The sequence below is a fragment of the Carcharhinus amblyrhynchos genome, chromosome 4 (genome assembly GCF_965287045.1).
Source record: "Carcharhinus amblyrhynchos chromosome 4, sCarAmb.v2.hapA, whole genome shotgun sequence".
NCBI lineage: Eukaryota > Metazoa > Chordata > Chondrichthyes > Carcharhiniformes > Carcharhinidae > Carcharhinus > Carcharhinus amblyrhynchos.
In genome coordinates, this window is record NC_137327.1 from 57,113,446 (window position 1) to 57,252,625 (window position 139,180).

The 139,180-nt window shown below is 43.8% G+C and overlaps 2 protein-coding genes across 2 annotated transcripts; both read left to right on the forward strand.

The window, feature by feature from the left end:
• The first annotated feature begins 9,722 nt into the window (after positions 1–9,722).
• On the forward strand, positions 9,723–83,313 carry exoc3l1 (exocyst complex component 3-like 1). Its single transcript, XM_080188146.1, has 12 exons — positions 9,723–9,878; positions 21,798–22,017; positions 32,596–33,268; positions 48,432–48,552; positions 56,932–57,057; positions 59,854–59,954; positions 67,678–67,785; positions 69,915–70,065; positions 71,430–71,552; positions 74,238–74,393; positions 76,448–76,572; positions 82,948–83,313. The coding sequence occupies exons 1-12, from the start codon at positions 9,723–9,725 to the stop codon at positions 83,132–83,134; spliced, it is 2,247 nt and encodes a 748-aa protein (XP_080044272.1). The 3' UTR covers positions 83,135–83,313.
• Positions 83,314–104,780: 21,467 nt separating this feature from the next.
• On the forward strand, positions 104,781–113,425 carry tmem208 (transmembrane protein 208). Its single transcript, XM_080188147.1, has 6 exons — positions 104,781–104,878; positions 106,145–106,243; positions 106,483–106,542; positions 109,124–109,260; positions 111,545–111,629; positions 112,955–113,425. Exons 1-6 carry the CDS (start codon positions 104,873–104,875, stop codon positions 113,090–113,092), a joined length of 525 nt encoding a protein of 174 aa, XP_080044273.1. The 5' UTR covers positions 104,781–104,872; the 3' UTR covers positions 113,093–113,425.
• The last annotated feature ends 25,755 nt before the right edge of the window (positions 113,426–139,180 follow it).

A 139,180-nucleotide genomic window follows, 5' to 3' on the forward strand; every position in this document is an offset into this window, starting at 1 on the left:
CGGGTTGCAGTAGGTGGGGCTCTGTTTGGAGGTGCAAGCTATTGTTTATGATTGTTAACAGTTGTAACCCATGCTGTTGCTGACTTGGGATTCACTTGATGCTGACATTAACTTCCCGACATAGGCTGTTGCAACATATTAAAATAATATTGAAGTGGAACAAGGGTGAGAGAATGGGGGAGCTGGCAATGGGTTGCAAAGAGAATTCATATCATCTATTTATTCTTGGTGGTTATGCTTAGAGTACTAAGTAATGACTTTGGTGCGTGTACCTCAAACTGAATGTGTTTGCTTTATCTTACGTTGTATGAATAATGGAGCTTGCTGATAAGTGACAGCACTGAGTTCTCAGAAGATTGATGAGGTGCCTCTGATTGTAAGGTAATGTGAGCATGTTTGCTTCAGAGCCTCCATCTTCTATAAATATATTTCAGGATGTCGCTGTTACAGAGCTTCCAGACTGAAAGTAGCCTGTGGTGCTCTTACCCTCTATGCTTCAGCTCCTGTCATTGAGTATGTTAAATTACCACCCAGACCTGAGTTACAATATGTAGAATATATTTTCAGCATCAAATACTCATTTGAAGTGAATCAGCTAAATCAAAACTCAGTTCTAAGGTCAAGGAAGGAAAGGGGGAAATATTTAGAAAAACAAAATATGAACAATGCTGGAAATCTGAAATAAATCAAACATTCTGCTGAAAATACTCAGGAGGTCAGACAGCCTCTGTGGAAAGAGAAACAGAAATGTTTTAAGTCTATGAGCTTTTGACAAAATTGAAAATACTTCAATATGTAGGCAGTGCAGGTAAAGGAGGAAGGAACTAAAGGGAAGGTCTATGATAGAGTGAAAGGGAGGACAAATTAAATGACAAAAGGGGTGATGGTGCAAGGCAAAAGGTTTTAATGGAACACGTAAATCAAAAGAGGAAGCATGAAGGGGAATAGCAAAATAATTTGGTGGGGGAAGTGGTGACACAGTGGTATTGACACTGAACCTAGTAATCCAGAGACCCAGAGTAATGCTCAGGGTTCTGGATTCAAATCCCACCACAGCAGCTAGTGGAACTTGAGTTCAGTAAAAATCTGGAATTCAAAGTCTAATGACAACAATGATTGCCGTAAAAACACATTTCATTTATGAATAATTCTTAAATATCCTCTGAAATGCCCTAGATGAAGCCAATCAGTTGTATCCAACTGCTACAAAGACAACAAAAGAGAATGAAATTGGACTGAGTACCCAGCATCAACCTAGCAACGGAAATGACAACAGCAAACCCAGCCCTGTGGTCCCTGCAAAGTCCTCCTTACTAATACCTCGGGACTTGTGCCAAAATTTGAAGAGCTGTCTCACAGATTAGTTAAGCAACGGCCTCACATAGATAATTTCCCTAACACCACCATCACCATTCCTGGATATGTCCTATATCACCAGCAGGACAGAGCCAGCAGAGGTGGCGGCACAATGTTATACGGTCGGAAGGGAATTACCCTGGGAGTTCTCAACATTGACTCTGGACCCCATGAAATCTTATGGCACCAGGTCAAGCATGGGCAAGGAAACCTCCTGCAGATTGCCATATAACATCCCACTCGGCTGATGAATCAGTATTCCTCCACGTAAAACATCACTTGAGAAAGCATTGAAGGTGGCAAGAGTACAGAACGTACTCCGGCTGGAAGCTTCAATGTACATTGTACCACGTTGTGGACTGAGCTGGCGAGGTCCTAAAGGATAAAGCTGCTCTACTGGGACTGCAGCAGGTGCTAAGGGCACCACAAGAGGAAAAAGAATACTTGACCTCATCCTTCCCAATATCCCTGCCTCAGACGCATCTGCCCATGATAGCATCAGTAGGAGTGACAAACGCAGATTCCTTGTGAGGCCAAATCCCATCTTCACATTGAGGATACCCTCCATCGTACTTTGTGGCACTACCACTATGCCAAATGGAACAGATTCAGCAACTTAAGACTGAGCATCCATGTGGCGCTGTGGCCATCAGCAGCAATAGAATTGTACTCTGTCACAATCTGCAAACTCATGGCCTGGCCTATCCCCTACTCTCCCATTACCAGCAAACCAGGGTATCAACACTGGTTAAATGTAGAGTGCAGGAGGACATGCCAGGAGCAGCAACAGGTGACAGCCTGGTCAAAATGAGGTGTCAACCTGGTGAAGTTACAACACGGGATTATTTGCATGCCAAGCAGCATACGCAGAAAGTGCTAAAGCAGACACAGCTGAAAGATTCTTTACTTGGTAGTCCTGCAACATCCAGTCATGAATGGTGGTGGACAATTAAACAACCCATTGGAGGAGGAAGCTCCACAAGTATCCCCATCTTCAATGATGGAGGAGGCCAAAGATAAGGCTGACACATTCGCAACAATCTTCAGCAAGAAAGACAGAGTGAATGATCCATCTCAGCCTCTTCCAGAGGTTCCTAGCAACTCAGATGTCAGTCTTCAATCGATTTGAGGCACCCACATAATATCAGGAAATGGTTGAATCCTACTGTGGAGGCTATGAGCAATATTCCAGCAATAGTGCTGAAGACTTGTGTCCCAGAGATTTCCATACCCCTGACCAAGTTGTTCCTGCATAGCTCCAACACTGGCTTTTACCTGGCAATGCGGAAAATTGCCCGGGTATGTCCTGTACACAAGAAACAGAATAAATTAGACCCAGCCAATTACTGCCCCATCTTCCGTCTCGATCATCAGTAAAGTGATGGAAGGGGCCATCAACGGTGTTATCAAGTGGTAACTTGATAGTCAGCAACAACATGCTTATTGAAGCTCAGTTTGGGTTCCGCCAGGATCATTTAGTTCCTGACTTCATTGCAGCAATGATTCAAACATGGACAAAAGAGCTGAACTCCAGGGTGAGGTAATAGTGACTACCCTTGACATCAAGGCAGCATTTGACCGAATATGGCATCAAGAGCCCTAACGAAACTGGAGCCCATGGGAATCAGGTGAAAACACTCTGCTGGTTGGAGTCATACCTAGCACAAAGGAAAATGGTTATGGTTGTGGTGAGTGGAGGTCACTCATCTCAGTTCCGGGACATTCCCGCAGGATTCCTCAGGGGAGTGTCCTGGGCCCAACCATCTTTAGCTGTTTCATCAACAACCTTCATTCCATCATAAGGTCAGAGGTGGGAATGTTCACTGATGGTTGCACAATGTTCAGTATCATTTGCGTCTCCTCAGATATTGAAGCAATGCAGGTCCAAATGCAGCAAGATCTTGACAATATCCAGGTTAGGACTGACAAGTGGCAAGTAACATTCATGCCACACAAGTGCCATGCAATGACCATCTCCTCTTGACAAGAAATAATCTAACCATTGCCCCTAGACATTCAAATCCATCACTATTGCGGAATACCTCACTATCTATATCCTGGAAGTTATGATTGACTAGAAATTGAAACTGGGCTAGCCATATAAATACAGTGGCTACAAGAGCACATCAGAGGCTGGGAATCTTGAGGTGAGTAACTCACCTCCTGACCCCAAAGCCTGTCAGCCACCTACAAGGCACAAGTCAAGAGTGTGATGAAATACTCTCCACTTGCCTGGATGAGTGCAGCTGTAACAACACTCAAGAAGCTCAACACCATCCAGCACAAAGCAACTTGTTTCATTGCTACCCATTCCACAAACATTCACTCCCTCCACCACTGATGCACAGTGGCAGCCATGTGTATCATTTACAAGATGCACTGCAAGAACTCATCAAGGCTCCTTGAGGAGTACCTTCCAAACCCATGATCTCTGCCATCTAGAAGATCAAGGGCAGCAGACACATGGGAACACCACCACTTGGAATCTTCAGAGACTTCATCACATGACAAGACTCTGGTCTCTAATTACCCCACTCCAGTCAAAAAACTTATTCTTATCTCCAATATTTTTCATAACTGTGAGCTGAAAGTTTTTTAAACATCATTTTGTCTTCCGGAGTTACCAGCAGCAGATTTATCCTAATTCTTGAAGCTCCAGGACAACCCTTGTACCAAAACAAAACCCAGGAGTACTTTGAGGCCAAGTGGCATTCCTGATTTGCAGAGTTCGACTGGAATGGGAATATCAAACCAGGCCCTCCAACTCCAGCTAAGTAAGACTATTGTTTTTCCTGAGATTCCTTCTGAATTTTTAATAATAGGCTCTCCCCTTCTTCAGGCAAGAGCAGCAGACACATGCGAATACCACCATTTGGAATTCTGGTATAGAAAACCGATGTGGGGTCAGTGTTATGGAGAGCAATATCTCCAGCTGCACATTGCCGATGATTTCTCATGCATTAGAGAACAGGACTGGGAACATCCTAAGTTATTGAATGAGGACAGAGTCAGCCATTTCTACTTGGCTTCCTTTGGAATCAAACCATGAATGAACGAACCACATTCAATATTCTTCCTATTTTATAGAGATTGAGGACAGACAGTTCCATATACTGTCTCATTTTACACCAGATTCAATATAAGGATGAAAATCTACTCCCCACCTGTCTGAATGAACACAATTCCAAAGACACTCATGAAGCTCGACATCATGCAGGGTAAAGCAGCCTGCTTGATCAGCACTCCATACATCAGCTTAAACATTCACTCCCTCCACTACTGATACACAGTGGAGGCCATGTGCCATCAATAAGATGCACTGTTGCAACTCACCAAGGCTCCATCAACAGCACTTTCCAAACCCATGAGCTCTGCCACCTATGTGGACAAGGGCAGCAGATACATTGGAACACCACTATCTGCAAGTTCCCTTCCATGCCACTCAGCATCCAAGCTTCGAACTATTTTGTTTTTCCTCCTTCGTCACTGCATCAAAATTCTGGAACTCTCTCCTTAACAACACTGTGCTTGTACCTACACCACATAAGACCATATTGTTGGCTGGCATGATGGCACAGTGGTTAGCACTGCTGCCTCACAGCACCAGGGACCCAGATTCAATTCCGGTCTTGGGTCACTGTCTATGTGGAGTTTGCATGTTCTCCCCATGTCTGTGAGGATTTTCTCCAGGTGGTCTGGTTTCCTCCCACACTCCAAACATGTGTGAGTTAGGATGATTGGCTATGCTTAATTGCCCCAGAGTGTCAAAAGGTCTAGCAGGGTAAATACATAGGGTTACAGGGATAGGGCCTGGGTGGGATTGTTGTCGGTGCAGGCTCGATGGGCTGACTGGCCTCCTTCTGCACTGTAGGGATTCTATGATTCTATGAAGACGATAAAATATAGAAGTAGAATTAGGCCATTTGGCTTATCAAGTCTGATCCACCATTCAATCATTGCTGATAATTTTCCCAACCCCATTCTCCCACCTTTTCCCCTTAACCCTTGACCCCCATGCCAATCAAGAATCTATCTATCTCTGTCTTAAATAGACTCAATGACCTGGCCTCCATGGCCTTCTGTGGCAATGAATTCCATAGATTCATCACATTCTGGCTGATAAAATGGCTTGCAGTGGTTCAAGAAGGCAGCTCAGCACCATTTTCTCAAGATACTGCTCCTTATATCTCTTGGCCTCCATATTTGGGCAATGGGATATTGCTAGAGCTGAGATCTCAGCCAAAGCAATTCATGAAAATTATTTGCTGACTCGTGTTGAAAGCACTGCCATGCAAGTACCTGAATCGAATTGAGTGGAGTGGAGGAATGGGCTTGTCTACGATGCACCCTATCATCAGTCGGCCTACTGACATCCATTTGCTAAACTCATTTGGAAAGAATGGTCATTTAGCTGTAGTGCGGAGATTGGCTAGCGCTTTGAAACCCATTCCTGACCCTCTCACAGGAGGATCAGCACCTTCCAAGTATGAGTGAGATTCAGTGAAATAGAATCTCACCTGACAGAGTGTTCTTCCAGTTTGTGGCCTATTGGTTTTTTAGAGACAGGAAGCCCTCCCACTTCTTGCACTGACCTCCGCGGCTGTGCTTGGTAGTAACATTGTTTCCTGGTGTGTCTCTCTATCAAGTTCTCCTATTGTTGAATGGAGCTTGTTCATTCTTCTCCAGTGCCCTCCTCCTAACTCACCCACCCGCCTCTCCTCAGCTGATCTATCGTATGGCTGTCATTGTTTCAGCTTCAGTCAGATTACAGACCAACAGGAAACAAGGCTGAATGCTTTGATTATGTGCCAACAGCCCTGTGTCAACTGTGGGCTTGGATGTGAGAAATGGGCACCAGACAGTCTGTGATGTGAGGTTCCCATCCCCCTCGCTCAATGACACTGGCAGTCAGTGGAGCTGCTGAACCACACAGGCAGAAACACTTTGATGCTTTTATTTACGCTGAGCCTTGGCTCGTGCCCTGGGGCAGGGGAGGGAGGGGACAATAATGAACCTTATTACTCTGGGTATGTGAGGGGGAAACTCATCCAGGATTCCTGCAACTGATATCTCGGCAATGAACCCCATTGGTAAGTGCACATCAGGCTCTATTGTGGTGCCCTCTATGGCCAAATAGTCTGCAACACAGTTGAGCTAGCACATTATAAATGGGCATCAGTTTTCCTACAATTTTGAAATTCAAACTTTGTGTCACCTGGCCACCTCTTCTAAATTGGTCTCATTCCCTCTCCCATCCCTTTCAAACTTGCCTGCTTCATCCTACAGTAAAGGCCTTGACCCTTCACACTGATTCGATGCATGGGAAAATGAGTCAGTGCCTTCAGGAAGGGAGGAAACTAGAGAGAAATAATCATATGGAAATTAAAAGAAACATGTCCAGATGCGAACACATAAGAAAAGGAAAAATGAGAGGATGTTAGTTATTCAGAATTATTTTTAAATTAGGTTTTGAAAGACCCAACACGATTTCCTGTCTGTTGAGGTAACTGTGGATGGTAAACTATTGTTCCTATAGCTTTAGAGGTTTTTGTTTGCTAGTTTAAATCTTCAGATGTTTTTGTGTTTTGGACCTAGGCCTCCGAAAGCTGTTAAAATGCTTGTATTAATCACATTTTAACTCTTAGCCTGTTTATCAGACCAAAGGACAATGCTTTCTCTAGGGATTTGCTTGGTGGAGATCGCAACAACTCAGCTTGTTTATTTTGGGCTTCCATCTCTGGAATATTGGAGCATTAAGATCAGGTTTGAGTACCTGATTTACACCTAGTGAGGGATTTCTGCCTTGCCAGAAGGATCCATCATTCCGACAAGGTGTTAAATCACAATCCTGTCTGCCTACTTGGGTGAATGGTAAAGATCACAGAACACAGAAGATATGTAGAGCTATTATAGCACAGAAGGAGCTCATTCTGCCCTTCGATATCGTGCCAGCTCTCTGTCACACAATCCAGTTAATCCCATTCCCTCACTGTGTAATGGTGAGGTTATTTCCCACAACTGCCTGCCCAGTTTCCTTTTGAAATCATTGATTGCCTTCACCTCCACAGACACACTGGTAGTCAGTGATTCAAGGTTATGTCCACTCACTGCATATAAATACAACCCCCTTATATCTCCCTCACATCTCACGTCCAAAAGCTTAAATCTGGGTTCCCGAGTACTTCTATGATCAGCCATTGGGAACAGTTTTTCCTTGCCAACTTTATCCAAACCTGTCATAATTTTGTATGCCTTCCTCTATCGCATCATCCCTGAATCTGCCCAGTCACAGTTCCTAGCTTCTTACCATTGGAAAATACACTGACCTGTCTTTCCTTGACATCAGTTGTGTCTCAGTGGCTAGCAGTCTCAGCTCTGGGTCAGAAGGTTATGCGTTCGAGTCCCACTCCGGAAATGTAGAACCATAGAATCCCTACAGCGCAAAAAGAGGCCATTTTGACCATTGAATCTGCACCTACTCTCAGAAAGCATCCCACTCAGGCCTTCCCTCTGTCCTATCCCCATAACCCCATGCACTGCCCATGGCCAATCCACCTAACCTGCACATCTTTGAACTGTGGGTGGAAACTGGAGCACCACGCACACACCGGGCGAGTGTGCAAACTCCACACAGACATTCACCCAAGGCCAGAATCAAACCCAGGTCCCTGGCACTGTGAGGATGCGCTAACTTGTTTGAAAAAAAGCAGACTGGCACGTCAATACTGAGGGATTACCACAAAGTCCAAGAGTCAGTACTGAAGGAGCACATCTTTGTCAGAGAGTCGGTACTGATGAACAAAAGAACAAAGAACAACCCAGCACGGGAAACAGGCCCTTCGGCCCAACGAGCCCGTGCCGCCGCATCACCCTACACCTATTTTACCCTGCATGTCTACGAATGGGACCCTACTCAGTCAGATTCAGGGAAGAAATCGTGTCAATTTGGTGGAAACCGATTAGCCTAAGAGCACATCTTTGGGGTGTGGGAGGAAACCGGAGCGCCCGGAGGAAACCCACGCAACCACAGGGAGAATGCGCAAACTCCCAGCATGCAATGAAGCATTGCATTGTTTGAGTGTCAGTCCTGAGGGGGCACTGCACATTCGGAAGGTCATAACTAAGGGAGTGTCACACAGTTGGAGGGTCAGTCCTGAGGAAGCACTACATTGCTGGAGAGTAAGTATTGAGGGAGTGCTGCACTGTCGAGGGGTCAGTTCTGAGGGAACAATACACTGTTGGAGGGTCAGTCCTGTGGGAGCATCAAAGAGTCAGAGTCAGTACTGAGGGAGCACTGTATTGTCGGACAGTCAGTACTGAGGGAGCACTGTATTGTCGGAGAGTCAGTACTGAGGGAGCACTGTATTGTCGGAGAGTCAGTACTGAGGGAGCACTGCATTATCGGACAGTCAGTACTAAGGGAGCACTGCATTATTGGAGAGTTAGTACTGAGGGAGCACTGTATTGTTGAAGAACCAATACTGAGGGGGTGTTGCAGTGTTAGTGTGACAGCAGTGAAAGTGCGCTACTCTGTCATTGGGTCAGTACTGAGAGACTGCTACACTCAGGGGAGTGTGAAGGGAGAGACATTGCCTATAATCCAGAGTTACATCGAAACTTGTAACTGTCTAAAAGAGAGACATTAAAAATGCAAAGCACTGAATATTAAAATGATGGCTGCCAGAGACAGACAAACTCAAAACCTCTTGGAAATAAAAAATGGGTGAAATATTTCAAGACAAGGCTGCCCAGCCACTTCAGAGAGATTGCAAGAGACATAGGTGGTGTCAAGGAAGTTTTCTGCAGAGGGAACAGGCTGAAGGTTGCTCTCTCTCTTTTGGAATAAGCGTGTTGCCCAAGACGCCAACACTACCAGAAACATACTAACAAACTGAGACCTCGTAACAATTACAATACCCTGTACATTAGACTGCTTCCAAAAATAAGCTAACAGATAGTAGGTGAATAGGTGTCACTTTTGATAAGTGTTGGATACATATTAAGCAAAATATCAAAACAAAAGCTGTTCGTGGAACTCAAGGGTCTCAAGCTGCACAGGGGTTTAAGGAAAATTGCACAATTGTCCTTTGGTTACTTTACATTGTTATATTTTTGGTGCATGAGGTTCTGGGCACTTGGTACAATGGAATGATGACTGAATGTTGCAGTACGGCTTGGCTTGTGATGACCTTGAAGAGTGATGATATATTTGTTCTGCTTTTGCAAGAAAGAAAGACTTGCTCTATCTGCTCGCTCTGGCTAATCAGAATAATCATTCAAGTATTTCAAATGTAAAAGAGATCCTTCTATTTTTAGAAAGGAGGAATATTTTTGAAACCATTGTCCACTCTGATTTTTCAGATGCCATGTGGCCAGAGTTCGAGAAAGCGGAAAAGTTGGCCCGTGGAGCTGCATTAAAATGGGCCTCAGGAATCTTTTACCACCCAGATCAACTGGAGAGACTGGGCCAGTATCGCAAGAGGGAGACGCAAAGGACATCCTCTGTTCAGTCCAGATTAAAGGCAAGTATCTAACAGAACTGAAAGAGAGTGTGGAGTTAGCTGATATCCAACCCATTCCAACCTGGGCTCCAGAACTCAGTTGAGCTTCTGAAAAGTCATTCCCTTTTTCAGACCTGGGGAATTGGGCCCATTCTGACTCCTTCAAAGAATCAGTGTTTGCTGACTGCGCTGACAGTGAAATCTATGTTGCTGAGTATGTGAATGTGAGAGTGAGTATGAGAATGAGTATGTTTGTTAAAGTGAGTGAATGTGATAGTGAAAGTAAATGACAGTGAGAGTGAAACAGTGAGTGTGAGTGAATGTAGGAATGAGAGAGAGTGCAAATGTGTATGAGAGTGAAAGTAAGTGAGTGTGAGAGTGTAAGAGTGTGAGAGCGAGTGAGAGAGTCTGAATGCAAGAGTGAATGTGAGAGTGTGTTTGAGGCTGAGTATGTATGTGAGTGTAAGAATGAGTATGTGTGTGAGTTTAAGAGTAAATGAGTGTGAGAGTGTGTGAGACAGTCATTGACCGTATCTTTGAGAATGAATGTGTGAATGTAAGAGTGAGTCTGAGAGTGTTTGTGAGAGTGAGTGAATGTGAGACTGAAAGTCTGTGTGTGAGCGAGTCTGTGAGTGAATGTTTATGTGAGAGAGTCTGCGAGTAACTGTGTGTCATTGCTTGTGTGTGTGAGAGAGAGTGTTGGTGAAATCTTACCAAAGAGTGGCAAGGTGTTGTTACTGGCAAGAAAACTGATACTTTCTCTTCAGCAAACTAGTCAGCTTTCTCTCCAAATTCTGCCACTCTGTCAAAAAAGCAAGGGGGTGTGAATCACTCTGACATAGAGGTGGTCAGGACTTAAACATGCCAGCTGCTTAGAAATCAGGGCACCATCTTTAAAGGGTGCCCCAAAAATCCAATAAACCTTCCCCCAACCACCAACCTCCCATCTTCACACACACAATCACCAGCATCTGGCAGTCCAATATGCTTGTCAGACTCTTCCCGGCCCACAAGCATAGAAGCAGTAAATCCGCCTCCATGAGGCTCCCACTGGGACACACCCCTTGGCACAGGTTGGCACTGCCAGGGTGGTACTGCCTGCCCTGTCCCTCTCCCTGAAGATGATACTTACCTTTATGCCCCAGGGAGACCCTGCACTGACATGGTGTCACAGTGTGGTGTCAATATATGGTGGGGGGTCAAGATATGGCAGGGGGAGATGGGTTAATAGCATTGAAATGCATGCTAATACATGCAAAGGATGTTCATGACCGCTATGGGGCAAGGGGCGGGGAATATCCAAAGTCACGTTCTCACCAGCGAGAACAGCGACTTCTGAATCTTGAGCTCCCACTGGCAAACTAGCAGACAGCAAGTGGGAACCCAAGATTTCCTTCATTGTGTATGAGTGTGTGATTATGTATAGGAGAGAGAGTGTGAGAGAGTGTGTGTGTGTGTGTGTGTGTGTGTGTGTATGCATACATGTGTGTGAATGGGATTATGAGAGAGTCTGTGAGTGACTGAGTGTATCTGTGTTTGTATAAGTGAGAGAGTGTACACGTGTGAGTGTATTAGTGAAAGCATGATTTTGTGTGTGAGAGTGTTTGTGAATCTGTATGTGAGTGAGTTTATGTAAGAGTGTGTGTGAGTGTGTGAGTGCATGCATGTGTAAGAGTAAGTGTATGGGAAAATGTATATGTGAGTGTGTAAATATATGTGAGTGTGGTTGTTTGTGTATGTGAGAGACAGTGTGGGCCTGATTTTACCATTGCGACGGGCGCAAAAAAGTGGTAAAGTTGGGCGTGAGCCATTAACGCAATCTGTGCCTGCGTCTGCGCAGATGCCCATTTTACCAAGATCCGAAAATAGTCACAATCCGATTTGCACCCGAAATGGCGCAACGACAATTTAAATGCATTTGCATGATGTTCTCTGCACTGAAAGTGAAACAGCAGTGCCTGCAAACACCCTAATGACACCACTATCAGGAGATTAGCTCTTAAAGCAACCATGCAACTTCTTAAATATATAACATCCCTCCCCCTTTATTTCTGTGGTCATAATGACAAATCACTATGTTGTTATATAATCAGATTAATAATCTTCCAGACACGGTACTATGCATCATTAATCATTATACACAGTCAATAAGAAAGTCAATCAGGAAGACGTGTATTCCTCTTTGGTTGTATATGATGTTTGGGAATTAGGCTGTCCTTGACCCTAGAAGGATAATTTGGAACTTCAGTAGACACCTCTTGGAACTAATTCTGCATCATTCTCACATGGTATAATAGCATAGAAACAACCACCAGGCAATTCAGATTCAAGTAAGTCTTCTGCACTAATATTCACAATACTAGGGACCAAAGAAGTGGGACTTCTGGAAATGATTCTAAGAAATCATTTGAAGGTGACAATTGCTCAGCGTGATGTTGCCAAACTAGTTCATCTTTGGTTTAATTGGACCTGTGTTTGTTAAAACAATGGCTGGTCCCCATTTCTCATTCATGGCATGTTAACATTCAATCTCCTTATTGAAATGAGCATTATTTTGCTCTTCTCATCTAGCAACTTAAGATTGTTGTTGACGCTGTACTGTCTCTGAAGTATCTGAGGTAATAATAAATCAAGAATCGTAATGCAAGTGAGTTTTGGATTTAAGATGCCATAAAGCGATTCACATAACATGATAATGAACCTTGCTCTCTTGAAGCTTTTAAAGAACGTTTCATGGATTGTATGAATATTTACGCTAATCCATTGGTTGACGAATGATGGGGGAAGATTTTACAAGCTGCATACCATTTACTTTGAGATAATCCTGAAGCTCTTGTGAAGTTAATTATGAACCATTATTGCTAACAATCTGTTGCAGTTTAGCAAATGTTGCAAAAATTTCATCAAGTTTTCAATGGTTTGTTCAGATTTAGTAAATCTTATATAGCAACTTCTGGCCACTTTGAGTGTACATCATTTATAACTATGAATGTGTAACCCTTAAATAGACCAGCAAAATCAACAGGGAATCGTTGCCATGGCATTTTAGGTCACTCCTAAGGGTAAAAAGGAAATAATAGTGGTACTTATTATCGATACACAGAATTGACATGTTCCACTTTTTCTTCAGACCTAACCATCAAAATGAACTACATACTAATTCCTTCATCCGGACTATACCTGAGTGTTCTTCATATACTTGTTCAAGCACTCTTCCACATAGACTAGGAGAAATGATCACTCCAATTCCCCAAATAGATCTCCACTTGGATGATCAACTCAAGCTTTCTTGACGTATATGTTTTCATATCAGAATGGGCATGAAGCATTCAAGCTATCGTTCCTTTCAATACCATATTTCTCACCTTCCCCATCATGGGATCATTTCTGGTATGTCTGTGAACTTGAGAAGATGTCACAGGCAAATAATCTACTGACGAAAAATAAAGAATAGTAGCAAAACTAGGTGGTGGTATCTGCTCAGTAGGTCAATTTAAGCATGATAATGCATCAGCATTAGCATGGCAGTCTGATTGATGATTCTTTATATCATAGGAGTTTGCAGATAAGATCAGTGATCATCGTTGGAATCACCTACAATGATACAGACCAAAAATAGTAGTTAAGGGTTGATGATCAGTCGATAATGTGAAGTGACAGTCAAGTAAATAATGAAACCTTTGTATGCCAAAAATTATACTTAATGCTCCTTTTTCTAGCTGAGATAGACGTTAGATCCAGCACTAGCCAGAGTTATGATACATGAAACCATAAGGTAAAGCGTCACCAGTAAATAGTGATGGTAGCTTTGGATTAAAATGAACCAATATTTAGACTTTTGCAAAGCATCTTTAACATCATTGTATGCTTTCTCACAATCTGTTGTCCAATCCCATGACTGTTTCACACATAGTAAATTACGCAATGGTTTCAATAATATAGCTAAGTTAAAAACAAACTTACCATAATTGTCTAGGAACAACTTCAATTAACGGTTGCAATGCTTATAAAATAATTTTTTTTTGGTGTTTTATATAGGCCTTTACTATCAATGGACTGATGTTTGGGAGGTCACATTTTTCTTTCTTGATATGAAGGCCATGTGCTTGAAGAGTTCCAATGGTGTTCACTGAACCTTGTAATTAAAATATCACTGAGATAACTGGACATCGATCTTTGGAATTAGGGCTGGTACAGATGTTATTCCAAAAGGCAACCTGTTATAACAAAAAAGACCTTTTATGTGTAACAATAGTAATTAATGGTTGTGATTCAGCAGACACATTTATCTGTAAATACACTTGCAAAAGATCAAGTTTGCTGAATTTCTGCCCACCTGATAACCGAGCAAACAAAATCTTCAATTAAAGGAAGGCAATATTGACCAACACATAACACCGGATTTATGGTTGTTTTAAAATCACCACAAATATGAACCGAACAATCTGATTTCATGATAGGTAGCCCGGTCACTCATTGTAACTCTTTCTAACACACCAATGTTAACAAGTTGTACTAATTTTTTTTTTGACCTTAGCACAAATTTGAAATGGCACCGGTCTTGCTTTGAAACTTTTTGGTTGACTTCTCTTGAACTCTCTTCATCAGCCAAGTGTTGACCAATCTGTTGACAGCACTCCAGTTAAGCTTTATTTTCTCCAATTATAATCTCCATAATGGAGCTGGAAAATTACCGCAGATGTGATGGAAAGGCAACTCTACTATCTGCCCACTGAGCTCTACGTTGACCATGATGTAACCTTTAAATGATACGATCACTTCTGTGTATCTCCTTAAAATCACATCAGCTTGTTTTAAGAGATTTTGTTTCAGCTTTTGCTAGTCTGCAGTCTTAGGAATTAAAGATACAGCAGCACCAGTATCAATCTCCATCCTAATAGATTGTCCACATAACTTCAGAATCACCCAGAATCTATGTGATTCACCATGTATGGATAAGTACTTCAGCCGGAGTTCTTCATCATATTTCTGGACATTTTCTTCTTTATGGTTCTTTTCTTCCATGTTGTATGTTTTTTTACTTTTTTTTATAGAAAGCAATTTGTTCTTCTTCTTGAATATATCCAAATTCCTCTTCTGAGTATTATTCTCAAGGGAAGCTGTCTTGCCCAACAAGTTTTTGCAATGTGAGCCATTTTGCCACAATTGTTAAATTGACTACCCTTGCTCCATCATTCATTCAGTGTTTAAACCATTTTGACATACCTGGTTGTTCTTTTGAGTCCTTACGGGCAGTTACCAACTTGTGGATCTGCATTCCTGCACCAAATTGTAAAGGCTCTTTACTAGCCAGTTTCATCAACACTGCAATTTCTACTGCTGTCTTTAAAGCCAAGGCATGTTCAGTAAGCAATTTTCTTTGGATAGCCTCATTGTGGCATCTATCTGAAGAAAATCTTTTAATGACCAATGACCAAACTCACATTGTGGCAGCCTTTTTAATTTGTCAAAAACTCAGCAATACTTTTGCTTTCCAATTGATTCCTTTGGTGGAACCTGAGCCGTTGCGCAATAATTGATGGCTTTGGAGAGTGATGCCCTTCAAGGATCTTTGTCAAGTCATCAAAGGCGTTGGTTCCTGGCTTTGCTGGATGAATCATATTCTGTAGCAAATTGAAGGTTTTACTCTCTATTGTACTGAGAAAAACTGGTAACAGCAACCTATTTGCAGTTTTATTCACTAGTACATGAAGTCAGAAGAGATAAGTAAGGCATTGAATGACTACTTTTCTTCAGTGTTCACTAAGGAGAGGGGCCATGTTTTTGAGGATGAGTGTGTGATACAGGCTGATAGGATGGAGGAGGTAGATGTTCGAAGGGAAGATGTATTAGCAATTTTGAAAAACCTGAGGGTTGATAAGGCCCCTGGGCCAGATGGGATACATCCTAGGATACTGTGGGAGGCAAACGATGAGATTGTGGAGCCTTTAGCTTTGATCTTTCGGTCCTCACTATCCACGGGGATTGTGCCAGAGGACTGAAGAGTGGCAAATGTTGTTCCTGTCTTCAAGAAAGGAAATAGGAATGACCCTGGTAATTTTAGGTCACTTAGTCTTACTCTAGTGGTCAGTAAGTTAATGGAAAGTGTCCTGAGAGATAAGATTTATGACCATTTGGAAAGATGCAGTTTAATCCAGGATAGTCAGCATGGTTTCATGAGGGGTAAGTCCTGCCTTACAAATTTGATTGAATTCTTTGAGGAGGTAATTAAGTGTGTAGACGAAGGTAGACCAGTTGTATACATGGATTTTAATAAGGCATTTGATAAGATTCCCCATAGAACATAGAACACTACAGCGCAGAACAGGCCCTTCGGCCCACGATGTTGTGCCGACCAGTTAAAAAACAATGACCCACTAACCTAATCCAATCCTTTTTCGTCCGTAAACCTATCCACGGATCTCTTAAACGCCCCCAAACTAGGCGCATTTACAACTGCAACAGGCAGGGCATTCCAATCCCTCTGGGTAAAGAACCAAACCCTGACATCTGTCCTATAACTACCCCCCCTTAATTTAAAGCCATGCCCCCTCGTGCTAGCTTTCTCCATCTGAGGAAAAAGGCTATCGCTATCCACCCTATCTAAACCTCTAATCATCTTATATGTTTCAATAAGATCCCCTCTTAGCCGCCTTCTTTCTAGCGAAAACAACCCCAAATCCCTCAGTCTCTCCTCATAGGACCTCCCTTCCATACCAGGCAACATCCTGGTAAACCTCCTCTGCACCCTCTCCAAAGCCTCCACATCCTTCCTGTAATGTGGGGACCAGAACTGCACACAGTACTCCAAGTGCGGCCGCACCAGAGTTGTGTACAGTTGCAACATGATGCTGCGACTCCTAAATTCAATCCCCCTACCAATAAACGTCAAGACACCGTATGCCTTCTTAACAACCCTATCTACTTGATTCCCAACTTTCAGGGATCTATGTACACATACACCTAGATCCCTCTTCATCCACATTATTCAAAGTCCTCCCGTTAGCCCTATACTCGACACATCTGTTATTCCTACCAAAGTGAATTACCTCACACTTCTCCACATTAAACTCCATCCGCCACCTCTCGGCCCAGCTCTGCAACCTGTCCAAGTCTCCCTGCAAACTATGACACCCTTCCTCACAATCTACCACACCTCCGACTTTGGTGTCATCAGCAAATTTACTAATCCACCCAACTATACCCTCATCCAGATCATTAATAAAAATTACAAACAGCAGTGGCCCCAGAACAGATCCCTGAGGCACACCACTCGTAACCGAACTCCATGACGAATATTTACCATCAACCACCACCCTCTGTCTCCTATCTGCTAGCCAATTCCTGATCCAATTTCCTAGATTACCCTCAATCCCATACATCTGCATTTTCTGCAGAAGCCTACCATGGTGAACCTTATCAAACGCCTTACTAAAATTCATATATACGTCAACAGCCTTACCCCCATCCACCTCTTTGGTCACTTTCTCAAAAAACTCAGCAAGGTTAGTAAGGCACGACCTACCCGCTACAAAACCATGCTGACTATCTCCAATCAATTCATTACTCTCCAAATAACTATAAATCCTATCCCTAATAATTTTTTCTAAAACCTTGCCCACAACAGAAGTAAGACTCACCGGTCTATAATTCCCGGGGAAGTCTCTGTTCCCCTTCTTAAACAATGGGACAACATTCGCTATCCTCCAATCTTCCGGTACTATACCAGAGACCAACGACTCATGAAGAAAGTAAGGAGGTTTGGGATGGAGGGAAATCTGGCCAATTGGATAAGTAACTGGCTGTTTCACAGAAAGACAGAGGGTGGTGGTGGAGGGAAAATTTTCAGACTGGAGGCCAGTTACCAGCGGTGTACCACAGGGGTCAGTGCTGGGTCCTCTGCTATTGGTGATCTTTATCAATGACTTGGAAGAGGGAACTGAAGGGTGGATTAGTAAATTTGCTGATGACACCAAGATTGGTGGAATAGTGGATGAGGTGGAGGGCTCTTGCAGGCTGCAAAGAGACATTGATAGGATGCAGAGCTGGGCCAAAAAGTGGCAGATGGAGTTTAACCCTGATAAGTGCGAGGTGATTCATTTTGGGAGGACAAACTTGAATACGGATTATAGGGTCAATGGCAGGGTTCTGAGGAATGTGGAGGAGCAGAGAGATCTTGGGGTCATATCCACAGATTCCTGAAGGTTGCCACTCAAATGGATAGAGCCGTGAAGAAGACTAATAGTGTGTTAGCATATATTAACACGGGGTTTAAGTTTAAGAGCCTTCTGGTTATGCTGCAACTATACCGGATCTTGGTGAGACCGCATTTGGAATATTGTGTGCAGTTCTGGTTACCTCACTATAAGAAGGATATGGAAGCATTGGAGAGAGTGCAGAAGAGATTTACCAGGATGCTGCCTGGTTTGGAGGGTAGGTCTTATGAGGTAAGGTTGAGGGAGCTGGGGCTTTTCTCTTTAGAGCGGAGGAGGATGAGAGGCGACTTAATAGAGGTTTAGGAGATGATGAGGGAGATAGATAGAGTGGACGTGCAGAGACTATTTCCTCGGGTGGATGCAGCTGTTATTATGGGGCATAACTATAAGATTCATGGTGGGAGGTAGAGGAAGGATGTCCGAGGCAGATTCTTTATTCATAGAGTGGTTGGGGTGTGGAATGCACTGTCTGCTGTGATAGTGGAGTCGGACACTTTAGGAACTTTCAAGTGGTTATTTGATAGGCACATGGAGCACACCAGAATGACAGGGAGTGGGATAGCTTGACCTTGGGTTTGGACGTAGCTCGGCATAACATTGAGGGCCGAAGGGCCTGTACTGTGCTGTACTGTTCTATGTTCTATGCACAAAGCACTGAAACAGCTCTGCATAGGGACACCATGATTCAACTACTTTACTGGAAGGGCCCGTGGATCTTAATTGACCCTTTATTTCTTTTGCAGGCACTAGTGACTCAAGACTGCTCAGTATATATTTTTATTTACTGTCTTCCCAGTCTTCCCTTTTTATCTTGGAAACCATTGTTTTGACCTTTTTCAAATGACTCCAGCTATACAGCAAAGCATCCACTTTGCAGATATGGCAGATACTGCCTGGAATCTCACCCCTTTCTGATCGGAGAAACCCCCTCTTTAAAACCACACAGAGCCATTTTTTCTACTTGTCTTCCAGCACTGGCACTTCAGTCTTTAATCCTGTTGTTGCTTTTCCCTAGCATTCTAATATTCAAAGTGTTTTTTTCCTTCTACTTAGGATTCTGAATGTTCTTGTTGAAACAAAATCCCAACTCACCTCCAATTTTCTTTCTGTAATGTCTTAACTGTGTTAGGAGTTGTGGGCTTTACACAGAGAGAAAAGACTTTGTTTGCACATGTAGATTCAAACTAACAGATAAGATTTTATTGAAAAAGATGTTCCCTGCACTGCATAGAGTACAAAATTGAAAGTGAAACAGCAGCCTCTGCAAACACCCTAATGACATCAAATTCGGATCACATGAACCGTTCTTAAAGCAACCATGCAACCCTTTAAGTATATAGCCGTGTGTGCATTTAGATGTGTTTGTGAGTTTGTGAGTGCGTGTATGGAAATGAACTGAACCAGGACTGGGCTCTGATGCTCCAATGAACAAATCGACCAAGAATACTCCCAGTACCTAAGCTCACTCATGAAGAATTGCTCACTGGTGGAAAACAATGAGAACAGTTAAAACAAATATTTCATAGTGAACAACAAGCCAAGTACTCCTGTTACTTTCAGTACCAAGTATAAGGGGTGCTCATCATCAGAAAGCTTCCGAGTGTAAACTTGATCATCTTTCTCGACCCGTTCAAACAGAGCGAATTTGCGGGGATTATCCACCCACCATGAATTTGTTGAGGAGTGTTTTGATCATGAGGAATAACATACTCAAGCAGCCTGAGATTGGTGGAACATTGCAGTTCAGGGAGGTCTCAAGCTCAATCATTCTCTGTATCCAACTAATTGCTTTCATCCAACATGATGATGGGGCTTAATGAGCATTGGGTCAGGGACAAGAAAGACAGGGCAAGAATTCATATCCCACTTCTGGCCCTGATGGGAAGTATAGCCATCAAGCCAGAGAGTCAGTTATTGCCTAGAAGGAGCCCTTTTGATGCATCGCGTCTATGCAGGATTTTGTGAAGCAGTCCTGTCAGTCCTATTCCCCATTCTCTCCCCATAGCTCTGTAAGTTTATTTCCTTCAAGTGCCCACCCAGTTTCCTTTTGAAATCATTCATCATTCCTGCTTCTATCACCCTCATATCCAGCGAGTTACAAGTTATTGTTACACTCACCAATCACTAATGGGAACAGGTTTTCCTTTGCCAGGATTCAGTAGCCCCACCCAGGCATGACCGCACATCCCACCAAACCACCACCACCCCTCCCTCCCCCACTGACTTCCCGTTTAAGGGAAACAACCTAATCTATCTAACCTAAACTTGTAACTAAACTCACAGTCCCACCATCAGTGGAGACATGTTGGTAAAACTCTTGAACCCTTTCAAGAACAGAAATGGTATTGCTTTAATTAATAAGCATGCAAATTGGGTCAACTACTCAGTGAGGCATCCATCAGTGCCTTTGGGAAAAAGGAAGATAATTGCTTTAAAAAGGTGTTAATACTCCAATTAAGAGCAAAAGCAGTTACTGTATCATTGCTTTAGTCCCTTTGGTATCATTGAGTGGAAGAAGCTGGTCTGAAAACTCTGTAGCCATGGAGATGTTCAGACTGTCACAGTACTGAGAGGTCAGCTTAAGAAATGCTTGGCCTGCCCCCTCGCACTGTGATCTCTGACCTTTGACCTGGTTTGCTGCCGACCGTACAGCTTGAATCCAGGGATCAGGAATGTGAGTTTTCAAGTCTCATATTAATAAGGTAAATCTATTCTGCAAAAAAAAGTATTTTAAATATTTCCACAGGAAGGATGTCTCAGCAAACAACATCCCGACACCTCCTGGCTATTAATGGAAAAATGAATCCAAATCTCTCCAATGTCAAGATACGAACATACTTATGAGTTAGGAATAGGAGTAGGCCATTCAGCCCCTTGAGCCTGCTCTGAAACTAATCACTAATTATAAGATATGTTTATAAAGCAGGAATCCAGACAGTTGCTATATTTAGACGTCCTTGGACTATTCTCATTGATGTCAATTCAACCTCCATGAACAAGACTCTTAAGACTTCATTGCTTTCGGAAGGATGTCAAGGCCTTGGAGAGGAAGGCAGAGAAGATTTACTAGAATGGAATGAGGAGTTTCAGTTATGCAGAGAGATTGGAGAAAGTGTGATTATTTTCCTTAAAGCAGAGAAAGTTGAGGAAAAACAGTGGTGCTCAACATTATAAGTGATTTAGGTAGAGAAGATAATGAGAAACTGTTTCCATTGACAGGAGGGTGAGTAACCACAGGATGCAAACTTAGGATCAATGGCAAAAGTGGAGAGAAGTTTTTTTTAACACAAGTTGTTATGACCTGGGATACACTGCAAAAGATTCAATGGTAACTTTCAAAAGAGAATTGTAAATGTATATGCTTGAAAAAAAAACATTTTCTGTATTATAGGGAAGGATCAGGGGAGTAGGACTAATTGCACAGCTATTTTAAAGAGCCACAATAGACATGATGGGCAGAATGGTTTCCTTGTGTGTTGTAAGAATCAGTGACGTTGGAGAGGGGTTTGATGTGTGAATGCCACATAGCCTGAGAGAGCCTGTAGTTTAGACTGCCATTATTTCCTATATTTCCATATTTAATTGTTCTCTATTTGGTCACTTGGTAGTTCAGCTAGTTGAGTACAGTAGGATTGGGCACTGAGGTCAAAAGAGGAATCTTTCAGCCTTTCCATCTTAAGGTCTAAGTGAAGACTGAGATAAATGTTTTTTTCTCTCTCCACAGTCTGCTGTTCAGTCTTATCTGGAAGGGGTTGGAACAGGCCTTGGACAGCTAAGGGCGTCTCTTGATGATGTTAGAAGTGTACGGCACACATTGGTTGATGTCTGTGAAGACTGGCAGACTAAAGTCAATGGATTTGAAGGCTTGGAGCAGCTCAGCAGCCTAGTTTCTGATCATGTCCAGTTGGCCACTGCGGTACATAATCTGCGACAAGTGTTCTCAGGTAAGGAGTACTGTTATCTGAACTGTTTACAATGTCCGTGTTACTGTCTAATTAATTCTCCTGTATCAGGGAATACCACACATACATTTTCCGATGGGGGTGAATTCCAATGAGAAGGCCCACTGTCTGAGGCTGAGGAGGAGGTCAGAGACTGGGACTTCTGTGGCTAGTAACTCACCTCCTGATTCCCCAAAGCTGTCCATCATCTACAAGGCAGACATCAGGAGTGTGATGGAATACCCTCCATTTGTCTGAATAGGTGCAGCTTGCACAACACTCAGGAAACTCAAAACTATCCAGAATAAAGTAGCACACTTGATTGGTACCCCTTCCACAAACATTTATTCCCTGCATCACTGATGAGCAATGGCAGCCATGTGTACCATCTACAAGACGCACTGCAGCAACTCACCAAAGTTCCTCGGATAGCACCTTCCAAACTCATGGCTGCTACCCTTGAGAATGACAAGGGCAGCAGATACCTTAAAACACCACTGCCTGCAAATTTCTGTCCAAGTCACTCACTTGGAGGTTGGATGCAGGGGAGTTGGAGAATAAAAGTGAAGGCCAGGTTTAGGGTGGAGAGCATGAGAGTAAATGACAAAGGAGATAATCGATGCCAGCCTTTCATCATGTAAGACAATGGTTTGCACTGGGTTGTCAAACCTGCGTTAAACATTACCTGCCCGCTCTAATCTAGCAATCTCTGCTGTACCTGCTGCAGAGGAAGACAATGGATTGAGAAGGTGCACAATTCACTGGCTTTTTTTCTCTCAGTCCTCTCCTGCTCACCTCTTCCAAAGATCTTGTGAACAGCCAACATCTAGAGATCATGGCCATTAAAGAGTGTCTCTTGGTGGTCAGTATCAATGATACATCTCAATATCGCACTAGCAGGTGTCCTTGTAGCAAAGGTATGGATGTCCATATTATCATGAGCCAGTGGCCCGTTCAATATAGATATGGATATACAACCATCATCCATCCGATGAACTAAGCACGGACACTATTGGCTTAGCAATGAGTGTGTGCTTATGAAATTAGCACATTCCAGGACCTCTGTGTTAGTGACCTTGTCCTGTCAAGAGATACTGGAATATGCCTGAGATACTGAAGATGAAAACTTAAATCTCTAGTCCTTCTGACTATATGTTGCCCAAGTTTCAATACTGCAGAATAGAATGCAGGCTTGGTAAACTCACAGTTTGGCATTCTGAGTCAGGCTGCTACTGTTCCACAATTTCTTATTCAACTTTTAAGTTTATTTATTAGAGTCACAAGTAGGCTTACACTGCAATGAAGTTAATGTGAAAACCCCCTAGTCGCCACCCTCTGGTGCCTGCTCAGGTACACTGGGGGAGAATTTAACATGGCCAATGTACCTAACCAGCACATTTTTTGGATTGTGAGAGGAAACTGGAGCACCTGGAGTAAACCATGCAGACACAAGGAGAAGGTGCAGACTCCACACAGTCTGTGACCTGAGCCAGGAATCCTGGCACTATGAGGCAGTAGTGCAAACCGAAGTCCCACCATGCTGCCCAACTGGGGACATAACATCTACAGCTTTTGTGATGTGTTTGTTTATTTCAGCATCAAGTGAGAGATTGCCGGTGATGGTGGGGCCTAGATATGTGAAAAAATCAGCAGTCTCCACTGTCACATTGTCAATGCTGAGAGATGGTGATATGGTAGCATCCTGGACCATGACATCTGTTTTCCTGATGCTGAAGGTCAAACCAAACATTTACAGATGTGAGAGAGAGTCTATCCATTTGCTACTGAAGATATTCCTCTGTATGGAATGTGCAGTATTGTTAGTGTAGAGCAAATCACTGATGAGGATTCAGTGCAATATTGTCTTGGATCCCAGCTTGACAATGTTGAACTGCTTTCTATCAGTTCCCTCTGTGAATGGCTGAAGGCTTATGACAGCAGCAAAGAGAGGAATATGCCAAGGAGTGTCAGCTCAAGAACACAACCCTGTTTGTCCCCACTGGGGATCTCAAGGGGATCCAATGTTGTTCTGTCATTGCTGACCTTACCCACCATGTTGTTCTGGAAAGAGGAGATCACACTGAACAGCTTCAATGGCAGCCAATGTTCTCCAGAAGCTTAGATAGGCCGCCTCAGCTCACACCTTCAAATGCCTCAGTGAGATCGATGAGGTAAATATATAGTTGTCTCTTTTGTAAACGGAATTCCTTTTGCATCTTCTGGACTGAGGTGATCATGCCAATTGTAGACCTTCCAGCTCTGAAACTGAGATCTGGGGTAAATGTGTTCAGCCAGGATCTGCAGTCCAATAAGGGCAACATGGGCAAACACTTTCCCATGATGCTCAGCAGGGAGATGTCTCAATAGTTGTTGCAATCACTGTGCTCGCCCTTGTTTTTGTACAGGGTCACAATCCTTGCATCACACACACCCTGGAGCACCGCCCCTCCCTCCTGCAAAGATAGAGATGTTTGCTTTGTAGATGCTACAGGAGTGCTGGCTTCCTGTGTTTGATGAGTTCAAACAGTGTGGAATCAGCATCTGGAGTTTTGCCCATGGCAAGTGAGTCATTAGCTTTGGTCAACTCCTCCACCGTGGGTTCAGTGTCCATCTCTGCCATGACAGGAAGGCTTTCTCTGGTGTCTGGAACATCTTCAGTGACAGTGTTCTCCTTGGAGTACAAGTTAAGTTAGTGTCTCACCCATTTCTCCAACTGTTTATTGCAGTCACGGTGATGACCTTTCCTGCCTTTGTTTTCAATGGAACTGTTTTCTTTGCTGATGGATCTGTTGTCTTTTCGATCCCTTCATACATGCCCCGAGCATTTCCTGTGTTGAAGGATGTCTGGATATTCTCAGAGCTGTAACCAGTGATCATTGGCACAATGTTGAGCAATTTGTTGGATTTTACTTTGAGCAGCTCTTAGTGCATTCAGAGCTTTCTTGCTCGGATATCTCTTGTAGTTAACAAGAGCAGACCATTGGGCCCCAATAACAGGTTCAATCACAGTTATGTTAGCCTCGAACCAGTTGCACTTTTCTGCTCTTGTTTCCCATATATTGAAAGTGCAGCATTGTAAATGGTGCCTCTAAGTATTTTCCATTTCATTTCTGCTCTCTGTGGGAATGCCAGAAAACACCTGTTCAGTTGAGTCACAGAACTGTTGGTTTTATTTGGGTTGGCCAAATGGCTGGTGTTGATGCAGACGGCATTACTGCTTTGAATGAAAAATACTTTTAAGAGTTGCATCCTCACCCAGTGCACACCATGGAGTAATCTGTATCACAATCAGTGCTATACTAGCCGCGTGTGTTGTAAATGCTGTTCAGAGAGTCATACCTCATGATGATCCAACCCAACTGATGCCAATGCCCTGATCTGGAGTGTTCTGAAAGAAGTTGTTAGTTACACAAAGCTCATGAGAGCTGCAATGTTTAAGTTGTCTCTGTCTGTTATCGTTTATCTTTCCTTGGCTATGACGTCCGACGCAGGAAGGCCATGCTTCATGGTCTGCTCTGTTAATGAAATGCCACAGTAGGTAAAGATGTTCTGGCTCAGGGATTCTGCTGATGTAGTGTCAAGGCTGCTGATAGACCTGGTTGTTTGCCTCTGTAATGGAGCAGAGTGTTGGAGCACAAATATCCGGGAGTGAACTGACCCTGTTTAAGCTGAGAGGCAAATGAACCACTTGTGGAGTGTCTATTGTTGAGAGTGGTGAGTTCCATACAGTGAAGCCTACACCTTATGTGTTTTGGCTGAACTCTCCTCCTGCCAGATGAAGGTGTCACATTTTTCTGTCAGTGGCCCACTCCTGGTCAGTCTGGTCTATCATACAGATGCGAGGCAATACTCAGCCTATCAGGTTCTATGTTGATCACACTGTCTTGCGCCATTATCGACCAGTTGCAAGTCATCCGACAGTCCCATGGACTGATGTTTCAATTTGCCAATCAACGAACTAGCATCTTTTTTTTGTTTTGTTTGCTTGTCAGGTGCAATGGATGCACTTGCTGAGCAGACACTCTGATCTCCAAGCAGCCATTGAAGCAGGTGGATTGTAGTATGTCAGCACTTTGCAAGTTGGGGGGCTGCCCAACCTGAAGTGGGCAATGACTGACCAGGGAGACAAGTTGGTCTCTCCCACTTTTGGAGAGTGTTGATGCTAGTGGATTAGAGGTGGTAATGGGACAAAGAAACAAGGTGGGTCCAGATGAACTGTAAATGAGGATCCAGGACCATTATCAAATATCCATCTACTATTGATACATCCCTACCTCTGTAACTGTTTAATAACTTCTTCCAGTTCCGATAAAAGGTTATGAATCTGAAACGTTAGGTGGAATTCTTCCATTTTGATACTGAGTGTGATGACAGGTAGCTCTAGTAACGTCCGTCCTGCTGACCAGAATATGAGGATCCGTGCCAATTTCTGCACTTGGAAGCTCACAATTGGCGAGCTGGAACATCAGGACCATGTGCAATGAAGCCAATACCCCTCCAATTCTCCTGGCAGCTGATTGGTTTGCCCATCCTCAGCTGACAGGTTTGAAGGTCCTGGCAGCATATTTAATTACCAGTTCATCACACTCAAATCATTCCCTCCAACCTATCTGTCTTCACCAGACCATGCAGAATCTCAGATACCAGAAGGAACAGGTTAGCAGCCCCAATGGGAAGTCTGTTCCACAATTCAATGACCTTCACCACGAACCCATCACACGCAAGGTGCCCATGCCCATAAGGATCTCTATCCACCACATTTGGAGTCTTAATCCTTCCCTTCCAGTAAATGACCCACCAGTAACATGCCACCGGGAGAAAGTGATGGGATTTAATGTCGGCAGATTTCTGACTTTTTGACTCACACCGGATTCACCACACTCACCTGCCATCAAATCTGCTGGTCGGAATTCCAACTGTTAACTTTGTTTTGCTCCCCACAGATGCTGCCTGACCTCCTGAGTACTTTTGGCATTTTCTGTTTTTGTGTGGGATTCTAAATTCTTTTACAATTGTTTCTTCCCATGTCTGGGCCTATCTGATTCATTGCCGCAAGTTCATCTGTTGCCATTGTGACAGCGCTTCCTTTCCTTTTCCTGTTTAAAATAAAGAAACAAATATTTTCCTGGAGCAGATTTTCCTTGTTGGAAGATAGACCATTGTGTGTGAGAGAAACTTGGGACCATTATTAAATTACTTTTGTCCTTCTACAAAGGCATGAACATTAAATACTGCAAATATAGAGCAGAACGTACAACCGGAAATATATCTGTACATTTATCTCCCAGTAAGTGAAGATATAAGATGTCATCTGAATCACATAAGTATCACACTAAGTCAGCGAAGCTCACTTGTCAGACTAGCATTTCTTGAAACTTTCTATTCCCGAAGAGAGTGTCTCCACTATAAATTTCACTTTTTCTTTAGTTGAACATAAACTTGACTTGTGACGCTTCCCCAGTTCCCCTGTGCCCAGGGATTGGCAAGTTGAGTTACCAATTAAACTTGCTACTGCTCTCTCAGGTGTGAGATAGCTGCTGCAGCTATTCCATTGAAGAATGACACCCCAATGATGATGACAATGAGCTGTGCAAGTCACCGGGACATTTTAACAGCCTTGACTGAAATGGAAAAACTTGGGGCTGACATTTAAACAGGATATAATTTACATTTCCAGAAGCAAGTCAGGTTGTGTGGAGCGCAATCCAACTCAGTAGCCTTGTCTTAATGTAAATTGGTCAGCAATCCCAATAGACAAACTTTCCAAAACTTGGCAATCAGTTACTGCTGATGCAACTCATCCTTTCATACATGTAATATCCTTTACCTCAGTTCACTCCCTACTTGAAAGGCGATGGAGGTAATGATATGTTTTTGTGGAGGGATGGCTCTGGTGCTTTCAAGTTCATTGATAGACAGTTCAGTAACTGACAGCTACGATTCTGCAGTATAAAATGGTCAGTAGTTAGTCCAACTCAAATTATCATGATACAGGCAAATACCTAGTCGTTGAGTGTTTGAAACCTAATTAAGACTTCAGAGACTTGAACACATAACCTAGGCTGACATTCTAGTCCAGTGCTTAAGGGATACTACACTGTTGGAAGTGGAGGAGACATTGAACTGAGGCCATGCCTTCCTCCTGAAACAAAGAGAAGAAGATTTGATACACAATCCTGAAAAGAGCAGGAGATGGAGGTTTAATCCAGTACTCTGGCAAACACTTATCACAGTAAGAAGTCTCACATCAGGTTAAAGTCCAACAGGTTTATTTGGTAGCACAAGCCACAAGTTTTCAGAGTGCTGATTGATAGGTTTATGGATGGAAAGGGTTTGGTTTAGGTTAGAGGGTCATTGCTTTTTAATTGGTCGGCGCAACATCGTGGGCCAAAGGGCCTGTTCTGCGCTGTAATGTTCTATGTTCTATGTTCTATGCTGCTTCTTCATCAGAGGGAGTTCTGTTCGCAAACAGGGCATGTAAAGTCACAAACTCAATTTACAAAATAATGGTTGGAATGCGAGTCTTTACAGTAATCAAGTCTCAAGGTACAGACAATGTGAATGGAGAGAGCACAGGTTAAAGAGATGTGTATTGTCTCCAGCCAGGAGAGTTAGTGAGATTTTGCAAGCTCAGGCAAGTCTTGGGGGTTACAGATAGTGTGACATGAACCCAAGATCCCAGTTGAAGCCATCCTCATGTGTGCAGAACTTGGCTATCAGTTTTTGCTCAGTGATTCTGCGTTGTCGTGTGGTGTGAAGGCCGCCTTGGAGAATGCTTACCCGAAAATCAGAGGCTGAATGCCCATGACTGCTGAAGTGTTCCCCAACAGAAAGAGCCTGGTGATTGTCGAGCGGTGTTCATTCATCCGTTGTCATGGTGTCTGCATGGTCTCCCCAATGTGCCATGCCTCAAGACATCCTTTCCTGTAGCGTATCAGATAGACAACGTTGGCTGAGTTTCAAGGGTATCTACCGTGTACCTGGTGGATGATTTTCTACCTGAGATGATGGCATGCATGTCGATGATCCAGTACATCTTGCAGAGCTTGCTGTGGCAAGGTTGTGTGGTGTCGTGGTCACTATTCTGATCCTGTGTATACAGAGGGCTTGTCTCTGCTCAGATGAGGGAGATTGCAACAGACACCTCCAGATGCTAAAAGATGCCCTCATAAGAACAGGATATGGTGCTGGACTCATTGATCGACAGTTCCGACGCGCCATAGCGACAAACTGCACTGATCTCCTCAGAAGACAAAAACAGGACATGGTGGACAGAATACCCTTCGTCGTTCAGTACTACCCTGGAGCGGAGAAGCTACGACACCTTCTCTGGAGCCTTCAACATGTCGTCAATGAAGCCGAACATCTCACCAAGGCCATCCCCACACCCCCACTTCTTGCCTTCAAACAACCGCACAACCTCAAACAGACCATTGTCCGCAGCAAACTACCTAGTCTTCAGGAGAACAGTGACCATGACACCACACAACCCTGCCACAGTAGCCTCTGCAAGACGTGCTGGATTATCAACACGGGTGCCATCATCTCACATCAGAACATCATCCACCAGGTACACGGTACATAGTCTCGCAACTCAGCCAACGTTGTCTACCTGATATGTTGCAGGAAAGGATGTCCCAAGATTCAGTACACTGGGGAGACCATGCAGACGCTATGACAACGGATGAATGAACACCAGTCGACAATCACCAAGCAAGATCCTTTTCCTCTCTTCCTGTTAGGGAACACTTCAGCAGTCATGGGCATTCAGCCTCTGATCTTCAGATAAGCATTCTCCAAGGCGGTCTTGGAGGTCAAGGCGATCTCACTAACTGTCCTGGTTGGAGACAATACTCATCTTTTAAGCTTGTGCTTAACTCTCTCTCCACTCACATTATCTGTACCTTTAAGACTTGATTACCTGTAAAGACTTGCTTTCCAACCATTATTTTGTAAATTGAGTTTGTGTCTTTATATGCCCTGTTTGTGAACAGAACTCCAACTTACCTGATGAAGGAGCAGTGCTCTGAAAGCTTGTGGCTCATGCTGCCAAATAAACCTGTTGGACTTTAACCTGGTGTTGTGAGACTTCTTACTATGCTTACCTCAGTCCAGCACTGGCATCTCCTCAAACATTGATCACTCAGTCAGGAGAAAAAATTGGTAATCTGTTTATTTATTTCATCAAATTTTGTGGGACTTTGTTGTGGATAAATGGCTGCTGTGTTTCCTACATTACAAAAACTACACTTCAAAACTAATTAATTGGTCATGGTGTCCAGACATTGTGAAAGGCTCTAAGTAAAAATAAGTCTTTGTTTTCTCTTTCAATAAGTTTATAGTTATGGACATTTTCCAAGTTTAATGTTGCTAAGTAGTGTAGGAATGTGGGTTCACCTTGCCCATCTGCCTCGTTGTTTGTGAAGTCAGCAGATGATGCAAGCACCGTTAAAGAAAGGTCACTCATTCATGTCTTTAGAGTTGGTTTTGTCACTGTTTATAGTAATAAGGTGATTGAGGAACATGAGTGGACCACATTACCATGGTATTTGAATTATTGGGAGAGATTGAGATGACCATAAATGTACCTTTTCAGCAACATGTTATCTGAAATCTTCACTGTGTCTTTTGATGTATTTTAATTTAGAGTTAGTATTCATGGAATGTGGAGATCGTAGGTAGAGATGGTACAAGAGTTTTGGGTAAACCACTACTGTAGTCATGCTGGAATTATGAAGAGTGATAACTTGAGTTCTTACAATGAATCTGAGCTCAACAATAATCATATAATACTGAACTGTGTTGTATGATTTTAAGTGATTATCCATGTGGGATTGTGTAACACAAATTTATTAAAGACAAAGTGCTGATTCTGCAGTTTACAATGGATAACTGTGCTGCTTAAAGTAATTAAATAGAACAGGAAACCAGTCCAACAATTGGGTGATGAGGGGTCTTGTTATTTTTATTTGAGGAGGTACAAGTTACAAATTGTGTCCTTTGAATTGTGTGGGCTGACACCAGATTTCTTATCATAGCTTTGGCATAATGCTGAGTAGAAAGCCAGTGAAACTGCACACACAGCCACTTTCAGCCACTCAGCTTACCTGCTAAAGTTATATCAAGAAGCTAGTAAAGTAAAAATAATGTAAAGTTTATGTATTAGTCACAAGTAGACTTACATTAACACTGCAATGAAGTTACTGTGAAATTGATCACCTGGCAGAATTCCTGTTTCAACATCCTGCTGTTGCTGCTGCTGTTTAATCTTTGTTTTCAGTAAAACTTGCTTCATTGTTTGCAGCCTAGATCTCCTGGTCTGAGCCAGTGCCTATTGTTCCATCATTCAAAGACCATGAGAAAATACAGGAACTTGTGTCAATTCAATGAACTAAGATCAATAATGAATTTTTGTTCAAACCATGGGCAACACTACATTAAAAAGAGAATTTATATTTATATCGTGCCTGATCAAGCCCTCGGGATCACTCCCTGGCTATTGATTGTTTTTGAAATGTAGTCACTGTTGTAAAGTGGGGAAAGCAGCAGCCAATTTGCACACAGCAAGATCCTACAAGCAGCAAATGAGATGAATGACCAATGATTCTGCTTTAGTGATGCTCTTGAGGGAGTGCTGTTGAGCAGGACATTGGGAAGAACTCCTTGCTCTTCTTTGAATAGTGCCTTGGCCTCTTTTACTTCCATTCAAGTGGATGGGATCTTGAATTAACAGCCCATCTGAAAATGGCACTTGTGGCAATGCAGCACTTCCCTGGTACTACACAAGCATGATTAGGAGTGCCAATTTGGATTTATGGACTTTCAGATTATTGTAGGGCTATGGGGAAAAAGCAAGGAAATGGGACGAATTGGAGAGCCTTTTGTGGAGCAGGTACATGGAGGCCAAATGGCCGCCTTCTCTGCCGTAAGATTCCTCGCAATGCTGAAATGGAGCTGGATCCAGAATCACCTGACTTGAAAGCAAGGGTGATACCAGCTAAATTAAATGACAGTACCAAATGATCAGATGTTGTGCGTACAAACTCACACTCCAGTTGTTAGTGAGCAAGAACTACTATAGAGAAATGAATTATCAACTCCATCTCTATAAATGTAATGTCTGTGGCTTTGTTCTGTGAGGAGGTGGCCACATACACATTCAGGTTGAGTGTGGCCTGTAAAGATAGTTGTTCTGTTTGCCTCTCATCTGTCTGACTGGCTATGAGGAAGGAGCATGGGGTGTCTGCCAGTACACTAATATCAGAGTGACAACATTGTTTAAGTTACAAGAGTCCTTTGAATCTTATTTCTACCAAAGTTCTTGATTATTTGTGCCTCTAAAAAGGGGGAATTTTTGTCTGAATTTTGGTTGATTACACTGGGAGGTTTAATTGGTTATTTTAGGAAAGGCTTTAATTTAGTCCTTCAGGGAGGAAGTGGAGAATCGATGGAAAGGGATGGGACAGGTTTCAAAGATTTGTACCTCTGATTAAACTTAGATTAAGTAAAAATCAAAACTCACTGTTTAGAATGCAAAGTGACAATGAACTGACTGACCAAGCCTGACCTATTTCATTGCAGTCCGTGAGATTGTGACTGAGACACGGCAATTGATTGAGGACAGGAAGCTGCTGGAGGCCCACAGCAAGCTGATGGCAATGGAGTGCTGGCGCGATGACATTCTCCTCCAACTGTACCGAGCTGGGAGACAGAACACAGAAGGGGAGCAGATTGTCTTGTCGTACTTTAGTGCTGTCGGTCAGCTTAACGAAGACCTTGCCAAGGAGCTCTGGGATGTTGTAAGCTGCAGCCTAACCCTGGTTAAACAGGACCCATCGCTGTTTGTCTCAGCAGTTCGTATAATCGAGCGAGAAGAGAAGATTGACCAAATGGCTATGGACAGCCAAAACCAACATATGTTTCTCCCCCCTGGACGGCCCAAAAATCTGCGACAGATGTTTTTTAAAGTTATTGAGCAGTCGACTGCAGCACAGTTTAGAGCAAGGCAAACTGACACAAAAGGACCAGGACTGGCCAATCATCTAGCAGCTTTGCAGAACAATATTCAGAATGATTTGAAAGTAGTAAAACACTTAATGGTGCAGTGCTGCCCTCCCCACTATAATATTCTTCAGACCTACGTGTTGCTACACCATAGTTGTCTTTCAGGACATCTACAGGATATCATTTCTTGGGACCTGGAGAAGAGTGAGATCTACACAGTGCTGAACTGGATACGCCACATCTACCACAGGTAGGGTACTGGGGGTGGGTGGCATACCTGCACAGCAGTCCGATCTGAATTGGAGTGGCATTTGGAAGTGTTTCAGAAGGGTTAGTTTGGTAAACAATGTTGTAATGTTAGATGCAGGAAGTTAAGATCTCGGAATGGTTTTGGTAAGATCTACCTGATGTGTTAAACTGACAAGGTGGTGAATAAATTTTTTTTATAGAGGTTATTTTTTGAGACACAGCTTTGACTCCGCACCATGGGATCTGAGAGATTTGGGTAAAAGGACCTCACTTGTTTCATCCTCAATCTGACAATGTTGACTGGCACATAATGTGCCAGTCTATGTGCCTGGAGTGAAGGGCATTGTTCCTGTAATCTCATATTCCAACTTGCCCTCATAAGGTTGTATGAGAGGATATATATTCAAACAGGCATCTGGATTGTGAGGCAAGTTTGGAGGCGGGATGGGGGTTGGGGTATTTAAGCCAGTGGGAGGCTGACAGATTGGGACCATGCAGCCTTCCTGCCTCTGCCCCAGTTAAGTCTGGAGTGGAAGGCTGGAGTTGAGGCCCATAAGTGAGCAATGGATGCCACATCCTGCCATCACTGGGTTTGCTTCTGGGCTCCCTTGATATCAGGAACTCAGACCCTCACCAACAGATCCAGGTTTGGGACTGGAGACCTGCTAGAGTCGAGCTGCTGCCCTGTTGGTGACCTTCTCCCCATCTTCTACAGGATTCCCAGCCCATGGCCAACAATCCACATTTGGCCCAGGGTCCTTCAGTGATCCTGTACCTCTGTTGGGTGTAGTACCTTAAGAAGTCTCAGAACACCAGGTTAAGGTCAAATAGAATTATTTGGTAGCACAAGCCACTAGCTTTTGGAGCACTGCCCCTTTATCAGGTGAGTGGGAGTTCTGTTCACAAACAGGGCATATAAAGACACAAACTCAATTTACAACATAATGGTTGGAATGTGAGTCTTTACAGGTAATCAAGTCTTAAAGATACAGACAATGTGATTGGAGAGAAAGTTAAGCACAGGTTAAAGAGAATATGTATGCCCTGTTTGTGGACAGAGCTCACACTTACCTGATGAAGGGGCAGCACTCCGAAAGCTAGTGGCTTATACTACCAAATAAACCTGTTGCACTTTAACCTGGTGTTGTGAGACTTCTTACTGTGTTTACCCCAGTCTAATACTGGCATCTCCACATCAGGCTTTAGTGCCAACAGCAGCCACTGCTCCCATTGGTGCTGTCTAGTGGACAGGATTTCCATGTGTGTCCTTGATCCCAGGGAAGGTCCATTGTTTTCCGCTGAAGTGCTTTATACACATTTAATGTGGGGGTGTAGAAAGCGACATGTGGCTCTCACTGGCTCTCCAGCTGGTGGGAAAAATCCCTATTGTCTCCATAGATACCACCCATAGAAAACAGCTTTGTGATTCTTCTCAGCATCATCTTCAGTGCTTTGCTCCTTCACATCTTAATGACATAAACTGGATGCAATACTCAAGACATGACCTAATGAAAGCACTGTGCAATCTGATAATGAATTTCTCTAACTTATATTCCATTATTTCCAATGTATCAAACATCCTATTGCCTTGCTGACTGCTGCTCTGTATTGTTTATATACGTTGAGTGTTAAGGTGACTAGGTCTCCTTCAAGTTCCTATTCATGGTGAACAGTGTGATCTGTGTCTCTGACCTTCATTTGCACGGTTCACGTTACATTACATCTGTTACTCTTCTGCCCCTTTCACTTTTTGTTCAACTCCTGCTGTTTCCTTTAACTTTGAAATCAGTATTAGGACTACTGCATTTCTTTGAATATTATAATGATCTAGACTTGGGCGCACAGGGCACAATTTCAAAATTTGCAGATTTAAGGTGCAAGGGGCAAGGTTTAAAGGAGATGTACGAGGCAGATTTTTTTACACAGAGGGTGGTGGGTGCTTGGAACTCACTGCTGGGGGAGGTAGTAGAAGCGGAAAGGGTCATGGCTTTTAAAGGGCATCTTGACAAATACATGAATAGGATGGGAATAGAGGGATATTGCCCCTGGAAGGGAAAGGGTTTTTAGTCCAGTGGGGCAGTATGGTCAGTGCAGGCTTGGAGGGCAGAAGGGCCTGTTCCTGTGCTGTAATTTTCTTTGTTCTTTATGACACAAAACTTGAAACTATTGCGAGTCTCCAGCACCATCAGCTCCAGCCAGAAATCAGAGTGGAGCTGAAGAAATTATGCGAATGTTCATTACCATCTATTTTACGTTTCATTATTTGGCTGGAGATTGAAATCTCCCAGCCCACTAGTGACTCCCCCACCCCCTGCAGGAGATTGGGGCTGCCAGTGGTGGGGGGAGGTAGTCAGGAGATTGTGGGGTGGAGGGAGATCCCACGATCCCATGTGACCAGGGTGGGCCTGCACACATCCAAGGGGTCCACGATCAGGCCATTGCGGGGGGGGGGGGGGGTGGGGGGGGGGTCACCTGGCCAGTAATGCAGGTGTCATGGGGCTGGCCAACAATTGAGCTGGCCAGTGATCGGGAGGTCAGCAGTACGGGGCTACTGTGCATGTGCTGATCTTGGCGCTGACAGCTCGGCACGTGCGCAGTGGCCCACTCAGTGCTATGCTGTCAGCCTCTCCAGTGGGAATAGGCCCCACCCACTGATTTTTGGACTGATCTATGCTGCGGCACTCTGCAGTGCACAGGGTGTGGGAGATTCATTTTGAAAATCCCGCTGAAAAAGAAGTGTAATTTACTCCAGTTTTTATGCAAATTTGACACTTAGTTTTTCTTGGGAGAATTGCCCCCATTTGTATCTCACCAACTGCTGGCTTTTCCCACAATATTTTGTGTCCCACAGCATTCTGCTCAGACCCTGTTCCTCCAGCAACCATGGTTTTCAAGAAATTGGGGTACCATTTTAAAAGGGACCGACAATCAAAACAAAAATGGATCCCCCCCAACTACTCCCCGACCCAGTTCCAGTAAATTCCCTCCCCCACAGACACAGGAACCATCCTCAATGGAAACCCCCTTGCCTGGCAGTGTCCAGGCAATGGTTAGCCTTCCCAAGTGTGTTACGACATACTTTTTTGGGTTGAATTCCGTTTGCCACTGTTCTGCCTACCAAATCAATCCATTGATATCCTCCTGCAGTCTATGGCTGTCCTCCTCACTAGTTACCATTCTACCAATTTTTGTGTCATCTGCGAACTTTTTGATTATACCCTTATATTTAGGTCCAAATCATCAATGTACACCACAAATAACCAGGGCCTCACCACCAAGCCCTATGGAGCCCCACTGGAAACAAACTTCCAGTCAGATAAACATCCCTCTATCATCACCCTCTGTTTCCTGTCTCTCAGCCACTTTTGGATACAATGTGTTGTTTTGCCTGGATCCCATGGGCCCTTACTTCCTTGACCAACCCACCATAACGGACCTTATCAAAAATCTTGTTAAAGTCCATATAAACATATAGACATCCAAATGCAATACCCTCATCAACATTCCTGGTTACCTTCTCAAAAACTTTGATTAAAGTTGTCAAACCCAACCTTCCTTTAACAAATTGGGTTGACTATCCCAGGTTAATCCATGCCTATCCAAGTGCACATATATTCCATCCCTCAGAATTCTCTATAGTAACTTCCTCACCACCAAGGTTAAGCTGACTAACCTATAATTTCCTGGTTTTTCTCTACCTCCCTTTTTAATAATGGGACAATGTTAGCATTTTCCAGTCCTCTGGTAACTCACCCCCACAGCTTGAGTGGACTTGCAAAATCTCACTCACTTTCCTGTCTGGAAACAATATGCATCCTTTTAACCTGTGCTTAATGCTCTCTCCACTCACATTGTCTGTACATTTAAGACTTGATTAGCTATAAAGATTCACATTCCAATCATTATTCATGTAAATTGAGTTTGTGTCTTTGTGCCCTGCTTGTGATCGGATAGGCTGATAGGATAGAGGAGGTAGATGTTCTAAGAGAAGATGTATTAGCACTTTTGAAAAACCTGAGGATCGATAAGTCCCCTGGGCCAGATGGAATACACCCTAGGATACTTTGGGAGGCAAGGAATGAGATTGTGGAGCCTTTAGCTTTGATCTTTGGGTCCTCACTGTCCACGGGGATTATGCCAAAGGACTGGAGAGTGGCGAATGTTGTTCCTCTTTTCAAGAAAGGAAATAGGAATGACCCTGGTAATTATGGGCCAGTTAGTCTTACTTCAGTGGTCAGTAAGTTAATGGAAGGGGTCCTGAGAGATGGAATTTATGACCTATATTTGGAAAGAATCAGTTTAATCCGGGATAGTCAGCACAGTTTTATGAGGGGTAAGTCCTGCCTCAAAAATTTGATTGAATTCTTCGAGGAGGTAATTAAGTGTGTAGACAAAGGCAGAGCAGTTGATGTTGTATATATGGATTTTAGTAAGGCATTTGATAAGATTCCCCATGGTAGGCTCATGAAGAAAGTAAGGAGGTGTGGGATAGAAGGAAATTTGGCCGATTGGATTAATAACTGGCTGTCTCATAGAAGACAGAGGGTGGTGGTGGAGGGAAAATTTTCAGACTGGAGGCCAGTTACCAGTGATGTACCACAGGGATCAGTGCTGAGTCCTCTGCTATTTGTGATTTTTATCAATGACTTGGAAGAGGGGACTGAAGGGTGGGTTAGTAAATTTGCTGATGACGCCAAGATTGGTGGAGTAGTGGATGAGGTGGAGGGCTCTTTCAGGCTGCAAAGAGACATTGATCAGATGCAGAGCTGGGCAGAAAAGTGGTAGATGGAGTTTAACCCTGATAAGTGTGAGGTGATTCATTTTGGTAGGACAAACTTGAATGCGGATTATAGGGTCAATGGCAGGGCTCTGAGGAATGTGGAGGAACAGCGAGATCTTGGGGGTCATATCCACAGATCTCTGAAGGTTGCCAGTCAAGTGGATAGAGCTGTGAAGAAGGCTTATAGTGTGTTTGCATTTACTAACAGGGGGTTTGAGTTTAAGAGCCATGGGGTTATGCTGCAACTGTATACGAACTTGGTGAGACCACATATGGACCATTGTGTGCAGTTCTGGTCACCTCACTATAAGAAGGATATGAAAATATTGGAGAGAGTGCAGAGGAGATTTACCAAGATGCTGCCTGGTTTGGAGGGTAGGTCTTATGAGGAAAGGTTGAGGGAGCTGGGGCTTTTCTCTTCAGAATGTAGGAGGATGAGAGGCAACTTAATAGCGGTTTATAAGATGTTGAGGAGAATAGATAGCATGGACATGCAGAGACTATTTCCTCGGGTGGATGTGGCTGTTACTAGGAGGAATAACTATAAGGTTCATGGTGGGAGATATAGGAGGGATATCCAAGATAGGTTCTTTACTCGGAGAGTGGTTGGGGTGTGGAATGGACTGCCTGCTGTAACAGTGGCGTCGGACACTTTAGGAACTTTCAAGCGGTTATTGGATAGGCACATGGAGCATACCAGAATGATAGAGTGGAATAGCTTGATCTTGGGTTTGGACATAGCTTGGCACAACATCAAGGGCTGAAGGGTTTGTATTGTGCTGTACTGTTCTATGTCTGTGTCTAACGCCCACCCACCTGACGAAGGGATGCCTGTTCTGAAAACTTGTGGCGTTTGCTACAAATAAACCTGTTGGCCTTTAAGCTGGTGTTGTGAGACTTCTTTCTGTTTTTACCAGTCCAAAGCTGGCATCTCCTCATCATGACCTCATCTGTGGCCAGAGAGGATTTGCAAAGTACTACAAGTGCTCTTGATACTTCCTGCTTTGCCTCCATCAACAGCTGAGATACATCTCATCTGGCCTGTGAATTTGTCCACTTTTAAGGCTGATGAACTTGTTAATAACTCCTCTCTATGTTAATTTCCTCTAATATTTCACAGTCTTCTACCCTGTATTGTCCTTTTCCATTATGAGGAACAACATAAAGAATTCATTGAGGATTTGTACCAACATCTTCCGGATCTACACGCAAATTACCTACATGGTCCCTAATTGTCTTTGCTCTTTCCTGATTATTCTCTTGGCCTTTGTGCATTTAAAAAGCTTCTTCGGGTTTTCCTTTGTTCAAAGGCTTTTTCATGCAATCTCTTGGCTTTCCTAATTTTCTTTTTAAGTTTCCCCCTGCATTTTCTGTGCTCCTCTAGGGACTCTGCATGTTGAGCCCTCAATATCTATCATAAGCTTCTTCCATTTTTTCTTAATCCTGACCGTCGTGTCCCTTGACATATAGGTTTCTCTGATCTTGGTCCCACCACCCTTTGCCTTTACAGGAATGTATTTGCCCTGTACTTCTGCTATCTACTCCTTGACACTGCTCTGACACATATTTTATAATAGCAGATGCGTTAGTTGTAATTTATCAAAATTCGCTGGAGGTGTCAGCTGATTGGCAAACAGCTAATGTGATGCCACTGTTCAAAAAAAGAGGTAGACAAAAGGCAGGTAACTACAGGCCAGTTAGCTGAACGCCCGTAGTTGGGAAAATGCTGGAATCCATCATTAAAGAAGAAATAGCAGGACACCTGGAAAAGAATGGTTTGATCAAGCAGACGCAGCATGGATTCATGAAGGGGAAGTCTTGTTTGACAAATTTACTGGATTTTTATGAAGATGTAATGAGTGTGGTTGATAGAGGGGAACTGGTGGGTGTGGTGTTTTTAGATTTCTAGAAGGCGTTCGATAAGGTGCCTCACAAAAGGTTGCTGCATAAGATTATGGTACACGGAGTTGGGGGTAAAGTGTTAGCGTAGATTGAGGATTGGCTATCTAACAGGAGGCAGGGAGTTGGAATAAATGGGTGCTTTTTCAGTTGGCAGTTGGTGACTAGTGGCGTGCCGCATGGATCGGTGCTGGGGCCTCAACTGTTTACCGTATACATAGACAATCTAGAGGAGGCAACTGAGTGTAGGGTATCAAAGTTTGCAGATGACACAAAGATGAGTGGGAAAGCGAATTGCGTGGAGGACACGGAAAGTCTGCAGAGAGATTTGGATAGGCTAAGTGAGTGGGCGAGGATCTGGCAGATGGAGTATAACGTTGGCAAGTGTGAGGTTATCCACTTTGGAAGGAATAATAGTAAAATGGACTATTATTTAAATAGTGAAAAATTACAATATGCTACTGTGCAGAGGGACCTGGGAGTCCTTGTGCATGAATCGCAAAAACTCAATTTGCAGGTGCAGCAGGTGATCAAGAAGGCGAATGGAATGTTGGCCTTTATCATGAGGGGGATGGTGTATAAAAGCAGGGAGGTCTTGCTGCAATTGTGCAAGGTACTGGTGAGGCCGCAACTAGAGTACTGTGTGCAATTTTGGTCCCTTTATTTGCAAAAGGATATATTGGCCTTAGAGGGAGTACAGAGAAGGTTCACCAGGTTGATTCCGGAGATGAGGGAGTTAGCTTATGAGGAGAGATTGAGTAGATTGGGCCTGTACTCAGTGGAGTTTAGAAGGCTGAGGGGATAGTTTATAGAGCCATATAAGATAATGAAGGGGCTAGAAAGGGGAGAGGCAGAAAGATTATTTCCACTTAGAAAGGAAACAAGAACTAGAGGGCACAGCCTCAAAATAAGGGGGAGTCAATTTAGAATAGAGTTGAGGAGGAACTTCTTCTCCCAGAGGGTAGTGAATCTCTGGAATTCGCTGCCCATTGAAGCAGTGGAGGCTACCTTGTTAAGTGTGTTTAAGTCACAGGTAGATAGATTCCTGACCAATAAAGGAATTAAGGGTTATGGGGAGCAGGCGGGTTGGTGGAACTGAACCACTATCAGATCAGCCATGATCTTATTGAATGGCGGATCAGGCTCGAGGAGCTTGATAGCCTACTCCTGCTCCTATTTCTTATGTTTTTATTATGTTCTTATCTGCAAGTAGCTTTGACCCACTTGGGTCAATGTGGTCCCTGTCTTAGTAAAATTAGTCTTGGCCCAGTTAAGAACTTTTATTCCTGACCCATCCTCATCTTTTCCATACCAATCCTAACTCTAACTGAATTATGATCATTATCTCCAATACAGTTGCCCACTAATACACCTTCCACCTGTCTGGGCTCATTTCTGAATATTAGATCAAGAATTAATCCCTCCCTTGTTGGGCTTTCTACTGGCTAAAAATATTCTGATAGATGCAATTTAAGAATTTTGCTCCCTCCCTACTTTGCACTCTAAAACTATCTCAGTTAATACTTGGGTGATTAAAATCCATTACTATTATTGCCTTATGTATTAGGGAATATTCACAATCTAGTTAGGATGTCACTTTCTCAAGGAAATTGTGGAAACTTGGGGAGATGGGAACTTTCCTTTCTCAATCCATGCTCACTACTGCAAAGCAGGTTACTTTCAAGATAATGCCCAAATTTACTCCTGATAATATTCATTATGGACCTGATATTGAAGCAGGATTAATTGGGTCAAAATCCTGAAACTGTCTCCCAAACTGCACTGTGGATGTACCTACACTGCCATGACTGCAGCGGTTCAAGAAGGCAGCTCGTCACTACCTTTGCAAGGGCAATTAGAGATGGGCATTAAACATTCACCTAGCCAGAGACACTCACATCCCATGATGAAATAATGAAAAAAAATTCTGCTTATTTTATGACCCTTTTGAAAAGGTGTCCCACATTAACCTGTTTACAATCCACTGGATCTCCAGGTGCGTTCACTATTTCCTTTCACAAGTTTGTGCCTCACAAACATTTCCCATGTCTCTCTTAATAATTTGGGGTCAATATCATCTATCTCAAGGGCATCTTTTTGCTTTAACCCCATTTATCTTGTCTAAAGATTTCCACCCCAATTTGTATTAAAGTCAATTTCTTTTGAACATTGTTTATTCCAGTACACTGTATCCATGAACATACTCTGCCATGTCCCTCCTACATTGTATCTTACCACTGCCATTTCAAGAATCTTATCTATAGTACTTCCAGTTTTCATCTTCCTTTAGATTTGGCCCTTTATTGGCTTTGAGTGGCCGTGTTTCCTGGTATTTAGTTCCTGTTTGTCTCACAGAATTAGTCTGCCTTTAACACAATCAAATGTGACAGAAAGAAATCAGATATCAAGCCTAGAGTTGTTAATTCAACGTGATAGCTAATCGAAGACGACTGACATTTTAATCAGGTAAAACTTCACCATACACCTTTTAGTACCAGCTCTCTAATGGTACCCCAATTGGATGCTATGTCCATGAAATGAATCTAATAAAGACTCTCATGTCAGGCACATCAGGGAGAGATAATGGGCCTATAGTGGGTGGTGGTGCTTCTCATTTTGTCCAGTTTGAATACACCTCTGATGTAGCGATTCCATGGTGTTTTATTCAGAAGGCAAAGAGCTTCCCCATAGGCAAGAGCTACAGCTGAGTGTCAAACAGTGAGTGGTAACTAATCTTCAGAAGGGGAAGGTACTGAAGAAGTGACTGAAAATAAATACAGCCAAGTCGCTGTGATCAGATGGTTTCTATCCCAAAATCTTGGAAGGAAGCTAAGGAAACAATGACATTGGTTCTTAGCTATTATTTTCCAAAATGTCCTCTGAAAGGAAATTTGTGCCAGAGGAGTGGAGGATATGAACCCTTCCCATGTTCACTCCAATTCCTTCAAAGAGGGAGACAGGAACAGGACATTAAAAATCTTCTGCTGTCAGATGCATTATACAGTCTACAATATTGAACACAATTTAAAAGACTTGAGGAAACATTAATCTGGAGAAGCCAATGTCGATTTCTCAAAGCCAGCTCCTGAACAATGGAATGCTGAACATGTCCAACATCTTCTTTGAAGTGTCATGGGCAGTTAGGACCATCCATTACACGAATAACATGGATGCATTCTCTAAGTCATGGATGAAGAGTTATCATTGGGAAGAGTGGCTTGAGAATTGAGATAACTTTTCATTACAGTTGAGGATGTTAAGAAGTCCCCTGATGGAGAGTACACTGATAATGGTGAGTTATAAATAGTACGAATTCCCAATTCTCTTCCTGCACATAGTGGTGCACTAAAATAGACTTTCATCCGTTTTCATAGATAGTATTTCATGCAGCAGGTCAGTAGTTTGTCTCCAGGGGTTTATAACTTAAGGGACACTACTCCACAACAAGTGCAGCTGACCAGGAATCTCACCTGCTCTTACTCCTAGCTGTAGTTATGTAGGAAGGTTTTGCAGGTTGTCTCAACCTGTTGGCTCGTATTATGAAAGCCATTAAGTCCTGGGGTGGGATTCAAACCCAGAGTTTCTGGCTCAGAGGCAGGGATGCTACCTACTGCCCCACAAAACCTTTGTTATGAGTAGTGCAACAAAAGTACACAAAATTAAGATGATTATGATTAAGGGTATGTATGGTAACATGGTTGTTATGTTATTGGACTAGCAACCCAGAGGTCTGAACTAATGACCCAGGGATATTAGTTCAAATCCCTCCAAGGCAGCTAGGAAATTTAAATTCTGTGCAATAAACTAATATGGAATACAAGTTAATTCTGGTTCACAAGTGCCCTTTATGGAAGGAAATCTGATATCCTTAACCAATCTAGATCATATGTAACTCCAGGCCCACTATGTGACCCCAAAATGACCCTTAACTGCCCCTATAAAGTAGTTTAGAAAGTACACTCAGTTGTATCAAACAGCTGGAAGAAAACCACATAGACCACTTGATTCCCACCTAGGCAACAGACATGACAAAGACACTTCCAGCCTAATTGATCCTGCAAAGACTTCCTCACTAAAATATTGGGAGAGCCGTCCCACAGACTAGTCATGCTCATAGAATCATACCATTCAAATGTTTCAGATTCTTTCTCCACTTTTCCTGAAACAGAGCAGACTTATCAAAATGGCAGCACAGGACGTACAATCTTCTGGAGGTAGTGGCCCTGGGTGTCTTCAAGCTTCCAGAACCATGAATTCTCGTGACATTGGGTCAAACATGGCCAAGTGATTTTTTGCAAATTGATGAATCTGTACTCCTCGATGTTGAACACCTTTTGAAAGAAGTGCAAGGCACTGAGTGTATTCTGGGTAGGGGACGTCAATGTCCATCACCAGAAGTAGCACCAGAAGCACCACTATTGGCTGAGCTGGCCAAGCCCTGAATGACGTGACCACTAAACTGGGTCTTTGGCAGATGGCAAGGGAAACAACAAGAGGGAAAATCCTATTTGAGCTTGCCCTCACAAATCTAACTGTTGCCGATGCAACTGTCCATGACAGCATAGGTAAAAGTAACCACCACACAGATTTTATATAGTCAACATCCTCTTTTCATACTGAGGATAATCCCCATTGTGTTGGCTGGCACTGCCACCTGTGCTAAGTAGGATAGATTTTTGGCAGATCTACCAGCTCAAAACTGGGCCCCATACAGCACTGAGAGTCATTAACAACTGTAAGATTATACTCAGTTACAAGCTATAACCTCATGATCTAGCATAGTCTTCACTCTACCATTACCATCAAGCAGGAGTTTAACCCTGGTTCAATGAGGAGTGCAGGAGGGCATGCCTGGTGCTGCATCAGGCACTCTAAAAATGGGATGCCAACCTATAATGCATGCATGCATGCTACTAACCAGAAGTAGCATGTGATGGACAGAGCTAAGTGATCCCACAACCAACAGATCAGGTCAAAGCTCTTTAGTCCTGCCACATCCATTTATGTTTTGCGGCGGATATTTAAGTAACTAACTGGAGCATGAAGCACCACAATACTCCCACTCTCAGTGATGGAGTAGCCCAATGCATCAGCATGAAAGACAAGGCTGAAGCATTTACAGCCATCTTCAGCTGGAATTGCCAAGTGGATGATGCATGTATGTCTGCTCCTGAGGGCTCAGTATCACAAATGCCAGACTTCAGCCAGTTCAATTTACTTCATATGGTATCAAGAAATGCTTGATGCTCTTGCAGCAAAAGCTACGGGCCCTGATAATATTCCAGCAATAGTACTGAAGACTTGTGTCTTTTACAATTTCAGAGAGGTTACATTACATGATGAGTAATCCGGAGAAGATTAGATATATTCCACCATGCCAGTTTGAGAATCTTCATTCTGTTCTTTGGAAAAAAGATAATTTCGATGAAAATAAAGTGACTGCACTGCCACTGGGTTGTTGTGAAATTCTACTCTTTGATTGCACCAAATGTGACTCCAGCCCCACTCCAATCGGCCCTCTGAATGGCTGGTTTTGTCAATATCCAACACTTGTGTTGATGGGAATATTAGAACAATAGAATGGGTCAGCACCAAAGGTGACCATTTTTTGAATGGATCAGTTTGATAAGCCAATGCCAACTCCTCTCCACCACACTCCCTCCCACCCCCTGCATCTATTCTTGTGTACTTTCCGATTGGAGATCCCTGGGTAATGAGGGGGATGGCCCATGTGAAATGAGCACTGTCTGGCCCAGTAGTTGAGCAATAATATCACTAGACCATCGCTCACCATCACCTTCTCAAGAGCAATTAGGGGTGGCCAATAAACATTGACAGTGAATTAATTAATTAAAGAAAGCTTAGCTTCTACATTCTCCGGCAGTCATGCACTTCATCATAGCCAAAAGGCCGAGATGGCTTTGAAAAATTGCATCAGGTAATGCCTCAGTTTAACCTCATAGGCTATCCTGATCCTTTTTCTCTACCCTAGCTTAAGAAATTACCATCACAGGCATCAGCACTTCCCAAGTACAGTGGGCTAGCCAGCCCTGTCCCCTACTAGATCATGGTTTCATCCCTATTTAAGGCGGCTCATCATCATCTTCTCAAGGGCAATTAAGGGTGGCCAATACACATTGGCAGCAAATTAATTAATTAAATAAAGCTTAGCTACTACATTCTCCTGCAGTCATGCACTTCAAGAATGTCGATGTTATGTATGTATTTAAAGAGGAAGAGAATAGTTAAAGTAAATGCTGGTCCTTCAGAGGATGATACTGGTGAGGCATTAATGGGGAACACAGAGATGGCAGAGGTACTAAGCTAATATTTTACCCCTGTCTTGATGGTAGAAAATAACGAAGATTTTCCAATAACTGTAGTTAATGCGAAACAACTTGGTGCAATAACCATCACTAGGGAGAAGGTATTGAATAATCTAATGGGATTAAAGGCAGATAAGTCTCCGGGACCTGGTGGCCTGCACCCTAGGGTATTAAAGGGGGTGACAACAAGATGGTGGATGCATTGGTATTGATATTTCAAAATTCTTTGGATTCTGGTAAGGCCTGGTGGATATAAAAGATGCTAATGTGACACCCCGATTCAAAAAGGGAGAGAGGCAAAAAGTAAGAAACTACACACCGGTTAGCTTGGCCTCCGTGGTGAGGAAGTTGCTGGAATCTATCATTAAGGAGATGATGGAACATTTGGAAGGACAAAGTTCAATCCACCATTGTCAGCATGGTTTTATGAAGGGTAAATCATGCTTGGTAAATTTGCTTGAGTTGATTGAGGGCATAACCATCAAGTTGGATAGTGGGGAACTTGTTGATGTGGTATATCTAGACTTCTAGAAGGAATTTGGCAAGGTACCACATAAGAGACTGATTTAGAAGGTGCGATCGTAGGGGATTGGGGGTAGACTACTACTAAATTGGATTGAGGATTGGCTGATTAACAGAAAGCAGAGGGTTGAGATAAATAGATCCTTCTCTGGCTGGTGAAATGTAACTAGCGGGGTGCTGCAGGGGTCAGTCCTTGGACCACAAGTGTTCACAATCTGGATAAAAGATCTGTGAGCAGGGACAGAGTGTAAAACAGCAAAATTTGCAGATGATACTCAAATAGGTGGAAAGCAGGCAGCGAAGAGGATATAAAGATTTTACAGATGGATATAGATAGGCCAGGAGAATGGGCCAAAATTTGACAGATTGAATTTAATGTGGAGAAGTGTGAGGTTATCCATTTTGGCAGAAAAAATAGAAAAGCAAAGTGTTACCTAAATGGAAAGTAGATTCAAAATGTGTCTGGGCAGAGGGATCTGGGTGTTTTTGTTCATGAGTGGTGAAAAGTTGGTTTGCAGTTGCAGCTTGTAATACAAGAGGTAAATGGGATGTTGGCATTTATTGCAAAAGGACTGGAGAGAAGTGTTGTTGCAATTGCATAGCAGGTGTTGGTGAGACCATATCTAGAGTATTATGTCCAGTTTTGGTCTCCTTATTTGAGGAAAGATGTGGTGGCATTGGAGACAGTTCAGAGGAAGTTCACCAGATTGATTCTGGGGATGAAGGGCTGACAAAAGAGGAGGGATTAAACAGTTTGAACTTGTACTCACTGGAGTCTAAAAGGAAAAGAGGAGATCTGATCAGATTGATTGATTGATAAAGTAAACGTAGACCAAATGTTTCCTCTTGTGTGGCAATCTAGAGCAAGACGTCACAGGTACAGGGTGCAAGATTTAAAACTGAGCTGAGGAGGAACTGCTTCTCGCAGAGGGCGTGAATTTGTGGAACTTGCTACTCCATTGTGTGGGGGAGTCTGAATCATTAAATAGTTTCAAGAAGGAGATAGATACACTTCTAATAAAAAAAAAGGATAAGGGGATATGGGGAACAGGTTGGGAGGTGAAGAGAAAGTAAAGATCTGCCGTGATCTGATTGAATGGCGGAGCAGGCTCAAAGGGCGGAATTTGCCTACTTGTGCTCCTAATTCCTATGTTCCTATTACTTTTTAAAGGCAAGAATTATTTTCAAGCTGTTCCATTGGTACTCCTGACCAAGATCGTCACATTTTCTGCCCTGCCACATAAGAATGGTAGTAGATTTAATAGTAACTTTCTAAAGGGAATAGTTGAAAAGGAAAAAATTGCTGTTCTGACATGCTGGGAAAATTGGGCAGCCCTTTCAAAAAGCGAGTACAAACACAATGGGCTGAAAAGAACCAATAATTTAAGTCATTCTTTCTCTCATGCACCTGAATAACTTGTCTCCCTCCCTCATGTTGCCCATCTCACCATCAAATAATCTTACTGACCATGGGCAGGAAGCTTTCGACTATTGAGAGGAAGAGCTCCACCTCAGAAGAAGCCATAGTAAATTCTTCCAGTGATTGCCTTGGAACATTAATCATTTGTGATGCTTTTCCTGTAATGGTGTTATCACAACTTTGCTTCCTGTTTTCCTGTTTTGTCTCTTTTCCCCAGCAGTCCAGAAATGGTAGCTCACCCTGATCTCTCTCCTGATGTTGACATTGCCTCACCGGGCCCCCTGATTTCCCAAGATGCACTGGAGCAGCTGCAGAATAAATATGTTAATGCTATTCGGGTGAGTTGAGATCTTTAAATAATTTTAAACTTGGGTGGGCCCACCAAAATTTGAATTTGTTAGATTCCCTGTGCAAACCAAGCTTAAAAAAATACATAAATGTTGTTAAGAAAAACAAAGTGATGGTTCATTGTGTGTTGCTGGGTTATGCAGGCCCAACATACAATTCTCAACCTGAGCTAATAACCTCACCTGAGCCAAGCATCAAAAGCCATCACTGAACTCAGAACTTCAGGGTGTGAAGAGAGGTTTCAACCACCACCACCAACCCAACTACCACCCCCACCCCCAACCCGCTCCCCCCACCCCCCATGGAAAGCACACGTGTAAAGGAACAGAAGATCAGTCTGTGCAATGATGGCCCCTATAGTCAAATATCCCGTAGGCTCAGTCAAAGTGCCAGTATTCTTTAAGATGTGTAGCTATATCACCGAGAGAGGAGTGGAAAAAATCTGTGTGGAACAAACATGCCATGTAATACTGGAGGCAGTTCAACAAATAGAACTTCAGAGGAATTACAACAACAGAACGGGCCATTTGGCTCACCCTATTTGAGTTGGTGTTTATCTTCCACATAGCAGCGGTCCTTACCATTTCCCTGCCTGGTTCCTGTATTCTTTTATCTGTCTTTCCTTTAGTGATCTATTTAACCAATTCTTAAATATTGACCTGGTCTCAGCTTTGAGTACCCATAATGCATTCCATAACCGCCTTGTTAATCTGAAAACCAGTCTCCTCTACTCTTTTTCCTGAATCTCTTTTTAAATCTCTAATAAATAAAGATTAAATAAGAGCATTTACCTGCTGGTTGTGTTTTGCCTAGTTGTGTTCATATTGTATATCCTTTCAACCAGTGGTAACCATGGTATGTTGTCACAGTGGTAATCATGCAATTGTAACATCTGACTGAGCTGGATCTGATTGGATCACATCAAATACTATCAGATCCAGCTTTCCCTCCTCCAAATCTGCTCAATACTCCAGGATCATGCTGGAATGTAATGGTCGCTTCCTGTCGTAACTTAATTTCAATAGCAACTATCTGCTTAAACTTCTCTTCATTTTCCACCTCTACCTTCAGCCTCAGGAAATGTGAGGAGCTCATGAATTTCTTTCTTGGTAAGGTGGTTACCATCTGTCAGCTGGCTATGTTACATCCTTCCATCCTCTAGCCCCCAGCCAAAACTTTCCCCGAGTTCCCCCTCTTTGCTCTAGCCCCAAGGCTCACATTTTACTCTGGATTCCTCTCCTGTTTCCCCTCCTGGACTCATCCATCAAACCCACCTGCTCCTCCTGTTTTCCCACTAAACTGTTGACCACTAAACTAGCTTTTCTGACCCCCATTCTAGTTGATATTGTAAGCAATTCCCCTCTTTACCCTCCCTTTCAAATGTGTTGCAATCACCCACTTCCTCAAAAAAACCCACCCTGAATCACTCTGTCCTTGCAAACTACCACCCCATTTCTAACCTTCCTTTTCACTCCAAACTCCTTGGATATACTTTCAATTCCCAAATCCATGCCCACCTTTCTTGCAACTCTACATTTGAACCACTCCAATTAGGATTCATCCCCTGCAACAGCACTGAACAAGTCCTTATCAAGGTCACAAATTACATCCTGGAACTGTCACTGCGGAAAACTTCCCAAACACACCATTTGCGATCTATGTGCATCCATTAATACAGCTGACCTCACCATCCTTCTCCAATACCTCGCCTTCCTAGGGAAGCTGTGTGGTGTTGCCTTCACCTGGCTCTACTTTAGCCGATCCAGTCATAGCCAGGGAATCTCCTGCAATGGCTTTTCTTCCTTCCTATGCACCATTACCTCTGGAGTGCCCGTGGGTCAACATTCTTGCACTCCTTTTGTGTTAAGTTTCATCAAACAATGGCAACCTAACTGCACAACTGTTGCAAACAAAGGTCTCTGACAGCTTGCCCCTAATCTAGAACATTGGTTTCTATAAGCTCCCTCACTGGCTATTTGTTTAATCAAGAAGACCTGTGACAACTGGATTGGAGACCCAAATCATTTCTATTATCTATCCTGTTCATATGGCCCTGGTGCTCTGTAGCTTGGGAAATGGACCTACAATCCATCATTCAATGATGTCATAGTGGTAACTACTAGTAACCATGAGTGACGTCACACTGGTAGTCGTTGGGAACCTGAATGATGTCACACTGGTAACCATGGGGTGGTGTCACACTGGTAACCACTGGTAACCAAGAATGATATCACACTGGTAACTACTGGTCACCATGAGTGACGTCACACTGGTAACCACTGGTAAAATGGCTATAACAGCTGGTCAAAGGCAAGGAATCCTGTGGCGAGTAACTCACCTCCTAATTCTCACCTTCTAGAAGTGCAAGTCAAAACATATTGGAACACTCTTCACCTGCTTGGATGAGTGCAGCTCCAACAACACTCAAGAAATTCAACATCACCCCGAACAAAGCAGCCCACTTGATTGCTATCCTTTCCACAAACATTCAATTCCTCCACCACTGACAAACAATGGCAACAAGTGTGTACCATCTACAAGAAGCAGTGCAGGAACTCAACAAGGTTCCTTGGACAGCGCCTTCCAAATCCATGACTGCTACCATTTAGAAGGACAAGAATAGCTGATTCCTGGGAACACCTCCACCTAGAAGTTCCCTTCCAAGTCACTCACCAACCTGACTTGGCAATACATCACTGTTTGTCCGCTGTCACTGGGTCAAAATCTTGGACCTCCTTTCTTGTGGATGTGTACTTATACCAAATGGACTGCAGTGGTTCAAGAATGCAGCTCACCACCACCTCTTCAAGGATAATTAGGGATGGGCTATAAATTCTGGTCTAACTAGTGACGTCCATATCTCATAAATGAATTTTTAAAAACTCACAGGTAACCATGGGATGATGTCACATTGGTAACCAAGCAATACCATCTTCCTTGTAAACATGGGGTGGTATTACCGTTAACCACATGATGGTGCCACATTGGGTATAAAGATGGGACATCGGGTGGGAACAGGATTGGGCTGTACCGTGTGTGAGTGGTGTGTGTGAATGTGGAGACTGAGTGAGGGTGAGAGTGAATTATGGCAAAACTCTCCGAAATCTTGAGATCTCTGCTGGGCGAATATATGACTATGGTTTCCAGAGAGAATTCAGATGAACATTCACCATGAATGAATAAGTCAGATTCTGCATGAACTTCATGAACTTTGCTCAGGGAAGAGTATTCCACGATACAATCTGTCTTTCCATGAAAATTAGAAATCAGTGACTTTGCTGATTGGTGTCTTCACTGGAGCCTCAGTATAAAACATTTGGAAAAAAGCATTATTTTACTCATTAATAGTAAATAAATCTTGTTAAATTCCCAAGGTATATCCAATGAATTCAATAACTGCTAACCAAATTGTACATACAAAGCCAGAACCCAGCAAGCGTCGAGAGGAGCGGAGAGCATTGGTGGAAAACAGCAATTTGCTAAAGCTTGAGAGTCCACACAGCATAATTATTTCATAAACTGCTGAATCGCACTAACTCACCTTAGCATACTACCAAGCCCCTTTAAGCTGGCTATCTCTTTGTTCAACCCACTGGACTCTTGCTTCTGTTATATGATGGTGAAAAGAGGAGATAGTGTCCTGCCAGAAATCGGACCTTGGTTTGTTACTGTTAGTGAACAATAATCAGGATCAAACTCAAAGTTAGCAGGCTGAAGGACAGGGGTGACCGTACAAAATAGGCAATTTGCATTAGTGACCTGTTGGAAACTCCTCCCAGTTTTTATGTCTACTGGCTTCACTACAGTTGTATGAGGTTAGCATAGTACAACTTCACAATAGGCAATGAAAATTCAACTTCAGTATCAAATATTTTGGGTTTGTTGATGGGGAGGGATGGGAATTGGGAAGGGAGAGAAGAAGAAATGAAAGGGGATGGAATGGGAGAAGAGAAGGGAGGAAAAAAGTAAGCAAATGAAGGAGAAAAAGCCTTTATCCAGTAGTGTATGCAGGTATGAGTGCTGGGTCCCTTGCTGTATATAGTGTATGTTAATGATCTAGACATGAATGTAGGAAATATGATAAGTAAGCTCGCATATGACAAGAAAATTGGTGGTGCTGTAAATAGCATGGAGGAAAGCTTTAGATTACAAGGTGATGTGGACAGGCTGGTTAGATGGCAAAACAGTGGCAAATGGTATTTAACCTTGAAAAGTGTGACGTGATGTATTTTGAGAAGATAAAACGAACTGTAGGACCCTAGAAAATACAGAGAACCACACGGATCTTGGGATACATGGCCAAAAAATCCCCAAAGGCAGCAGGACTAGTAGATAAGATGGTTAAGGAGACAGATGGGATATTTGCCTTTATTAGCAGAGAATTTAAGGTCGGGGAGGTTATTTTGGAGCAATCTAAATCACTCGATAGGCTGCAGATAGAGTATTGTATACAGTTCTGTTTGCCACCCAATGATATGATTGCACTAGAGAATTGCAGAGGAGATTCACCAGGATGTTGCCTGGACCAAAACATTTCAACTAAGAGAGGCTGGGGAGGCTGGGGTTGGCTTCCTTAGATCAGAGAAGGCTGAGTGACGACTTGAATGAGGTGTACCGGAATAAACTTTTCCCCTTAGCAGTGGGATGATTAACCAGAGGGCATAGATTTAAGGTAAGGAACAGGAGATTTAGAGGGGACTTGAGGAGAAACTTGTTCACCCAGAGGATGGTGGGAATGTGGAACTCACTGCCTGAAAGGGTGGTAAAAGCAGGGACCCTCACAACATTTAAGAAGCATTTAGATGAACATTTGAAACATTATAGCATACAAAGCTATGGACTAAGTGCTGCATATGGGATTAGAATAGGTAGGTGCTTGATAGCTGGCACAGACATGATGGGTCAAAGGACCTCCTTCTGTGGTGTAAAACTCTATGGGATCCTATCCATACCTGCCCTGATGCAAGTGAGAACAGAAAATTTAGCATTCCAGCCAAATCTCCATTCACTGAAGCAGCACTGGAGAATCTTAGCTACGGACATGGAGGTTTTCAGCATATTAAGTGTAGGGGGAGAAGAGGAGAGGAAGGAAAGGAATCAGGAGGGAGAGAGGGCAGAGTGTTCATCCTGTCACAATGAAGTGCATACTCTTGGTAGGTGGGAAAAAGGTGGGGGCATTATTCTTAAGTATTTTCTCTGTGTGTGGTTGGTGTGGGGGGTTGGTTCTGTGAATAAATCAATGTTAAGGAACAACTGGCTCCAGAGTCCTCTTTTGCTCACTGAATGAGCAATGAAATATAATGGAGAAGAAAGGATAAAGGAAAGAGTGTGAGAAGAGGAGAGAAGGGATAGTAGAGGTGTGTGGGGAGGAGAGAAAAAACATTGAGAATGGGGAAAATGTAAGAGGGAAATTTATCTTGGGTGATAAGGTTCAATGGGGAGAAGTGTGAGATAATGCAGGAAGAATATGGAGAGACAGTATAAAGAAAAGAGAGAAACTATAAAGGAGGTATAGGAATAGAGGGCTCTTGGCGTATATGTGTAGAAGTTATTGAAGATGGTAGGGCATGTAGAAAGGGCAGTTAGTAAGCATCTAGTATTCCCCATTCCAATTCTCTTTCCACATCTAATGGTGCATTAAGACAAACTTTTTGTCTGTTTCCATTGCTAGTAATTCCTGGAATAGGTTGTTAGTCTGTTGCCAGGGGCATATAGCTTGAAGGACACAATTCCACATCAGGTGTGGCTGACCAGGAGCTTCTCCTGCTCTTACTGCCAGCCCTTGACATGTTTGGAAGACTTTGCAGGTTGACACTCAATCTATTTGACTACGTTATGAACATATCTTCATTGGCCATCAAACCCAGGGGTTGCTCTCGAACCTGGAACTCCTGGCTCAGAGGCAGGATTGCTACTCACTGTGAAGTACCTTAAGCTTAATTGAGGCATTGAGTACAAGAATAAGGAGGTCATGTTGAAACTGTATGAGAAGACATTAATTAGGCCTCATCTGGAGTACTGTGTCCAGTTCTGGGCATCTACTAGAGGAAAGATGTGAAGGCATTGGAGACAGAAAATTCACAAGAATATTCCAGGGACAAATAACTGTATCTTTGAGGATAGATTAGAACTGTTTTCCTTGGAGAAAAGAAAGCTGAGAGGAGACTTGATAAAGATATTCGAGATTCTGTGGGGTATGGACAGGGTAAATAGTGAGAAACTGTTTTCCACCTAAGAGAGCACCAAGAACTGGAGCATGCATTCAAAATAATGAACAAAAGGAGTAAAAATGATGTGAGGTGAAATAAATTCACTCAGTGGGTGATTGGAGTCTTCCTGAGAAGGTGGTGGAGGCAACTTCGATCAAGGTATTCAAAACAGAATTGGATTGCTTTCTCAAAATAAATAATGTGTAAAGTTACAGTGATAAGGCAGGTGAGTGGGATTAGATAGAATGCACTTTCAGAGAGCAAGTGCAGACTAGATGGGGTGAATGGCCTCCTTTTGTACCATAAAGATTCTGGTTGCTGCACTATTCTCTCAAAAGATAAGAAAACAAGTCAGATGCTCCTGCCCCAATGCTAGATTAAGATTCTGGTTCCAGTCCAACTAAATACTTATTTTTAAATTTCAAGGTTGATGGATTGGCCTTGGGGAATTGAGATCAAATGGAGTGAGAAGTTCAACCAGTTCAATTCACTGTCCATTGAGTGTGGAGTTTGTGGTTTGTGCAGTAATTATACCTCATTCCAAAATGTCTTTCACATATCTGGTAACTACAAAATATTGATTGCCAAATGTGTCATTGTACCAAGTATTGGTCAAAAGCTTATATTGTCTGAACACCCAATTTCAGAGACTTGTAGTTCTCTCAGTGATGTGGCATCTAACTGAAATATCACCCATCAAATTTGCTGGGTCGACCAGCCTTACAGTATTGGTGAAACATGGTATGATTGTTTCAGAGAGAACATTCCCATCTGAGTAGTGAAGACTAGTGATCTGATATTGATATCCACCCTGCTGACCTGGCACAATAAAGCTCGAAACTTTGACTTCCAGCACACCACATAAATAGGCCACAGTACAGCTAGCCAGAGATTCAGCCATCACATAACCATCCATGGTGAGAGCTTTAATGAGAGGCTAGGGCAGGCCAGGTCCCTTATCCTCTGTGTTGGAGTACACTCAACCCTGGAACACCTGAATAACAAAGACACTTGTGTTAGACTCCTATTTATTGACGATAGCTCAATCTCCAACACCATTATCCGTACAAAACTCAACTCCAAACATTGTGGCCTGGGGCTCAGCTCCTCCCTCTGCCACTAGATCTTCGACTTCCTAACCCACAGATCATGATCTGTAAGGATAGCCAATGACACCTCCTCCACGATTATCCTCAACTCTGGTGCCCCTTTTCAAGTTTGCTGATGTCACCATCTCAAACAATGCTGAGATTGAGTACAAGAAAGGGATAGAGAATCTTGTGAATTGGTGCGACGACAATAATCTCTCCCTCAATGTCAGTAAAATGAAGGAGATGACCATTGGCTTCATATAGCGTAGTCGAGGACATGTCGCTGTCTTCATCAACGGGGATGAAATAGAAATGGTTGAGATCTTCAAATCGTGAGGTGTCCAGATAGCACCAACCTGTCCTGGTCCCTCCACATTGATGTAAGAGAGCCCACCAACGCCCCTCCTTTCACAGGAGGCTAAGGAAATTTGACATGTCCACTATGACTCATCAATGTTTACAGATGCACCATAGAAAACATCCTTCCCAGATGTATCACAGTTTGGTATGGTTTCTGCTCTGACCGAGACTGCAAGAAACTACAGAAGGTTGTGAACGTAGGCCAGTCCATCATGCAAATCAGCCTCCCATCCATCCACTTTATCTGCGTTTGCTGCTGCCTCAAAAAGCAGCCATCATAATCAAGGATCCCATGCATCCCGGACATATTCCCTTCCACTTTCTTCCATTGGAAAAAAGATACAAAAGTCTGAGTCACGTACCAATCGACTTAAGAACAGCTTCTTTCTTGCTGCCATCAGACTTTTGAAGGGACCTACGTTATATTAAACTAATCTTTCACTACACCCTAACTATGACTGTAACACCACATTATTCACCACTCCTTTCCTTTTCCCCTATGTACTCTGTGAATGGTATGCTTTGTCTGTGTAGCGTGCAAGAATCAATACTTTTCACTGGTTACCAATACATTTGAAAACAATAAATCAAATCAAATTAAAGCAGTAAAACGTTGCTCAGGTGGCTGATTAAACTGAGAGAGGAAAAGCCAGAATTGTCAATAGAGTCCGAGCTGTTTAAAATGATTTTCATGATTTCTTCCTTCTAGCTTGCTGTGTCGGATTGGATGCAGAAAGCTCTGGAAGCTGAGGTGAACGACTGGTACAGGGAGGAGGAACCTGAGTCTGACCACGAGGGTTACTGCCATTCCAGCTTGCCGGTGATTGTGACCCAGGTCAGTGAAAGGCCAGCATTATAATGTGAGCCCAGTACATTTAGCTGGTTGAGAGTCACAGACGGTGCATGGGGCATGATGTGCTGGGAGTACCTTAGGGCACTGAGGCCAGTATCCAGTTGCTGTCATGACATTTTCTGTTTTCTTTTATGTAGTATATAGATAAACTCATATCTGCTTGTTTTGAAATAAAAAAGCAACAAGTAAGAGTGACCCTATTCTCAGCAGATGGGGAGATTCTTCCTTTTCCCCAACACCTCCCCGAAGGTCCATGGTTGCCATGGCGAGGCCCTCTAACTGAAATAAAACCAGAGTCTTTCATGATCCCTTTGCACACGGATTGCTAGCACAATCAATCATAGTGGAGTAACTCAAACTTCTCGGACACTTTGGACCTACAGCCCTGATAACCTGAGGTCAAGGTACCAATTTTTACCCCTAACTTGGGGTTTGGAAGCTGTCGTTCAGTAGTAGCACCATCACCAAGTCAAAAGTTTGTGGTTTAAATGCCATTGTAGAAACTTGATCATGTAATCTAGGCTAGCACATCAATGCTGTACTGAGGGAGTGTGCCACTGTTGGAACTATCTTTTTTGGATGAGATGTTCAATCAAGGTTGTGCCTACCCTCTCAAGTGGATGTGAAATTGAGATGTCATGGCACTAACTTAAAGAAGAGCAGGGGAGTTAACCCTGGTGCTCTGACCAACATTTATCTCTCAACACACATTGTTCGGGTCAGCATGGTGGCACAGTGGTTAGCATTGCTGCCTCACAGACCCAGGAGCCTGGGTTTGATTCCAACCTCTGTGTGGAGTTTGCACATTCTCCCTGTATGTGTGTGGGTTTCCCCTGGGTGCTCTGGTTTCCTTCTACAGTCCAAAGATGTGCGGGTTCGGTTGATTGACCATGCTAAATTGACCCGAGTATCAGGGGATTAGTAGGGTAAATACATGGGGTTATGGAATATGGACTGGGTGGGATTGAGGTTGGTGCAGACTCAATGGGCCAAATGCCCTTCTTCTGCACTGTAGGGATTCTATGAATAAAAATTATTGGCTCATCATCACATTGCTGTAGTGGGATCTTGTTGTGTGCAAATTGGCTGTTGTGTTTCCTACAGTGACTACACTTCAGAAATACTTTATTGGCTGTGAAGTGCTTTGGAACATCTGAAGGTTGTGAGAATCATTTTTTTTTAGCTATTGACTCACCTGTGCCGAAGCACCCCCCCAGTGTCACGTACCCACCTGCACCCACCCAATTTTCCATGGGTGGGGTTGACGGTGAGAAGAGGCTATTTGACCACGTTGGACAGCACAGATGAAACTGCCCTAGCCTCACCAAATATCCACACACAGGATTACTGGACTGGGATCTGAAGCAAGAAGACTGGCTATTATTTTCTCCCACACTTAACGCAGGAATATTCATACCAATCTGACAAGCACATGGCCTGAAATTTCCACCAGTGGCCAGGGCCCCAAATCTGCACTCGCTGGGCAGTGGGATCGCCCTGGTAATTTTACCACAGGCAGCCTCCTAATTGGTCATCTATGAGTCTGAGACCTGACTTGGGATAGCGGGCAGGTTCCTGATGCTGCCAGCCCAATCAGAGGGCCAGCAGCTAGCCTGAAGCATTGGTTGCTTGAGAGCCTACAGCAAGTAATTTCCTAAAATAAAACATATGGGGGGGCTTAAGGTTCAGAGGAGACACTCCTCTGGGGAGATTGAAGAACCCTCAGTTCCCTGCTTGCATTCCCCTCTTTGGGCCTTAGAAAGGGGTGGGGTGGGGTTTGGGGATCACCTGTCAGCAAAATGGCTTGGCTGTAAAATTCCCCCTTTGCACCTTAGCTGGCTTGAGAGGGATATCCCATAGCATGGCCGACATGGTTCCCCTGCTATTTTACCCCTCCCCTCCCCAATTCTCAACCTACCACCAAAAGGCCAGTAATTCAAGTCATGGTCCTGAAGGTAATGAGAGGATTTGAAAGGGCAGATTGAGAGAAAATATTTCTCTGATAGAAGAGTCCAGAGCAAGGGTTCAGAACCTTTTCTCGCACAAAGGGTAGTGAAAACCTGGAAGTCCCTCCTCTCAAAAAGCTGCAGTCAAATTTAAATTTCAAAGCTGTTCTAATGTTCCTCACTAATGTCCCAACTCGGATCAGTGAACTGACGGATAGAACCATCGAAACCCACGACCTCTACCATCTAAAAGGACAAGAGTGGTAGATACCTGGCAACACCACCACCTGAAAGCTCCCCTCCAAGTCAAGATGCTGAGTCACTTGGAAAAATCTCACCATTCCTTCACTATCACCTGGTCAGAATCCTGGAACTCCCTCTCTAACAGCACTGTGGCCACCTCACGGATACAGTGGTTCAAGAAGGCAGCTCATCACAACTTTGTCAAGGGTAATCGGGGTGGGCAATAAATGCTGCTGTAGCCAATTTAATTGAAATCATAATTCACATAATGAAGAATGAATTCAGAATGGGAACGGTGACTACCTAATAAGTATGGGTCATTATCTGAATCTGTGATATACCCCAGCACTCAGCATCTCGGTGAATGTGGTGTATAAATCAACCAGTATGAAAACCAACTCAATAGCGCAGTTCCAATAGTTTCTGTATAACTAATACAATAGTAAAATGAATAATAACTAGAATTTTGAAGGAGATGAACAGATATCCTCATTCAATATGAGCTCCCTGACAGCTGTTAAGTTATACCTTGTGTTGTGTTTCATGCACAGTTGCCTCAACCTTCAAATTTTGCACTTTTTTCATCTAGATGTTGGAAGAGAATGTCCAGGTGGCGATGGTGATCAGTGACTCCCTCAAAGATCAAGTGGTGGCCATGGCCCTACAGGAACTGGAGTCTTTCCTCTACAGGTAAGCTATTAATAAAGGAATTGGTGTTATTGTTCATACTCTCTGCACAGCTCACAGCTCAGACCGTGACCATTAAATAGTGCCTTTTATTTGAGAGAAACTGTTAAAGTGTGTCATAATTTCCCAACCCAACAGATAAATCTGTTGACGATAAATAATTGTGTCTTTTGAACAGAACCGGACAAGCAAGATGTTGAAAGGTGTTTGAAAGGAATTTGAGCAACTCAAATAAGCAAACTCACCAGATTAGTTAAACATCTATCAAATGTGAGTTTGTTAAATCTGTGGGGTTAAGAACATAAGAACATAAGAAATAGGAGCAGGAGTAGGCCATCTAGCCCTTCGAGCCTGCCCTGCCATTCAATAAGATCATGGCTGATCTGAAGTGGCTCAGTTCCACTTCCCGCTTTCTCCCCATAACCCTTAATTCCCTTGTCTATCAGAAACCTATCTACCCATGACTTAAATATATTTAGCGAGGTAGCCTCCACCACTTCAACGGGCAGAGAATTCCAGAGATTCACCATCCTTTGAGTGAAGAAGTTCTTCCTCAACTCTGATCTAAACTGCACCCCCCACGCCCCTTATCTTGAGGCTGTGTCCTCTAGTCCTGCTGTCCTTTCTAAGCAGGAAGACTCTCTCTACCTCTACCCTATCCATCCCCTTCATTATCTTACATGTCTCTATAAGATGTCCCCTCATCCTTCTAAACTCCAACGAGTACAGGTTCTCCCAGTTTTCATCATTACTTTCCCAAAAATCCTGGTAAAAAACAGTCAGTTACAGCATCTTTCCAGCTTATCTGTCTTTCTTGAGCAACTATGTAATTGGAGACCAAGAGAATCACTATATAAGCTTATCCTAGTAAATTTGATTTATTTTGGACTTTCAGGGATAATTTGCCAAAAAAAATCTCAACGAGCCTGCTCATCTGTGTAATTTGGTGTGCAGTGCAGCACTGAATGGTAGCGCACATTAGCTGGGCCCAGGTTCATGCAAGATTCACACCCACTTATAACTAGACGGCACCCCTGAAAGATGAGGCAGATTCCCGCACCAGCAGGGGCTGCAGCTGTCTGGGGAGATATTTGTAAACCTTCAAGCAGTACCTGAAATGACACATCAGGTAAGAGAATATACCCTCCTGTTTTCAGATTTTGCATTGGAGTTACTGATGCAGGAGCTGGTTTAGAGGAGAGAGATTCTCACCCCTCAGGGGGCCAGGAAGCCCATGAGACAGGTACTTATATGGCAGTAGTGATCAACGCCATCAGTCTGATACTGAGGATCTGGATGCAGTGCTGCAAGAAGTTCAATGACCTCACACAAGTGACCTCACATGCAGAATGGTGGCACTATGGTTAGCATTGCTGCCTCACAGCACCAGGGACTTAGATTCAATTCTGAGCTTAAGTGACTACCTGCGTGGAGTTTGCACATTCGTCCCATGTCTGCGTGGGTTTCCTCCAGCTACTCCCATTTTCTCCCACAGTCCAAAGCTGTGCAGGTTAGGTGGATTGGATTGGCCATGCTAAATTGTCTCTTAGAGCCCAACGATTCTAAATGAATATTTCTCATCAGTATTTACTATTGAGAAAAGCGTGGATGTTAGGGAACTTGGGGAAATAAATATTGATGTCTTGAGGAATGTACATATTACAGAGAAGGAGGTGCTGGAAGTCTTAAAGCGCATCAAGGTAGATAAATCTGTGGGATCTGATGAGGTATATCCCAGGACATTGTGGGAGGCTAGGGAGGAAACTGCAGGTCCCCTAGCAGAGATACTTGAATCATCGATAGTCACGGGTGAGGTGCCTGAAGATTGGAGAGTGGCAAATGTTCTGCCTTTGTTTGAAAAGGGCTGCAGGGAAAAGCCTGGGAACTACAGGCCAGTGAGCTTCACATCTATGGAAGGTATTTTGAGAGACAGGACCTACAGGCACAGGAACTGATTAGGGACAATCAGCATGGCTTTGTAAGTGGAAAATCATGTCTCACAAATTTAATTGAGTTTTTTGAAGGGGTAACCAAGAAGGTAAATAAGGGTAGTGTAGTTGATGTTGTCTACATGGATTTAGCTAGGCCTTTGACAAGGTACTGCATGGTAGGTTATTGCATAAAGTTAAATTTCATGGGATCCAGGGCAAGGTATCTAAATGAATACGAAATTGGTTTATTGACGGAAGCTGGAGGATGGTTGTAGAGAGTTGTTTTTCAAACTGGAGGTTTGTGACCAGTGGTGTGCCTCAGGGAGCAGTGATGGGCCAACTTTATTTGTTATTTATATTAATGATTTGGATGAGAATATAGGAGGCATGGTTAGTAAGTTTGCAGATGACACCAAAATTGGAGGCATGGTGGTCAGTGAGGAAGGTTATCTCCAATTGTAGCAGGATCTTGATCAATTGGGCCAGTGGGCTGATGAATAGCAGATGGAGTTTAATTTGGACAAATGCGAAGTAATGCATTTTGGTAGATTGAACCAGGGCAGAACTTAATCAGTTAATGGTAGGGCATTGGGGAGAGTTACAGAACAAAGAGATCTAGAGGTACACAGCTCCTTGAAAGTGGAGTCACAGGTGGACAGGGTGGTGAAGAAGGCATTTGACATGCTTGGTTTCATCGGTCAGAACATTGAATACAGGAGTTGGGATGTCTTGTTGAAGTTGTACAAAATATTAGTAAGGGCACACTTGGAATACTATGTGCAATTCTGGTCACTCTATTATAGAAAGGATATTATTAAACTAGAAAGAGTGCAGAAAGATTTACTAGGATGCTACCGGGACTTGATGGATTGAGTTATAAGGAGAGGCTGAATAGACTGGGACCTTTTTCTATGGAGTGTAGGAGGCTGAGGGGTAACCTTATAGAGGTCTATAAAATAATGAGGGGCATAGACAAGGTAGATAGTCAATATCTTTTCCCAAAGGTAGGAGAATCTAAAACTAGAGGGCATAGGTTTAAGGTGAGAGGGGAGAGATAAAAAAGTGTCCAGAGGGGCAATTTTTTCACATAGAGAGTGGTGAATGTCTGGAACAAGCTGCCAGGGATAGTAGTAGAGGCGGATACAATTTTATCGTTTAAAAAACATTTAGATGGTTACAGGATAAGATGGGTATAGAGGGATATTGGCCAAATGTGGGCAACTGAGATTAGTTTAGGGGTTTTTAATAAAAAGGGCGGCATGCACAAGGTGGGCCAAAGGACTTGTTTCCATGCTGTAAACCTCTATGACTCTATGATATGTAGGTTAGGTGGATTAGCCATGGCAAATGCGCAGGGTCATGGGAAAAGGACAGAGGGGTGGGATGCTCTTTCAGAGAGTTGATGCAGTCTCGAAGAGCCAAATAGCCTCCTTCTGCAAGGTAGGGGTTCTATGCTATGTCCCCCCAAGTGCACCATTGGCATCCACATTGCTTTGCTCACCTTACCCCCTTTACTTACCTACCAAAAATATATCACAACTACAACCCAAATCACATATATGTTTCACAAACCCTGACCCATAGATGGGTACTTATATCCCGGAGCTTACACTTATTGCTACCAGGCTCAGCACTCACTCCCAGTTGACTTAACCAACTTTTCCCAAATCCTCCATTAATCCAGTACTCCCAAGAACTCTGCAACAGCTAGTAAATAGTCAAATTAAACTAACCTACAAATTGGATGGTAATGTCTTTAAATAGCAGAGGGTAGGCATTTGAGGGTGGGGCACTCCTGCACAGTTGAATGCATGTTCAGTTGCACCCATTTATGGAATGGTATTAACTGGAGCAGTGAGGTCCAAAATGTTAGGTTATGCATAAAATCAGAGTAAGATGCTGAGCTGCCTACTCAGCATCCTGTCAGTAAACACACATAATACATAAGAACATAAGAAATAGGAGCAGGAGTAGGCCATCTAGCCCTTCGAGCCTGCCCCGCCATTCAATAAGATCATGGCTGATCTGTTGTGGCTCAGTTCCACTTTCCCGCCCTCTCCCCATAACCCTTAATCCCCTCTCTTATCAAGAACCCATCAACCTGCTTCTTAAAAATATTTAGCGAGGCAGCCTCCACCACTTCAACGGGCAGAGAATTCCAGAGATTCACCACCCTTTGAGTGAAGAAGTTCCTCCTCAACTCCGTTCTAAACCGCCTCCCCTTTATCTTGAGGCTGTGCCCCCTAGTCCTACTGTCTTTTTTGAGCAGGAAGAGTCTCTCCACCTCTATCCTATCCATCCCATTCATCATCTTATACGTCTCAATGAGATCTCCCCTCATTCTTCTAAACTCTAACGAGTACAAGCCTAGTTTATTCAGCCTCTCCTCATAGCTCAATCCCCTCAACTCCGGTATCAGCCTAGTAAACCTCCTCTGCACTCCCTCCAGGGCCAAAATATCCTTGCGCAGGTGCGGCGCCCAAAACTGCACACAGTACTCCAGCTGCGGCCTCACCAATGCCCTATACAGCTGAAGCAAGACCCCCCTACTTTTATATTCAATACCTGTGCCATCACTTTCAGCAATGTGGCAATTGGCACGGGTCACATCTAGGGTGAACCCCACTTGATCCTTGACCTCAACTAGCTCCAGTAGTACTAAACCTACTGCCGTGATTCATGTCAACATGCCCTCATGTAAGGGGGTGAAGTGGAATGAGCAGATGTGGAGGCCAGATAATCTGATGTTAATATATTCCAATGGGGATTCCTGCTATATCACTGACGGGGGAGTGAGGACAATCACAAGGAAAGTCCCACCAGCATAAATCATGCTTTGGGCCTCCCAAGGGAATTTCTGGCTTCTGCCCACTGAAAAAGGGAGCGTAAAATCACCCCCACTATTTTTCCACGGATCTTCAGAAAAGAGGGATTTCTGTGGAAGTCTGATCCCACAGTATCTGAAATGTGACATCTCCTCTGTTGCGCATCACAAATATTCATCGCAATCTGTGGGACAGATTTGGTAAATAATTCAAGCCTGCTGATTATCAGGGGTTTTTTTAAGTTTTACTCTATTTCCCCAGCCTGTAGAAACCAGTCTACCCCTACACCGATCTAAGTATACAGCTGCTCAGGTCGACACAACTGGTGGCAGGTGTTCAACCATGGAGTTAGGGGAGGGGTGGTGGGGGAAGAACTTCTCAAGTATCAGCGCTGAATGTTTTCACACACACACACACACACACACACACACACACACACACACACACACACACACACACACACACACACACACACACACACACACACACACACACACACACACACACACACACAATGGTGGACAGGGAATAGAAGTCAGACTTACCTCCCTCACTCCAACCCAGGAATGCTGATGTTAATCACAGTTCCTCATTGCTATAGCTGAGGTCAACTAACTCAATACAGGCCAGACCAGAATTTTGCGACCTTGATGACACATGAGGGCAACCCACATATTCTCATGGTTACCTAGGAGTGGGCAATAAATTCTACCTTTGCCGGCGACATCCATAAATAATGAAAAAACAAAGGGGCTGGTTTTAATCAGCAGTTCACAAGTCTGACTGAGTTAGAGTGTGTTCTGAGTAACCAATTTAACAAGCACTGTTTTCCTTGTCAGATTCTTCACTCCAACTTTCAGTAATGTTTCTAATGTGAGAATCTAGTATAGGGTTCAATTGGTTCTGTTGGCTAGATGACTCGAGTGTGGAGCAGAATAATGCCAACAAATGTGGTAGCCTAAATAGGCCTGTCTCCTTACCTTCATGTGGAGTGGTGACCCTCAACCAAATGTCTCCCTCCTTCTGTGGTCCTTTGTGGATTATATCTAATGGCTTTAAATTATCTGAAAGTTCAGAATCAGATATAGTCCCTGTTATAGTTGGCCACCTTTAAGAGGTGTGTATCAGATGTGAACCGATTGCCTAGTGGGAGATGAATACGGCAATCTCAGAGCAGAGTGTGGTCTTTTGCAGCTGCATTGATCCAGGAGCTGAGAATGAACACATCGATTGTAGTTAAGTAGTAATAAACCCATTTTTATTTGTTAGCTAACTGGTGGTCATCAATTATTGCATTTAATACAGTCCCCATTGCCTACAGTGCAGTATTGCTATTAATGCAGCTTGTCCAGGATGGGAAATAATGAGAGGATCACATTGCTGACTCAATTGCTGAAAATTCCTTGTAATTAAAAATGCTTCTTCATTATCTTTTTGGAATATTAGTATTTTCCTTGAATATAGGAATTCTAACCTTGTGGGACATGCAATGTAAAAGGGGATGTTTATGAACATTCCCCTCTCTTTATCACCAGTTCAGCGTGTGCTCCAGAATAATGCCAACAGCTCAGGTTCAGATCCCATTCCAGCTGCTGTAGCCTTGGACACTGCCTCCTCACCTCCACCATGCTGGTTGCAAAGTGGTGCCCCTCAAACTATATAACCAATTGTCTCTCCCTCTCTCTTTGATAGAGATGGTGATGGTCCCATGTAGACTAGACTAATTACCTTACCACATTCTCTCCAGTTTGTGCAAGTCTCTGAAATGTGCTGAAGGGGCGCAAAACACATGCATCAGGCTTCAGGGTCAGTGAATACGTTATAAACAATGCCTTTGTAATGTCGAGGCAAATGCTTGGCATCATTTACTGGACAAAACCTGATAACACAGGAACATAGGAAATGGAAGCAGGAATAAGCCATCCAACCACTTCTGCCATTTAATCAAATCATGACTGATCATAGAACATAGAACATAGAACATAGAACACTACAGCGCAGAACAGGCCCTTCGGCCCACGATGTTGCGCCGACCAGTTACAAAAACAATGACCCACTAGCCTATACCAATCCCTTTTCGTCCATAAACCTATCCAGAGATCTCTTAAACGCCCCCAAACTAGACGCATTTACAACTGCAGCAGGCAGGGCATTCCAATCCCTCACCACCCACTGGGTAAAGAACCTACCCCTGACATCCGTCCTGTAGCTACCCCCCCTTAATTTAAAGCCATGCCCCCTCGTGCTAGCTTTCTCCATCCGAGGAAAAAGGCTATCACTATCCACCCTATCTAAACCTCTAATCATCTTATCTTGATCATCTACCTCTATGCCATATTTCTCCATTATCACCCTATCCCTCAGTGTCCTTAGTATTCAGAAATTGATCTCTGTCTTGAGTGACTGAACTCCCATTGCCCCATAGGGTAGAGAATTCTAAAGGTTCACTACCTTCAGAGTGAAGAAATTCCTCCTCATCTCAGTCCTAAATGGCTCACCCTTTATTCTCAGACCAAGTCCCCTAGTTCTAGACTTGCCAGCCAGGGGGAACATCCCATCTACATCTAACCCATCACGCCTTATAAAAACTTTGTAAGTTTCAATGAGATCACCTCTCATTATTTGAAACTCTAGAGACGACAGGCCCAGTTTCCTCAATCTCTAAGACAATCCCACTATCCCTGAAATGAGTCTGGTGAACCTTTGTTGCACACCCTCTGTGGCAAATATATCCTTCCTTAGATAAGGAAACTAAAACTGTAACACAGCACTCCAGGTACAGTCTCACCAAGGCTCCATTGCAACAAGTCATCTTTATTCCTGTACTCAAATCTCCTTCCAATGAAGGCCAACATATCATTCAGCCTTCTAATTGTGTTTTTAATAAGTGGGGATGGCGTAAGTGGCAGGGAATCTTCCTGAACCTTCTCCAATTTCATCTTTATGTTCTTCATGTACCTTTCACTATAGGTTCCGGGAGGCTGCCATCAGTTATGGAAAGAAACGACAAAAGGAATCCCAACCCAAGTATTACCTGCTGTACCTGCTGGCTGCCGTCAACAACTGTATTGCATTCAGGTACGCAGCCTGAATATGGCTCCTAGATGTTTCAAAGCACTCCATAGCCATTAAAGTGCTTTGTGCAATATAATCACTTCCTGTAATATAGGAAATATGGCAGTTGATTTGTGCACAGCAATCTCCTGCAAACAACAAAATGATAATGTCCATAAATCTGTTTTGTTGTGGTGTTGATTCAAGGATAAATATTGGCCAGGTCACTGGCGGTCATTCTCCTGTTCGTTCTTCTTCAAAATAGTGTAATTGATCTTATACATCCACCCAAGCAAGCATCAGTTTAATCTCTATAACATCTCATCTGAAAGGCAGCACCTCCAACCGAGCTCCAGCAGTACAGTGTTATCTTCATCTTTTCCCTTCATGTTCAAGCCCTGGAGTGGGATTTAAATTGTCTGCATCTTTAAGACTTGAATAGCAGCTTAGCTGTAAAGACTTGCATTCTAATCAGTATTCTGTAAACTGTATGTGTCTTTATATGACCTTCTCTAATTAGAACCTTCCACTCACCTGACGAAGGAGCAGTGTTTCTGAAAGCTTGTGAGTCTATTATCAAATAAACTGGTTGGACTTTAACCTAGTGTTGTGAGACTTCTTACTGTGGGATTTAAAACCCAGGTGAGAGTGCTGCCAACAGAGCACAATTTACCTCAACAGTCACATTACAAAGTAGTGCAGCTCAATGAGATGCAGCCTCATGTAAAACATGGTCTTCGGGAGGGTAAGATTAAGTCTTACACTCTTCCCTTTCCCCTTGATAAAGTCACCACCCAATCTACTGACACACGCAAACTAAGAAGGTTTCAGACTTAGGCTTCAGGCTACGCTGAGTGTGTTTCTCACTCAGGTTCCATAAACCTCAGACCTCAAATGGGGTGGGGTGAATAATCCTGCAGGCTTCTAACCCCTGGTCAGTGATCAGTGATCCTGTCTGGATAATGCAAGTGTGCAAGTTCTGGGGTGAATACAGAATATTAACTGTGGTCACATAGGACACCAAAACTTAACATCTTGTAGAATGGCCAATTGTCAATTGTAGCCCAGCTTGAATTTATCCTGAAAGATCTGGAACTACTGGGGAGTAATCCTTAAAGTTTAAAGACCAGTTGTGGCATAGTGCCATACTTTTGTCTCTGAGTCAGAAGCCATATGTTGGAGACACGCTGTCGAGAACAAAATCCAAGCCACACTCCATTCAGTTGAGTGCTGTTGGTAGATCTTGGTGTGTGCAAATTATCTGCTGTAATTCCTACATTTGAATATTTCTCTAACTTATTTCATTGGCGTAAGGTGCTTTAGGACATCCTAAAGTTGCAAAAGGTTCTGCATAAAAGGAAGTACCCTGATCCTTACATATGTACATTATTACTTTACTCTCCTCACATTGTGCTACTAAATCTTAGAAATCAAAAAGCCACAGCACTAGGACTCAAGCCATGAAACTGTAGATTGGAGCCATGGCAGCATCTAATGCACCAGGATTGAGAGCTGAAAGACAAAGGGGCAGAGGAGGATCCTTGTGCCCAGTAGCCATTGCTGTACAGTGCATTTGCAGGTATAAGAACATAAGAAATAGCATGCAAGCTATTCAGCGCTTTGAGCCTGGTCTACCATTCAATTCAATCATGGCTGATCTTTGGCCTCAGCTCCTTTTCCTACAATGTCCCTACATCCCTTCGTTTTCAAAAATCTATTGACATCAGTCTTGAATGTAATCAACAACCGAGCATTCACAACCTCCTGGAGTAGAGAATTCCAAGATTCACAACCCTCTGAGTGAAGAAATGTTTCCTCATCCCAATCTAAAATAGCCAACCCCTTCTCCTGAGACTGTGACCCAGTGCTCTAGATTCCCCAGGCAGGACAGTGAGGATATTAGAGGAAGAAGACACTGAGCCATTTTGGTATTGTAGGCTGCAGTTGATTTGCCCATGTTACCCATCATCAGATGAAGAACCAGTGTGTTAGCTCAATGACTAACTGACTGTTAATATTCACACATGAAAGACAGAAACTTGAGGAGAGCTGGGAGCTGCTCTCTATGTCAGAAGGAATAGGAACAATTTATTTTTAATTGGACAGGTACTGCAACATTAAGTTAATATTAGCACTATCCTCTTGTGTTCCAGGAGATCTGTCCAATGGCTGCAGCAACAGTGTGGCCAGGGTTCCCATGGCGACTCTTGCAGTAAATTACCTCACTCCATTGATACCGCTGTAGACCGAGCGCTGAAAAGAGGCTGCAGATTGCTAATAGATGAGATGCTTACAGAACTAAAGGTACTGTATCATACAAATAGCAGAGAGAATTGGTGTACTTCTGGGAGCTAAAAGACCAGTGTTTATTGGGTACAGTAACATGATGTTCATATTACAGGATTAATAATCTGGAGGCTTGGATTTATAATTTAGAAAATTGTGTGTTCAAAACCTACCATAGCAATTTGAGAACTGGAATTTGTCTTGAAAAATCAATATCAATAAAAATTATCTAACCAGATTGACATAAAAACCAAATGGTTTACCAATATCCTTTAGGGAAGGTAAGCTGCCAAATTTACCCAGTCTGTGACACCCCCGTCCCACATCAATGTTAACTGTCCTCTGAAGAATCTAGTAAGCCTTTCAGGTGTTTCCAACTTGGCAGCTAATGTTGGGCAATAAATACCCAGCTTGCAAACCATGTCCAGATCCTGAGAATAATTTTTTTTTAAATGGTTGATCATTTCTAAAGCAGCATAATAACCATTTCATATTCCATGCTATGAGGATCAGATTGAAGTTGTTGTCTGATTGTTGAGTTTGTCTCAATCGTGGAGACTGCGAGGAAAGCTATGTTATTTAATCATTGGTTCTTCCAACCTAACCATTCATGACAAACATCTCCCTGCTGTCTGGGTCTGTCGGGAGATCCATTTCTGGCTAACTAAGTCGAGTACCAGATGAGAAAACATTCCACTGAGTGGCACAAAACAAATTCTCACAGAGAGAGACCTAAAGAACTGACAGTGTAGGAATAAATGTTCTTCTGCGACTGGTGCTAAGGCATTTAGTTGCCGCAAGCTGGTAGGCACTTTATCTAACCCTGTGCTGTACACGCTATGTTAGTGTTTGATGGAGACATCGTATAGGGAGTTTTACTCTGTATCTAACCCCATGCTATACCTGTCCTGCGAGAGATTGATGGGGACAGTGTAGAGGAAACTTTACCTGTTCTGTTCATGTTTGATGGAGACAGTATAGAGGGAGCTTTACTCTGTATCTAATCCCATGCCAAACCTGTCCTGGGAGTGTTTGATGGAGACACTATAAAGGGAGCTTTACTCCGTATCTAACCCCATGCTGTACTTGTCCCAGGAGTGTTTGATGGGGACAGTATAAAGGAAGCTTTATTCTGTACCTAACTCTGTGCTGTACTTATCCTGGGAGTGTTTGATGGGGACAGTTAAGAGGGACCTTTATTCTGTATGCAACCTAGCACTTTATTTGTTCTGGGAGTGTTTGATGGGGGTAGTGTTTACAGAAAATGTGAAAGCATTCTTTATCCAAATGTAAGATCTTTCATCCCATGAAGCATTTGTAACTATGTTAATGAAGCTTTGTACAATATTAAGTATTAAACTCACTGCAATTCTTCTCTCTAGCCTCATTTCCTTCAGCTGTTGTCTAACTCCTGGCTCAGTGACTCTGATTTTATCAATACCATCTGTACCGTCATGGACAAATACTGCAGCTATTTCACCCGCATCAGAGAGCCTGTCTTTCAGGTGAGGAATAAGCTCCTTATTTCACTCGCTGCCCTTCCCCCATTCTATCTCTAATGCAACTAAACAAGAAAATATGAAGCCCTTTTAGGAGATTAGAAGTGGGGAAAAATGCCACCCAACTATGCAAGCCAATGGCTAATAGCTCTCTCTATTGTAACACTGAGGTCTTGTGGCACAGTGGGTAGCATCCCTATCTCCGAGGCTGAAGCTCTGAGTTTCAGACCCACGATGTGGGTATGCCGGCGTTGGACTGGCATAAACACAGTAAAAAGTCTGACAACACCAGGTTTTAGGTTGGACTAAAACCTGGTGTTGTCAGACTTTTTACTGTGTTTCAGACCCACCCCAGGACTTGATGACCAGGAAAGATGTGTTCAAAACCCAGCCAAACAGGTTGAGTATCAACTTGCAAATTTTTCCAGTGCATGCAAAAGATGAACAATTAGACTGAAAGAGATTCCTGCTCAGTCAGTTGATGGAAAAAAAATTGGAGCCTCTACCATCACTGTCCATAGCTCCAGGTACAATTTGTATGTAAAAGTTCATGTTGCCACAGTAACCTGGACTCCATGGATGAACTCTAATATACCATCATCACCAACAGTGCAACATGAAAACTTAATAGCAGAAATATGCTATTACATTATTATTTAATTTTCTCTCTTTTCTTTCATGATGGTATGTTGGACTTCACTCAGGGAATCCAGGCTACTGTGACAACATAAACTTCTTAAAGGTGTAGCATTGCTTTAAGAAAAAGAACAAGCAGTTAAAAGTTTAGCCCAAATTCCCATAAAGTTTAGTTTATTTATTAGTGCCGCAAGTAGACTTACATTAATGCTGCAATGTAGTTACTTTGAAAATCCCCTGGTAACCACATCTGCACCTGTTTGGGTACACTGAGGGAGCATTTAGCATGGCCAAAACACCTAACCAGCACATCTTTCAAACTGTGGGAGGAAACTGGAGCACCCGGAGGAAACTCACGCATACACAGGGTGAATGTACAAACTCTACACAGACAGTGACTCAAGCCAGGAAATGAACTCAGGTCTCTGGTGCTGTGAGGCAGCAGTGCTAACTACTGTGCCACCTTGTTGTCTTTTTTTTATTTATTCAGCTAAGACAAGTTATCAAATCAAAAATGGTTAGGGTAAGTGAGAAGGGGAAGCGTATGTGGAATTCAGATTAATTCCTCTCTATTGTAGTTTCCTGACTTGTACTTAACAAGCTTGTGATGAAAATGCTGTCAAGGCAATATGGTAGTTCTGACACCTTGGCCCAGGTTGACCAGTTGTCTGGGATTTTATGAAATTGGTTGTCCCATATTCGGGGTGGTTGTCCCATGTTCCAGGCCACCAGCATCTGGGCTACCTGTAATGGCTAGATTTGTTTGTGTAGTATGTATGTGCACTGTGCCATGGTCTCTGACTTCCGCTCTAGCCACGCAAAAAACTTTGCTTAGAAGAAGCCCCAGGTTCTCACAACTATGTCAAAACCCCACCCTCGTCTTTCATGGCGTTGCCCCCAAGCCAAAGTGTCTCATGAATCTTTGGCCGGGATTTGGTCACACCTGGCCAAGAATAGTGCACAGTAAGAAGTCTCACATTCCAACGATTATCTTGTAAATTGAGTTTGTGTCTTTATATGCCCTGTTTGTGAATACAAGTCCCACTCACCTGGTGAAGGAGCAGCGTACCAAAAGCTTGTGGCTTGTGCTCCCAAATAAACCTGTTAGACTTTAACCTGGTGTTATGAGACCTCTTACTGTGCTTACCCCAGTGCAACGCCAGCATCTCCACATCAAGAATAATGCAACACACCAATGCATGCACATACTCATAAACCTACACTTGGGTGCACATACTTGCATGGAGGAGGCGATGGTCTAGTGGTGTTATTGCTAGACTATTAATCCAGAAACTCAGCTAATGTTCTGGGGATCCAGATTTGAATTCCTCCACAGCAGATAGTGGAATTCGAATTCACTAAAATAATCTGGAATTAAGAATCTACTGATGACCATGAAACCATTGTCAATTGTCAGAAAAATCCATCTGGTTCACTAATGTTCTTTAGGTAAGGAAATCTGCCATCCTTATCTGGTTTGCCCTACATATGGCATCAGAACCACAGCAGTGGTTGACTCTTAACTGCCCTCCAAGGGCAACTAGGGATGGGCAATAAGTGTTGGCCCAGCCAGTGACACCCATGTCCCACGAATGAATAAAAAATTGCACACCCACAAACAGCCATGTGCACAGAAAGACACGGGCATACACATATATGCATACTTAGACACTCACCTACCCATGTACAGACAGATATTCCATTGATTGCTTGAGGTGAATCAGTAGCAGAAAGCCAGGCTATTAAAAAGGTTTCTCTGTGTTATTCATTCACATGTTGTCCAGGTACACTGAGACCAAATACAACAACCCTATTGAACTCCACATTGAGTGCACTTAGCCACTCAGCCTTTCCAAGCTTCTTTATTTGTTTTACCAAAAGGATTTCCTGATGGTGCAGGGGACACAAGAGGGAGGTAAGGGGGAACATTAAGCAAGTGGTAAATAAATGTCAAAGAGGCAGAATAATCCCTGCAGATGTGAAGCCAACTTTATGTGATCAGGGAAGGTTCCTGGGCATGAGTTCTAATGTCTGTATGATGTGCTGACTCCACAGTTCATGCTGTTTGAAGGCCTCCGTCTTGTAATCATCGAATATGTCCGCACACTGATGCTGAAGAAAATTGTCTGCAAAAACCCTGCGGAGCGAGAGAGGCTGTCGGACAGAATGTCCCATGATGCAGAGAGACTGCAGGAACTCTTCTGTAATCTAGTGAGTGAGCTGAGACACTAATAGTTTGATCATTTAATTACTGAGAAACAATTCACCTTAAACACCTTAACCATAGACAATAGCATCCATTACCCCTGCATCCAAAACTCACAAGGATAGATGTCAGCGAGAACTAGGGCTGCCAACTCTCCAGATTGGCCTGGAGTCTCCAGGAATTGAAGCTCATTCTCCAGAACGCTGCTGTGTGTGACCCTGGCTAATGTCTGTGTGTACATATGTTTCTGTGCATGTATGTGTATGTCTGTGTAAACATCTGTGTGCATGTACTTCTGTGTATATCTGTGTATATGTATGTGTGTTATAAAAGTATTGATTTGTCTTTACATTATTTTTGTTTCTAACAAAGACAAAACGAGTGGATTTTAATCAGAAAATCTGTCAATGATGCTGATAATGTTAGTAAAGGATACATTTCAGGATCTGGAATATTCCACTGTACAGACAGGAACAGATAAATAAACAAGCTAGGTGGGGATTTTTTTGTCATTTTCTTTGAACATTTCTCATTTACAAATATAAAAATATTGACAATGGTGGTGGATGGGGAGTATTAGTTGACTGACAGTCAAGCATCATCCAATTGGGTAATGAGGTTTTTTGCTTTCCAATTGGCAGAGGAAGGCAGTGTGTCACAAGGTTGGATGTGGTGGCTGAATAGTGACTGGAGTGTGGGAGCAAGTCATGTGATGAAACCTTCAGGAATACATTTAATCACAGTTGGCAACCCTAGAGAGTTTCCTCCATTTACCTTTCATTCTACACAGTCGGTTTGTTGCAATGCATGGTCTGTTTAAGATTGTTGCGTGGCCACACCTGCGTTCACGTATAAGGGACTGCAGCTGGTGCTCAGCCTGTGGTTCTCTACAATGCAATAGCTTGGAGGGAGTACTGGTGAGCTGCTGTGAACGATGCTTCTCCAAGCCTGTTCACCCTGCCAGCTCTCTGTATAATTAAGGACACCACACACCCCAGATATTGTCTCTTCTACCTTCTTCCGTCAGGAAAAAGATACAAAAGTCTGTGGTCACGTACCAACCGATTCAAGAACAGCTTCTTTCTTACTACTGCCAGACTTTTGAATGGACTTACCTTGCATTAAGTTGATCTTTCTCGATTCCCTGGCTATGACTGTAATGCTACATTCTACACTCTCTCATTTCCTTCTCTGTGAATAGTATGATTTGTCTGCGTAGCATGCAAGAAACAATACTTTTCACTACATGTTAATACATGTGACAATAACAAATCAAATCAAAAGGTAGCCATGGCCTCTCTCTTTTTAACTAAGCAAAGATTATTTTCTGGCCCAATTCCTGATGGATGCAACACTAATCTGATGTTCAAACTGTGACCATAAACAGATGTTTGAACTGATTGTGGAACAGAGGTGAAAGGTTCTATGTTTTCTCAAACCCTTCTGTTAGTTTCAATCACAACCTCCCCACATGCCCCCCCCCCCCCACCCCCCACCCGCTACCCAAGTCTGGACTTTGTGATCCCCTGGCCTTACACTGCCCCCTGCTGTAATGAAAAGCCTGCATTTTAAAAGTTTATGTTTCAATTTTTTGCTCTTCTTTAACCTCAATATTTCCCCATCTAGCTTCTTCATCTGTTCCTGTCTGCACAGTGGAATATTCCAGATCCTGAAATTTATCCTTTACTAACATTATCAGTATCATTGACAGACTTTCTGATTAAAATCCACTAGTTTTGTCTTTGTTAGTAACAAAAGTAATGTGCAGGCAAATCAATATTTTTATAACACACATACGTATACATTAAGTTGATCTTTCTTGATTCCCGATATGCAGATATACAGAGAAGTACATACACACAGATGTTTACACAGACATATACATACATGCACAGAAACATACGTAGACAGACACATGGAGATACACACAAAGATTCACATACAGTACCCAAATGCACTAACATATACACTGTGTACGCAAAGAAAGAAGCACACACACACACACACACACACACACAGTATCTGGTACTGTGAATCTCTGTCTTTGTTCTCCCTGCAGGGATTGGAAGAACCCAATCGTCTAACCAATGTGATTTCCTCTGTGTCAGAGCTCATCAAACTGAGGGACACATCCCTGCTCAGCTTGGAAATTTCTGGTCTTGTGGCCAAATATCCTGACGTCAGGTAATTCTTCCCCAGGATATATTTTATATATATCGCACCTCCAACAGAGTAACCAGGACCAGTGACACTGAACTTAGATCCAGTATTGTTGGACATAAAAAATGCGCAACCCATGTGGCTCTGTGGCTAAGTTTACCACCTAGTCTAACAAGTATACAGCCAACACAGCTCCACAATGCTTCAGTACATAACCCATGTGGACATCCTTCATTTGTTACAAAAAGGGTCAGTCAGTAGCCTATCTGAGTATGGTGGACCTTTCAGTCCAGCCTGACCCCAACCATTTTCGACTCCTATGTCTGTGTTTCTGCTATCTGCCCAATAATCAGCAACAGGAATCCTGGCTGATTTTCCCTTTCCTGTCTCAAGAGTATCGTGGCCAAATGTAGCATTGCTTGGTACCAATAAGCTGATGTTGGGGGGATGCATGTCAGGAGTGGGGGAATAATGGGCAGTTAGTTTCTTTTGTATCGCGACTGGCTACAAAGAATGGCTGTTATCTCCAGCATTGACAGCCCTCACCTTGAGGAATATTTCACTCTGCATTCTATCTTTAACAAGAACTGGGATGTGAGAAAACAGGGAACAGCCTCAGTAGGAAGGCAATCTTCTTCCATCCCAAAATAGGAAATTGAATTTTGTTTTAATTCATCCTTGTGATGTGACATTACTTCAAGGCCACTATTTATTCACATGATTACATAAGATATATAGCACAGAAAGCAGGCCATTCAGCACAGTCTGTCTATTTATCTGACATCTAGGTCTGGATTGGCAGAAACTTTCTCCAATTAAATGTTGGGAATATTGGAGCCACTGTTTTCTGTCTCCTCACCAAACATCTTTCCTAGCTATTGACTGCAGCTCTCTTCCTGGCAGCCACCTAAGATTAAACTAGTCTGTTCACAACCATGGTGTTACATTTGATCCCAAGGTCAGCTTCGAATCTCATCTTTGAGTCATCACTTAGACAGCCTGTTTCCACCTCTTTAACATTGACCGACTTCACCCCATTTCAGTTTATTTGCTACTGAAACCTTTGTTCATGACTTCTAGACTTATTATTCCAAAGTGCACCTGTCCGGTCTCCCACATTTTACCTCTGTAAACAGGAGGGCATCCAAAATCCTAGTGCCTGTGTCTTAACTCCCAGCAAGCACTGTCCTCCTATCACCTCTGTACTCGCTAACCCTGGTCAAGCAATGCCTTGATTATAAAATTCTCATCTCTGTTTTCAAATCCCTCCACGACACCACCACCCACCTGCCCCCACCCCACACCCCCTCCATCCATTGCCTCCCTAGTTCCGTAGCCTCCTCCAGGCCCACAGACCTCCAAGATATCTGTGTCCCCTAACTCTGGCCTCTTGTGTGTCCCCAATTTTAATGATTCCATCACTGATGGCCCTGCTTTCATTTGCCTAGGCCCCAAGCTCTGGAATGCACCCCACCCACACCTCTCCTCCTCTCTATTTCACTTTTCCTCCAACACTCTTTGACCACATTTTTGTCAGCTATCCTAATATCCTTTTATGTGGCTCAGTGTTACACTTTATTCTACAATACTTTTGAGAAGCAACTTGGGCTATTTATACCATTAAATGAGCTATATAACTATAAGTTGTTGTTCATGTCAGTTCTCTGCATCTCCTGACCTCTTGTGTACAGGAGGGTATTCAACCTCCGCCACTAGGTTGCAGCAATGCACAGTCGCAATGGGGATAATGTAGTGCGAAGCTCAGCGTAGTGGTATCATTGACCACCATGGGTGAGCGAACCTGCCATTGTCTGAATTCTTTTGAAAGTCAGGTTCTATAGTTAGCTGTCACTCACTGAGATCGTGATGCCGGTGTTGGACTGGGGTAAACACAGCAAGAAGTCTCACAACACCAGGTTAAAATCTAACAAGTTTACTTGATAGTAAACTCACAAGCTTTCGGGGTTTGCCCCTTCGTCAGGTGAGTGGAGAGTTCTGGTCACAAACAGAGCATATAAAGATACACACAGTTTACAGAATACTGGTTAGAATGACATTCTAATCAGTATTATGAAGGGGCAAACCCCAAAAGCTAGTGGGTTTACTATCAAATAAACTTGTTGGACTTTAACTTAGTGTTGTGAGACTTCTTACTCACTAAGATCCGCAGGTCTGTTCTAAAAGGTTTTCTGTCCATTCAATTAACTGCACTGAAAATCAGAAACTGTGGGCCACCGATTTCCCAGCTAGCTCTCAATGACCACAGATCTGTGTTTGGAGTAGCAATAACAGTGGGACTGCAACCATCCTTTTAAAACCCAATTCATATTTAAGTCATCATAGTCCCAGATAACAATGGGCTGTTCTCCTCTTTGAGAGGGAGGACTGACTAGTGGTGGTTTAACCTGAGATCACCACACCTCAAGCAAGGGGCAAGATTGAGAAGGTGGGCCATTATGAATAACCTTATTTATTCATGAAGTTTATTCACTTTAATGGTGATAATGACTGCCTTGGGAGCACTTTACAGCAAAATACTGCACATGCTGGGTATTGGACATATAATCAGGAAATACTGGAAACTCTCAGTAGACCAAGCAGCATCTGTGGACATAGAAACGGAGTTAATGGGTGTGATTTTACCATTTTTTTGGCAAGATGTCACCTCAGGCAGGAAATGTGGACGATAACCTGTGGACTATGCTGTTAGTCTGTCCCACTGCACTTTTAACCACTTGGCCAAAAGAAAATGAAAGGAGGGGCCCCACAAGGTCATGCTGGTGGGCAGGTTCTGATTGAACTCTTCCTGCCAGCAACTTTGTATTAAAACGATCGAGCCCCCATCTGGCTCTTCCCCCCATGGAGCTCTGCACCTTTCCCCCCCATCCCCCAACAGAATTTCTTCCCCCCAGCACCACCTGCCAAATGACAGCGCTGGGGACATTACCAAGGCATCACCACCACCACCGCTACTGCCACTGGCACCACTTCCTGTGTGCTTCTGGCAGGTTCTGGTCACCAGTTGCATGCAGTGGAGGACCTGTGATTCACATCGGTGTGAATGGACAATTTAATGTGGGAGGGACAAGCAAGCATGAAGGCCAGATAATGATATGTACACGTAATTGAATGGAAATCCCAACTTTTAAAAATTGGATCCTCATTTTATCATTGTCAGAGGGTGGGACGATGGCACAGTGGTTAGCACTGCTGCTTCACAGCTCCAGGGACCAGGGTTCCATTCCCGGCTTGTGTGGAGTTTGCACATTCTCCTCGTTTCTGCATGGGTTTCCTCCAGGTGCTCCAGTTTCCTCCCACAGTTCAAAGATGTGTGGGCTAGGTTGATTGGCCATGCTAAAATTGCCCTTAGTGTCCTGGGATGCGTAGGTTAGAGGGATTAGTGGGTAAATATGTAGTGATATGGGGGTAGGGCCTGGGTGGGATTGTGGTCAGTGCAGACTCAATGGTTCGAATGGCCTCTCTGTGTACTGTAGGGTTTCTATGATGATTCCATGATTCTATGATGACATTCTGCACCCTTTCCTTTCCTTCGATACGTACGGTATGCTTTGTTTGTATTGCACATAAGATACTGTATACTATACACGTGACACTATAAATCAAATCAAAAAGGATGCTGGATATTTTATTAACTCTGTGCTAAATGGTTTTCTGTCCATTCAATTAACTGGACTGAAAATCAGAAACTGTGGGCCACTGATTTCCCAGCTAATTCTCAGTGACCACAGATCTGTGTTTGGAGGAGCAATAACAGTGGGACTGCAACCATCCTTTTAAACCCATTCATATTTAAGTCATCATAGTCCCAGGTAACAATGGGCTGTTTTCCTCTTTGAGAGGGAGAGCTGACTGGTGGTGGTTTAACCTGAGATCACCACACCTCAAGCAAGGGGCAAGATTGAGAAGGTGGGCCATTATGAATAACCTTATTTATTCATGAAGTTTATTCACTTTAATGGTGATAATGACTGCCTTGGGAGCACTTTACAGCAAAATACTGCACATGCTGGGTATCGGACATATAATCAGGAAATACTGGAAACTCTCAGTAGACCAAGCAGCATCTGTGGACACAGAAACGGAGTTAATGGGTGGGATTTTACCATTTTTTGGCAAGATGTCACCTCAGGCAGAAAAAGTGGCACTCTGAATCTGTCCTGCCACCTTCAATGACTTAGGGATATATGCACTCAGGTCCCTCGTTCCTCTAGAATTGTGCCTTTTATTTTGTATTTTCTCTCTGCTTTCTTCCTATCAAAATGACCAATGGCTTTCTCCAGAAACACTGACTAACTGTGGGCTGCCCGTAGCTCTGCTTTGTCTTAGTGACCATGTGAAAATACAGTTTTTAAGAGCACCCTATAAAATGAATTGCCTCACTTTCACATTGCACAGAACCAGTGAGAGGCGATCCAGGTCACTTGAATTCCCAATCGGTTCTCCAGACAACCAATTGGGAATCTGTCCCTGAAGCAGTCAGGAGCAGTGTTAGGTTCTGCAGTGGATTTCATGGTCATCTATTCATACGCACTGCTAAGGGAACAAAGATTTGGGGTTGTTTACTGTGACATCACTAAGTCTTCAGAAAAAGAATCTAAGAAATATTCTAAGCATATGTGATTGATTTTTTTCATTCATTTTCGTGGTTATGGTGTCCTGGGTGAAGATTTGATCATTCTCCTGACAATTCCCTGCTTTTCTACATGCCCCACAGCTCTGATTCATTGGCAATTCTCTCTAAGCCAAGTTCAATGTCCCCATGAATGGCAGGAGTTGACACAGGAAGTGAGATGAACAAAACCTGACAAACAGGAAGTGTGAGCAGGCCGGGGAGAAGAGAGATGTGAAATTCATCTTGGGAGATGGTGTAAAATGGCTGATGTCCTGGTCCTCATGCCTCTGGCTCATATTGTCCATTCTGCTTTTCCTCTCATAAGAATAAGAACATAAGAAAATAGGAGCAGGAGTAGGCCATCTAGCCCTTCGAGCCTGCCCCGCCATTCAATAAGATCATGGCTGATCTGTCGTGGCTCAGTTCCACATTCCCGCCCTCTCCCCATAACCCTTAATCCCCTCTCTTATCAAAAACCCATCAACCCGCGCCTCAAAAATATTTAGCGAGGCAGCCTCCACCACTTCAACGGGCAGAGAATCCCAGAGGTTCACCACCCTTTGAGTGAAGAAGTTCCTCCTCAACTCCGTTCTAAACCGCCCCCCCTTTATCTTGAGGCTGCGCCCCCTAGTCCTACTGTCCTTTCTGAGCGGGAAGAGTCTCTCCACCTCTATCCTATCCATCCCATTCATCATCTTATATGTCTCAATGAGATCTCCCCTCATTCTTCTAAACTCTAACGAGTACAAGCCTAGTTTATTCAGCCTCTCCTCATAGCTCAACCCCCTCAACTCTGGTATCAGCCTAGTAAACCTCCTCTGCACTCCCTCCAAGGCCAAAATATCCTTGCGTAAGTACGGCGCCCAAAACTGCACACAGTACTCCAGCTGCAGCCTCACCAATGCCCTATACAGCTGCAGCATGACCTCCCTACTTTTATATTCAATCCCCCTCGCTATGAAGGCCAGCATCCCATTCGCCCTCTCTAACATAAAGCTAAATTTCAGCACCGCCATTTTCAGTATATTTCTTGAGAATCTCATATGGTTATGCCTGGTAAGTCAGGTGTTTCTACAAAGGGAAGTATTATATCTTGTAAAAGATAATCTGGACATGCTCCCCCTTTAAGGCTACAAGGTGTATGAGTAGTGGGTTCACTTTAAGCCCTGGAAAATCCTGGTACTATTGGGATGACTGGCCAAGTAAATTATTGGAGATGTTTTGGGGTGAACTTGTTGCTGAAGAGAGGGAGTTGATACCTATGCCATAGTTCTCTGTAAGATGATGATCTAAGGGCAGCTGGTGGAAAGTAGACATTATCCCAGGAATCACTGTTTAAATTGTCCTTGCACTTAACATAGCACTTATTTTTAATTTGATACAGCTAAAAGAAGGGACGGCATGTTGGTACAGTGGTTAACACTGTCTCACAGCTCCAGAGACCTGGGTTCAATTCCAGCCTTGGGTGATTATCTGTATGGAGTTTGCATGTTCTCCCCGTGTCTGCATGGGTTTCCTCCAGATGCTCTGGTTTCCTCCCACAGTCGAAAGTTGTTCAGGTTAGGTGGATTGACCCTTTGTTTAGATGGATTAGACATGGGAAAGGTGTGGTGTTACAGGGATAAAGTAGGGGAGAGAGCCTGGGTAATATACTCTGTTGGAGAGTCAGTGCAGACTCGATGGCTGAATGGCCTCTTCTGCACTGTAAGGATTCTATGATTTCTGCACCTTCATAACAAATCACTTCTCCAAATTTCTTTTCCCAGTGATGAGCATGTTTCGGTCCTGCTGGATATCAGAGGGGATGTGTCCAGAGACATTCGTGGGACTGTGCTGGAGATGTTGGAACAGAATACCCAGCCACCTCCCGAAGACTATCAGCCCATCTTCTCTGATATCCTGGTGCCTGCTCCCATTCTGCCCTTCTGTCTCCCTACTGTCAAATGCGGCTAGGTCCACGTGCTTCATTGTGGACCTGTGAAAAGACCCTGGAGTGGAGAAAGAGGTCACCTGACAATTGCAAGCATATACCATCAGTGCAAGACAGAGCTTCACTGGGACGTGCCATGGATATTGGAGTCTTAACTGGGGAAAAGGTGTCCAAATTGAGTAGGCAGGCAACATAGCTGTAAAGGTTAGTGAGGCACTGGTATTCATCCATTAAATTCCCTAGCCTCACACTCAACCCCCCCAACCCTCATCCCCCTAGGCATACAAGAGTCTGTCAAAATTGTAAAGCATGTTAAAGATCATAGGAGTGATCCTTCCTCCATGGCACAATTAATATAACATGTGGCAATTCCATACAAGCAGAAAGTCTCAGGCATCAGTTAGCACTGAGTTACGATGGTTCCTGCTGCTGATTATTAGCTATTGTGTTCTCTATAGCAAAAGGCAAGGTGTGTGAATATCAGCTAAGAGGCAGAGTCATGCTTGACTGCAACACTCCGCACGGCTGAATATCTTGCCAAGGTTCACTGCCAAAAGTATCCATGTGAAGAGCAAACATCAGAGGACCATGGGTTCCCATGATATTGGACCCTCACACAAACCAACAACTTTAGGAAAAGGCAGAAACATTTACAAAGCTGAGGATAGCTCAGGAATGTCACATCAACCTTTCCTCTGTTCATTCTCAAAGCTGGGGCTTCCTGTCCATGGGTAGTCCTGGAGGTCTAACCCTCACTTCATTTCAAAATGGGGTTGGTGGATTCACCATCCTGTCAAGCCAAGCAGCTGCCACTTTCAAGGGCCTTTCCCGGGTGGCTGGGATCAGCAACCCAGTTGGAATTTTGGGGAAATGTGAGGGAAGCTTGGTGGTTGCTTCAAAAACAAACCATCCCAGTTACAAGGTCAAATCCATCTGCAGAAAAGAGTTGTGGGGATGAGTTTGGAGTTTGTGAGGAGTAATTGATGTGGGAGGTTAAAGTAATGACCATTATTGCCCCTTGCCCAGAGCAGGCAAATAGCTGTCGGAAGCCCACGTTTGGGGAGTGCAGCTCACTGACAAGATTTTAGGGTGTCCAAGCCGTGAATGCCCCCGGGCAGCAGCCAGTGCCCTCCCTCTGCTCAACTACCCAGTATTGAAACTACCTTGTTGATTTTGGCAGCCTGAGAAATAACAGTGATTTCCATAGTGAATGAATGACTCGGGCTGTTAACTCTCATACATACGAACATATAAATTAGGAGCAGGAGTAGGTCATTTGGTTCCACAAGTCTGTTTCACCATTCAATAAGAACATGGTTGATCTGATTTGACCTCAACTCCACGTTCTGCCCACTCCTAATAACCATTAGTCTGGAATCAATCTACCTTAGCCTTAAAAATATTCTATTATTCAGCCTCGCTGGGGAAGAGAATTCCACAGACTCACAACCTTCTCAGAGAAAAAGTTTCTCCTCATCATCCATCTTAAATGGGAGACCCCTTATTTTTACATTGTGCCCACTGTCTCTAGACTCCCCAAAAAGAGGAAACATCCACACTGTCAAGTCCTCTCAGACACTTATATGCTCCATTAAGATTCCCTCTCAATCTACTAAACTCCAATGGATATAGACCAGTTTGTCCAACCTTTCCTCGCAAGATAACCCCTTCATCCCAGGTGTCAGTCAAATGAACCCTTTCTGAACAGCTTCTAATGTTTTATGTAAGAGGCTTTGTTTGGTCTGGGCTGTCACCCTCCCTCTCACAGGGGTGACCACATAAGAACATAAGAACATAAGAAATAGGAGCAGGAGTAGGCCATCTAGCCCTTCGAGCCTGCCCCGCCATTCAATAAGATCATGGCTGATCTGTCGCTGCTCAGTTCCACTTTCCCGCTTTCTCCCCATAACCCTTAATCCCCTCTCTTATCAAAAACCCATCAACCCGCGTCTTAAAAATATTTAGCGAGGCAGCCTCCACCACTTCAACGGGCAGAGAATTCCAGAGATTCACCACCCTTTGAGTGAAGAAGTTCTTCCTCAACTCCGTTCTAAACCGCCCCCCCTTTATCTTGAGGCTGTGCCCCCTAGTCCTACTATCTTTTTTGAGCGGGAAGAGTCTCTCCACCTCTATCCTGTCCATCCCATTCATCATCTTATACGTCTCAATGAGATCTCCCCTCATTCTTCTAAACTCCAACGAGTACAAGCCCAGTTTATTCAGCCTCTCCTCATAGCTCAACCCCCTCAACTCCGGTATCAGCCTAGTAAACCTCCTCTGCACTCCCTCCAAGGCCAAAATATCTTTGCGCAGGTGCGGCGCCCAAAACTGCACACAGTACTCCAGCTCAATTTGAATTGAGGGATTCAAATTGGTAAGGTTAATGACATGGACACAGCAAAACGGTGAGTAAAACATTAATTCAAAAATTCACAACAAACATTCTGCTTTTAAAATTGAAATGTTTTAGTTGGACATTGTTGGTTTCAATGTTCATTCAAAATGGGACCCTATCCATGTGCTACCGAGCATGTGGGGTTGGAATAGACTCTTTCCCACACTGTCACGTCCTTCTCCGATGGATTGTTCTCATATGAAGTTGAAATAGTGATTTCTGTAACTTGCATACACTCCCCATTTTAGAGCATGAGAGGGGGGAGAGCTTTACAGAATACTCATCTTTACTTTAATTGGAGGACCATTGCATGTTTGCCACACAAGCCTGGTTAGAATTATGTCCTTTCAAACAAATTCACTGCGTACGAAAGAATCACGCACTGCAGTCCGAGTGTACTATCACTTCTAGCCAAACCATACTCCAGTGAGTTCTGTTTCCTGCTGACTCCAAAATAGTTCCAGTCCTTTAATATGAACTCAGGGACCCTGTCTGCATGTTTCCCAAAGCATTGCCTTCCTTTATCCCTGTCCATCTCATCTCTACTGTCACTTACACCTGACCAGATTGCTGAATTGAATTAGGATGTGATGTGGCATTAATAGAGGAGGAATGAGAACACTTCTCTTTGATGGTGCCAAGGGATTTAGCAGTAAGTTGACTAGTCCACCAGGTGGAACTCTCTACTTTGAAGCAGAATTGTTCTCTCTCTCTCCCTCTCTCTCTCTCTCTGTGTAAGGCAGTTCCTCAGAGTTGGAGATGACTTGCTTCTAGATGACTGAGGAATCCAATGTGTGACCTATAGTCTCAGTCACGGGTGGGACAGATGATGGGCGGAGGAGTGGGTGGGTGGGGTGCCCAAGTTGCCACACGTTCATTTCATTGTTGACACTGAGGATCAGCTTGCTCTCAGCTATAAAACTCGAGGTGTTCAGCTCTTTCCTGGATGCTTTTCCCCCACTCCGAGCGGTCTTGGGCCAGGGATTCCCAGATGTCGGTGGGGATGTTGCACATTTTCAAGGAGGCTTTGAAAGTGTTCTAGAATCGTTTTCTCTGTCCTCCTGGTGCTTGCTTGCTGTATCAAAGCTCCAAGTAGAGCGGTGGTTTCGGGAGTCTCGAGTCGGCCGTGTGGATGATGTGGCCCACCCAGGGATGCTGATCATGTGTGGTCAATGCTTCCATGCTGGGGATATTGGCCTGAACAAGAACACTGAGGATGGTGCGTTGAAATGCCAATGGATTTGCAGGATCTTACAGAGGCAGCGCTGGTGGTACTTCTCCAGCTTTGAGGTGCCTGTTATACATGGCCCATGTCTCTGAACCAGATAGGAGGCCGAGCATCACTACTGCTCCACAGAACATGAGCTTCATGCCGGGTCTGAGGTCCTGGTTTTCAAACACTCGGTTCCTCAGACAACTTAAAAATGTGCTGGCACACTGAAGGCACATAACCACTGTTGACTCAATGTTGGCAATGATTGATGTCAGGTCCCATGAATGTTGGATAGTATTTATTTACACTCACAACCCGCATGTAGGAAAACCAAAATCCAACTTCCCATGTAAATTGACAATCAGTCCCTGAAGAAAGATTAGCATTTATATGACATCTTTCTCAACCTCAGATGTTCAAATGAGTTTTACAATCAATTACGTACACTTTTGAAGTGTAGTCACTGTTGTAATTTAGGAAATGCAGCCAATTTGCACACAGCAAGCTCTCACAAGCAGTAATGTGGTCATCAACTTTAATGGAAAGATTCATATCGGCCAATGCACAGGAGGAAACTCCCCTACTCTTCTTTGAAACAGTACTGTGGGAACATTTACATCTGAGAAGGTAGACTGGGGCTCAGTTTCACTCTTCATACAAAAGTGGCACTTCAAATAGCGTAGCACTCCCTCAGCACTGCATTGGGGTGTCAGCCTGGATTTTGTGCTCAAGTCTTGGAAGTGGGATTTGAACCCACAACCCTGTGATTGGAGCTTATCAGCAAGCCATTGGCTGACATGATGACTTGTTGTAGCTCCACCATCACAAGGTGTTGTTAATGTTCCCATTAGGTATTTCTGAATCTAAGGTTCACAGCCATTGGGTATCTGAACAATGCTAAATATATCACACAAGAAAATTCAAAACAAAATCAGGAGTTTCTGTGCACCAGAGCCACTTTTTCCAGAGCGTGTACAATCGAATCTGTCATCGACTCAACTCCCCTGGTTTAAACCTAAAAGAGGAAAGATCCCCAAAGCCTCTTTGATACAAGTGTTGTTGGATTTCCAGAGTCTAGGGCCAGCAAACTAGCTTCCAATGTTCTTCTCATTCATCGAGTCATTACATCATAGCAAGGGCCCATTTCGCCCATCATTCTTTGACAGCCATATTCATGAATAAGTCACATTCCTATGTTTTCAGCCTCCAAGAGTCGATGTTAAGTTAGTGCCAAGTGTAATAGCAGCTGATAGAATTTGTCCCCACCTCAAGAGATGCCAAAAGGAAAATCCCCAGTACCCATAGGCAACAACACTGACTGGCTGACTTCTGTATCCAACTTTTCCATGGTCCCAGGACTACTGTGTTTCCTGGGGAAACTGCTGAAAGCTTTTGGTTCAGAGGCTCTTTTGCTGACTTCCATGTTTATTACTGTCTGAAATAAAAGCACAATGGATTGGGACAGAGTGTGGTGCCTTTCTTCTCAAATAATGAGTCAAAAGGAACATATTCTGCTGCTTCATCAATCACTTCATATAATCTATAAAAATAAGTTTGTCGCATCTTTGTAATGGATATTTTTTAAGGTTACAAATGTATCTCACCAAAACATGATCTGAAATTTGAAGAATCCACTATTGAAATCATATCACAACTCTAGATATATCTCTAAAAATGGCTCATTGATCAATTTTGAGGCCCATTTGCCCAGTCTGAGCTTGGTGATTCTAAAATTGTGTGTCTTTACACTCTAACCCATATTCCTGCAAGGATATTTCACTTCTCCGCTAGAGTGTTGTTGAATAAACCTTGTCTGTGAGTTAGTGTCCGTTTGTCTGTCTGTATGTAAGTGTGTCTGCCTTTACAAATGTTTTTGTGCTTCTGCCTGTATATATGTCTGCGTTTGTATGTGTTTCTACATCTGTATATTTTGCCTTTGTGTGTCAGTTCTGCATGAGCAATGTGCTCGTGTATGTGTGCGTTTGTAGATTGAACTTTTGTTTCTGAACTGGGAAATAAGCCAAGTTTGTTCCATTCATTCTGATAAATTGTTGGCCCTGGCAAGCTAAAGTGGGTGGGTGGAACGGTAGGTAGCCCACTGGGTCTTTTGCCTTGCCTAAGTGGTCCAAGAGACCGGGTGGCTAGAAGCATAATGGAAATAATGATGGAAGCAGCTTCTTCCATGGGATCAGGTCAAAGTCTGGGAATCCTGCAGCAAGTAACTCACCTCCCAACTTCCCAAATCTGTTCACCATTTGAATGGCGGAGCAGGCTCAAGTGGCCAAGCAGCCTACTCCTGTTCCTAATTTGCACGATCGCATCGACAATATGAAGGTAATAGGTGGCTGAGGGAATTGGAAGTTCAGTCTATTAAGTTCTCCAAGTCAACAAATGGGAGGAAACTGAAAACAATTATCAACATTAACAAAGGAAATGGGGTGGGGCAGCAGAGCAACATAAGAATGGAGAGGGTTTCAACTTATCTAACAAAACTACATGACATATAGCTGGCACCCAGGCAGGTTCCCATAGCAACACCTCTTATCTCGGGGAAGTGAGAGCTGATAAAAGAGCTGTTGAAGGTGAGAACAAGTTCAGCCAGTGGATAAGGGTGGACGGGGTGGGGGCTGGTTAGGCCACTAATCAAGTTGTTGAAGTTAAACACTGATTAGTGTCCAGGGAGATGTGGCCACTTGTGAACTATTTCCTCACCTCTCATTGCAGAGCTGCCAAATACTGATTGTTTGAATTACAATAACCAACCCTCCCAATGTGGAGTCGTCAGGAATTGAACATTAAAAATGTTTTAAAAATCATTAATAATCATGAAAAAAATTATAGGGGAACTTAAAAATTATGAATTGTTTCTTCTTTTGTGTAAAAATACTGGAGAAGGGTAATTTAGGCTTTCTCTAATTAGAAGCAGGAGTTCAATTGACAAAACCACCACGAATACATCCAGTCCAAGTTGGCAACCCCTGTTGCAAGAAACTTCAAAATTCACTCATGAAGCAACGTAATTTCATCCTCATGCAAACCCAGGTCCCACTGCTTGCCAAAGGCTCAAGTTCACACTGTAAATTCTTGACTTCTCTGATGTCACAAGGTGTGGACCTTTCTCCACATGGATAAAAGCAGCAATTGGCTCCAGCTCCATCTGAGGGCAACTCAGCAGAACAATGGGCATCAAGGGAATTAGAAAAGTGAGAGAAAGTTGGTGATAGAAATGGAGTGAGAGAATGAGAGAGAGAGGGGAGGCAGTGAAAGATGGAAGAAGAGAGGGAGGGGAGAGAGAATGCGGAGAGGGGCAGAGAGGCTGGGAGAAAGGAAGAAAGATTGGGAGAGGGAGATGGATGGGGAGTGGGAGGTGAAGGGAGAAAGGGGGAGGCAGAGAGGGAGAGAGCAAGAAAGGGAGACCCAGAAGGAAAAACAGTAAAGCAGGGAAATAAAAATACACGTCTATACTTCTTTTTTTCTTTTGGGGAGAGAGGAAGGGAAAGAGAGAGGAGAGAGGGAAGGTGAGTGAGTGATAGAGAAGGAGAAACAGGAAGAGACTGAGTGAGAGCAACAGAGATGGAGAGGGTGACCATCCAGGGTCCATTGGGTTTGGCAGATGTTATGGGGAAATTTCAAGAGGTGGCCAATTGTGTCTTAAACTAAGACAATTCAAAACTCACAAGGCAAATATTAAAAAGTAACAGATTTATTAAATATAAAACATAAAAACACGGGACAATGCGAACAGCCAACCAGAGTCTCACAAAGGGTTAGCTAGCTCTAAGCACAGAGTGACAGAACCTTTTTGAAAGAACTAGATTACAGAGTCAAATACAAATCAATTATACTTTTTCATAATCAATAATTCCACCTTTCATTATCTTAAAATCAATTCCATTCAATACTTACACATCAATACAAATTTTTGTCAGTTACCTCAGCCAATGGTAAGACACTTAATAGCATGGTGATACCTTATTCATCCAACTAATTCCGGATGTAGTCTCCCCTTGGCACTAACTACCTCTGTCACTTGGTAACAGCAGATGCTACCACAATGGATGTTTACCCCGGCTCACTGCCAAGTTGAGTAGACATGTGTTCCTGTGTCCAGGTTCATATCTATTCTATGTCTGGGCAATGAATAGAATTATTCATAATGTTGCATAATGCGTACCCTCTTAGGACTGCCATCCGATAAGACTTGTTGACTAGTCAGTTCCCAGACCTTTGGCTTTAAACTACTGACTCCATCCACCATGCCTTTCAGTAACTTTGCCTGACCAAAGCATACATTTACATAGAAATACACTTAAAATATGAGCATATATGTTCTAAAATTATAATTACTTGTTTGAAAAATCTCAGCAGGTCTGGCAGCATCTGTAAGGAGAGAAAAGAGCTGATGTTTTAAGTCCTGATGACCCTTTGTCAAAGCAAACCCTTTGTTTGAGCTTTGACAAAGGGTCATCTGGACTCGAAACGTCAGCTCTTTTCTCTCCTTAAAGACGCTGCAAGACCTGCTGAGATTTTCAAGCATTTTTTCTTTAGGTTTCAAATTCTAGCATCCGCAGTAATTTGCTTTTATTACTTGTTTTGATTCACATATGTGTAAGCTGTTTGTGTTAGATTGTCCAATAATCATTTAACTCTTTACTGATTCTTTGTCCTCTGAAAGACTGCATTCTACCTATAAATTTACTGGCTGATTAGAAATCCCCTTCCACAGCGGGTGTGTCTTATGAAGAGACATTGGGCAAACTAGTCATGTGTTCTCTAGAGCTTTGAAGAATGAGAGGTGATCACACTGAAATCTATAAACTACTTAAAGGAATAGACAGGGTAGATGCAGTAAGATGTTTCCCTTGGTTGAGGAGTCTAGAACCAGTGGTCACAATTTCAAAATCAGGGGGAATGCCACTTTGGATAAGATGAGGAGAAATTTCTTTACACAGTAGGTTGTGAATCTTTGGAATTCTCTACCCCAGAGGGCTATGGAAGGTTAGTCACTGTGTATGGTTATGGTAGAGATGGATAGATTTTTGATTAAAGGAAGGGGCTAGTGGGTGGAAAAGGCATTGAAGAGTCCTATCAGCCATGATTGTATTGAATGACAGAACAGGCTCGATGGGCCTACTCCTGTTCCTATGTTCCTAAGAAAGAAGAGAGACTAAAAGTGATGGAAAATGCAAGAGTTAGCAAGAGAGGGAGACTCAAATCCAGTGAGAGGGAAAGAACAAGAGGGACCGAGAGGGAACAAGAAAGAGAGAGGGTAAGTGAGGGAGAGGGAGCCAACAGGAGTGAGAACAAGAGAAAAGGTGATACAGAGGAGGAAAGAGAGAGAAAGCATGAAGGAGTGATGAGCCAAAATATTACCAATTGAAGGCAGCGAGCAGAACAGTGAACAGTCTCTGCTGTGTGTACCAGATATTATTCCCAGGGAATGTCCCATTCAATTATTAATCAGTCCCAAGTCTGCTTCAGAGAGCAGACAAGATTGGGCAAGTTTTTTTCAAATGATTTACTAGATGAACCTAACAAATGAATTAAACAAATTTACATTGTGATCATGCCTTACAATATACTATATAATCATTCCATTACCAGTAATTAACTTCAGGAATTAAGGTCATCAAAGACAGCTACAACATTGTTATTACGCCAGATAATCATTCCATTACCAGTTCTTAGCTTCAGAAATTAAAGTGTAATTTGTCAAGTTTGACATACATTGATCCATTCAACTTCAAAACCTGATTTAAAAATGCCATCCTTTAATTCCTTTCAGAATGATAAATCAACAAAGGCTAAAAATCTAGTGTGGTCCAAAGAGCACTGCCCAAGGCCTCAGCAGCCTGCCTATCCCTTTAATTAAAGGCTTGCTGTCCTGTAGCTCAGTCTTCTGTGTCTTTCCTTTTCCCTTTCCCCACATTTCCGTGTCTTGCTGTCTTCCTTCCTTAGTCCTCAGCTTCCAACACTCACAAACCCTTTACTCTCCATTGCCTAACCTTGCTTTAACCTGATTCCTTTTCTGTTACCTCATCACTCACAATCCAAACATATATAAAAGATAATTTTAAAATTATCTCTTTTAGAACCTGCTTTCAGCAGAATTGATGGTGAAATGAAAAGGTAAGTCTATCCAACTGTACAAGTGTTTGGCAAACCTGATGTTGAGGTGCCGGCGTTGGACTGGAATACACGCAGTTAGAAGTGTCACAACACCAGGTTAAAGTCCAACAAGTTTATTTGGTAGCAAAAGCTTTCAGAACGCTGCTCCTTCATCAGGAAAGTGGGAGTTCTGTTCACAAACAGGGCATATAAAGACAAAATCAATTTACAAAATAATGATTGGAATGCGAGTCTTTACAGGTAATCAAGTCGTAAAGGTACAATGTGTGGAGAGAGGGTAAAGCACAGGTTAAAGAGATGTGTACTGTCTCCAGCTGGGACAATTGGTGAGATTTTGCAAGCTCAGGCAAGTCACGAGGGTTACTGATAGTGTGACATGACCCTAAGATCCCAGTTGAGGCCATCCTCATTTGTGCGGAACTTGGCTATCAGTCTTTGCTCAGCGACTCTGCATTGTCATGTGTTGTGAAGGCCACCTTGGAGAATGCTTACCCGAATATCAGAAGCCGAATGCCCGTGACCGCTGAAGTGTTCCCCAACAGGAAGGGAACACTCTGGCTGGAGACAATACATATCTCTTTAACTTGAAATTAACTTTCTCTCCACTCACATTGTCTGTACCTTTGAGACTTGATTACCTGTAAAGACTCGCATTCCAACCATTATTTTTGTAAATTGAGTTTGTGTCTTTATATGCCCTGCTTGTGAACAGAGCTTCCACTTATTTGATGAAGGGGTAGTGCTCCAAAAGCTAGTGGCTTAAGCTACCAAATAAACCTGTTGGACTTTAACCTGGTGTTGTGAGACTTTTTACTGTGCGTACCCCAGCCCAATGCCAGCATCTCCACATCATGCCTACCATAGACATTAACAGACAGGCCATATTAGAAGAGTCTGCCTGAATATACGGTGCGGCCCCATTATAACACGATGGTTGGGGTCCATAAAATGTTATCGCGAAAAAAGCGGGGTTGTGCTAAATCGTGGTTCAAGAAAATCAGCATTCAAATGGACCCAATGTTGACCTACCATCCTAAAACACCCCTATTATCGTCCTATTTGATGTTTCTAAATTTCAAAATGCCATTTGCAATGAACTCACAATACACACTTGGAGAATAATGGTATTCTTGGTATTCTGTCAATAATAGAGAAAGGCTGTTCTTATCTCAAGTGCTGGTTCACATTTCAGAGAAGCGGTGGATTCCACAAAGCCGCTAACAGTGTTTTGTAATTTTACTCTGAAAGAGGAGCTGTTTAGTGAGTGAGTACATATTTCAAAATAATATTTTGTCTCTGGAAAAATTATGCACAATATATTGTCCATTCATGTAGATAAGATCATTTCCTCAAATGGATAATATCCTCTTCGGTATCTGAATTACATTGACGAACTGAAATGGTCCAATGATTCATTGCGTTATATCTGAATTCACACTAAATTGGGGTGCGTAAAATGGGGTTTCATTGTACCTACAGGCATTGCACTTCACAACAAACAACACTGAATTTGCGTAATAGCAACGAAATGTGTCGATACAATACCTTTAACGTAGTAAAACATCCCACAGTGTTTCGCAGGAGTATTATTACAACAAAAATCAACAAGATGAGAAGGTTTTATTTATAGAGTAAAACGTGGAAAATTGGGTTTTTTTCATCGGACAGAGAGGTTAGTTCGAGGTTTTCAAAGTGATGAAAAGTTTTAAGTATTAAAAATAAAGTATTAGCCGAGGTTCCCACTCTAATAGAATCTGTGTACCTTTGTTCACGATTTATTTGAATATATCTATTAGTCAATGAGTCAGTCACTAGCAGAAATAAATTTAGTATTATCACCAAAAGAACAGCATGAGAGGTTAGGAAAAGGTTATGAAGATAATAAAGTAACCATTCAATGTTTCATTGCTTAGAGAAAATTAATATGTAGAAAAAAAACAAATTAAAAAATATAAATAACCCAGGATAAGATATGGCAGAGGAGGTTGCATGTCTGGAAGTATATGGGAGTTTATGGACAGCAAGACGGAATCTGCATATGCAAGATCTCAGATCTCTCTGACTCTGAGTCATGGAGCTGGAGTGAGTTAGAGTTACTAAAACATGTAAGGGAGGGGAAGCTATGCATGGGCAGGTTCCCTCCGACTTCAGTCACATCTCATAAAGAGTAGAAATTCTGAAGGGGGTTGGTGTGAGTAAAAAGTAAAAGATTAACTGGTATGAGAAAGACCCCAGACCCCCATGTCAGATCCTTCCTGTATGTCTGGAATCTCACCCCATCTGCATGCTGACCTCATGGTGGCTGTGGTTGGGAACAGACCATTGTTGAGACACCACCGGAATGTGCATTTGCACACAAAGTCTGGAGAGAGATGAGGGGTTCATCCCAAGCAATTCTGTGACACAGGACTCTGTGCTGTTCCCAGGAATGCACTCCGAGACGAACATCGATTATGGCTGGATTATCACCAAATCAGTGAAAGATGATGTGCGGAGGGTGTGGAGAGTCTGAAGGATCTAGATAGGCTGGGCGAATGGGCCAGGAACTGGCAAATGGAATTTAATGTTGGCAAGTGCAAGGTGGTCCACTTTGGTAGGAATAATGGTAGGAAGGATTATTACTTACGTGGAGAAAAACTGCAGCAGGCGACGGTGCAGAGGGACCTCGGGGTCCTTGTGCATGAGTCGCAAAAACCCAGCTTGCAGGTGCAGCAGGTGGTCAGGAAGGCGAATGGGATGCTGGCCTTCATAGCGAGGGGGATTGAATATAAAAGTAGGGAGGTCTTGCTGCGGCTGTATAGGGCATGGGTGAGGCCGCAGCTGGAGTACTGTGTGCAGTTTTGGGCGCCGTACTTACGCAAGTATATTTTGGCCTTGGAGGGAGTGCAGAGGAGGTTTACTAGGCTGATACCAGAGTTGAGGGGGTTGAGCTATGAGGAGAGGCTGAATAAACTAGGCTTGTACTCGTTAGAGTTTAGAAGAATGAGGGGAGATCTCATTGAGACGTATAAGATGATGAATGGGATGGATAGGATAGAGGTGGAAAGACTCTTCCCGCTCAGAAAGGACAGTAGGACTAGGGGGCACAGCCTCAAGATAAAGGGGGGGCGGTTTAGAACGGAGTTGAGGAAGAACTTCTTCACTCAAAGGGTGGTGAATCTCTGGAATTCTCTGCCCGTTGAAGTGGTGGAGGCTGCCTCGCTAAATATTTTTAAGACGCGGGTTGATAGGTTTTTGATAAGAGAGGGGATTAAGGGTTATGGGGAGAGGGCGGGAATGTGGAACTGAGCCACGACAGATCAGCCATGATCTTATTGAATGGCGGGGCAGGCTCGAAGGGCCAGATGGCCTACTCCTGCTCCTATTTCTTATGTTCTTATGATCTTTGTTTGCCCAAATCTTGCCGGTCTTCCAATACAAGGAGTTCCCTGACCACGTGTTACAAACTGCTTCATTCCAGGTCTAAGACTCTATGTTGAGGGATACACTAAAGCTTTGCGTAGCTGCCGCAAAGGCGCAATAGTGAAAAGCCACCGTGACAGACCTTTCAGGCACAGTGAACCAAGCGGAAATTGATGGAAAATTTATAGAAATTCATGGGCTGTCAGACATTTAATGTGAATACTTAAGTATTGAAATTGTACAGAGAAACCTCAGAGATGAACAAACTGTAAGGAGAATTTAATTCAATTGTACTTCTTGTAATTTTTCAATTTGAAATGTTTGGCCCCAGGCTAACATTAAATGCATATTGTAAATATCAAAGAATCACAATTGTAAGAGTGGAACACATTGGAATAAAACAAGGTGAGTTTTACATTACTTCCTGTAATTTTTAAGTTGAATTGTTTTGTAATATACTTTTACAAATTTTATGAATGAAGTATATTTTTGAGAAAAAGGTTGATTCGCTCTTACACAATATTTTAGTGTTAGAAGCAGCCATAGTCCAGCTCTTTGTCCTTCAGGTAGATGACCCAGATATTTAAGAACATAAGACCCAGGAGCAGGAGTTTGCCTCTTACTATGGGCTGGAGAGCTTGCAGCGTGTGTAAGTACGTGTATCAGCAGACATTTCAGTTCTCAGCCCAGCTTGTTGTAACCAAATGAGCAACGTGGCTTTGCTACTGTACCTGGTGATAACTGGCCTCATCTAAATAGTTTATGTAATAACTGAGAACTGCAAAAAAAAGGACAAATAGAAAGAAACATTTACATTCATACAGAGCTATACTTTAAAGATATAAACATTGCTGTAATGCAGGAAATACAGCAGCCAAAGATGCTTTATTGTTTAATTGTATTTGCCCTTCGGCACTTCCTTGACAGCCGCAGTTCAGCTGGAATCATTCTCACCTCTGAGTCAGGAGGTTGTGGGTTCAAATCTCCTTCCAGGATTAACATCAAAATGTAGATTTGCATTCCTGAGCTGTACTGAGGGACTGCTGCACTGCTAGAAGCACTGTCTTTCAGATGAGATGTTAAACTGAAGCTCTGTCTACTCTCACAAGAGGAGGTAAAGGATCTCAACATGCTATTTTGAAGAAGAGCTGGGGAGTTATCCCCAGTGTCCTGGCCAATATTGATCTCTAACAAAATCAAGAACAGATTATCTGCTCATTATCACATTGCTGTTGTGGGATCTTCCTGTGCTGCGTTTCCTATATTATAACAGCAACAAAGCTTTTTGTAATGATGCACGTTCACAGATTTCGTAAGGAATGCAAAAGATACTTATTAAGTAATCCCACCGACTGTCCCAGTCTCTATGTGTCTTCAAACTATCTTCTGCCAAGATAAGACTCCATCCCCTGGGCTGATTACCACTCTCAATCCCAATTGGTCCCTCAAGCCAAGTGACCCTCTTCTGCTATGTTGCCTCTGGGGGACTGTCACCACACCTACAAAAGATGCTGCAGGATTTGTATGTCGCTTTCCTATCAGTGTCAGTGTCCAGGTTAATACTCCCCCTGAGCCCTGGATAAACACTTTCCCACCCCCACTGAGTAACCCCACCACCAAGCCCGGTTAAACATTCCCCCTGATTCTGAGGCCCAGGTAAACACTGTCTCTCCCCCATCCCCCAGGGTAAACGCTCCCCCCAAACCCCATGCAAACATTCCTCCAAGCTGCATGTGGACACTGCCCCTGAGCTTCAGGTTTGAATTATTATGTATTAGTGTATAGTGAAATGTACTGTTTCTTACACACTGTACAGACAAAACTAACCATACATAGGAAGGAAAGGAGAGACTGCAGAATGTAGTGTTACAGTCATAGCTGGGTGTAGAGAAAGATTAACTTAATGCAAGGTAGGTCCATTCAAACATCTGATGGCAGCAGGGAAGAGGTTGATTTTGAGTTAGTTAGTATGTCTCCTCAGACTTTTATATCTTTTTCCCAATGGAAGAAAGTGGAAGAGAGTATGTCAGGGGTGCAAGGGGTTCTTGATTATGCTTGCTGCTTTTAAGAACATAAGAAATAGGAGCAGGAGTAGGCCATCTAGCCCTTCGAGCCTGCCCCGCCATTCAATAAGATCATGGCTGATCTGTCGTGGCTCAGTTCCACCTTCCCGCCCTCTCCCCATAACCCTTAATCCCCTCTCTTATCAAAAACCCATCAACCCGCGTCTTAAAAATATTTAGCGAGGCAGCCTCCACCACTTCAATGGGCAGAGAATTCCAGAGATTCACCACCCTTTGAGTGAAGAAGTTCCTCCTCAACTCCGTTCTAAACCGCCCCCCCTTTATCTTGAGGCTGTGCCCCCTAGTCCTACTGACTTTTTTGAGCGGGAAGAGTCTCTCCACCTCTATCCTATCCATCCCATTCATCATCTTATACGTCTCAATGAGATCTCCCCTCATTCTTCTAAACTCCAACGAGTACAAGCCTAGTTTATTCAGCCTCTCCTCATAGCTCAACCCCCTCAACTCCGGTATCAGCCTAGTAAACCTCCTCTGCACTCCCTCCAAGGCCAAAATATCTTTGCGCAGGTGCGGCACCCAAAACTGCACACAGTACTCCAGCTGCGGCCTCACCAATGCCCTATACAGCTGCAGCAAGACCTCCCTACTTTTATATTCAATCCCCCTCGCTATGAAGGCCAGCATCCCATTCGCCTTCCTGACCACCTGCTGCACCTGCAAGCTGGGTTTTTGCGACTCATGCACAAGGACCCCGAGGTCCCTCTGCACCGTCGCCTGCTGCAGTTTTTCGCCACGTAAGTAATAGTCCTTCCTACCATTATTCCTACCAAAGTGGACCACCTCACACTTGCCAACATTAAATTCCATTTGCCATTTCCTGGCCCATTCGCCCAGCCTATCTAGATCCTTCTGCAGACTCTCCACACCCTCCGCACAATTTGCCGTTCCCCCAATCTTGGTGTCATCAGCAAATTTCGACACCCTACACTCGGTTCCCTCCTCCAGATCATCTATATAAATGGTAAAAAGCTGAGGCCCCAGCACCGACCCCTGGGGCACTCCACTAGTCACCATCCGCCAATCCGAATAGCACCCGTTGACCCCCACTCTCTGCCTCCTATTTGACAACCAATCCTCTATCCACGCTAACACCCTACCCCCAACTCCAAATCCCTCGACCTTCTGCAATAACCTCTTGTGAGGTACTTTGTCAAACGCCTTCTGAAAATCCAGAAAGACCACATCCACCGGCTCTCCTCTATCCACCGCCCTAGACACATCCTCATAGAACTCCAGTAAATTTGTCAGACACGACTTGCCTTTAATGAAACCGTGCTGCGTCTGCTCTATCAAGCAATTGTCTTCAAGATGCCTCGCAATTTCCTCCTTAATGACGGATTCTAACATTTTACCTACCACAGACGTTAAACTAACCGGCCTATAATTCCCCGCCTTTTGCCTGGCACCCTTCTTAAACAACGGCGTAACATTAGCCGTTTTCCAATCTTCCGGCACTTCCCCGGAATCCAGCGACGTCTGGAAAATAACCACCAAGGCATCCACTATCACCTCCGCCATTTCTTTCAGAACCCTCGGATGCATTCCATTCGGTCCTGGGGACTTGTCCACAATCAGCCCCTCCAGTCTGTCGAGCACCGCCTCTCTAGTAACAGTAATGTCATTAAGACCCTCCAGTCCTACCACCTTTCCATCACTAACACCCGGCAAATTATTCACGTCCTCCTCCGTGAAGACAGAAACAAAAAAGTTATTCAATACCTTAGCCATATCCCCATCCCCTACCACTAGGTCCCCTTTCTCATCCTCTAAAGGACCAACGTTCACCCTAGCCAGCCTCTTCCTTTTTATATATTTATAAAAACTCTTGCTATCCTTTTTTATATTAAGCGCTAGCCCAGCTTCATAGTTTCTCCTACCCTTCTTTATCAACTTCTTTGTCAATCTTTGTTGACATTTAAACCTCTCCCAATCCTCTTCTCGCCCACTACTCTTAGCTACTCTAAATTCCTCCGCTTTTAATTTAACACTTTCTTTCACCTCCTTCGTTATCCACGGCTTATTACCTCTCCTCCTACAGTCCTTTTTGACCATCGGAATAAATTTCCGCTGAGCACCAAGAAAGATCTCCTTAAAGATCCTCCACTGCTCCTCAGCAGACCCTCCCTCCAATGCGCTCCCCCAGTCAACATTCGCCAATTCTTCTCTCATCCTACCGTACTCCCCTCTATTCAAACAAAGTACGCGTGTCCGGGAACCCACTTTCTCCTCCTCCATCTGCACCAGAAACTCCACCATACAATGATCACTCTCCCCAAGAGAATCCTTCACCGCAAGGTCCCTAATTCTACCCGCCTCATTACATAGCACGAGATCCAAGATAGCTCTCTCCCTCGTCGGCTCCAACACGCACTGTTCCAGGAAACTATCCCGGCAGCATTCCAAGAACTCCTCCTCGAGCCCACCGCGTCCAACATGGGTCGACCAATCAATATGCAGATTGAAATCCCCCATAACTACGGCCGTCCCATTCCTGCACGCCGCACTTATTTGCGCGTTAACAGCCCGCCCCACCTCCAGATCATTATTCGGGGGCCTATAGACGACACCCACCAGCGTCTTTCTCCCTTTGCTGTTCCTAATCTCCACCCACAACGATTCCACTTTCTGCTCCTTGGCTCCAATATCATCCCTTGCTACCACCTTGATGCTATCCTTAATCAGCAGAGCTACGCCCCCCCCCCTTTTCCCTCCTGCCTATCCTTCCTAAACACTTGATAGCCCTGTACATTCAGCTCCCAGTCCCTGTCACCTTGCAGCCACGTCTCTGTAATGGCCACCAGATCGTATCCATTTGTGTCGATCTGCGCCACCAGCTCATCCACTTTATTCCGAATGCTTCGTGCATTCAGATAAAGCGCTTTCATCCCAGCCTTCACCTGGACCCTATTTGCCGTAACGCCACCAACCATACTCACGCCCCCTACTCCCTCTATTATTGGGACATCCTCGGCCTCTTCCCTTACCTGTACCCTATCGTTAACTTTAGACCTCGTAACGTCACCTACCCTCGCACCCTCCCCCCCCCAATTAGTTTAAAGCCCTGTCTGCAGTCCTCTTCACTCGATTCGCCAGCACTCTGGTCCCAGCACTGTTCAGACCAACCCCATCCCGCCCAAATAGGTCCCACCTACCCCAATACTGGTGCCAATGCCCCATAAATTCAAACCCATTCCTCCCACACCAATCCCTGAGCCACCCATTCACTTCCTTAATCCTGTCAACCTTATGCCCGTCTGCACTCGGTTCAGGCAGTAGCCCAGAGATGACCACCTTTTCGGTTCTACTTTTTAATTCCATTCCCAGCTTTTCATACTCCCTCCCCAGATCCTCAGTCCGCATTTTGCTTACGTCACCGGCACCCACATGTACCACAACGACCGGATTCTCACCCTCCCACTCCAGGTTCCTCTGCAGCCCAGCTGCGACATCCCGGAACCGAGCACCAGGCAGACAACACACCCTTCTGTGCACTTTGTCATTGTGACAAAGGACAGTGTCAATACCCTTCACTCCACTATCCCCAATTACTACTATGTTCCTTTTCACCTTCTCTTTGCCTATGTCCTGCTGCATCACTGTACCGTGTGCAGTTTGCTCACCAACCTCACCTGCCTCGTCCTCTTCCAGACTGGAAGCAAGAACCTCAAACCTGTTTTGCAGATTAAGAGGCTGAGGCCTCCGCTCCCCACCCTCCTTCCTCCTCTCCCCACTCTCCTTCCTCCGCTCCTCACCCCCCTTCCTCCTCCCAGCAGCCCCCTCTTGTTCCTGACCCTTAGAGTTAGCCAGTCTAGGGGGGGGTGGATGTCTCTTCCACCCCATTGACAATGGCACCCTCTCTCCCCCTGATGAGCCTCAGTGTCTGTAGCTCAGAGGCCAGCTCATCTACCTTGAGCTGGAGCTCCTCCAGCAACCTGCACTTACTGCAGACATGGTCACTGGGATGGACCCTGGAGTCCACCAGTTCCCACATCATACAGAAACCACACATCACATGCCCCTCCATTATTCACTGTAGTAGTTTTGAAAAAAAATTTTTTTTTTCCTTGTTTTTCAAACGAACTCACCTGGCCTTTTTTCCTTCAAGCCCTTTTTGATATTAAGCCCTAATAGCTCACTCTGCTTCCCTCTCACTCCACTGCCTGCTCCGACGCTGCCCGCTGTCTACACCAGGCCTCCTTTTAAACCTGGTGCTGATTTAAAGCTGATGGCCCACAACTGCCTGCTAACCACTCCCTCACAATTCTTAAAGCAGTAAATACAATAAATAAATGCTTTAAACAGTTCTACAAAGAACAAAGTGCTTTAAACTTATTTTAAACAGGTTTTTAACAGGTAAAATCTTAGCTCTCTCTCTGCTCCTTCACTCGTCTGCTCCAGCAAACAATGGAAGGCTTTCCAAGGCAATGAGGAGTATAGAGAGAGTCAATGAATGGGAGGCAGGTTTGAGAGATGAACTGGGCTTCATTCACGACCCTTGGTAGTATTTTGCAGTCTTGGACAGACGAGGAACCATACCAAGTTGTGATACAGCCAGAAAGAATGCTTTCTATCATGCATCTGTAGAAGTTGGTGAGAGTTTACTAGACTTGCCAAATTTACTTAGTCTCCTGAGAAGGTAGAAGCATTGGTGGGCTTTCTTAATTATAGCATCCGCATGGAGGGACCAGGGCAGGTTGTTGGTGATCTGGACACCTAAAAACCTGAAGCTCTTGACCATTTGTACTTCGTCCTCATTGACGTAGGTAGAGGCATGCCCACCACTATGCTTCCTGAAGTTGATGACTTTCTCCTTCATTTTGTTGACAATGAGGCAGAGATTATTGTTGTCGTACCAGTTCACCAGATTCTCTATCTTTGTCCTGTACTGTGATTCATCATTTTTTGAGATCTGACCCACAAAGTTGGTGTCATTAGCAAAATTGAAAATCGAGTTGGAGGGGAATTTGGACTTATAGTTAAAGGTGTGTTAGTATAGTAAGGGGCTGAGGACACAGCCTTGTGGAGCAGCAGTGTTGAGGATTATCGTGGAGGTATTGGTGCTTTTCCTTTCTAACTGCAGTCTGTTGGTTAGGAAGTCTAGGATCCGGTTGCAGAGGGACAAGCCGAGACTCAGGTCACGATGTTTGGCGATGCATCTTGTAGAAATAATGGTGTTAAAGACTGAGCTGTAGTCTATGAATAGTTGTCTGACATAGATGTCTTTGTTATCTAGGTGTTCCAAGGTTAAGTATGTAGCCGTGGAGATGCTGTGGACCTGTTGTGGCGATAGGCGAACAGTAGTGGATCCCGGCAGTCTGGGAGGCACAAATTGATTTGTGCCATGACTAACCTTTCAAAGCATCATAATGGATGTCAGAGCCACGGGACAGTAGTCATTAAAGCATGCTGATGATGATGGTCATCTTCTTGAAGCAGGTAGAGACTTCAGATTGGTGTAAAGTGATGTTGAAGATGTCTGCAAATATCCCGCCAGCTAGTCTGCGGAGGACCTGAGTGCTCATCCGACCACCCCATCTGGTCCAATTACTTTCCATGGGTTGACTTTTGAGAAGGCTGCTCTGATGTTGGCAATAGTGACCATGGATACAGGTTCAGCCAAGGCTTCCAAGATGGAGGACATGCTCTCGCTGATCTCTTGCTCAAAACAGGCATAGAATGCGTTGAGCTCACTGGGGAGGCGTGCATTGGAGTCGGCAGTTTTACTTGCCTTCCTCTTGTAGCCTATTATGTCCTGCACACCTTGCCATTGTCAGCAGGAGTTTGTCTAGCTAGCCTGGGATTCTAGCTCGATCCGGTATTGTCTTTTGGCATCTTTGATGGATCTCTGTAGGTCATATCTGGCTTTCTTGCATCAGTAAGAAGTCTCACAACACCAGGTTAAAGTCCAACAGCTTTATTTGGTAGCAAACACCACGAGCTTTCTAGGCTTTGCCCCTTTGTCAGGTGAGTCAAGGTAACTCATTTGATGAAGCCCTGAAAGCTAGTAGTATTTGCTACCAAATAAACCTGTTGGACTTTAACCGGTGTTGTGAGACTTCTTACTGTGTTTACCCCAGTCCAATGCTGGCATATCCACATCATTTCTTGCATAAGTCACAGCGCCTCATTTGAACGTCTCCGACCTAGGCTTCAGCAGGCAGTGGATATCCCTATTCATCCATGGTGTCCAGTTGGAAACGTACAGATTTGCTTCTTTGGCACAGTTTTCTACACACTTATTGATGAAATCACAAATGAAGGTGAACACCCCGCCCCATTGGGTGAACACTCACACAGACTCCAGGTGAACACCTCCCACCAGTAGCCACGCCCCTCCCCCATACCAGCAGAGGGGGCGGGTCTTGTCCTGCAGCTGCGTCACTGCGCTCCCTCACGTGACGGTACGACTAACGTCACGTCCGGTGACGTCATCGCAACGGGCCGGAAATGCTGAGCTGTTGATTTGGCTCTTCCTCTGACCTGGTGCCGGGAGAGAAAGCGGGCTCTGAAAGTACTGGCGGATTGAGGGGTCGGGGTTATGGCGGTGAGTGTGTGGAGGCCTGTTTCCCATGGTGGGGACCGGAGAGAGGGGAAGACCCTCCAAGGGCCGGAGTCAGTATTGAAATAAAAAATATTGCATTCAGTTTTTGGTTGTTTGCAAGTGTGTAATCATTCATCAGAACACAAGCTTGAGGTATCCTCAAGTAAGGGCTGGAGAGAAAATTGGCAGCTGTGTGATCACCTCAGATCAATAGACCTATTTACGCTGAAGAGAATATAGTTGAGTGATGTAACGTATCTGTAAAAGTAGAGTTATGAGTGGAACAATGGGAAAGAAATCAAGAGGTACACAACCTGCACAAGAGGAAGTGAGAAACAGTATAGAGAGGGATGAATTGAAGCTATAGTTACAGCACACCTTCACTTAAACACAATGAAAACACCAGACTGTGAATCCAACAGTTAGAGGTCTGTCCACCACGCAAACTTGCATCTCCACTGCATCATGTTCCTAACTAGCCATTGCCAGTTTCATCCCTTCAGCAGTCCCAGCCCGTGATTGAACACTCATTATTGTGTAGTTAGTAGTGGTATCAGTAAGATAGTTGGTAGTAGTATCAGTAAGAAATCTCACAACACCAGCTTAAAGTCCAACAGGTTTATCTGGTATCTTGAGCTTTCAGAGTGCTGCTTCTTCATAGAAACAGAAAATAGCAGCAGGAGGAGGCCATTTGGTCCTCTGAGCCTGCTCCGCCATTCATTACAATCATGGCTGAATGTCCAACACCATAGCCGAATCCTGCTTTCTCCTCATAATCTTTGATCTCATTTGCCCCAAGTGCAAGTCGCCATCAGTTGACTCACCTGATGGTGTTGTGAGACTTCTTACTGTGCCCACCCCAGTCCAACGTCAGCATCTCCATATCATGATAGTGGTATAGCTGTGGTCTGAACTTATCTGTCAGTGTTCAGGCCGTTGCCCAGCCAGAAGAATAAGATTGTGCCTGTTACTGAAGCTTGCGTTGAGCTTTTTTTGGAGCAGAAGTCACTGAACAGGAAATAGTCTTGTTAATCTCTTGAATTAGGGCATCAGGGAGAAAATTTGAGGCAAATTGTTAAAAAGAGCAGAATAAAGTCAGTTAGTAGCTGAGTTCTACAAAAGGACACAGACCAGAAATCTTAACTGTTTCACCAGATGTTGCGTGATGTGCGTATTTGCAGTATTTTATTGTGTTAATGTTGTTTTGAATTGCGATGCGGATCCATCTGTGTCCCTGAAGCCGCTAAAATTTTCTTCTTGTTGGAGCAGCCAAAGGGAAGCAAGGTTGGAACAAAAGGAAAGAAGCAGATTTTTGAAGAGAACAAGGAGACATTGACTTTCTACCTGAGAATTATTCTGGGAGCTAATGTGAGTTGAATGGTATGCGCCTCTTCATGAGCTGGGTGGGGGTCAGCTAAGAGAATGCTGTCTTAACACAAAATCAAGGGTGCAACATTGCAAACGAGTTTAACTGTGTGCAGAGACCTGCCTGACCCTTAATCTAATTTGACTTTCCTTTGATGGTTTCTTAAAATGGCTCCTTTGGCAAGAGACAGGTTTTTTGTATTTTGTTGCTCTTACTAATGGCTGCATTATATCTCCCACAGGCCATTTATGGGGCTGTGAACCTCTTTCTCTTCTACGGCTCTGTCACATTCTGGACCTGGGTAAGCCTATAGGGTCGTTTTCTTTATATTCTTTAACTCTGGCACTTTCAGCCTTCAGTGAAAGAGCTAAATGCGCAGGCCCTGATTGAAAATGAAAGTGTTGTCTTGGGGGAAACTATAGGCAAAACTTTGGCAGCTGCAACCTTTTTCCATTGAAGAGTGAAGTGTTTCCATAACACAACACCATGTTTCTGCAGTAAGCACAAGCTTGATTCACAGGCACAGTACCCCATCTCTCTACAGCTAAGGTGGTGAAGGAGAATCTGTAACTGAGCTGCACAGAGTGGAATTTAATGCCTGTCATCACCCACTACCGCCCCCCCCCCCCCCCCCCCCCCCGCCCCAACTGCCCCAGGTGAAGTTTCCCCTATTGGGACGGACAGAATGGGGCTTGGTCAAGCACCCCATTGAAACTGGATTTAAAAGTTTATAGATCTGTGAGTGAAGAATAACCATTAGGTAATCAGCTCTGAGAAGCAGACTAAACATATAGACCTGCAAGTGTCAGCTACTTGATGATGTGACCGGGGATGGGAATTGAGGTCAGGGAATGGAGCTAGTTACAGCATCCAATGACCATGGCTTCAGCTTTGCCAATGAGGGCATTCCTGCTCGCTCAATATTGGGTGTTGGATAAGGAGGCTGAGGAATCAGAAGCAATGGGCAGTGTAAGGAGGTGATGGTGGGTTAGAGCTGTGAGTCCGTGTACACGTAGAACCTATTTTCAGATGTTATCAGTGGATGGTGATGAAGCAGAATCAAAAGAAGCAGATCAAAGATAAATCCCTGGTTGACACCGGAGATAATATATTCAAGAGGCGGCTAGATATAGCACTTGGGGCGGACGAGATGATAGGTTATGGGGAAAAGTCAGGTTTAGGTATTGAGTTGGATGATCAGCCATGATCGTAATGAATTGCAGAACAGGCTGAAATGGCTTTTTCCTGCTCCTGTTGTCCATGTTTCTTTAACAATGGGTGTGGAAAGTGAAGTAAATTTTCTGGCTGCAATTCAATAGCTCTAAATGGAGCCAAGCAAAGACAGTGAATGGCATGGTTGACTGTCAGAGGATGAGGAGGAAAAGATTCCCTTGGAGGGATTCAGATGTGGAGTTATAGGAAAGATGGGCATGCATTTGGAAAGTGACAACACATTCAAGGAGGTTGGAGTAAGGACAGTATATCAGGACAGAGCAGTTGAGAGGTGGGTCCTATAAGGAAAGGGGTGATGACAGTAGCTATTAACAATGTCAGCTAATGGGCCCTAAGTAAGGACATTGGGCAGTTTGATCAGAAGAGGATCCAGGGAACGGGAACAGGAGCTCATGGACAAGTTGAGGTTGGGGAAAGGACTGCAGCTAATAGGATAGAGAGAGTGTTCAGGGGTAGGGCAACGGGGAATGTTTGGGGAGCTTTGTTTTGTAGGGCTATGAGAAAGGAGGGAAGCAGCAAGGCAACTGAATGGGTTGCCTAGTTCTTTGTGATGAGGTTTTGAACTCTCACAGTTGGAGCGGGTGAAGGAGACAGGGATGGATAGTTTGTAGTTTGGAGTGTAGGGGAGAATCCGGGCATTATGTTTAGATTCCTGGATGAACTTTGAATAGTCAGCAGCTTCAGTGATGGAAAGTGGAATCCTGCAATGTTTTATGTAATCTGGAAATGAATGGTTAAATCAGCTGTTTGCCAAATGTTTTCAAATCTGAGTTCCTTTTTACTTATAAGGAAGTGAAGGTGAGAGGTGTATTCTTGGTGTGGAGTGGGCAGGGTTGGGGGGAGCTCAAATAGGATGGGATAGAGTCATTGCCATTTGTCCCCATTAGAACTATGTTAAAAATGCAGGTCCATTTCAGAGTAAGCCAGATCTTGTTAGAGTTTGTATGAGTTGAGAGCAGATAATCCTCATATGAAGTCTTTTTTTTTAAGAGCTGGATTTTTCCTGAGTTGGGGATGTTTCTGAACAGGGAGAGGATCCATAAGGGAAGAATGGAAACTTACTTGTATTGAACTACAGTCTCAAAGTAAAATAGTTGTGAATCATCTGTGGCCTAATTCAGTAGTTCAGGGAAGGGTGTGATTTATTAGTTGCTAAAATGTTATGGCATTGTATGCTGAAGGTGGTTGGCACTTTGAAAGTGCAGAGGTAAGTGGTTTGAAGGAGGGTTCCCCACCTCTCTTGGGACAGGCACCAATAGGAAGTGAGTATGGAGTGTATGGGATGGAGGACAAAGCAGAAAATGAAGGGATTTTATCTAATCAAGGCATGATGGAGAGTATCAAGAGCTGAGATTACATGATCAATGGGTGGCTATGTGTAGGTAAGGAGTTAACATGGACATAAAGAAAAGAAGTCAGTAAATCCAGGAGAGAGAACAATGAGAGTTGAGGTGGGTTTAAAATCATGGTAGGTGCAAAGATGTTTGTTGCAGAAGCTGAGGGAGGAAAGCAGTAACAGTGTCTTGATGAGAAACCTGGGAGTGATATTGGGGTGCAATATAGTGAAAGAATTATAATGTAGAGTTGGAAATGAAACAAACCAGGCCTATCTCTTCCTTTTAATGGAACCTTTTCTCTCTTGCTGACAGGGATTGCTGGCTTTCGCCTTTGTTGTCTACAGCTTCAGCTACCGATGGATGCAGGGGATGGCACAACCTGTATTCTCAGAGGACCACACCTTACTTGATGGAGGCATTGACCTCAACATGGAGCAGGGTATGGCAGAGTGAGTGTCCACCATTCTTAGTTTCTGTCTTGTACCAACTAGCCTATATAGTGTCTGACCATCTGAGTCCCCACTTCATGCTCCTTGGATTGTACAGTGGTGTCAACCAGAGATGAAAGGTAGAACATACTGATTTTTAGTTGGCCGGGTAGGATCTTTTGAGAAAGCTAACACTTCAGGATTATGACCCTTCATTTTGTCTTAGCGCCACCCATGTTACGATTGCAAGCACTGTCACCTCACTTTGAAGATCAGGGGAGTTATCCCCAGTGTGCTGACCAATATTCATCCCTCAGTTAATATCTTAAAACAACGGATTACCTGTCGTAGTCGTTGATTGTGGGAGCTTGCTGTGCCCAGATATATGGCTGCATTTCCTACATTACAACAGTGACTATACTTTAAAGTATTTCATGAGCTAAAAGGCACTTTGCAATATTCAGCAGCTTTAGAAAGTGCTATATAAATGATAATTTGTTATTTATCCTGGACCTGTTGAGTATTTGCAGAATTTTCCGTTACGTTAATTTGCCCATGTTGCAAACAAACCTCTGCATAAAGGAGAAAGATGTCTCCTTTTCTGTGTGAGCTAATTGCTGTTACTTAGCTTCGGTGTTCCTGGACTGTGGGGAGCATGGGTTGGTGAATCAGCCAACGGTTCAACTTCAGGATCACTGTGCACTTGATAACAACCTCAAGGAGGAGGAGTTTGCCTGACAAATTAGGGAGACATTTGCTTGAGTTGAGATGGGACAGAACACGGCAAGGGGCAATGAAGAATGACTTGTCCCAGAAGTGAGTGGCAGCAGAAGCGGTGACTATTAATAGCAATCCAGCAGAGTGTAACTGTTTTCCTTCACCATCAAGCACCCACTCTTGCCAGCCAATGCCAGTTCCCGCTGTTTGCTGCCATGTCTTTGAGATGAGCTTGGGTTCCGGTGCAGATGGAATGTGAGCAAATGGGAGGGGAGTCAAAAATGACAAGAATCAATGAGTGAGCTGAGGCCTGTTCAGTGGCAGTGCAGTGAGTTCCCGAGATCTTGTGCTGAGAGCAGGGGGATCAAAGCCGAGGAAGACTGGCCATTTATTGCAGCGTTAGCTGTTGATTTAAAGGTCCTGCCACTTTGAGAAGCAAAGGCAAGTGGACAGGATTTGGGAGGTGGTCTGGTCAATGTTGGGGGGGGCGGTGTTGTGAAGCAGGTTTGAACAGTCATTGGGTGGGGGGGTGAGGGGGGAGTCAGGTTGTCTTTTGGAAGGCTGGTAGTCAGAGGGGGTTCATGGATGGGGGCATCCTGTGAGAGGTCGCAGGGTGGTTAAGGCGGTTAAGGGTAGTTGGGTTTCTGTGTGGGAGTAGAGGGCTAGTCGGAGGCAAGGGCTTGATAGAGGGCTAGTCAGGGTGAGTGGGCTCATTGTAGGTCTGGGTGGAGAGGGAGGGGGAAGGGGCGGTGTAGGTCGGTAGTATAATTACCCAGCAGTTAGTGATTTTAATTCTTTCTTCATTCTGGGTAATTATTCCTGTACTAGTCGGAACCATCCAAAATCTGTATTTAAATCAGAGTTTTGAGTGGTTCTCTTTCTAAGTTTCAACTAATTGGGCGATTGCTGTGCAATTGTTACCTGGAAACATCCAGAGAGTGAAGATCCCCAGCACACCTTTGGGATGCCCCACTCCTACATTACGATTCTCCAGAGCTTGGACATTCAAGGCCATGAATTTCTTAGGCAGTAGCAGAAGAATTGAAGATCCATGGATCGGGTTTTGCATTAAAATTGGACAAGCTGGTAGCCCAAGTGAAGTCCCCCAGAACGAAAGTATCCCAGTACCAAATGTCCACAGCCTCCTGCTACCTGCTCACTGGAGCATCCTGGCTTCAGTGCAGTTTCTTTCTCCATTGGTAACTTTGTACAGAGTATTAGCTGAGCCTGTGAATAGCTTTGTTAACCTCCTACAACACTCCCAAGATAACTGCTTCTCCATCTCTGGCCTCTTCTACATCACTGTACTATTGGTGGCCATGCCTTCAGTAGCCCAAGTCTGGAATTGCTTTCCTAACCCCCTCTATTTCTCATTAGGGTGCTTCTTTAAATGCTTTGGCCAAACTTTTGTTTATTCTGCCCTCATGCCTCCTGATGTGGCTTACCGTTATTTGATTTGATAGCACTCTGGTGAAATCTAGTGGGATGTTTTACTTTAACCATGCTATTGTTATTGCATCTGATAAATTCAGTGTGTTCTGAAGCGTTCCGCTGTATTGGTGTTAACTGACTGCCATTTACCTTCCAGGCACCTAAAGGATGTGATCTTGCTGACTGCCATTCTGCAGGTCCTCAGTTGTATATCCATGTCCTTCTGGTACTTGTGGCTGCTGGTAAGTTCTCACTGCATCCAACAGCTCCTCAACGTCAACTGGGGCAGCACGGTGGCATAGTGGTTAGCACTGCTGCTTCACAGTGCCAGGGCCCAGGTTTGCTTCCTGCTTTGGGTAACTGTCTGTGTGGAATTTGTACATTCTCCCCATGTCTGCATGGCTTTCCTCCAGGTGCTCCGGTTTCCTTCTCCATTCTGAAAGATGTGCTGGTTAGGTGTATTCACTCGAACAAGCATTGGACTATGGTGACTAGGGGAATTTCACAGTAACTTCATTGCAGTGTTAATGTAAGCCCTACTTATGACTAATAAATTTTTTAAAAAGCTTTAAAAACTTTTAACTTGAAATGATCTTTAGCTGAGAGAGTTGCTATTTATGTATTGATGACTGATTAGAAAGGCGATGTGGGGGGGAACAAGAGAAATAACAAGCCCAAGCGAGTTATTCAGATCGCCCTCTCCCAACCCCTGCTGTGAGGTGAGAGTGGCAGCCTTTTCTCAAACATGGGCACTTTGTTTAAAGGCTGTGTATAAGGTGATTCAGACTGGATTGCACAGATGCATAGTTGCCTTCTGCCCTCTCCACAAGGCCCCCAAACTAGACATGGGAAGTGCAGTGTGAACTTGCCAAAATGGTGCTTCTCTGTGGCAGAGTTTCTCATTGGAGTCCACACCTAAATATTCAATGTTTTGCTTTCCCTGGTGAGTAGCTGTGTCTACTGATTCAACTTTGATCCATACTGAGTGAGGTGATCTCATTTGGTGTAATTGGTCTCTGTACCTCCATTATAAGAGGGGAGTTTGTCACCTAAGGATCCCTCTTTGCACAGTTGTTGTCGGCTTCCCAATCACACTGTCATGATCAAGTGGTTGGGGTGGTAAGTGCAAAGTCAAATCTTTTCAATATTTGTTGCAGAATAAGCATGGGCCAGGCCACTGGAGACAACTTTCTTGCTCTCCAAAATTGTGTTGTTGGGGTCATCTGTACCCATTTGGGTCTCAGTTTGTCTTAGCTGAAAGGCAGTACCTCCAGCAGAATAGTACTCCCTCGGTACTGTGGCAGCCTGAGTTGTGCGCTTAAACCTCAAAAGTGCAACCTGACTTTTGACTGGGGTGGAGAACTGCCAATTGATTGGAGACAATGAGTGGAACTGTGCAGTGACCCTGAACTCAGAACAAATCTTTCCAATCCAGCACCCTTAATTTGATGCATCCACAAAAAAGAAAGATGGTTTATTTCCAGAGTGTTTTTCACAAAATTGCTTTTGAGCATTTCAACTGAACTCTGCCTGCACTGATTGTTTGACTGGCTGTTCTATTTCTTAGGCACCGGGGAGGGCTCTTTATCTGCTATGGGTGAACATCCTGGGGCCTTGGTTTACTGCGGAGCCCCCCACCGTCCCGGAAATATCTGAAAAGAAACAGAGACGCCAGGAGCGACGACAGATGAGAAAGCAGCTGTAGGAGAAGTTGCTGGTGCCACATCTTTGTTTACCAGTCGATTACTAAAAGCCATCAGCTGGCAGCTTGGCTGTCGCCCCACCTCCCTCGCCAAGATTTCAGGCACTTTGGACCGATGTCCTCCTGTTAGAGCCCTGTCTGTGCTGGAGGAAGACACTTGCTACTTCTTAACCATCGCCCCCATGGTTCTTGTTACCGTGCTGCAGTTATTCTGAGGCTAAAGAGAGCTGTCATGAATCCCCTGCTGTCTGTGTGCATCTTAGGTAGATGTAGGCTTGGATGTTTTGAACTTTAGGTATCATTCGCCCATCACTATGCTTCCTGCGCACCCCCCCCCCCCCCCGGCCACACACACACACACGCACACACCACCCCCCCCACATCCCACAACAAGGCCCCACCAGTGGGTGGATCAATGTTGAAGTGCTCAAATCTTGTGGAATCAAACTCACTTGTCAATGAATTACTACCTCACATTTCAGCTTGGGTAAATTAACTCCTCCCTATGCTTGTTCTCAGCCACTCCTCAAAGCATTGTCTCTCTCCCTTGGATTTAGTTCTACAAATGTCAGGCCTCCTTCATTGCTGATGTGTGATCCTTGATCAACAGAGGGAATTGTGGCTGAGCTGGATCCTGTCCTCTCTGGGTGGACACCAGCATCCACCACAGGAACCTGAGCACAGGGCTATGGCAGCCATTTTAGACGCCTTCTGTGAATGTCCTTTCTGAGCTCCAGTAATTCGGCATAGATTCTGGGTCAAACCCAAGATGTTCAGCTCAGTGACAGGCACTTAGAGCTGCTGTGCACATATGATCCAGTGTGTTAGCCAATATCGCTAAAGTTTTGCCAGTGCCAATTGGTGATGGGACATCATTCTGTGATGTTGCGATGTCTGAACACACCCTTCCAAGATAATCAGGAGAGTGAACACCCCAAGATGCCCAGCCTGGAGTTGACAAAACCCATTTGACCATTGTTTGTCCAAGGCCTGGTCCTCCCACCTGCTGAGAATCTCCATCCACAGTTTCAGTTTCTAACCAGCTCTGTTCCAATGCATACAGGAGTCCATCCAGCCCTTCACCTGTCCCACCATTCAGCGAGACCTATATCTTATTTCGAGCTACTCACCCTCCTAAAATATAGGAGCAGAATTAGGCCATTTGACCCATCGAGTTTGCTTTGCTATTCGTTCATGGCTGATATGCTCCTCATCCATAAGTTCATAAACCTTGGTTTCATATTGCTTGGTGAGGAAAAATCTATTGAGCTCCGGTTTAAAATGGTGAATTAAGCTAGCAGCTGTTGCTTTTTGTGGGAGAAGTTTCCACATTTTTCTCTTGGTGGCACAGTAGTTAGCACTGCTGCCTCACAGCACCAGGGACTCATGTTCGATGCCTGACTTGGGTCACTATCTGAGTGGAGTTTGCATGTTCTCGCCTGTGTATGTTTCCTCCGGGTGCTCCGCTTTCCTCCCACAATCCAAAGATGTGTGGGTTAGGTTGATTGGCCCTTAGTGTTTGGATAAATTGCCCCTTAGTGTTTGGGGAGGGATGCGGGGGGGATGAGTTGGGTAAATATATGGGGATGGGGCCTGGGTGCGATTGTTGTCGGTGCAGTCTCAATGGGCTGAATGGCCTCCTATACTTATAGGTATTCTATGAATGGCCTTCCTCAGATTTATATGGTTATCTACCTTTATCCTTGATTCCCCAACCAGCAGAAAAATTCTCCCTCCTCCTGCACAGCCCTAAGTTATATTCCAGGGAAGGCACTTTTCCCTTGGGTTAACTCTCCTCATTAACCTAACCATTGGGTATTACTTAGATGAAGTGGAGAAGGACTGCAATCCTCAGTGTACCCAAACAGCCACAGTCTGTCTTCAAATCTTTTCCCACAAACTGCTTTCCTTCCCTGTCAGCTGTGGATCACACAGTTGTACATGCACTGCTGAGTCATGAGGTGATGAGTTCATTCCAGAGCCTTGACTATAAAATCTAGGCTGCCACTCCAGTGCACTACCGAGGCAGTCCTATATTCTTTTGCTTGGGCTCTATCTGCCTTTCAGTTGGATATAAAAAGATCCTGTAGCACTGTTTGAAGAAACACAGGAGTTACCCCTCAACCAATGTCACTGAAGCCAATTACCAGACTATTGCTGTTTGCGTGATCTTATTGTATATGAATTAGCTACGGTGTTTGCTTGCATGGCAATAGTGACTACACCTCCAATAATAATTAGTTGATGTCCTGAGGTCATGAAAGGTACTAAATCATTTCAAGTCGGACTTTCATTTGAGGTCCTATCCAGCGAGTTGAGTCTTAACATCTTCGCAGCATAAACGGAACCAGAGACGAAATGCTCATTTGCATGGCATAGCAATTCAGTGGGCTGCACAGAAGTCTTTGTCATTTTACATGGGAAGAGACTTTGGAAAATGGTTGAAAAATGTGGTGTCAGGCTTATCCGAAGGACCAAAAGATTTTGCGTCTTAACGTATCAGTGTCTTAATTCATTGCCTGCAGGAGGAGAGGTGGGAGCGAATATGCAGCAAATGCACAATGGCCTGTCTAGGTCAGGAGTCACGGATGAAAGACTTCAATCTTCCACTTACTGTATTATATCAGTGACAAGTAATTATATTTAAAGTTTTATTGGACTATAAGAAACAGTCAATAATTGTTTACACAAAATCAAATCGATATTAAACAAATATTGTACAATATGCTCCTCTACTAGCAACTGCTTCAGGTTTTAAGATTTGGGTGATAGGTCTGGTAGCATGCACTCGCTTCTGTATAACTGTGTCGGGGAGTGGAGGGAGCTGTGGAGATTGTTACGGGTATATTTAAATCTTCTGCCCTGCTTCCCTCTCCCATAGCTCAGCGGATACTAACTGTCCTACTGAACTGGAGCAAGTGATTCTGAATGTGTAGTGCACATAGGAGGATGGGATCAGACTGTCCCTACCCCTTTCCCAAACTGGGCTCTCATAAGAAATAGGTGAAGACCAGGGGGGACATCAGTATAGTTATCTCACTGGACTAGTAATCCAGAAGACCCAGCTAGTGCCCTGATTTGATTTATTATTGTCACATGTGTTAGTTTTCAGTGACAAGTATTGTTTCTTGCATGCTATACGCACAAAGTATACCGTTAACAGAGAAGAAAACGAGTGTGTTCAGAATGTAGTGTTAACAGTCATGGCTAGGGTGTAGAGAACAACTTAATGCAAGGTAGGTCCATTCAAAAGTCTGATGGCAGCAGGGAAGAAGCTGTTCTTGAGGCAGTTGGTACTTGATCTCAGACTTTTGTGTCTTTTTCCCTGAAGGAAGAAGGTGGAAGAGATGTTGGCTGCATTTCCGAGGCAGCAGGAAGTATAGATAGAGTCAATAATGGGAGGCTGGTTTCCGTGATGGAGTGGGGTACATTCACAACCTTTTGTCATTTCTTGCGGTCTCGGACAGAGCAGGAGACATACCAAGCTGTGATACAACCAGAAAATGCTTTCTATGGTGCATCTGTAAAAGTTGGTGAGAGTTGTAGCTGACATGCCAGATTTCCCTAGTCTTTTGAGAAAGCAGAGACGTTAGTGGACTTTCTTAATTATAGTGTTGGCATGGGGGGAACAAGATAGGTTGTTGGTGATCTGGACACCTAAAAACTAGAAGCTCTCGACCATTTCTACTTTGTCCCCATTGATGTAGATGAGCGTATTCTCCACTATGCTGTCTGAAGCTGATGACATTCTCCTTCGTTTTGTTGACATTGAGGGAGAGATTGTCACTGCACCAGTTCACCAGATTCTCTGCCTTGTCATTTAGAGATTTGACTCACTATGGTGGTGTCATCAGCAAACTTGAAAATCATGATGGAGGAGATTTGGCCACACAGCCATAGGTGTATAAGGAGTATAGTAGGGGGCTGAGAACACAGCCTTGTCCCCTGGGGGACATGGGTTTAAATACAATCATGGTAGTTGGTGGAATTTAAATGTAAATTTGATTATTAAATCTGGAATATAAAGCTAGCCTCAGTAATGGTGACCATGACAGCTTTCTTCAGATTTTGTAAAAAAATCCCATCTGCTTCATTTAAGAAAATATGGCATTTTTACCCAGGCCTATGTGTGAGTCCAGACCTGCAGCAATGTGATTGACTCTTAACTGTGAGCTGCTTGGTTCAAGAACCATTAGGCAGGGGCCACTAATGCTGGCCTTACCAGCAATGCTAGTGTCCTATCAAAGAATAGCAAATGGCAGCTTGGGACACAGTGGGTCAATGCTGCTGCATTTTGTTCATTGATGGCACAGTGGTGAGTGCTCCTGTCTCACAGCGCCAGGGACCCAGGTTCATTCCAGCCTTGGGTCACTATGTGTGGAGGTTATACTTTCTCCCTGCATCTGCTTGGGTTTCCTCTGGGTGCTCCAGTTTCCTCCCACAGTCCAAAGATGTGCGGGGTTAGGATGATTGGTCACGCTAAAGTTTCAGGGGTATTAGCAGGGTAAATGTAAGGTCATGGGAATAGGACCTGGGTGGGATTGTGATGGGGACAGACTTGATGGGCTGAATGGCCTCTTCTGTACTGTAGAGATTATATGACACATCCTCAGCAAAAGATAGGAGATAATTGTGAGGGGCGGGCTTGGATCATGAGAATTAGTAGCAAGAGTAGCCATTCAGCCCAACAAGCCTGCTCCACCATTCAATAAGATCATGGCCTTAACTCCACTTACTACTTGCCCCTCATAACTCTTGGCTATCTTTTAGCTCAAAAATCTGTCAAACTCTGTGTTGAATATATTGAATGCTCCAGCTATGACTGCTGTGTTATTTTGTGAAATGACTGGTGTGTGTAATGGCTACTGCCTGGATATTTTGCAATATTTCCTTCCTGTACAATATTCCTGTTAAAAATGTTAATCTTCAGTATGGATCAAAAGCAGCATTCATTGAAGGCCTTCCTCAACCCACCACATGGCAACTCTTTCTTAAAGCCTTCCTCGTTATTGAAGAGCAGCTGTGCTATGTTCTTTCAATTCCTTGTCAAAGGTGACATCCTGAGAGGATTCAGGATTTCTCACTGGCTGTTTAGGTGGTGACTACTCTCTTTGGACTATTCTCTGTATCAGTTCCTCAACCAGGAAGTCAGCTTACTGATATGTACACAATAGATGAGGTCAAAGGGCAGGACTTGCATTGTTAACATCTGGTTGCCAGGTGGAAGCAGAAGAACTTTCCATAGAGTTCTATATGGAATAAAATGACCCCATTGCTGTAGAGACCCCGTTTTAGTCCCTGACCCATTTCGGACTTTCATTGCTTTACTTAACTCCAGAGACTTGAGCACATAATCCGGGCTGATGTTGCAGTGCAGTGTTAAGGTTGTGCTGCATTGTCGGAGGTGCCATCTTTCACATGAGGGTTTAAAATCAAGGTCTCCCCATTGTCCAATGAGCCTCCACTTCTCTGCAGCATCACCCTTATGTAGTAGCAATTAGTCTTGTCGGCCGTGAGATTCAATGGAGATCTCCTGTGGTAACTTCAGTAGGTGATTGACAGAGCTCACCGGATGTTAGTCATTGACTGGTACTTCTCTGGGTACCCACAACCCCCATGTTGGATGTGATTCCCTGGCTCTACAGCCTTAATTGGCAGGAGAGCAGAATGAGGTTGGTAGCGCAATGCTTCTGGAGTGAAACAACATGTTTCTGTCCACGAGAGGTATGGGCTGACATTAAGATTGCCCACCTGGGTCCAGTATGAGGAAGGGGCTGGTATTTACTGTGGTGCTATACTCCTGTAGCGGACTGGGTCAAGGGAGAATGTTGATAGGTGAGCAAGAGGGGAGCCTTACCTAGCATTGGCCTGGGCATTCATTTTATCCCCCATTTGTTACTTGTTCCATTAGTAAGGTGTAAAACAGACAGCCAATCCAATATCTCAAGTTCTCTGCCCATTAATTATAAGAATAGAAGTGTACATCAAAGAACTTTTCCTACATACAAATCATTGCTCCAAGCACCAAGTTAACCATTTGTAATTATTTAAGATAAAGTGAAGGTAAGGTCCGATTAGAACAATGTTCATTAAACTAACTTTCTAACCTGTTTCTGGATATAATGATGCACTTTCAGAGACTTAATTAGTGAACAACAAGGGATCTGTTAACAAATCATGCACAGCAGCATGTTTGCAGCTCATTCCCAAATACTTAAATGGAAGAGGGACTCATCCCCATTCAATTGGATTAGTCCCAGTTGGTCATCCAGGCCAGGTGACCCTTATTCTGTCATGTTGCCCTTAAAGGGACAATCACCACACTGAATTTCTGTACAAGCGTAGACACGTACCTGTAAGCAGATGGGTATCAGTAATCATCATGCACAGTCATACGGCAGGCATAATGCTAATTTTTTAAGTTGATGACCTGTCATCATACATAAATCCTGATAACATCATGGGGTTGCCAACTGTCATCAAATGTATTCCTGGAGACTTTATCACATAACTTGCACCCCCCCCACTCCAATCATTCATTATGATATTAATAAACAGAAATCTAATTTTCCAGTTGAATGGTACTTCACTGTTGGCCCAACAGCCTTTGTTTTCCCATTTCCAATATTTTTATATCTGATAGAGAAATGTTCAAAGAAAATTTAAGTATATTTACTTTTTAATGTCCTGATGATTTTTCTCCCGGATTGTACGCAAAGATGTCCTGGAGGTTGATCTTCCAGTTCCTGAAGACTCCAGGCTTATCCTGGAGGGTTGCCAACACAAAACCCCATTTACTACCTATACACAGGCCTGTTCCGCAACTGCAGAGTGATTAGCAACTGCTTTAGCTCAGCTTTTGGAAAACTATAAAGACCAGATCATTTTAAACAGTCTCTCAGTTATTTGCCAGGTGGGAGAACTCCGGACTAACCATAGCACCCTCTAGGATATGAAGGGGAATGAATGATCAGCCACATTCTCTGCTCCTGACCTCAATCTGGTGTTGTGTGAGAACTAGGGCTAGACTGTGATCACTTGGTTCCTGCTACATATGAACATCAGTTGCATGAGGAAAAAACATAACATTTGGAAGTGAAAGGTACCAGTCAAACTTGTCAGAACCAATTATGCAACCTCAGAATGGAACTCCAGTATGATTGATGTTGGTATTACTGATTTTTTTCTGGGATTGGACATTTTTGAACTGGTTTCCTCTTCTGGAAATTCAAGGAAGGACTGACAAAATTTTTAGTTTAAAACTGTTGTATCTGTCCAATTCAGATACTTAAACAGCTTCTTAATCAAAGTTTTACCAAGGTGCCTTTATTTATAAGAACAAAGAATGGACAGAGTTATATAATGCAGCAAACTTTATTAAATATATTTAACCCGTACATTACCCACTGTGTATACAAGAAAACATGATGTGGAGATAATGGCATTGGAGTCCTTTAAGACTTGATTACCTGTAAAGACTCGCATTCTAACCATTATTTTGTAAATTGGGTTTGTGTCTATATCTGCCCTGTTTGTGAGCAGAACTCCCACTTACCTGATGAAGGAGCAGTGCTCCAAAAGCTAGTGGCTTTTGCTACCAAATAAACCTGTTGGACTTTAACCTGGTGTTGAGAGACTTCTGACAAGAAAACACCCAGGATTTGGCTATACTACCTGTAAAGATGGCTTGGTAGGCTGTAGATCCGGTCCATGCATACCTCTAGTTCATCTTTGCGAAGGTGATTCTCACTAGCTGTTTCTTTGTTGCTTGCTTCCTTCATTAAGGAGGAAATTGCGAGGCATCTTGAAGGGAATTGCTTGATAGGGCAGACGCAACACGGTTTCATTAAAGGGAAGTCGTGTCTGACAAATTTACTGGAGTTCTATGAGGATGTGTCTAGGGCGGTGGATAGAGGAGAGCCGGTGGATGTGGTCTTTCTGGATTTTCAGAAGGCGTTTGATAAGGTACCTCACAAGAGGTTACTGCAGAAGGTCAGAGGACATGGAGTTGGGGGTAGGGTGTTAGCGTGGATAGAGGATTGGTTGTCAAATAGGAGGCAGAGAGTGGGGGTCAATGGGTGCTATTCGGATTGGCGGTTGGTGACTAGTGGGGTGCCCCAGGGGTCGGTGCTGGGGCCTCAGCTATTTACCATTTATATAGATGATCTGGAGGAGGGAACCGAGTGTAGGGTGTCGAAATTTGCTGATGACACCAAGATTGGTGGAAAGGCAAATTGTGCGGAGGGTGTGGAGAGTCTGCAGAAGGATCTAGATAGGCTGGGCGAATGGGCCAGGAAATGGCAAATGGAATTTAATGTTGGCAAGTGTGAGGTGGTCCACTTTGGTAGGAAGAATGGTAGGAAGGACTATTACTTACGTGGCGAAAAACTGCAGCAGGCGACGGTGCAGAGGGACCTTGGGGTCCTTGTGCATGAGTCGCAAAAACCCAGCCTGCAGGTGCAGCAGGTGGTCAGGAAGGCAAATGGGATGCTGGCCTTCATAGCGAGGGGGATTGAATATAAAAGTAGGGAGGTCTTGCTGCAGCTGTATAGGGCATTGGTGAGGCCGCAGCTGGAGTACTGTGTGCAGTTTTGGGCGCCGCACCTGCGCAAGGATATTTTGGCCTTGGAGGGAGTGCAGAGGAGGTTTACTAGGCTGATACCGGAGTTGAGGGGGTTGAGCTATGAGGAGAGGCTGAATAAACTAGGCTTGTACTCGTTAGAGTTTAGAAGAATGAGGGGAGATCTCATTGAGACGTATAAGATGATGAATGGGATGGATAGGATAGAGGTGGAGAGACTCTTCCCGCTCAAAAAAGACAGTAGGACTAGGGGGCACAGCCTCAAGATAAAGGGGGGGCGGTTTAGAACGGAGTTGAGGAGGAACTTCTTCACTCAAAGGGTGGTGAATATCTGGAATTCTCTGCCTGTTGAAGTGGTGGAGGCTGCCTCGCTAAATATTTTTAAGAAGCGGGTTGATGGGTTTTTGATAAGAGAGGGGATTAAGGGTTATGGGGAGAGGGCGGGAAAGTGGAACTGAGCCACGACAGATCAGCCATGATCTTATTGAATGGCGGGGCAGGCTCGAAGGGCCAGATGGCCTACTCCTGCTCCTATTTCTTATGTTCTTATGTTCTTTCCCTGGTCTTGGTCGTTTCCTGTCTCGGGTCTTTGCTCCCAAGGTCTCCGGAACGCCTATTTTTATCCCCCTGTGGCCCCATGTTTTTTCCACCTGCCCTTGGCCTTCTTTCAATGGGGTCTCTGGGTGGGGGAGGGGGGTCTGAGTATCCAGTGGTCTAGTTGACAGGATACCTGAGCCCACCCTGGACGACTTGGAGTCTGGCCCCATCATGACTGCGGACAATAGGCCGGTGCATATCAATTAGGAGTGACGATTGCTTATGGGTTACCGGGTTTCATCCAGACATGCCCCAGCAGCCTGCCTTGAGTTCTGTATATTCAAACTTTGTAAGAAGTCTCACCTGATGAAGGAGCAGTGCTCTGAAGGCTTGTGCTACCTGTTGGACTTCAACCCGGTGTTGTGAGACTTCTTATTGTGCTTACCCCAGTCCAACGCTGACATCGCCACATCATATTCAAACTTTGGCCAGGTCTGATTTTCTTCAGGCTATTTGCTGGAACTGACTGTAGTTTAATTTAGGGTGCCCAATTCTTTAATTTCAAATGTCCAATTTTAGTTTGGGTTCAGCACCATAAAATTTAAATAATATTTATTACAAAGAATATAAACAAACAGTTCATTGGTATACTGACATTGATACAATGGTTTAAGAATACATCGTATTCTGCTGCAGAGTGAGGTGGAAAAGTATAATACCTGATTCTTTCCCATTTTCAGTAATGGGGTTTCCACAAATACCTGTTATAAAGCCACACATACCTTGATTACTGTATATCATTACTTATCCTGTCCCCTGTAAGGACTCCAAACTTTCTGCTACCAATCTTCCATTATTGGTTCCCCTCACTATCCCAAATGCTTTAGCCTATTCAATAAGATGCCTGTCTCTGAGTCAGGTGATTGTGGATTCAAACCCCATGCCAGGGACTCTGACACATAGTTAATGTTTCAGGGTTGTATTGAGAGGGTGTTGCATTGTTGGAGGTGCCATCTATCAGGTGAGATGTTAAAGGAGTGGCACTTTTCATATTAGAGCACGGAAATTCTCCCTGGTTTCCTGGCTGATATTTGACTATCTCTAAAGTGAAATATTAAGTGGTCATTATCACCATGTTGTGCATGAATTGTTCTCTGCACCCACTAAATTAGTAAGAAGTCTTACAGCACCAGTGATTTAACCAGGTGTTGTGAGACTTCTTATTGTGCCCACTCCAGTCCTGGCATCTCCACAACAATAAATTATAACAGATAACAAGGTCTACACTTCAAATGTACTTAAATGGCAGTAAAGTGTGTTGGGGTGTTTTGAAGTCAGGAATGCTGCTGTAGAAATGTAAAGCCATCCTTCTTGCCACACTAGAGATTCTCAAATGGATCACTTAGCCTCAGTTGAAGCTTATTCTATACAGTGGTCAACCAGACATTTGAACCTGTCCTCCCTCTGCTCTGCTCTTACTTAAATGACCCCATCCTCATCCCACCCCTTCAACATTTTTCAACTCCCACGTGACAATCCCACTTAAAACAGAAAATTCTAGATAAACACAGCAAGTCTGGCAGCACCTGTGGAGAGAAACAAGAGTTAACGTTTTGAGTCCACAATGCTCTCCAACGCCGAAGAGAAGAAGGAGAAAGGCTGATGAAGAGAGGGGGTGGAGCAGGAGGATCAAACTAGAAAGTCAGGGGCAGGTTGTGGAGGTCAAGAGAGATTAAAAGACAAAGATGTCATGGATACAAGACAAATGAAGTGGTAATGATAGTTTTAAAGCTGAGGAGAGGTGATAATAGTGGAATAAAGGTTAGATAGCTGGATGTATTAATAGCCACTACTGAGCCTCAGTATTCTGCACTGTGTCTTTCAGAAGGGCTAGGTCCATGTTTGCTCTCCCAACTGTCCTCTTCATGCCATACTGCAGGGAATCTCCCTTTCACCTCCTCTCAAATCACCATCCACTGTCCTCACGCTGAAAGAAAGAACTGAATTTCTAAACAGTCACTGTGGCAGCCAATTTGTGTGCAGCAAGCTCCCATATGAAGCAATATGCTACATCTCCAGGCAGTTTGATTTAGGTGATGTTTTGAGTCCAGACAACTCTTTGTCAAAGCTAAAAGGCATAGAAAGTGGGAGATACTTATACTGCAGGATGAGGGAATGAAAGATGAGTCATAGTCACAGAAACCAGGGAAACTAGTTAATAGCTATCCATGGAGACTATAAAGGGCGTGAATGGCCAAATGGCAGAGAAGTTAACATGAAGATGTTTTGTGGGGGGTTGGTGGGGAAGGAAAATGAATAGGACAGAAGTAAGATTTGGAAAAGGAGAATCAAAAGGAGAGGAAAGTTAAGGGAAGGGCGTAAAGTAGGGGGAAAGAGTGGGAAGAAAAATGAAGAAAGACAATAAATAAAAGGTAGAGAACAGTAAATTAATAAAATAAAATAGAATGAAAACAAAGGGGTCAAGGTGGGATAGAGCAAATCACCTTAAGTTGTTGAATTCTGGTGCCGCTTCATGCTCTCGTCCAGACCTCAAAAAATTCACCAACTTCGCTTCCAGTTTCCACTCCTCCATCACCTTTACCTGATCCATCTCAGATACTTCCCTTCCCTTCCTTGATCTTTCTGTCTCCTTTTCCAGCAATAGACTATCTACTAATATTCACTACAACCCCATTGACTCCCACGGCTATCTGGACTACAACTCTTCACACCCTACATCATGTAAGGACTCCATCCCTTTCTGTCAGCTCCTTCGCCTCTGTTGCATTTGTTCCGATGATGCCACTTTCCGAAGTGGTGCTTCTACTATGTGCCCCTTTTTCCTCAACCTTGGATTCCCACCCTCAGTTGTTGACAGGGCCCTCAACAGCGTGCGGTCCATCTCTCGCACTATGACCCTTACCCCCTCTCACTCCCAGAACAAGGATAGAGTCTCCCTTGTTGTCACATTTCACTCCACCAGCCTCTGCATGCAAAGCATAATCCTCTGCCATTTTCACCACCTCCAGCATGATGCCACCACCAAACACGTCTTCCTTTCACTCCCTCCGTCACCATTCCAGAGACCGTTCGCTCCCGGATAACCTAGTCCATCCACTACTCCCAACACCTTTCCCGTCACACATGCCACCTTCCCATGCAATCACAGAAGGTGTAACACCTGTTCCTTTACCTCTTCAATGCTTACCATTCAAGGTCCAAAACATTCATTCCAGGTTAAGCAATGTTTCACTTGCACCTCTTTCAATTTAGTGCATTGCATTTGTTGCTCCCAATGTGGTCTCCTCTATATCGGAGAAATCAAGCATAGACCGGACGATCACTTTGCTGAGCACTTTTGGTCTGTGCGCAATCGGGACTCTGACCTTCCTGTTGCTTGCCATTTTAACACACGATCCTGCTCCCATTCTCACGTCTGTCCTTGGCTTGCTGCAATGTCATGATGTGGAGGTACAGGCGTTGGACTGGGATAAACACAGTAAGAAGTCACACAACACCAGGTTAAAGTGCAACAGGTTTATTTGATAGTAAACGCCACTAGCTTTCGGGGTTTGCCCCTTCGTCAGGTGAGTGGGAGTTTGATCACAAACAGAGCATTTGAAAGCACACAGTTTACAGAATACTGATTAGAATGCAAGTCTTTACAGCTAATCAAGTCTTAAGAGTGCAGACAATGTGAGTGGAGATAGCATTAAGCATAGGTTACAGAGATGTGTACGCCTTTTATGCTCTGCAATCAGTCACCTGACGAAGGGGCAAACCCCAAAAGCTAGTGGCATTTACTACCAAATAAACCTGTTGGACTTTAACCTGGTGTCGTGCGACTTCTTACTGTTGCCGCAATGTTCCAGGGAAGATCAACGCAGACTTGAGGGACAGCATCTCATCTTCCGGATAGGCACTTTACAGCTTTCCGGTCTCAACACTGAATTCAACAAATTCAGATGATTTGCTCTACCCTACCTCAACCCCTTTGTTTTCAATCTATTTTATTGATTTTTTTTATTGTTCTCTACCTTTTATTTCTTTATTGTCTTTCTTCATTTTTCTTCTCATCTTCCCCTACTTTGTGTCCTTCCCTTACATTTTGTCCCCCTTTGCTTCTCTTTTTCTAAAACTTGCCTCTGTCCCATCCATTTTCCTCCCCCACCCCCTCCTCTCCCCCTACCTCCCCAACATCTTCATGTTATCTTCTCTGCCATTTGGCCATTCATACCCTTTATTCTCTCTGTGGACAGCTATTAACTGGTTTCCCTAGTTTCTGTGGTTATGACTCAACTTTCATTCCCTCACCCACTTTCTATGGCTTCTATCTTTGACAAAAGATCATCTGGACTTGAAACATCAGCTCTTTTCTCCCCTTACAGATGCTGTCAGACCTGCTGAGATTTTCCAGCATTTTCTCTTTTGGTTTCAGATTCCAGCATCCACAGTAATTTGCTTTTAATCTGATTTATGTGTCGGTTGAGGAACAATACTGGTCAGAGACTACGTCGCTTCCTCAAATAATGACGTGGGATATTTTACATCTATCTGAGAGGCCAGATTTAATCCAAAACTGCAAAGGAATAAAAGTAATTGTTGTAATATGCCTTTAAAGGATTGCAGCATGACATCACTAGAAAGCAAACATGTCATGAGGGTCATATATGCAGCATAGCATATTACTTTGTAGTGACATCATACTGAAATACCTGAAAGCCCACCAACGCCTCTACTTTCTCAGAAGACTAAGGAAATTTGGCATGCCCACTACGACTCTCAGAACCTTTACAGGTGCACCTTAGAAAGCATTCTTTCTGGTTGTATCACAGCTTGGTATGGCTCCTGTTCTGCCCAAGACTGCAAGAAACAACAATAGATCATGAATGAAGTTCAGTCTATCACGCAAACTAGCCTCCCATCTATTGACTCTGTCTATGCTTCCTGTTACCTCAGAAAAGCAACCAGCATAATTAAGGACCCTACGCAACCCGGATATATTCTCTTCCACCTTCTTCCATTGGGAAAAAGATACAAAGGTCTGAGGTCACATGCCAACTGACTCAAGAACTGCTTCTTCCCTGCAGCCAACAGACTTTTGAATGGATCTACCTCGCACTAATTTGATCTTTCTCTGCACCCTAGTTATGACTGTAACACTACATTCTGCAGTCTCTCCTTTCCTTCTTTATGAACGGTATGTGTTGTCTGTATAGCATGCAAGAAACAATACTTTTCACAGTATACTAATGCATGTGACAATAATAAAGCAAATCAAATAAAGACATATTACAAGAGAAACAGGTATTTACATTGTACTTGCAATATGTTCCAAAGTGCTTCAGTCAATTAGTACTTTTGAAGCTGTAGTGTAGTAAATGCTCCCACAAACAACAATGTGATAATGGTTATCTGTTTTGATGGTGTTGGTTGAGGGGGTAAATAGTGGCTAGGAAACTAAGGAAAATATCCCAACTCCTTTTTAAAGCAGAGACACGTGACCTTTTACACCCAAAACACACAGGCTCTCAGTTTTACATCTCGCTGTGAAGGCATAATAGTCAGTAATGAGTGTTGACTTATTTTGTACTCAGCTTCTAGAACAGGGCTTGAACCCACAATTTTCAGACTCAAGGGGTGAGAATGCTACAACCTTGCCACAGCTGACACTGTAGTGAAACACTTGACCGATCATGCTACTTGGGCTGGTGGAAGGGCAGGGAGAAATCCTATCCCCTCTCCACAAAGATGAAGGCAACAAAATAATGAGGCAGTAGCCTCAAAAGTTAAGATGGAGATGTTAAACCAACCAACTTCTCGGTTAAACATGCTCACACCGCGACGTCTTCAAGTGTTTTATTACCCTGCGTTTCTAAACAGTTGCCTAGAGGAGTAGTTCCTGCTCATTCTCAAAATTCAAGTAATGGTTTCAGCGAATTGCCTCAGATGAATGTTCAAATTTGCCTGACCACAAACTTCCTGAGCCACTGAGAATCCGTCAGTCAGGTCTTTCATTCCCGGGATGTGCAGCAGACTGAATATCCCCGCCGCAGCTCCCCACTGTGATCTAATTTGTAATTAAAATTGCACCACCTACTTTGCGAGCCAGAATTGACCACGTTCAGAATTCTTTCTCACCCCCTCGAAAACAAAATCAGATAGTTCATGCAGCCACAACCAATGTTCTAGTGTTGGAATGGATCCAAGGTGATTTTAAGAGCGGAAAAAGAAAATATATATTTAATATCGCATGTGTGTGGGAATGATGACTGTGTTGTCCACAGCAATTTATGTTTTGCAGATATAAAACTTTGCTTTGCAAATATGAGAGGTGTGCTGATCGTGGCAGCAGTGCAAGGGTCTCCCTGGCACAATGTACCAAGGGGAGGGTGAGGTAATAAAGCGTACTTACCCCTCAACCCCTATGCTGTTGTGCCAGGTGAATTTAAACTGTGTTTATAGAAGTTTGGAATTAAAAAATGTTGAGGGGTGCAGGTGGTTGTTGGGGGTTGGCATCACTCCTGGATTGAAAGAAAGATTGTGCATTTATATTGCACTTTTCATGACTTGAAGCCATACTGTGCACAACAGATCCTGCACAATCACTGGAATTTTCCCGTCCCACCCGCCACAGGAATTGTAGAGGGCGGGATATGGACCATGCAAAGGTCTTGGGTGGGATGTTCCGGTCTTGGGGCAAGCTGCTGGAAAATCTTGCCCAATGTGCCAATGAGTGAATAACCATTGGGACTTCTCCATGATCTACACTTTTCTGGGCTGCCAGCTTTCTGCAGCACCATGCTACTTTACACAATTCCAACCCCACTAACTGAGCCGACATGGGCTTGCATCTGGAGAATGGCTGCCTGGGTGCCATGACAAGTCTTCGGAAATACGTGCACAGCATTCACAATCATTAAAGCGAGAACTTGCATTTTTAAAGCACCTTTAACATTGTCAAACATCCCACAGCGATTCACTGGACAGAACAAAAGCCTTGACACCATACAGTTAAAGGGACATTAGGACAGTTGCACCATAGAAGACATTCTTTCTGGTTGTATAACAGCTAGGTAAAGCTCCTGCTCTGACCAAAATCATGAGAAAATACAAAGGGTTGTGAACGTAGCCCAATCCATCACACAAACCAGCCTTCCATCCACTGACTCTGTCTTCAGTTCCTGCTGCCTCCGAAAAGCAGCCAGCGTAATCAAGGACCCCACCCACCCCAGACAAAATCTCTTCCACCTTCTTCATTGGGAAAGCATTCTTTCTGGTTGTATTTCAGCTTGGTATGGCTCCTGCTCTATCCAAGACCACAAGAAACTACAAAGGGTCATGAATGAAGCCCAGTCCAACACTCAAACCAACCTCCCACTCACTGACATTGTCTGCACTTTCCACTGCCACAGAAAAGCAGCCAGCATAATTAAGGACCCCATGCGTCCCGGACATACTCTTCCACCTTCTTCCTTCGGGAAAAGATACAAAAATCTGAGATCACGTACCAACCGACACAAGAACAGCTTCTTTCCTATTGCCATCAGACTTTGAATAGACCTATCTTATGTTAAGTCATTGTTTCTCTGCACCCTAGCTATAACTGTAACACTATATTCTGCACCCTCTCTTTTCCTTCTCCCCTATGTACTCTATGTACAGTATGCTTTGTCTGCATAGTCCACAAGAAACAATATTTTTCACTGCATATTAATACATGTGACAATAATAAATCAAATCAAATCAGGTCAAAGAGTGAGTCTTAAGGAGTACCTTGAGGAGAGAGAGAGTAGAGAGGTGAAGAGGTTCAAGGTGGGAATTCCAAAGCTTAGAGTCTAGAGAGTGATAGCATCACCAACAGATACTCAAAACACCCGATTTAGTAAGATTCAGAATTTCCGGAAGGTTGTAATGCTGGAGGAGTTGTATGGAGTTAGGTGGGGTGAGGCCTTGGAAGGAATTGAATGTAACAGCACTACAAGAGTTCCAACTACACATGGACTGTAGCAAATCAAAAAAGCAGTACCCCATCACCTTCTGAAGGACAATTATGGATGGGCAATAAATGCTGGCATTGCCAGCAACACCCACATCCCGCACCTGGAGCGTAGGAAACTTAGGGGTGATCTTACTGTGGTCAATAAGATAATGAGGGGCATAGATCAGCTAGAGAGCTAACATCTTTCCCCAAAGATAGGGGAGTCTAACACTAGAGGGCATTGGTTTAATGTGAGAAGTGAGATACAAAAGAGTCCAAAGAAGCAATATTTTTCATACATAGGGTGGTGAGTGTCTGGAACAAGCTGCCGGAGGTAGTAGTAGACGCAGGTACAATTTTGTCTTTTAAAAAGCATTTAGACAATTACATGGGTAAGATTGGTATAGACGAGTATGGGCCACACATGGGCACTTGGGACTAGCTTAGGGGTTAAAAAAAATGCCATGATGAGGAAATGCTGGTGTTGGACTGGGGAGGGCATAGTAAGAAGTCTCACAATGTCAGGTTACACTCCTGATGTAGAGATACCGGCGTTGGACTGGGGTAAACACAGTAAGAGGTCTGACAACACCAGGTTCAAGTCCAACCGATTTATTTGATAGTAAACTCACAAGCTTTCGAGATTAATCTCTTCGTCAGGTGAATGGAGAGTTCTGGCCTCAGACAGAGCATATAAAGCACAGACAGTTTACAGATTACTGATTAGAATGCGAATCTTTACACCTAACCTGCAATTCAAGTCTTAAAGTGGCCGACAATGTGAGTGGAAGGAGCACTGATCACAGGTTAAAGAGATGTGTATTGTCTCCAGACAGTACAGTAAGTGAGGTTTTGCAAACCCAGGCAAGTCACGGGAGTTACAGATAGTGCGACATGAGCCCAAGATCCCTGTTGAGACCGCCCTCACGTGTGCGGAACTTGGCTATCAGTCTCTGCTCAGCGACTCTGCGCTGTCGTGTGTTGTGAAGGCCGCCTTGGAGAATGCTTACCCGAAGGTCAGAGGCCAAATGCCCGTGACCACTGAAGCGTTCGCCAACGATGTTCATTCATCCGTTGTCGGACAACAGATGAATGAACATCGCTCGACAATCACCAGGCAAGACTGTTACCTTCCTGTTGGCGAACACTTCAGTGGTCACGGGCATTCAGCCTCTGACCTTCGGGTAAGCATTCTCCAAGGTGGCCTTCACGACACACAACAGCACAGAGTCGCTGAGCAGAGACTGATAGCCAAGTTCCGCACACATGATGATGGTCTCAAGAGGGATCTTGGGTTCATGTCGCACTATCTGTAACCCCCGTGACTTGCCTGGGTTTGCAAAACCTCACTTACTGTACTGTCTGGAGACAATACACATCTCTTTAACCTGTGCTTAATGCTCCTTCCATTCACATTGTCGGCCACTTTAAGACTTGAATAGCAGGTTAGGTGTAAAGATTCACATTCTAATCAGTAATCTGTAAACTGTCTGTGCTTTATATGCTCTGTCTGAGGCCAGAACTCCCCATTCACCTGACGAAGAGGTTAACCTCAAAAGCTTGTGAGTTTACTATCAAATAAATCGGTTGGACTTGAACCTGATGTTGTTTAAGGGCAGCATGGACAAGTCGGGCCAAAGGCCTGTTTCCATGCTGTAAACTCTATGCTCTATGAACAAATAAAAGGATGCAAAATTTAAATTTGAGGATCTGGTTTCCAAGTGCCAATTGAAGTCAGTGAACACAGGGATGATCGGCCTAATCACAAACACAGGATATCCCAAAACGTTGAATGACAAATTACTCTTTAGAGTGCACAACTGTTATGCAGGCCGTAGGAAATTTGCTCACCCATGGCATATAAGCTAAATTTATTTCTGGCAGACTCAACAATTTCAGATCATGACCTTTGATCCTACTTTGTTTTTTGAACTTTGGTTTTTGGATGGCATCTGTTAGTACTGATTCTCTTTTCCCATTTATACCTCTTCTAGAGACATCTTTTGATTCCTTACTTGTTGTATTATCACCCCCTTCCTTTTGTCATTTAATCTTTCCTGTCTTCCACCCTCTCACTGACCCTCCCTTTTGTTCACCTTCTGTCCACTCTCACAGATTGTGTACTTCCTTAAACCTTGTTATTCCTCTAGCATGGTGACACAGTGGTCAACACTGCTACTTCACTGTGACAGGGACCTGTGTTCAATTCTGGCCTCGGGTGACAGTCTGTGTGGAGTTTGCACTTTTGCTCATGTCTGTGTGGGTTTCTTCCAGGTGCTCCTGTTTCCTCCCACACTCCAAAGATGTGCAGGTCAAGTTGATTGACCATGCTAAATTGCCGCCTTAATGTCAGGGGGACTAGCAGGGCTAAAGGCTTAAGGTTGGGGTGGGATTGTTGTCCATTTTGCCTTTTTCTGCTAGAAGGGATTCTGTGATTTCTTATTTCAATTCTGATGGTGGATCATTGACCTGAAACATAAATTTGGTTTCTCGCTTCACAAATGTTGCCAGATCAGCTGAACATTTCTGTTCATAGTCATTTCTAGTTCATTGATTGAAGTGGGAATGTTAGGCAAAGTTAGAGAAGCACCTCATGTCCTCTTTAAAATGGTGCCTTGGGTCCTTATGTGTTTGGGTCCTTACAACAGATGTCACATCTGGTTTAATATCATTTGCAAAATTTGGCATACCTAAGACTGCTGTATTTCCTTGGTGCCACATTGAAGTGCTAGCCTGCATTATGTCCTCAAGGCCCAGGAGAACGGTTTAGAGCTGTACTTGTTTCTCATTCAGAGCTGAGAGAGTGTGACCACTGGGCCAAACTGACATCTCGTCAACAAAACAGGAAATTTAGCATTCCAAAATACAGACTTTAAAATATCTAAAAGCACATGACAAAACATTTCAAAATGACCATCACAGGAAGCATATAGATCGTGCTGAACTACAAGGTGCTTCAATGCAATAAGAACAACTTTACAAACATTTCAGTGTGGTTATTGCAATGATACTCAAATGAGTTTATTCACAGAAATGAGAAAACTGAGAGATTTAGTCATTAAATGTAACACTTGGGATAATGGCCTGCTGAGTGTGAGATTAAACACAACAGGATTGTTCAGAAGTGTCTGTCTCTTCATCAATATGGCAATATACTTTTGGACAAAATAGGTGGGGGTTGGGGGAACAGTTCTGATAATATTGGAACAGCTAACAAGCTTTTCTTTATTTCCTTTTTTTTGCTTGTCTCTCACCTCCCTCCTTCAAGCTCTCACACAACAGCAGATTCTATCAGTTGAAGTATCCTTCCTGCATTCAGTGATGTGCAACTACATAACATAAGAACATAAGAAATAGGAGCAAGAGTAGGCTATCTGGCCCTTCGAGCCTGCCCCGCCATTCAATAAGATCATGGCTGATCTGTCGTGTCTCAGTTCCACATTCCCGCCCTCTCCCCATAACCCCTAATCCCCTCTCTTATCAAAAACCCATCAACCCGCTTCTTAAAAATATTTAGCGAGGTAGCCTCCACCACTTCAACGGGCAGAGAATTCCAGAGATTCACCACCCTTTGAGTGAAGAAGTTCTTCCTCAACTCCGTTCTAAACCGCCCCCCCCTTTATTTTGAGGCTGTGCCCCCTAGTCCTACTGTCCTTTCTGAGCGGGAAGAGTCTCTCCACCTCTATCCTATCCATCCCATTCATCATCTTATACGTCTCAATGAGATCTCCCCTCATTCTTCTAAACTCTAACGAGTACAAGCCTAGTTTATTCAGCCTCTCCTCATAGCTCAACCCCCTCAACTCCAGCATCAGCCTAGTAAACCTCCTCTGCACTCCCTCCAAGGCCAAAGTATCCTTGCGTAAGTACGGCGCCCAAAACTGCACACAGTACTCCAGCTGCGGCCTCACCAATGCCCTATACAGCCGCAGCAAGACCTCCCTACTTTTATATTCAATCCCCCTCGCTATGAAGGCCAGCATCCCATTCGCCTTCCTGACCACCTGCTGCACCTGCAAGCTGGGTTTTTGCGACTCATGCACAAGGACCCCGAGGTCCCTCTGCACCGTCGCCTGCTGCAGTTTTTCTCCACGTAAGTAACAATCCTTCCTACCATTATTCCTACCAAAGTGGACCACCTCGCACTTGCCAACATTAAATTCCATTTGCCAGTTCCTGGCCCATTCGCCCAGCCTATCTAGATCCTTCTGCAGACTCTCCACACCCTCCGCACAATTTGCCTTTCCACCAATCTTGGTGTCATCAGCAAATTTCGACACCCTACACTCGGTTCCCTCCTCCAGATCATCTATATAAATGGTAAATAGCTGAGGCCCCAGCATCGACCCCTGAGGCACTCCACTAGTCACCATCCGCCAATCCGAATAGCACCCATTGACCCCCACTCTCTGCCTCCTATTTGACAACCAGTCCTCTATCCACGCTAACACCCTACCCCCAACTCCATGTCCCCTGACCTTCTGCAATAACCTCTTGTGAGGTACTTTGTCAAACGCCTTCTGAAAATCAAGAAAGACCACATCCACCGGCTCTCCTCTATCCACCACCCTAGACACATCCTCATAGAATGCCAGTAAATTTGTCAGACACGACTTCCCCTTAACGAAACCGTGCTGCGTCTGCTCTATCACGCAATTCCCCTCAAGATGCCTCGCTATTTCCTCCTTGATGACAGATTCTAACATTTTACCTACAACAGACGTTAAACTAACCGGCCTATAATTCCCCGCCTTTTGCCTGGCACCCTTCTTAAACAACAGCGTAACATTAGCCGTTTTCCAATCTTCCGGCACTTCCCCGGAATCCAGCGACGTCTGGAAAATAACCACCAAGGCATCCACTATCACCTCCGCCATTTTTTTCAGAACCCTCGGATGCATTCCATCCGGTCCTGGGGACTTGTCCACAATCAGCCCCTCCAGTCTGTCGAGCATCACCTCTCTAGTAACAGTAATGTCATTGAGACCCTCCAGTCCTACCACCTTTCCATCTCTAACACAAATAGTTTAACCACCAATCACCTGCGAAGCTTCTCTGTATTAAAATCAAATGTGCCCAATTCTGCCCTGAATGCAGAATGGAGGTGATTTATCTGAATTGTGGAGGATGGCTCATACCCTCCTGTCCTGACTGCTCCCTATAGAGTTATTTAGGTTACTGATAATACTAATATATTATGCATGTTCAGGGACTTGGAGATCTTCTGCACTCAGTAGGGAATTACCTTATATCTCACAGGCTGCAATCAGGCTATAGGTAATCAGTGAATAAATTGTGAATGAATTTGAAAACAGAAAGTGCTGGAAACACTCAACAGGACTGGCTGCTTCTGTGGAGAAAGAAACTGAGTTTCAAGTATGTAAGGCTCTTCTGTTAGGGACCAAATCAGAAACTCCAAGATATATAGAATATACGGCATAGGCCCAATCAGTCTATGCCGGTGTTTATGCTCCACTCAAGCCTCCTCCCGTCTCTACTCAGTTAAATCTGTCCAAAGATGTGCAAGTTAGGTTTATAGGTCATCGTAAATTGTCCCTTAGTGTCAGGGGAATTAGCTAGGTAAATACATGGCCTTACAGGGATAGGCCTGATTGGGATTGTTGTAGATGCAGACTCGATGGGCCAAATGGTCTCCTTCAGTACTGCATTGATTCTATGATAACCATTTATTTCCTATTATTCTATTCCCCTTAAATGCATCTATACCACTTGTTTTAACCATTCCTTGCAGTAGCAAGTTCCACATTCTTACAACTACTTGTGCCAAGAATTTCTTCTGAATTCCCTATTGGATTGCTTGATGACTATCTTATATTGGTAGCCTCCATTTAAGCTATTCAGCACTCTAGCAAACCTTTCATAATTTTAAAGATCCCTGTATGGTCATCCCTTGGCCCTCATTGCGAAGTGGCCCTGCCCATCAATCCTTTCCTGAAATTCACACATTTCTAGTATCATTATTGGAAATCTTCATTGCACCCTCTCCAGTGCTTCAACATCCTTTTTTATAATATGGTGACCAGAACTGCATGCGGTATTCTAAGTGTGGTCAAACCAAAGTTCAGTATTGGTTTGGCATGACTTTCCTTTTCAATTCTATCCCTCTGGAAATAAACCTTGCGCTTGGTTTGCTTTTTATTTATGGTCTTGCTAAGCTGCGTTTCAACTTTTAAAGATTGATGTATTTGTACTCCGAGATCACATACCCCATCTAGACTTTCATTTCCATGTTTCCTCTTCTCCATTCTTCCTATCAAAACGTACCAACTCACATTTACTGAACCTCATCTGCCAATTATTTGCTCATTCTGCATTCACAACAAGTTTGTTAAGAAGTTGCATAACACTCAGTTAAAGTCCAACAGGTTTATTTAGATTCATGAGCTTTTGGAGTGCTGCTGCTTCATCAGATGAGTGATGAAAGAGCAGTGCTCTGAAAACTCATGATTCTAAATAAACCTGTTGGACTTTAACTTAGTGTTGTGAGACTTCTTACTGTGCCCACCCCAGTCCAATGCTGGCATCTCCACATCATGACTAAAACAGGCTTAGACATTATTTTTTAAGAAGCCAATTAAAACATGAAAGCTGCGTGACTGAATGGAGCTCAGCTTGTTACATTTATTTTAATTCTTTAAAAAAAGTTATTTGTTTATTGAAAGAAAACATAAAAAGTTAGAATGGCACTGTGGCACAGTAGTTAGCACTGCTGCCTCACAGCACCTGGGGCCTGGATTGGATTCCTGGCTTGTGTTACTGTCTGTGTGGAGTTTGCACATTCTCCCCATGTCTGTGTGGGTTTCCTCCGGGTCCTCCAGTTTCCTCCCACAGTCCAAAAATGTGCGGGTTAGGTTGATTAGCCATGGCAAATTGCCCCTTTGTGTCCCAGGATGCATAGGTTAGAGAGATTAGTGAGGCAAATATGTAGGGTTACACAGACAGGGCCTGGGTGGGACTGTTGTCAGTGCAGACTCGATGCATCAAATGGCCTCCTTCTGCACTGCATGTTTCTGTATGTTATGGAGTTAACTTAGATCCCAACTTTTTTTTGATTTTGGCATTAGGGTGAGCATAAAATATTTTACTCCAGGTATGATTCGATTGACCCACTTGAAACTGTCAAAACAAGCTTTATTTTTAACAACACAGTTAAAAATATAACAAAAAGAATTAACATCAATTTTACCAATTGGAAATACTTTAACATGACAAGGTATAATTCTTAACAACTAGCTGTCTCTAAAGTTGCAGTGTAAGCAGCATCCCCATAGACATAAATTCCTTTTTGAAATCAGCAGAAAAACAAAAATAAGAACATAAGAACATAAGAAATAGGAGCAGGAGTAGGCCATCTAGCCCTTCGAGCCTGCCCCGCCATTCAATAAGATCATGGCTGATCTGTTGTGGCTCAGTTCCACTTTCCCGCCCTCTCCCCATAACCCTTAATCCCCTCTCTTATCAAGAACCCATCAACCCGCTTCTTAAAAATATTTAGCGAGGCAGCCTCCACCACTTCAACGGGCAGAGAATTCCAGAGATTCACCACCCTTTGAGTGAAGAAGTTCCTCCTCAACTCCGTTCTAAACCGCCTCCCCTTTATCTTGAGGCTGTGCCCCCTAGTCCTACTGTCTTTTTTGAGCGGGAAGAGTCTCTCCACCTCTATCCTATCCATCCCATTCATCATCTTATACGTCTCAATGAGATCTCCCCTCATTCTTCTAAACTCTAATGAGTACAAGCCTAGTTTATTCAGCCTCTCCTCATAGCTCAATCCCCTCAACTCCGGTATCAGCCTAGTAAACCTCCTCTGCACTCCCTCCAGGGCCAAAATATCCTTGCACAGGTGCGGCGCCCAAAACTGCACACAGTACTCCAGCTGCGGCCTCACCAATGCCCTATACAGCTGCAGCAAGACCTCCCTACTTTTATATTCAATCCCCCTCGCTATGAAGGCCAGCATCCCATTCGCCTTCCTGACCACCTGCTGCACCTGCAAGCTGGGTTTTTGCGACTCATGCACAAGGACCCCGAGGTCCCTCTGCACCGTCGCCTGCTGCAGTTTTTCGCCACGTAAGTAATAGTCCTTCCTACCATTCTTCCTACCAAAGTGGACCACCTCACACTTGCCAACATTAAATTCCATTTGCCATTTCCTGGCCCATTCGCCCAGCCTATCTAGATCCTTCTGCAGACTCTCCACACCCTCCGCACAATTTGCCTTTCCACCAATCTTGGTGTCATCAGCAAATTTCGACACCCTGCACTCGGTTCCCTCCTCCAGATCATCTATATAAATGGTAAATAGCTGAGGCCCCAGCACCGACCCCTGGGGCACCCCACTAGTCACCAACCGCCAATCCGAATAGCACCCATTGACCCCCACTCTCTGCCTCCTATTTGACAACCAATCCTCTATCCACGCTAACACCCTACCCCCAACTCCATGTCCCCTGACCTTCTGCAATAACCTCTTGTGAGGTACCTTGTCAAACGCCTTCTGAAAATCCAGAAAGACCACATCCACCGGCTCTCCTCTATCCACTGCCCTAGACACATCCTCATAGAACTCAGACACGACTTCCCTTTAATGAAACCGTGTTGCGTCCGCCCTATCAAGCAATTCCCTTCAAGATGCCTCGCAATTTCCTCCTTAATGACGGATTCTAACATTTTACCTACCACAGACGTTAAACTAACCGGCCTATAATTCCCCGCCTTTTGCCTGGCACCCTTCTTAAACAACGGCGTAACATTAGCCGTTTTCCAATCTTCCGGCACTTCCCCGGAATCCAGCGACGTCTGGAAAATAACCACCAAGGCATCCACTATAACCTCCGCCATTTCTTTCAGAACCCTCGGATGCATTCCATCCGGTCCTGGGGACTTGTCCACAATTAGCCCCTCCAGTCTGTCGAGCACCACCTCTCTAGTAACAGTAATGTCATTAAGACCCTCCATTCCTACCACCTTT

Excerpts from the sequence above, each read along its gene's own strand:
- exoc3l1 (XM_080188146.1), top strand. The coding sequence starts at position 9,723 with ATGTGGCCAGAGTTCGAGAAAGCGGAAAAGTTGGCCCGTGGAGCTGCA. Across the intron at positions 9,879-21,797 it reads CTGTTCAGTCCAGATTAAAG|TCTGCTGTTCAGTCTTATCT; the intron begins GCAAGTATCTAA and ends CTCTCTCCACAG. Across the intron at positions 22,018-32,595 it reads TCTGCGACAAGTGTTCTCAG|TCCGTGAGATTGTGACTGAG; the intron begins GTAAGGAGTACT and ends ATTTCATTGCAG.
- tmem208 (XM_080188147.1), top strand. Across the intron at positions 106,244-106,482 it reads GAATTATTCTGGGAGCTAAT|GCCATTTATGGGGCTGTGAA; the intron begins GTGAGTTGAATG and ends TATCTCCCACAG. Across the intron at positions 111,630-112,954 it reads TCTGGTACTTGTGGCTGCTG|GCACCGGGGAGGGCTCTTTA; the intron begins GTAAGTTCTCAC and ends TCTATTTCTTAG.